This window comes from Jaculus jaculus, chromosome X (genome assembly GCF_020740685.1).
Source record: "Jaculus jaculus isolate mJacJac1 chromosome X, mJacJac1.mat.Y.cur, whole genome shotgun sequence".
NCBI classification, from domain to species: domain Eukaryota; kingdom Metazoa; phylum Chordata; class Mammalia; order Rodentia; family Dipodidae; genus Jaculus; species Jaculus jaculus.
Genome location: NC_059125.1, coordinates 35,268,587 through 35,412,765, shown reverse-complemented (window position 1 = coordinate 35,412,765; position 144,179 = coordinate 35,268,587). Strand labels below are relative to the sequence as shown.

At 39.1% G+C, this 144,179-nt stretch overlaps 3 protein-coding genes and 1 pseudogene across 3 annotated transcripts; 3 read left to right on the top strand and 1 right to left on the bottom strand.

Annotated features, from left to right (window-relative positions):
• Nucleotides 1-7,161: 7,161 nt before the first annotated feature.
• On the top strand, nucleotides 7,162-8,578 carry LOC101616587 (annotated as a pseudogene).
• A 10,652-nt stretch (nucleotides 8,579-19,230) lies between these two features.
• LOC101605695 (cdc42 effector protein 4) lies at nucleotides 19,231-21,594 on the top strand. Its single transcript, XM_004655149.2, has one exon. The coding sequence runs from the start codon at nucleotides 19,419-19,421 to the stop codon at nucleotides 20,484-20,486; it is 1,068 nt and encodes a 355-aa protein (XP_004655206.2). The 5' UTR covers nucleotides 19,231-19,418; the 3' UTR covers nucleotides 20,487-21,594.
• A 6,242-nt stretch (nucleotides 21,595-27,836) lies between these two features.
• Nucleotides 27,837-93,576, top strand: LOC101610107 (cartilage associated protein). Its single transcript, XM_045139844.1, is given in 6 exon segments — nucleotides 27,837-27,872; nucleotides 92,257-92,415; nucleotides 92,417-92,642; nucleotides 92,645-92,824; nucleotides 92,827-93,423; nucleotides 93,426-93,576. Coding segments are annotated over 6 exon segments (1,224 nt in total). The 3' UTR covers nucleotides 93,452-93,576.
• A 10,186-nt stretch (nucleotides 93,577-103,762) lies between these two features.
• Nucleotides 103,763-106,695, bottom strand: LOC101616282 (ubiquitin carboxyl-terminal hydrolase 15-like). Its single transcript, XM_045140647.1, is given in 3 exon segments — nucleotides 103,763-105,172; nucleotides 105,175-105,450; nucleotides 105,453-106,695. Coding segments are annotated over 3 exon segments (2,919 nt in total). The 3' UTR covers nucleotides 103,763-103,772.
• Between the last annotated feature and the right edge of the window lie 37,484 nt (nucleotides 106,696-144,179).

Genomic DNA, 144,179 nt, shown 5'->3' with positions numbered 1-144,179 from the left:
TCCTGGAATAAGCAAAGAGCATTAAAAAATAATAAAGTACAAACTGGAGTTCATTTAATAGTAGTGTTGAATTCTTAGCTGTAACAGATGTAAGATTTTAATGATAGGGAAAATTGGGTGTGAGTGTATGAAAGCTCTCAGTACTATATTTGCTACCTATTTGTAAATCCAAAGGTATCCTAAAATTAATAGTTTACTTAAATAACATAGTAGATAAGTGCTTTAGAAATAGGTAAATATATGAAGTAAAGTGGGGATGCCAGGATAAGAGAATTAATATATGATTTGAAGATGGGCCTGTAGCAGGAAGCTTCAGGTTCACTGAGATGAACTTCCAAACCAGGCACAGTTATGGAAGAAGGGATATTTATTGAAGCTTACAGATCTGGGCAAAGTTCCATAATGGTGGAAGCTAGCTCTCCTCTCACAGGTCATAGAAGAAAGGAAAAAAAAAAAAAAAAAACAAGCCAAATCCCACATCATATATATGCTATAGCACACTTCAGGAACTCAGGCACTTTGAAAATTTAGAAATTTGGATTGGAATGTCAAATCCACCACCACACCTTAGGACTGGACTACCCAGTGATACTTCCTCCAGCCAGGTAGCTGGATATCCAAGAAGATTTAATAAACTCATGCATCTATTGAGGAGAGTTCATTTATTCAAACTACCACATTCTGCCCCTGGCCCCCAATAGATTCAAAACCATATCACATTGTAATTGTACTCAGTCCAATTTCAAAGGTTCCCCACAGTCTTTACCAATTTAAGATAGTTCTCAAGTCTCACCTGAGATGTAAGTTTGTCTCTTAGCTGTGAGTCCTGTAAAATCAAACAAGTTATATACTTTTAACATATTAAGTCACAGGTAAACTGGTGTAAGGCATAACAGAGAGTAGAACATGCAAACTCAACAACCATCAAACAAATATCAAACTTGTGCAGTTCAAGTACAGTCATAACCAGTTACTGACAGTCTCTGGGTTTTACAATTCTGCTCCTCCAGCTTGGCTGTGTATCCAGGGAAATCTTCAATCCCAGGCCAACAGTTTACTCCATGGTAGCCCTTGCACAGTCCTGGTTTATATCCAAAATATCTTTGGGTCTTCATGAAAACCATGGTCAATCTTTCAGTGGCTTTGCCAGCTTGTCAGAGTCATCATGTTATATCTCAGCAGCAGCTCCTGGAACTGTGTGCAATTCATGACCACTCCACATATTTTTCATGTTTCCCAAACTAATACCAGATGTACGTGACACAGCCATATTCTTAATTCAGAAATTAAATAAAACATAACATTGAAAAGCAGTTTCCTTCTCAAGTCAACTCTTTCCAGAAGACTTTGAATCTCTACCATAGTCTTTCCATAGGCATCCTATCCATTTTAATGTAAAGAAGTTGAACCCTCTTCCTTAACATTGTTAATGTGTTTGACAATAGCAGCTTCAGTAACCTAAAACCAATCTCAGTGCCTGTTAATTTTAACTTGCTTGAGGTCTTTCAACTTAAAATCTTAAATGTCCTAGTACAATATCTTTAGCCAGGCACATCAGTCCACTACAAATTTAACCTTGATCAAACTCTCTGGACCTTGGAAGCATAACACAGCCAGCCCTTATGTCAGTAGCCCAGTTCCAACAAAGTCCTCTGTAGTCTTTCCTTCCCTGGTCATAAGCCAAGCCTCCAAACACAATTCTCTCTGCACTTAAAATTGTCAAACTCTCATCATAATAGTTCATAATACTTGACTTACCACTACATAAAGCATCTTCAGTTGCAAGAACAAAGTTTCCCATTCCTCCAGCATACAAGTTTGAAAAGACTAAAATCCACATGGTTAGATTCATCTCAGCATTATACCCTACTCCTGGTCCCAACTCTATAACAGACAGCCTCAGCTCACTGAGATAAAATTCCAGACCAGGCACAGTTATGGAAGAAGGGATTTATTGAAGAGAGAGGGTAAGATCCATAATGGCAGAAGAAGCTGGCACATGTTTACAGGTCCAAGCAGGGAGAGCAAAGCCACAAAACACCACCAAATGTAAGCATGCACACTATAAGAAATCCAGGCTTAACTCAAGCACTTTGCATATCTTTAAACTATAATTGCAAATTCACCACCATACCTTAGGTCTGGACCCTAAGATCTTTCCAGTGACAGGTGGTGTCTACAGATCTAAATTGCAATCTTTAATAAAATCCTGAATATTTTGGGTCCATCCATTCAAACTACCATGTAACTCTGTGGATAAGAAAGTAATAGACTCTATGGGAAATTTCCTATTGTTCTTTGGCTAAGATGAGAAGGTATAGGCATAAAATAGTCTTTTAAAAACCTTTTCCTTTCCCCATAGATTCATGTTGCTTTCACTCTTTTTTGGAGAATCTTCTTTTTACAGATAGCAGCAAATACTGGAAAATCCAAGATCCATCAGTATGATAAGAAAAGAAAGACAGTTTCCTAGCATTTTATGAGTAATCTCTATCACATCTGCCAGGGTGCAACAGACATGATAGAATAGTGGCCATGAATGCTGCTCTCACTGCTAGCCTGACAACCTCCTTCAAGGATGTAGCAGGAGACACAAAGGAGACTAAAAATCATCAAAGCAGAAATTTAGAGAATATAGAGAGGTTAACACTAAAGATGGCTTGTAATACTCTCATCAAGGCTCAAGGAACATTGTGTAAAAGTGGGTGAAAAGGTTGTAACAGTCACAGGGTGGGAAGGAGTATCCAGATGCATTATCCCCTCTCAGGAACTGACTTGTGTATTCATCACCCCACAGTTAATACCAATAAGCCCACTGAGAAGAGCTCTTAGTTGAATAGGGGTGGGAGAGTATGTACCTAAGACTATTACCCAATGGTAAAATGACCAATATGCAATATGTTCATACATTTATGTTCACAATTAATAAATAAAAATATTGTTCAACCCCTTTAGCCATCAGAGAAATACAAACTAAAACTTTCTGATTCTATCTAACTCCTGTCAGAATAGCTATCATCAAGAAATCAAAGGAGCCGGGCATGGTGGCGCACGCCTTTAATCCCAGCACTCAGGAGGCAGAGGTAGGAGGATCGCTGTGAGTTCGAGGCCACCCTGAGACTACATAGTGAATTCCAGGTCAGCCTGAGCCAGAGTGAGACCGTACCTCAAAAAACCAAAAAAAAGAAAAAAAAAAAAAGAAGAAGAAGAAATCAAAGGACAAGCTGGGCATGGTGGTGCACGCTTTTAATACCAGCACTCAGGAGGCAGAGGTAGGAGGATCACCATGAGTTTGAGGCCACCTTAAGACTCCATAGTGAATTCCAGGTCAGCCTGGAGTATAGTAAGACCCTACCTTGAAAAACCAATAAATAAATAAATAAGAAAGAAAGAAAGAAAGAGAGAGAGAGAGAGAGAAATCTAAGGACATTAAATAGTGATGAGGGTGTTGGTAAAAAGGAACCCTTCTCCATTGCTGGTAGGAATATAAATCATTGCAGCCATTTTGAAAGTCAGTGTAGAAATTCCTGGGATATTTAAAAATAGATCTCATCTAAGACCCAGTTATACCACTCCTACATACAAACCAAAAAGACTCTACAATTTACTATAGAGGTACTTACTTAACAATGCTTAGTGCTGCTATATTCACAATACCTTGGAAATGGAATCAGCCTAAGTGCCCATTTACTGGTGACTGGATAATGAAAACATAGTACATATACACAATGGAGTTTTATGTACAAAAGTCAAATTATGAAAATTTCATGAAGCTGATGATTCTGTAAAAGAATTAAGTGAAATAACCCAGGCTCAAACAGTGAGTATTCTTTCTCATATACCAAAACTAGATTTGTATGTGAGTTGAAGTGTCAGCTGTTGAGGCCAGAAAGCTAGAAAGGGGACATGCATGAAGGAGCAAAGGAATGAGTTTAATGTGATTGTTTGAATATATGGCCCCACAAACACAGATGTTTTATTAAAATTGAGCTTACAACTTCAGTCTATAGCAGGCAGATTCCATGCTTCAAGGGTGTGGTGGTTTGATTCAGGTGTTCTCTATAAACTTAGGTGGTCTGAATGCTATGTTCCCATATGATGGAGATTTTGGAATTAATGTCTACTGGAGGGAGCATATTGTTGGGGCAGGCTTATGGGTGTTATAGCCAGTTTCCCCAAGCCAGTATTTGGCACACTTTCCTGATGCTATTGTACACCTAATGTTGGCCAGGGGTGATGTACACCCTCTGCTCATCCCATTGTTTTCCCTGCCATCATGGAGCTTCCCCCTTGGGCCTGTAAGCCAAAATAAACCTCTTTTTCCTACAAGCTGATCTTGCTTGGGTGATTTCTACCAGCAATGTGAACCTGACTGCAACAGTAAAGTGGTACAGAGGAGTTTGATTGCTGCTAGACCCCTGACTGTGTAGCTTTGGCCTTTTGGATCTGATTTTCAAGAGAAATGTGGGTGGATTTGAAACCTTGGCCTAAAAGACGCCTTGCAGTGCTATAAGTACAGCTTGATGGACTATTGTGGTCAGAGTTGAATGACGTGAATGCAGTAAGAACTGTGAACTGTGAAGGTTTGGCTTATGAGGATGAAGAAGAGATTTGCTTGGACTGGGCTAGCAGTTTGTGTGAGAAGCTTGCTACTTTGCCCATGTCCTAAAAAGATGTGCAGGGTTGCTTTGCGTAGAAATGAACTGGTGTGAGCAGAGGGATATGGCACAGGAAAAAATGAAATATTTAGTTGTAGACTGGTGCCCATTCACCTCAAATTGTTTAAGAGATTATGACCATTGATATTGGGCCAGCTGACCTGCACTGGGACAACAGGTAGTGTGTAGACTATTTTGAAGGGACCTGAGTGCTGAAGGATTGTTCTGTTCTTCAAAGTCTGCTTTATTCCCCCCTGGATTAACAAACTGGCACCCTACCTGGTATTGTGGAGTATAAAAAATGCAGGAAATAGAGGGTTATTTGAGTTTGCAATACAGTCTTGTGTTTTGGAAATGGCCATAGACAGTGTGAAGCAGGTTTCCTGGATGTCTGCATGGAGACCTGATAGAGTCATGAGGATGGACCATGGGTTGCAATGGAGACCCAGTGGAGATGCTACAGACCATGAGATGTCTGCCAAGTAGAGCTGCTGGCCCCAGATGAAGTTTTCCAGGACTATGCATAGCCTAGCTGGAAGGGTGGAATTGGAGACATGATAGAGCCATGAAGATGGACCATGGGTTGCAGTGCAGACCCAGTGGAGATGCTGCAGACCATGAGACAGCTGCCAAATAGAGCTGCTGGCCCCAGATGAAGTTTTCCAGGACTGTGAATAGCCTAGCTGGATGGGTGGAATTGGAATATCAGAGACTTGTTGCTGTTTAGAATTATCAGACTTGGAGACTTATCAGTGACTAGATGTTGGATTGGAGCTACAGAGTTTGATGTTTGCCCTGTTTAAATCTTGTGTTGTTTAAATATTTCTTTGCTATGCCCAATTCTATCTTTTGTAGTGTGAATGTTTATTCTGTGCCATTATGGTTTTTGGCTTGTTTTTTTTTTTTTTTTTTTTTTGATTTCTTGGTATGATGGCTCAGTTCAAAGATCTTGAACTATGGGGATATTTGAACATCACTGGGATTGATAAAAACCATGAGGACTTTTAAAGTTGGACTAAATGCATTGTATTTTATATCATGTATGGATATCAGTTTATGGGGTCAGGAGAGGAATGTGGTGGTTTGACTCAGGTGTCCCCAATAAACTTAGGTGCTCTGAAAGCTAGGTTCCTAGCTGATGGAGGTTTGGAAATTAATGTCTCCTGGAGTAAGTATATTGTTGGGGTTGGGCTTATGGGTGTTTCCCTAAGCCAGTATTTGGCACACTCTCCTGTTGATATTGTCCACCTTATGCTGGCCAGTGGGTGATGTTCACCCTCTATGTTCATGGCATCATTTTTCCTGCCATCGTGGAATTCTCCCTTGAACTGTAAGCTAAAATAAACCCCCTTCCCCCACAAGCTGCTCTTGTTTGAGTGATTTCTACCAGCAATGTGAACCTGAGTGCAACAAAGAGGCATATCCCTGGAGTCCAGCCCTAAGGTGTGTTTGGGGGTGGATCCAAGTCCAGCCCTACTAGGTGTTCAGAGCTGTTTGAGCTCTTGTGGTCAGGCTTGCTGGTGGCTTTGTGGTACTGGTTGTTGGCCTTGACTCTCTGGATCTATGAAAGGGAGCCAGATTCTCCTGCCTTTGATGGTGTTCCGCTGGATTCTTTAAGCCTGAAATAAACCCCTTTCTTCCCATAAGCTGTGCTTGGTTGGATGTTTGCCCTAGCAATGTGAAGCTGACTACAACAGGAGGGTATAGTAGATATGTCAGTAGAAGGGTAGAACACTGGGGGCTTGCCACAACTAGGAATGGCTTTGACTTGGGGTGACTCAAGGATTAGAAAGAAAGAAAGACAATCAGAAAGACTAGAGTGAGCACTGCGACTGGGTGGTCTGCAGGCTCTAATGGAGACACTGCAGCACTGCCTTCCCAGCATTAATTTATTTTATACATGCTCAGAAAAGCTTTGTCAACAATGCTTATTTCTCCAATATACAAAAAGCATGGGAACAGTGAGACAAGGTCAGATGATGTAGGAATGAAGCAGCTGAAGACTGTTTTTCTGAATATACTGTATTCTGCACAAGGTCAGGCCCATACAAACAGTCAAAGATAAAGAATTAAGGAGGGGAATCCAGGCTCCGGGAGCGAGCGGGAAGGACAGCGAGGCCAAGCCCGGCGGGGCTGGGGAAAAGGCCGAGGCCCCGGGCTGAGCGGCGCCCGCCGAGCGGAGGACGAGCGCGGAAGCCCCGGGAGGCCGGCGCGGGGCGCGCGGGAGCACAGCCCCCCCCCCCCCCCGTCCTCCTCCTCCGTCCCTCCCCGGCGCCCCGGCAACTCGTGCGTCCGTGCGCGCGGATGGCCGCGCCGCCAAGCCGGCACTGACTTTGGGAATCCCTTCAGACCACGAGGAATGATCTTGTCTCCTTTCGATGACCGCAGAGGAAACTCTGCGTAAATAAGCCGTCGTGTTTGCTGCTGCCCCGTCCCTTGGAGATACGCCCCCCACTTTGCCCGAGCCGGGGAGCTCCGTCACCCCGGAGCCAGAGCCGCCACTATGAACATGACCAGCTTGTTCTTCACAAGCCCAGCCGTGAAGAGACTTCTAGGGTGGAAGCAGGGCGACGAAGAAGATAAATGGGCCGAGAAAACTGCTGATGCCTTGGTGAAAAAACTGAAGAAAAAGAAAGGGGCCATGGAGGAACTGGAAAAGGCCCTGAGCTGCCCCGGGGCAGCCAAGCAACTGGGTCACCATTCCCCGCTCCCTGGATGGCAGGCTGCAGGTCTTCCACCGGAAGGGACTGTCCCACATCATCTACTGCCGCGTGTGGCGCTGGCCCGACCTGCAGAGCCACCACGAACTCAAACCACTGGAATGCTGCGAGTTTCCTTTTGGCTCCAAGCAGAAGGAGGTTTGCATCAACCCCTACCATTATAAGCGAGTAGAAAGCCCCGTTTTCCCTCCAGTGCTGGTGCCCAGGCACAGCGAGTACAACCCGCAGCACAGCCTCCTTGCTCAGTTCCGGAACCTGGGGCAGAATGAGCCGCGCATGCCACTGAACGCCACGTTTCCCGACTCCTTCCAGCAGCCCAACAGCCATCCGTTTCCCCACTCTCCCAACAGCAGCTACCCCAACTCTCCAGGGAGCAGCCGTAGCACCTACCCTCACTCCCCCACCAGCTCAGACCCGGGCAGCCCTTTCCAGATGCCTGCTGATACACCACCGCCTGCTTACCTGCCTCCAGAAGACCCCATGACCCAGGATTGCTCTCAGCCAATGGGCACAAACATGATGGCATCTTCGCTGCCCTCAGAAATCAACAGAGGAGATGTCCAGGCGGTTGCTTATGAGGAACCAAAACACTGGTGCTCTATTGTCTACTATGAGCTCAACAACCGCGTGGGGGAAGCGTTCCATGCCTCCTCCACAAGTGTGTTGGTGGATGGTTTCACTAATCCTTCCAACAATAAGAACCATTTCTGTCTTGGGCTCCTCTCCAATGTTAACCGGAATTCCACCATTGAAAACACTAGGCGACATATTGGAAAAGGAGTGCATCTGTACTACGTGGGAGGAGAGGTATACGCCGAGTGCCTCAGCAACAGCAGCATCTTTGTGCAGAGTCGGAACTGCAACTTACCACCACGGCTTCCACCCCACCACCGTCTGCAAGATCCCGAGCGGGTGCAGCCTGAAAATCTTCAACAACCAGGAATTCGCGCAGTTACTGGCCCAGTCTGTGAACCACGGCTTCGAGACCGACTACGAGCTCACCAAGATGTGCACCATATGCATGAGCTTTGTGAAGGGCTGGGGAGCCGAGTACCACCGCCAGGATGTCACTAGCACCCCCTTCTGGATCGAGATACACCTGCACGGCCCTCTCCAGTGGCTGGATAAAGTTCTCACCCAGATGGGCTCACCTCACAACCCCATTTCCTCTGTGTCCTAAACGACCCCGGGCTCCTGCCTCTCCAAAACTCTTGAGCCTTGCATGTACTTGAAGGATGGCTGATGCATTGGACGGACGGAAAGACGAGCTGGGAAAGGAGCCTTGACAATACTTGACCTCTGTGACCAACTGTTGGATTGAGACATTGAAACACCTTGGTAACAGACTGTTGATATCAAGAACCTGTTTAGTTTACATCGTGACATTCTATTGTAAAATCAACTAAAATGCAGACTTTGAAGAGGACTTTGTGTCTAGTTACAGAAGAGATGGCCAGGCCAGGGACACGTTATCTATTAGATAAACAGTCCTAAGAGATTCTTTTGTGTTTGGCACTTTAAGGGCCATCATTTGGCGGGTCCTCTTCCCGTGGGTTTTCATAATACTTTAAAACGGTTAGTAATGAATGGTTTTTGTTTGTTTTTAAAGTAAAGGTTAATGTTTATGATATACATAGTAATCTTTCTAAAAATTGTATGCTGACCATACTGCTGTCAGAATAATGTTAGTCATATGCTCTTTGCTAAATATGTCTATACAGAATATTTGGAAGTTATGAATACTCTGATGACCAGTGAATCTGGAAGTATTTGAGGGGCGGGAAGGGAAAAGCCACCTGCAAATGTACAGTGGACTGTAAAATTCTGTTTGTTGCCTTCAACAAACTGGTGTCTGGATTTTGCTGTGTTTCAGTTTTTCAGAGATTTTTAATCCTACTTTTTTTTTCTTCTTCTATCCTGTCCTCTCCACAAAGCAGTAATGCAGCCAGTTAATTCCTATCACTGAGAGCAAAACTTCCTGCTCGTCTCAGATTGACTGCTGTGTGTTTCAATTCCAATCTATGGAGTGCTTGAATTTAATGAGCAGCTTTTGTGGAGTTCACAGAACTAGGCTTTAATTTTCAAATGAATTGTTTGCCAAGCCCAGTAACTCGGTTAAATATTTGCAGGATTTAAAGAAGGTCCTTACTTAAATCCATTTCGAACTTTTTATTTTTTTGTACTATGTTTGGTTTTATTTTTCTTCTGTTAATCTTTTATATTCACCTATGCTCTCATACATTGAGTGCTTTTATTCCAAAACTAGTGGGTTTTCTCTACTGGAAATTTTAAATAAATCTGTCATTATTGCTTACTTTGATTAAAAAAAAAAAGAATTAAGGAGGGGTTTTGCCCCACTCCAGTTTCTGCTGGTTCACTAGGAGTTAGACATAGCTGTGCCTATGTCAATAGCTTGTTCTTGTTGTGGCACTCTATAGGAGTTGAATGAACTAAGTAGGATAAGGGGAAGGTATGGTGGAAAGTATAAAGTGAGTGTAAGGCTAATCAAAGATGTTATGTATAACCTTTATAAAAATCTAATTCTTAGCTAGGTAAAATACAATATGTTAAAAAAGATAGAGATAAGACAGAGAAGTTTATGGGAAGAAGTACCCTCTGTATGTGGATAATGCTTTCCTCAGAAGCCACAGATTGTTACAAGAAAATCTCAATGCCAGGGATGGAATACCTTCCAATGAGTCACTGGCAAGAGAGGATTTTATGTTCCCCAAATTTATCCCAAGGAACATTTCTCAGAATTCTGTTTAGTTCTGAAAACTTGTCAAAAGTATACCAATGGTATACTATGGGTGAAAATTATCTTCCTTCACTATTTTTAACTCTTTATGTACTACCTTGTGAGTGTGTAGCAGACAGCTTCAGGTTCCCTGAGATGAACTTTCAGACAAGGCACAGCTATGGAGGAAGGGGTATTTATTGAAGTTTACAGATCCAGGGGAATTTCCATAATGGCAAAAGAAGATGGTCTGCCTTTATAGGAACAAGCAGAGAGAGAGAGAGGCACAAGCCTAAAAGTCAAAAGCCACACAACACAACACACTTCAGAAACTCCACCTAGGCACACTTTGCATATCTTTAGATTGAAATTTCAAATCTACTGCCAAATCTTAAGATCCACTCAGTTGCACTGCCTCCAGCTAGGTGGCTACAGAGGCCAACTATAAACTAATGAAACATGGAATATAATGGGGGCCATCTATCCATACTACCACAGTCCACCCCTGGGCCCCAGTAGATTCATAAGCACCATATTTTGTAAATTGTACTCAGTTCAGTTTTAAAGGTCCCCACATTCTTGACCAATTTAAGACAGTAAGTCCTGTAAAATCAAACAAGTTAAATACTTCCAACATATAAAGGCACAGAGTAAACATTTTAAACTGGTATAATGCATAGCTAGGAAAGACTAAAACAATGCACACTCAACAGCCATCAAACAAACATCAAAATTTTCAGTTTAAGTCAAATACAACCATAGACTGACAGTCTCCAAATTTTTCTGTTCTACCCCTCAAGCTGGGCAGAGTATCCAGGGAGCACTTCTATCCCAGGTCAACAAGTGTGCTCCATGGTAGCTCTTTCAGAGCCCTTGTATATCCAAAACATCTTTAGGTATTCACACAAACTATGATCCATCTTCCAAAGGTCCTTTCAGCCTATCAGGGAATCAGGCCCTGCCTTATGCCATATCTCAGCAGTGGCTTGTGGAACCATATGCAATTCACGAACACTCTGCATTTTTCATGCTTCTGAAACCCATACTAGATGTGCAGGACAAAGTCATATTCTTTTTCACAACTTTTATTAACATTTTCCATGATTATAAAAAATATCCCATGGAAACACCCACCCTACCCCCCCCCCCCCGCACTTTCCCCTTTCAAATTCCATTCTCCATCATATTACCTCCTCATCTCAATCATTCTACTTATATATACAATACCAACCTATGAAGTACCCTCCTCCCTTCCTTTCTCTTCCCTTTATATCTCCTTTTTGACTTACTGGCCTCTGCTACTAAGTATTTTCCTTCCCATGCAGAAGCCCAATAGTCTGTAGCTAGGATCCACATATGAGAGAGAACATGTGGCGATTGGTTTTCTGGGCCTGGGTTACCTCACTTAGTATAATCCTTTCAGGATCCATCCATTTTTCTGCAAGTTTCATAACTTCATTTTTCTTTACCGCTGAGTAGAACTCCATTGTTTAACTGTGCTACATCTTCAATATCCACTCATCAGTTGAGGGACATCTAGGTTGGTTCCATTTCCCAGCTATTTTAAATTGAGCAGCAATAAACATGGTTGAACACGTACTTCTAAGGAAATGAGATGAGTCCTTAGGATATATGCCTAGGAGTGCTATAGCTGGGTCATATGGTAGATCAATCTTTAGCTGTTTTAGGAACCTCCACACTGTTTTCCACAATGGCTGGACAAGATTGCATTCCCACCAGCAGTGTAGGAGGATTCCTCTTTTCCCACATCCCCACCAACATTTATGATCATTTGTTTTCATGATGGTAGCCAAACTGACAGGATTGAGGTGGAATCTCAATTTAGTTTTAATCTGCATTTCCCTGATGAATAGTGACGTACAACATTTTTGTAGATGCTTATATGCCATTCATATTTCTTCCTTTGAGAATGCTCTATTTAGCTCCATAGCCCATTTTTTTATTGTCTTGTTTTATTCCTTATTATTTAACTTTTTGAGTTCTTTGTATATCCTAGATATTAATCCTCTATCAGATATATAGCTGGCAAAGAATTTTTCCCATTCTGTAGGATGCCTCTTTGCTTTTTTCATTGGGTCATTTGCAGTGCAAAATCTTTGCAATTTCATGAGATCCAGTGATTAATCTGTGGTTTTATTGCCTGAGCAATTGTGGTTGTATTCAGAAAGTCTGTGCCAAGACCAATACGTTGGAGGGTTTCCCCTACTTTTTCCTCTAGCAGTTTCAGAGATTCAGGTCTGATGTTAAGGTCTTTAATCCATTTGGAATTAATTCTTGTAAATGGAGAGAGAGAAGAATCTATTTTCATCCTTCTACAGATATATATCCAGTTTTCCCAACACCACTTGCTGAAGAGACTGTCTTTTCACCAATGAGTATTTTTGGCATTTTTATCGAATATCAGGTGGCTATAGCTACCTGGGCTTACATCTGTGTCCTCTATTCTGTTACATTGATCTACATGTCTATATTTGTACCAGTACCATGCTGTTTTTGTTACTATGGCTCTGTAGTATAGGTTAAAATAAGGTATGGTGATACTGCCAGTGTTATTTTTGTTGCTCAGTATTATTTTACATATTCGAGGGTTTTTTTGATTCCAAATGAAATGTTGGATTGTTTTTTCTATTTCCATGAAGGATGCCTTACGAATTTTCATAGGGATTGCATTAAATGTGTACATTGCTTTTGGTAAGATTGCCATTTTCATAATATTGATTCTTCCAATCCAGGAACAAGGGATGTTTCTCCACTTTCTAGTGTCTTCTGCAATTTCTCGGTTGAGTGTTTTAAAGTTCTCATTGTAGAGATTCTTTACTTCCTTGGTTAGGTTTATCGTTTTCTGGATGCAATTGTGAATGGGAGTGATTCTCTGATTTCATACCCTGTGTGTTTGTTGTTAGCATATATGAAGGCTACTGATTTCTGTGTATTTATTTTGTATCCTGCAGCATGGCTGTAGGTTTTGATCAGCTCTAACTGTTTGCTAGTAGAGTCTTTAGGGTCCTTAATGTATAGAATCATGGCGTCTACAAATGATAACTTGATCTCTTCTTTTCCAATTTGTATCCCTTTTATGTGTGTCTCTTGCCTTATTGCTAGGGCTAAGACTTCCAAAACTATATTAGATAAAAGTGGAGACAGTGGACACCCTTGTCTTGTTCCTGATTTTAGTGGAAAAGCTTCCAGTTTTTCCCCATTTAGTAATATGTGGGCTGTAGGCTTGTTATAGATAGCTTTTATTATATTGAGATATGTTCCTTCTATTCCCAGTCTTTGTAGGACTTTTATCATGAAGGGATGTTGGATTTTGTCGAACGCTTTCTCTGTGTCTAATGAGATAATCATGTGACCTTTGTCCTTCAACCCATTTATATAATGTATTACATTTATAGATTTGCATGTATTGAACCATCCCTGCATCTCTGGGATAAAGCCTACTTGGTCAGGGTGAATGAACTTTTTGATATATTATTGTATTCTGTTTGCCAATATTTTGTTGAGAATTTTTGCATCTATATTTATGAGGGAGATTGGTCTGTAATTTTCTTTTTTTGTTCTATCTTTGCCTGGTTTTGGTATCAGGGTGATGCTGAATTCATAGAAGGAGTTTGGTGGAATTCCTTCTTTTTCTATTTCCTGGAAAAAGTTACAAAGCAATGGTGTTAGCTCTTCCTTGATGGTCTGGCAAACTTCAGCAGTGAATCCATCTGTACCTGGGCTTTTTTTAGTTTGGAGATTATTGAAAACTGTTTGGATCTCCATGCTTGTTACAGGTCTATTTAAGTGAATAACCTCATCTTGATTTAAGTTAGGTAGGTCATATAAATCAAGAAAATTATCCATTTCTTTCAGATTTACATACTTTGTGGAGGATATGCTTTTATACTAGTATGTCCCTATGATGTTTTTGAATTTCTCTGCAATCTGTTGTGATGTTACCTTTTTCATCTCTGATTTTATTAATTTGTGTCTCTTCTCTCTTTCTTTTGGTCAGATTTACTAAGGGTTTATCAATCTTGTTTATCCTTTCAAAGAACCAACTCTTTGTTTCATTAATTCTTTGGATTGTTTTGTTGTTGTTGTTGTTTGTTTGTTTCTATTTCATTAATTTCTGCCTTAATCTTTATTATTTCTTCCCATCCACTGATTTTTGGTTTGCCTTGTTCTTCTTTTCCCAAGACTTTAAGGTGAAGCATTAGGTCATTTACTTGCAAACTTTCTAATTTCTTTTTATTTATTTATTTATTTATTTATTTGAGAACAACAGACACAGAGAGAAAGACAGACAGAGGGAGAGAGAGAGAATGGGCACGCCAGGGTTTCAGCCTCTGCAAACGAACTCCAGACGCGTGTGCCCCCTTGTGCATCTGGCTAACGTGGGACCTGGGGAACCGAGCCTTGAACCGGGGTCGTTAGGCTTCACAGGCAAGTGCTTAAACGCTAAGCCATCTCTCCAGCCCTCTAATTTATTAATATAGGCACGTAATGCTATAAATTTACCTTCTAGAACTGCCTTCCTTGTGTCCCAGAGATTTTGGTATATTGTGTTGTCATTATCGTTTGACTCTATAATTTTTTTGATTTCCCTCTTGACTTCTTCATTGACCCATTCATCATTTAGTAGTGTATTGTTTAGTTTCCATGATTTTGTGTATGCTCTATAGCCTTTCTTGATATTGATTTTTAGCTTGATTCCATTGTTCAGATAGAAAAGAAATAATTTCAATTTTCCTCATTTTGTTAATATTTGCTTTGTGTTCTAATATATGGTCTATTTTAGAGAATGTTCCATGTGCTGCTGAAAAGAATGTATATTCTGCAGCATTTGGATGAAATGTCCTGTATATATCTGTTAGATCCATTCCTTCTATGACCTCATTTAATCCAGATGCCTCTCTGTTTATTTTTTTTCCCGGGATGTCTGTCAACGGATGAGAGTGGGGTGTTAAAGACACCCACCACCACTGTGTTTGGTGTTATGTGTGACCTTAGTTCTAATAGTGTTTGTTTGATGAATTTGGGATCCCCCATGTTAGGTGCATATATGTTTAGGATTGTAATGCCCTCCTGTTGATGTGTGCCCTTAATCAATATAAAGTGACCTTCCTTATCTTTTTTGTCTAATATTGGAATGAAGTCTACCTTATCCAATATTAGGATAGCAACCCCTGCTTGTTTTCTAGGACCGTTTTCTTGAAACATCTTTTTCCAACCTTTCACTAAAAGATAATGTCTATCCTTTGTAGAAAGGTGATTTTCTCGGAGACAGCAAATTGTAGGATCTTGCTTTTTACCCAGTCTGCAAACCTATGTCTTTTGGTTGGGGCATTGAAGCCGTTGGTAGTAAGAGATATTATTGAAAGGAGTGTATTTATGTTTGCCATTTTGTGTGTGTGTATGTGGTTCTGGTTCTACCTTTGCTCTCTTGTGTTAACTAGTATTTGAGTATTGCTTGTTTTTTCCAGGTTCCTTATATGTGTACTTTTCCTTTTCTTTAGCATGGAGGATTCTATCAAGTATTTTCTGTAGTGCTGGTTTTGTCTTCAAATACTCCTTTATCTGTCTTCCTCTCTGTGTCTGTTGCTCTCAAATAAATAAATAAAATTGAAAAAAAAATACTCCTTTAACCTGCTTTTGTCATGGAATGTCCTTATTTCTCCATCTATTTGAATGGATGTCTTTGCAGGATAAAGTAACCTTGGTTGACAGTTGTTATCTTTCAGAACTTGGAATACATCAGTCCAAGCCCTTCTGGCTTTTAAAGTTTGTGTTGAATAATCTGCTGTAATCCTGATGGGCTTGCTTTTGTAGGTAACTTGATTTTTCTCTCTAACTGCTTTCAATATTTTTCATTGGTTTGTGTGTTTGGTAGTTTGATTATAATATGACAAGGAGAGGTTCTTTCCAGGTTTTGTCTGGCTGGTGTTCTAAAGGCTTCCTGTATCTGCATTGGCACCTCATTCACAATTTGGGGGAAGTTTTCTTCTATGATTTTGTTGAAAATGCTACCCTGCCTTTGGAGTGGAATTCTTCTCTTTCTACTATGCCCTGACTTCTTTTGTTTGATCTTATCATAGTGTCCCGAATTTCTTGAAATTCCCACTCATACCTTTCTATAAGTTTGTCTTTCTCTTTGTTGGCCTGTATTAGATCTGCCACCTGATCTTCTACCTTAGATATTCTGTCCTATCCTTCATCCATTCTACTTATGAGATTTTGTACAGAGATTTTTTTTTTTAATTTCATTAACTTTATTCTTCATTGCTAGTAATTCTGACTGGTTTTTCTTTATTATTTCTATTTCCTTATTTATGTCTTGTATTGCCTTCTTTATTTCATGAAATTAGTGTCCTGCATCTTCTTTGATTCCTTTGATTTCCTCTTTAAGTTCCTCTTTGACTCCTTTGATTTGTTCTCTGACTTCTTTGAACATATTTACAATCATTCTTTTGAAATCTTTCTCAGGCATTTCCTCTAACTCATTCTCACTGGAGGTCATTTCTGATGCATTAATATTTTTAGGTGGATTTATATCGTCTTGCTTTTTAGTGTTTCTTGTGTTATAATGTATATATTTTTGCATCTTGGATTAAGTTAATGCTTGGATTTTCTAGCTATCTGGGTATTCTTAGCTGTATCAATTGATTAGTTGTTATACATTTTTAGATTAGGAGCTTAGGGTGTTAGGTGTGGCTCTTAAGACACTCAGAGTATCTACAAAGTTGTTCCTAGGGGTTGAGTTTGCCTGCTATGGGAGTATTCAAGTAGGCTGTGTGGAATAAATACAGGTAGATTCTAAATTTTAGCTAAACACTGTACAATTCAATCAAAACAACGCCGATTATTTACGCAAGAGTAGTTATTATAACAACCAGATCCTCTATCAACAAAGAGGTTAACATTTCTGGTCTGTTGAGTCAGCTTGTGACCAAGTGAGACCCTTTCGTTGTACAATCCCAGTTACCTTTTTGGATCGTTTCGGTCTCGGTGAAGTTGCTGTCTGGGTCATTGGGCTGCAGTTCTGATTTCTGGAGCTGGGCACTGGCTTTCCTTGCAGGGCAAACTGAGCCTGGAAATTGTGGCCCTGCAGATCAGCACCCATGCTGCTGGGACCAGTACTGCTGCTGCTGAAGCTGTTGCTGCTGCTGCTGCCACTGTTGTAGCTGCCACTGCTGGAACTACCACTGCTGCCTCTGAAGCTGCCACTGCTGGAACCGCCACTGCTATTGCTGAAGCTAATGTTTCTGGATCTGCTGCTGCTGCTGCTGGATCTGCTACCGCTGGGGTGGCTGTTGCCTGTGCTGGAGCCACTGATGTTGCTGCCAGACTCTGCTCCTGCTTGGGTCCTGCTGTCGGCTCAAGTTGGTGTGTCTGGTCCCCTGACCACTGCTCTGTTTGCTGGAGCTGGGCACAGGCAGTGGGTAGGGGGTAGCCGCAGCTGTTCTCGTTGTCTCTCTGTTCCAAGTGTTTTTTGACCTTGTGATCTGCTCCTCTGTTTTTCACTGCCACTCTCCCTTCACGTTTCTTAAGTTGCAGAGAGCTCCAGTGTTAGTGGAAGCTCCCCTCACCTGGCTTTTCCTGTGGCTGGAGCCTCGCCTCGCAGCTTTCTGGTGTGCTGCGGCCGCTGCAGTCAGAAGACCTGCCGGGCCACTTTTGCTGGCCTGTGTGGGCTCTGGATGCTCTGAATCTCTTTTGCTTCTCCACTGCCATTTAAATTTCCTATACACCTCACTTTTTAGTAAAAGTGTGTATTTTGGTGAATTTTTTTTTTTGGTCTTTCCCCCCCACCCCCAGGCTGCTCTGGCATGGTGCCTATGCCACCATATTAACCAGAAGTACACAGTCATATTTTTAATTCAGGGATGAAATAAATTGTAACCTTGAAAAGTAGGTTCTTTCTCTAGTCAACTATTTCCAAAAGAGTTTGTATTTTTACGATAGTCCTTTCTTAGGCATCTTTTCCATTGGTTCAATGTGATGCAGTTGGACTATCTTTCTTAAGATTGTTAATGTGTTTGACAATAGCCGATTCAGTAACCTAAAACCAGTCTCACTGCCTGTAAATTTAACTTGATTGAGGTTTTCCAACTTCAAATCTTAAATCCCAGTCCACCATCTTTAGCCAAGCACATCAGTCCATAGCAAGTTTAACCTTGATCAAACACTTTGCCTGGGCAGCAGAATGCAGCCAGCCCTGATGCCAGTAGTCTAGCTCCAACAAAGTCCTCTGTACTTTTTGCTTCCTCTTAGAGATCTCATAAGTGAAGCCTTGAAATTCAATACTGCTTGCACTTAACATTCTCAAACTCTCATCAGAATAGTCTATAAAACTTGGCTTACCACTCCAGAAGCCATCTTCAGTTGCAAGCACCAAGTCCATGCCCATTCCTCCAAAACAATGGTTCAAAAAGACCAATATCCACATGTTCAGGTACATCTCACCCCACTCCTGGTACCAACTTCTGTAGCAGACAGCTTCAGGTTAGCTGAGATGAACTTTCAGACCAGACACAGCTATGGAGGAAGGGATATTTACTGAAGTTTATAGATCAAGGGGAAGTTCCATAATGGCAGAATAAGCTGGCCTGACTTCATAGGACCAAGGAAAGAGCAGAGAGAGAGAGAGAGAGAGAGAGAGAGAGAAGCCCAAGCCTAAAAGTCACAAGCCATACAACACAGCACACTTCAGGAACTCCACGTACGCACACTTTGCATATCTTTAGATTGAAATATCAAACCCAGCACCACACCTTAAGATCTGCCCAGTGACACTGCCTCCAGCCCAGTGGCTACAGAGGCAAACCACAAACTAATAAAACACTGAATATATTGGGGACCATCTATTCAAACTACCATAAAGTGTCAGATGTCTGTCATCTTAGTCTATAATAATTTTCAAACATGTTTACACCTGGCATTTCACTGACCACAAATATTCTCCCTATAACATCTATTTTGTTTTCTTTTGACATTAAAATATTTCTGGCTAAAGTTGTTGATCAATGAACTTCATTTGATAAAAATATTATACACAGACCGCGAGCCCCGGCAGCTCCGGAGCAACCAGCGCCGGCGCAGCCATGGGCAGCCTGCCTGGCCGCGGTGCGCAACCCAGCGAGGGGAGCGCACAGCCGAGCTGGTCCCGCGCTCGGGGCTCTGGGGACCGAGTCCTCTGACCTCCCTGTTGCCGTTCTCTCCGCCCGCTGGACTCGTCTTCAGATCTGACCCCGCTCCTGCCCGACACCTGCGGAGGGTCCACCTCCGCCCCTGGCCAGCACCATGCCCATCCTCAAGCAACTGGTGTCCAGCTCCATGCACTCCAAGCGCCGCTCCCGAGTGGACCTCACAGCTGAGATGATCAGCGCCCCTCTGGGTGACTTCCGCCACACCATGCACGTAGGCCGGGCCGGGGACGCTTTTGGTGACACCTCCTTCCTCACCAGCAAGGCAGGTGAACCTGAAGGCGAGTCCCTGGACGAACAGGCCTCCTCCTCATCTTCCAAACGCAGTCTCCTGTCCCGCAAGTTCTGGGGAAGCAAACGGTCACAGTCAGTGACCAGGGGGGACCGGGAGCAGAGAGACATGCTGGGCTCCCTGAGGGACTCGGCGCTGTTCTTCAAGAATGCCATGTCCCTGCCCCAGCTCAACGAGAAGGAGGCCACAGAGAAGGGTTCCAGCAAGTTGCCCAAGAGCCTGTCCTCCAGCCCTGTGAAGAAAGTGGTTGCTGGGGACAGCAGCCAAGAGGAGGTGGGGGCAGGGGAGATGGGCCCTCCTCGGAATGGGGCCACGGGCCCCCACTACCCTGACCCTCTGCTTGACGAGCAAGCCTTCGGGGATCTGACCGATCTGCCCATTGTGCCCAAGGCCAACTACTCGCTGAAACATGCTGAATCCATCATGTCCTTCCACATTGACCTGGGGCCCTCCATGCTGGGAGACGTCCTCAGCATCATGGACAAGGACAAGTGGGACCCTGAGGAGGAGGAAGGTGGCGGCTACCGGGATGAAGATGGCCCCAGCAGCGTGCTCCAGGCTCCCCCTTTGCCAGAGGTGGCCCCTTCCCTGGGGAGACCGGAAGGCAAGGCCAGCCCAGACCTGGCCTCACCGCTTCCCCACGCTCTAGAGGATGAGGGGTGGGCGGCGGCAGCCCCCAGCCCCAGCTCGGCCCGCAGCCTGGGCAGCCACACCATGCGGGACAGTAGCTCCCTTTCCAGCTGCACCTCGGGTGTCCTGGAAGAGCGCAGCCCAGCCTTCCGAGGCCCCGAAAGGGCCAGGGCTGCCGCCCTGAGACCCTCGGACAAAGAGTTCTCCTTCATGGATGAGGAGGAAGAGGAGGACGAGATCTGAGTGTGAGGTCCATCGACAGTAGCCTCCCCAAGTCAGGGTGCATCTTTCCCTATCCCTGCCCCACTGCGACCTTTGACCTTACTGTGCAGGGGCAACCAAGAGCTTCCCATTGGAGTAGATCCTGGACCTCGTAGATGGGGTGCTTTGCAGGGGACAGGGTACCGGCTAGTGGCTTGACTCCCTGACGCACCCTGCTTTCCTGCAGCTGCCCGGGATGGGGTTGTGTCCCAGCAGGAATCTCGGTGGGGGTGGGGGGAGTTTGTCTCCAACCTGGCCTCAGATGGGTGCCAGATGTTAATTTGAGTTCTTGCCATGTGCAGCCGCCCCTCCAAAGCCTGGACACTTGGCTGCCTTTTCTTTCCTGGCATCTGGTGCCCACAGGGAGGTATGTGTGGGCAGGACGTAGAGGGGTCCACATATTCCTGTCCCCCCCCCTCCACCCCTGCCTGGCTCCTCACTAGAAGCCTGGTGCTCCTTGGGGGTTGGCTAGGACAGGGGACAGCCACAACTTGTACACTAAACGCAGCCTCTCCCAGGGGCCAGGTCAGGATGGGGGTACAGAAAGAAAAGCCCCAGGTTTCTTGGATAATCAAGAAGGGGTCCTTCCTCACCGACACTAGGAGCAGGGCTGGGCACCATCCTGTGGGGTGTTTGTTCTTTATTTCTACGTTTGAACTTGGGTAGCGTAATGTCAGGAATAGATCCTGCACTAGAAGAATCAAATCCTTTCAGCAAAACTTGATGCTGAGGAATGGCACAGTGACTGTTATATACTCAAGTCGGGGTGGGGGGTATCTCTTGGAAGCCCACCCAAGGGGATAAATACCCCCAGTGTATGTCTCCCATCCCCACCTCTATAGCTCTTAACAGCTGAGCGAGGCCTGTGTAGAAAATTTCTGGAATATGATTTTAAAAAAATTATACATCATTCCTGGGGTTGGGAGAGCTGTGTATTAACTGGGTGGTTTCCTACCCCACCTTAAGGGAGACATGTCTGTTTGCTTCCTTTCACAGTCTCTCCCCACTGCAGAGGCCAGGACCCTGGGGTCAACAGCTGCCAGGTTTAACAGGAAAAAAAAAGAGAGAGAGAGAGAGAAAATAAGAAAAAGCAAACAGGAAATGAGAAGAGTGAATTAAATTTGAATTTTAGGCAAACAAAAGTTGTTGGGGTTTTTGTTTTGTTTTGTTTTGCCTTGATGAGACAGTCTCACTGTGGCCCAGGCCGGGCCTCCAACAACTCGGGGTGTCAGCGTGACCCTCTTAGCAGTCTCCTGCCTCACTTGCCCTAGTGGTAGGATTCCGGGCAGGCACCACCACGCCTGGCTGTTTGTTTTTCTGAACTTCAAGTTTTGTTTGGCTCCTGTAACTCTACCCAGGGTATGAGGAGAAGCTGGGCCTGAGCCCAGCGGTGGCAACCTGCTGCTTTTCTGTCCTGGGAACGGGCGGGCACCCCTCCCTGTGGGCGGAACCTGTAGGAGGCTGCGGAGGAGCCGGAGGGACAGCGCTGGGCCAGGCGGCAGAGGGCGGAGGCCGGAGCAGCAGTCCTGCCTCCCGTCCTGCCAGGGCCACTCGGAGACACCAGCCTGGTCCCCGACTGGTGCTCCTCTGTAGGTAGGTAGCTTAGGGCCCTCGTGGGGCAGAGCCTGGAGGGAGCTTCGGGGCTGTGCCCACTTTCCATCATCAGCAGCCCACTCCCAACTCCATACTGGTCAGTTCTGAACTCTAAACTTTGTATTTTTTCCATGATCTTGATAAAGCAGTAAGAAAACATTAAAAAGCCCTTCTAGCAAAAAAAAAAAAAAAAATTATACACAAAAATCCAGTGCAGTTCAATTTACACAGGGGTTGATCATGCATTTTTAAAACTATAATAATAACAAAATAAAGCTAATAACAAATCTAACAGAAGTTGTTCAAAGTTAAGAGCTTGGTATGTGTCTCAGTGGTAAAAAAACTTCCCTAGGATAATCAAGGCTCCAGTTTCAATATTTATCACCACATGCAAAAATTGTGCTATTATCATATACTAATAAATAGATTATAAATATGTCAATTGTCCTTATGCATCTTATATTTTGTATTTAAATTCTATCAAAATCTTATTTGGACTGTTGGGCATATAGCTCAGTGTAGAATGAATGTTGCCATATGTACAAAAGTCCATGGGTTCTATCCCCAGAATCACAAAAATGTTTCATCTGGCATTAAATAGTAGAGTAATATTTTTCCTGTTATTAATATTATTTCACTTCTGCATAAAACATATGAAGTATACAGAGTTTGCAATTAATCAACCAGGAGGAAAAGCCATCACTTACTGGGATACTTCAGTAAAGTTACTTAACTTTGGACTGTGAGACTTCAGTCAAGTTACTTAACTGTATTTCTTCATTTGAAAGAATTACATGAAAATATTTATCTCATATGGTGCTTGCAAAGATTAAGAAAACATATGTAAGTTGTTAATTATAAGAGTGTATTCCTGTATATCTTTTTCTTCTCCCACACCAGATTTCCTCTGTATCCTTCTCTACTCTATTCTGTGTCATCTCTTATGTATACCTATGATATACATAACAGTATTTTGTTATAAATAGAGATTATATCACAAATACATGGGGGGAATGTGCTGTTCAGTATTACTGAAGGAGGACTGGAGCAATGGCTTAGCAGTAAAGGCACTTGCCTATGAAGTCTAAGGACCCAGGTTCGATTCTCCAGAACCCAAATAAGCCATGTGCACAATGTGGCACATGTGTCTGGAGTTTGTTTGCAGTGACTTAGAGGTCCTGGTGTGGCTATTCTCTCTCTCTTTCTCTCTCTAATAGATAGATAGATAACTAAATAAATTAAATTAAAAATATTATTGAACAACACTGATACATTCTCCCATTCATATGGAAAATATTTTTAAGAATGTGTACTATATTGATTAAATATAGATTGAAACTTGGCATGAAAAATAAGATAAAGTTTTAGAAATATAATGTTAATGACACTGAAGCAGTTAACAACATGACAAAGAAATTGAGAATTCAAAATGTTATAAATTTATCTTTGGCAAAATTAACATATTACTTCAAAATATGACAAAAATGAAATTAAAATGTGAACCATAAAAACTGTTCTGAACTAATGCTAATTCTAATGAACCCAACACTTACGCAGCTATGTATGTACTATTGTATTTCCATAGCCATATATTCCATATCCATTGGTTGTCTATCCTTAGTTAATTAATTCCTGATTGAAAATATTAGAAAATTGAATAATGCCTGACTAACTATGCTGGCTTATGCCTACAAGTAACTCAGCACTTTAGAGGATGTGGCAGGAAGATCACCATGAGTTTGCAGTTCGCCTAGGCTATATAGTAAGACCTTGTCTCAAAAGAAAATCATCTAACATATCTGTATCTAACATATACAGATGATTTTCTTATAATCATTACCTGAATAATACAGTAAAACAACTATTTGCATAGAATTTACCTTGCTTAGGTATTATAAGTTATCTAGAGATTATTAAGGTGTAAAGAAGCACATATTAGGAATTAGAGTGTACATGGACTTCATGTGCATTAGAGGTTATCCTGGAACCAGCCTCTTACAGAGAGATAGTAAATAATAATTGTATAAGGAGTGTGTAAAATGATAATTATATGAACAATTATATAATCATGTATACATTTGATCTAGATATGCATCTAATTTCTGATATTACCAAGTATGACCAGAAAAATTTAGTAACAAAAACCTCAGACACTATTGGTATGAATATGAAATAGTTGTTTCATAAATTTTGTGGTTCAAATATAGGAAAGATATCTTTTTATTTATTTCTGTTGAACCATAAAACAAAGCCTAACTTCTTATGGGTAGCAAATATAAAATTGGTAATTTCAAGAAATAGACATCAATCAGAAAGACTTATACATAAACTTTCAGAACATGGCAGAGGACACCTAAGCATGATCTGGAAATATATCAGAAGAGATGGGTGGTTTAAGAATACTTCTAGCATAAATGGAAAAGTAAAAGAGACCTTTGAAGCAAGAAAGAATGTCAAGAGCCACAATGTGTCCCTGGATTCTTGTTGTAAGAATTCAAAGAATGAAATCCACAGACAAGAGGGTAAGGTTCAGAAAGATTTTATTATAGCTTAAAGCTTTAAGAAGAGGAGGGTGTGGGACTTAAGCTCATAATGTTGAGAGAAGGAAGCAAGGCAGAGCTCTTTCTTAGGGAGGCAAGAAAAGGCTTGAGAAGTCCAGAACTCAAGAGAAGGAAGGCAGAGCTTTTAACCAGAGGAGTCAAGATAGGGTTTGAGACGTCCACCTTGAAATTCACACTGGAATTTTTTTTATGATCTGGTTTATCCAGGCTAGTCCTGATATCAGGTATCTGAGGTTAGGATCTTGCAAATCATTCTTTTGAAATCTTTCTCAGGCATTTCCTGTAACTCGTTCTCACTGGAGGTCATTTCTGATGCATTAGTACTTTTAGGTGGATTTATATCATCTTGCTTTTTAGTGTTTCTTGTGTTATAATGTATATATTTTTGCATCTTGGATTAAGTTAATTCTTGGATTTTCTAGCTAGCTGGTTATTCTTAGCTGTATCAATTGATTTGATATTATATATTTTCAGGGTAGGAGCTTAAGGTGTTAGGTGTGGCTCTTAAGACTCTCAAAGTATCTACAAAGTTGTTCCTAGGGGTTGAGTTTCCCTGCTATGGGAGTATTCAAGTAGGCTGTGTGGAATAAAATACAGGTAGATTCTAAAGGTTAACTAAACACTATACCCATTCAATCAAAAATAGCCCCAAGTATGTATGCCAGAGTTGTTATTATAACAACCAGATCCTCTACCAACATAGAGGTTATGATTTCTGGTCTGTTGAGGTATCCAAATCAGCTTGTGACCAAGTGAGACCCTTCCCTGGTGCAATCCCAATTATCTTGGATGATTTTGGTCTCAGTCAAGTTGCTGCCTGGTTGTCGGGCTGCTGTTCTGATTTCTGGAGCAGGGCACTGGCTTTTCCTGCGGGGCAAACCAAGTCTGGCAACTGTGGCCCTGCAGATTAGCACCCCCGCTGCTGGAACTGCTGCTGCTAAAGCTGCCTCTGCTGGTCCGTCAGCAGCTGAAGCTGCTGCTGCTGCGCCCACCGCTGCTGCTGCCTCTGCTGCTGCTGCTGCTGCTGCTGCTGTAGCTGCCACTTGTGGAGCCACTGCTGCTGCTGAAGCTGCTGCTGCTGGGTCCACTGCCACTGCTGCCACTCTAGCTGCTGCTGCTGGGTTTTCCACTACTGCTGGGTTTGCCGCTGGTGCCACTACTGGGCCTGCTGCTGTTGGGGCCGCTGTTACTGGTGCCAGAGCCACTGATGTTGCTACCAGACTCTGCTCCTACTTGGGTCCCGCTGTCAGCCCAAATTGGCATGGCCGGGTCCTGGGACCGCTGCTCTGTTTGCCAGAGCTAGGCTCAGGCAGTGGGGGAGGGGAGGGTGCCGCAGCTGCTCTGGTTCTCTTGCTGTTCCACGTGTTCTTCTACCTCACGGTCTGCTCCTCCGTTGGTGAGTGGAAGCTCCCGCACCTGGCTTTTCCTGCGGCCGGAGCCAAGTCTGGTGGCTTTCTGGTGTGCCGCTACCACCGCATTTGGCAGAGCTGCCGGGGCCACTTTTGCCGGCCTGTGTGGTCTCTGGATGCTCTGGATCTCTTCTACTTCCCCGCTGCTGCTATAATTTCCTATACACCTCACTTTTTAGTAAGAGTGTGGATTTTGCTGAGTTTTTTTTTGGTCTTTTTCCCCCCCAGGCTGCTACGCCACCATCTTAACTGGAAGTCCCATAGCTTGTATCTTCATTTTGGGGTTCTGAAACTATTTTCTCTTCTATGTTCTGATTAGAGACATCCGTTATAGGAGTGGGCAATCTTGTTTGATTTACTTGCATTTGATTTTTCATGTTAATCCTTTTGCACTGTGGTCTGCCCATCACAGTGTAGGAATCTTATTCAATTTAGGACGAGGCTGTAGTTTACCCTTGAAGTGTCTTCACTGATTATTCCCTTGTATGTTTGCTTAAATTAGGCTTCTGATAGCAATGGGGCCTGCCTGCTCAGAGGAAAGGAGCCCATGGGTCTCTGGTGAGAGCCTGAGGACCTTATGAAGGAGATTGTTGGTTGGTGGTTCAGGATATGGGACTTTGTGTTCACGTGGCCCAAGACACATCATCAGCTAGTCTACTAAAAGGTTCACAGAAAGCCTCAATAGCACCACTCTAGATAATGAACTTTTAATCCACAAACTTTTGGGAGCATTCAATAGTCAAGTTATAGCAATCACCAAGATTTGATATTAAATGTGCCCAACAAGACAGTATACTGTGTAATAAATGCTAAAACATGGAATGAACAGTTGCTCACATAAAGTAATTCAAATGCCTTAGAATACCAATTAAATGAGTATAAGTATTTCTATCATTCCTTGTCCTCCTACTTTTATGTGGGTTCAGCCAGTGTAAGGTACCTAGAAGGTACACTATAAATCCAGACTTCATTTTCTTCTTGTTTCAGCTGACCTTTCTGGAAATGTATGCATTTGTTATTGTTCCAGTAGCACTTCCACTTCATTATGTCATAGTTTCAATATTTACCAAGTGATCTTTGTCCAAGGAGGCCAATCAAACCATCATAGTTTGTTGCTTCTCCTAGATGATAACTCCATCCTGCTGATGTTAATCTCTGATTTGTCCCACTTGTTACCTTCAACAGAACAACAAAAAGTAACATGTAAATTCATTCTACGTAAATACATCTTAAGATAATTTTTTCTAGCTATGCTCTAACTATTTAAGAATGGATAGGAGAAGGAGTATATGTGAGCAAATAAAGGGGATTAATATTCTTTAATTATGTTGTCTCTAGAAATATGGTTTATGCCAAGTAGTTGAAAAGAATATAATAAAGACATTATTTACTGTGTTGATAGAATATAAGAAACACATTAAAACTGTGGTGGTTTGAATCAGATGTCCCCCATAAACTCCTATGTCCTGAATGGTTGTTCCACAGCTGGTGACAATTTGGGAGGTAGAGCTTTGTGGGAGGAGGTATGTTTCTTCAGGCAGGCTTAAGATGATTATGGAAAAATCCTCCTTGCTGAAGAGTGGCTTACTATCCTGCTATTGTTTTCCACCTGCTATGGCAGAGTTGATGTCCAGTCTCTGGTTATGCTATGCTTTCCCTGGCAATCATTAAGGTTTTTCTTGAGACTGTAAGCCAAAATGAAACGTTTCCTCCCATCAGCTTCTTTTGTTCTTGTATATTTTCACAACAATGTGAAAAATACCACAGAAATGGTTATGGACCACGAGACTACCATTGTTGTGAAGGTATGTGGAAACCTGGCAAAGATGGAGGGAGGGAGCAATATTACTGTTACTAACAAGTCCTCTGTCTGTAAGAAAGAATCTCCAAACAGGAATTATGGCTATAGGTAGATCTCAATATGGCTACTGTTAGTTGAACTTCATTCAGGCAGGGAAGGATCATCAAGGAGAGACAGTCTCTATGTCTATGTCTATGTCTATGTCTATGTCTATGTCTATGTCTATGTCTATGGCTATGGCTATGGCTATGTCTATGTCTATGTCCATGTCTATGTCTACTCCAGTACTTTGATTTCCTTCCTAAAACTATCCTTGGCAAAATGTAATAACAAGCAAAGTTTAAGAGAGCCCTGTAAATCAGGCTCACAGAAATGATCCTCTAGGGTGTAAAACAGACCAGAGGGAGGATAAGATAGGCTTAGAGAGGCAAATAATGATTGCCAGAATGTCCCCCTTTTTTTAAAACACAATTTTAAAACCATATTATGTGGAAGAATGATATCATTAAAAACATTATTAAGCAAAAATAAAAATGGATGCCACAGTTTTATTATACTCTGGGGTCATAAATATAATCACAGTTTAGTAATCCTCATAACTCTCACACAATAATAAAACACACAAAAATTGAAGTCATGTATGGTGGTGTGTGTCTATAACTCAAGCATTCTGGAGGCAAAACAGGAGGAATACTGCAAATTGAAAGCTAATTTTTTCTACACAGAAAATTCCCCACCAGCCAAAGCTACCATGTAAAAATCAAATTGGAATAAATAAAAGCAAAGCAATGAATAAAAATGCAAACTATATCTTTGTCAAAGTGATACACTGAGATGAAACCACTACCTTATACATTTATTTACTCTTAGAAATAATGTAAATGCATAATATCCAATCAATTTGAGCATTCCCAGGTTGCAAAGTGCCTTTTATATGCACATATTTAATTTTTACTAGTTTGTTATTTATTCTAATTGAACTGATTTTTGAAAATTGAAAACAAATACTCCTGAATAATGGAGTGAACAAAGTTGGAGGGGAGTATATTTTTAATAAGCTGTAATAAACTACTTAAATTTGTATTGTAACTTATGTATATTTATTCATTGACCCATTCATCATTTAGTAGTGTATTGTTTACTTTCCATGATTTTGTGTATGCTCTATAGATTTTCTTGCTATTGATTTGTAGTTTGATCCCATTGTGATCAGACAGAGTGCAAGGAATTACTTCAATTTTCCTGTATTTGTTAGGATTTATTTTGTGTCCTAATATGTGGTTTACTTGAGAGAATGTTCCATGTGCTGCTGAAAAGAATGTGTATTCTGCACCACAGATTAGCTTCATGAAATTACAAAGCTTTTGTACAGCAAAAGACACTGTGAATAGAGCAAAGAGGCAACCTACAGAATGGAAGAAAATCTTTGCCATCTATACATCTGATAGAAGATTAATATCTATGATATACAAAGAACTCAAAAACATTAAATAATAACAAATCAAACAACCCAATTAAAAAAATGGGTTATGGAACTAAATAGAGAGTTCTCACAAGAAGAAATACAGATGACATATAACATCTAAAAAAAGTTGGACATCCCTAGTTATCAGGGAAGTGAAGATTAAAACTATGTTGAGATTCCATCTCATTCCTGTCAGAATGGCTACCATCAGGAAAACAAATAACAATAAATATTGGTGAGGATGTGGAAAAAGAGGAACCCTTCTACCCTGTTGGTGGGAATGTAATCTGGTATAAATATTGTGGAAAAGTGTGGAGGTTCCTGAGACAGCTAAAAATATATATACCATATGGACCAGCTATATCATTCCTAGGTATATAGGTAAGTATGGAAGCTGTCAATTTAAAAAAAAACAAAAAATTAGGAAAAACATACCTTATCTTTAATATTTTATCAAATTCTTTATATATCACCTTCTGTATCCTATAACATTGACTTTCCTTCAACAACACTCCTGTCAATTTGCCTTGCCAAAAGTCCACACTGTCCCTTACTCAGTAATTTATTGATGTTCCAACTGCTGACCTCCTTGGTGCTGGACTATAAATCCCCACTTGTTCTTGTATTGTGAGTAATCTGCTCCTTGAATAAAATCTGTTTTACCTTTAACAAATGTCTTTTTTCTTTAAAAATGATATTAAACTAATTGGTCTAGAACATCTTATGTAATCTAAAATAATTTCTAAAACATCCTCTGTGTAAACCAGCTGACAGAAAGCTGGAAAAAGCTATACTACATGCAGTTGAATGTGAGAGAGAAAAGTCACCAGTGGAGATAAACCACAATGGACACTGCAAGTCTTAAATTTGGCCAACAAGGCCAAATAAGCCAATGAGTGCAACAGTGGCATGCCTATTGTGGGGGAAACCAACTGCCCTCTAATTGGACTGGAGGCCCACTCCATGGGAGAGAATACATCCCTGATACTGAAAACCTACAACAGGGGTATTCATGAGCCCTAGGGGCGTATGGTGTGCTGCTGTCTAGCTAAATGCCCAACCAATACTATGCTCACCAACTGCCCAGTATGCAAGTCTCTTAATGCTCATATCCACATATTAATGCTACTCTCATTTTTGGTTAGAGAAGCTTCTCTTTTTAGATGTCAGTGACCTTGGGATGACTCAGACGGCACTATAGTGCTGAGAAGAGGTGACACAGGAGTGTTCAGCACTGAACTATCTCTATCACACCTTCCAAGGCTCAGGGTCCTTTGCAGAAGAGCTGGTGGAAAAAATGTAAGGGCCAAAGGAAGGGTAGGACTCCTTAAAACATGCTCCTCCAGACACAAAATAGCCTGGATATCCATGTCTTCACAGTGCCTGACACTGCCTACTCAAGACCATTTTAGTAGGAGGAAGATCATAATATCAAAATAAAAGAGAGACTGATTGAGAGGGGGAGGGGATATGATGGAGAGTGGAGTTTCAAAGGGGAACGTGGGGAGAGAGAAGGAATTACCATGGCATATTGTTTATAATCATAAAAGTTGTTAATAAAAAATAAAATAAAATTATAAAAATAATAAAAATTTAAAAATACAAATGACCTTCCTAGATCAAAAAAGTAAAAATATATTGATGATAGTATATAAGCAGGATGTGAATTCAAAGTACATTTCAACATATTTGTGTGCATATTCAGTGTGCTTACAGATCAAAAAGAAGAAACAGAAAGTTGGATAAATGTGGAAATGTTTGAAAGATCAAGCAAATGTCCAGATTTGTAAAGGAGGAAAATTTATCAAAGGCTGATTTTTTTTCTTCCAAGTGGGGCTAAAAGAGGTAAAGGTTGAAATTCATGCAGATATTGTAAATTGGAGGTATAATGTTGATAAGTTTCTCAACTGAACATATTCATTTATTGATGCTATATTAATCAGCTTAGATTGAAGGGCAATAGTTACAGTGGAATGTAAGGACAACATGAAATTATGCATAGCTGAGAGCAAAGAGAAATAATGCAAGCCAAAAATTATACTATTCTCAATGTTAATATATCCCCAATTACTCTGGTAAATAGAAATACCTATTATTATGGAATTTTCCTGCAACTGGCATTAACCTTTTCCTGGGGAAATGTAAACAGACATGTGTTCACCCCAAAATAAAGCACAGACAACAGACGGAAGTAATTATTACACCAAAGTCCAACTTGGTGAACCTATCAGTTTATTGAAGTCATTTACAGAAGTACAGATGGCTCAGAGGCAGCTGCAATACCAAAAAGCCCACCCTAGCACAGGTGATGACTCATGGAAGATGCATCTCTGGAGCTCACTGTAGGAATTGCAAGCAGAGTCTCTTTCTTTCCCAACATTTGTTTACTGCTTCTATAATTTTGAAGAAGGATCTTATAAGTTTCAGCTTCCTGACTTATTTATCCCTTGAGTCTCCAGTCTTCTTCCCTCCAGGAGGTAATGTTTAGATATGGAGGAAATTACTTCACTACACTCAACTCTTCCCTCTGGCTTTTACATTCTTTCTATTCCAACATTCTTTCTACATGCTCATCAGTGATCTTTCTGGAACCTTGCAGAGGGTGACATAGATGTCCATCTATGGCTAAGCACTGAGCAATTATGCCACAGTATTAGTCACTTATTCTCAGAAGCTTGGCTGGTTGTAAGTTTCTGTAATATTCCTCTTATTGTGAAAAAGATGTTTCCCTCTATGACCCATTAAAACAGATTGCAAGTTATCTATGGGAACAGGCAGAGATGTTTAGAAGGCAATTTGACAGGTGTATCACATCCATTTAACAAAGCAACAGCAGTTGCTTTCCTGCTAGGGCCCATGACCAACAAAGTCCTGAACCTTTAACCATGGCTTATAGTACCAGATGTGTACCTTAAGTACAATCAAAAATTAGTTGGGGGCTGGAGAGATAGCTTAGCGGTTAAGTGCTTGCCTGTGAGGCCTAAGGACCCCGGTTCAAGGCTCGATTCCCCAGGACTCATGTTAGCCAGATGCATAAGGGGGCACACATGTCTGGAGTTTGTTTGCAGTGGCTGGAGGCCCTGGCGTGCCCATTCTCTGTGTGTGTGTGTGTGTGTGTCTTTCTCTCTGTGTCTGTCACTCTCAAATAAATAAATGAACAAAAAATATTTTAAAAAATTAGTTGGGGGCCAGGCATAGTGGCACCTGCCTTTAATCCTAGCACTAGGAAGGCAGAGGTAGGAGGATCACCATGAGTACGAGGCCACCCTGAGACTCCATAGTGAATTCCAGGTCAGCCTGAGCTAGAATGAAACCCTACTTAGAAAAAAAGTTATTTGCTTAGATCCATAGCAGTCATGTCCCTGTTGCACCAGTGAGCACATCTTGCCAGGCGTGCTTTTACTGCCCTGTACAGGGTTCATAGCAGTTGTTGACAGTTCTCCCTCTACATGATACCTTACACTAGGAAAAATAATCATTGAAGGAGCTTCAGTTTAGTCCTAGACTGGTTTCTCCATGTCCTACAACAAAAGTATGTGACAGCTTCAGAAATTGTGTCTTACTATCCAGTTCTGGCCTACAACAAACAGCAATAGAAAATTTTATTTTGGGAATCTCAGAAGCCTCCATGGATAACAACTTTTAGGGAAGTAGGATAGCCCTAGAACTGAGTGCTTTATTTAAAAACCTTATAGCATTTTGGGCATACCTTTTATCATTCCTTATCTTACAGATATTGCATCCCTCCAACACAGAACTATCTGGACCATTGAACTTCCTTTCATATCTATTAAATGACAAAGCTGAGGGGCATTTTCTGTCACCTTTATCTAGTGCTCTTCATCCTCATTATCTGACTCCCTCCCTGGATTCCAAGTTTTTGGATTACAAGAAGGGCTTTTTAGCACTAATCTTACACTCTTTTTTCCTTGCATCATGACACTTGTGAAACAAGGCAAGGCAGTACCTCAATGTCATATTCTTTTTATTCAATTTGCCAGCCCAATCTGAGGCTAATGCAGCTGGAGCTCTTAATGCATCTCTTTTTGTAATTTCTCCTTTACACAACCAGTTTCCCTATCATCTCAGCCTCAGATGCATACTCATTACCTATAACAATGACCATGTCACCTCTCTGGGAGCTTGTGGACACTCTTACATACCACATTCAGAGACTTCAATATTTGCTCCAAGTGCATAAATATTTGCTCCAGACATTCATCCATTTTCAGAACATTCCCATACTTTCAAGGTGGACCCCACTCACTGAACAGGCATGCCACCTCATGCCACTTAGAAAAATACTGCCACCTTGGGATTCCCAACACTGACACTACACTCACAGACTACATGGCCCTGATTGAATGTCCTGTTACCCATGCAGGAGTGCATGCAGCTGCCACTGTAGCCAGAAAGCACACCACTGTATACAACTGTAGGAAAAAGTAGCCATATCAGGATTTCTCCAGCAGATGTTCTACCTTCACAGTAGTCAGCCTCAATTATATGTCTTAGCTCCCATTGCAAAGTCCATGAAATCAATCCTCCCCAACTCATCTTTGTTTCTCAGTCCCTGTTCAAGCAGCATTTGTTGCATTAAACTTTTCCTTGGGTGACATGAACTGACATTTATTCACCCCCAGATATAGCACTAATTACAGACAAATTAATCATTGTACCAAAGTCCACTCGGGAGGCAGAGGTAGGAGGATCCACTCATTGGTGAACCAATGAGTTTATCAAAGTTACACACGGGTGTATGGGTTAGAGGTTGCTTACAGGAACATGGAGAACTCACCAGTAGCTGCATCACCAAAGAGCTAACCCCAGGGTAAGTGATGACTCATGGAAACTGCATCCCTGTAGCTCACTGCAGGAGTGGCAGGCAGCTTGGCTGGTCAGTCTCCCTTCCAGAAGTTGTTTACTGCCTTTGTAACCTTGGGGACGAGTCGTATACATTTGTAAGTTTCAGCTGTATGTCTTGTTTACCTCTGGAGTCTCCTGATCCCCCCCTCTTCACAACAGGAGGGAATATTTCAATTCAGAGGAAATTAATACACAACATATAGTCACCATAGAAATGGTAATAGAATAGGAAAACTATTGTATGTTGGTGTTGCAGTTAGCTTTGCATTGCTATCAGAAAGCAATTAGTTGGAGAAAAGGGGTTATTTTGGCTTAGAGACTCGAGAGGAAACTTCATGACAGCAGGGGAAAACATGGCATGAGCAGAGGGTGGACATCACCTCCTGGAGGAGAGTATGCCAAACATTGGCAAGGGGAAGCTGGGTAGAACACCCATAAGCCTGCTCCCCCACACACAATACACTGCCTCCAGGAAGATTCAATTCACAAATTGCCACCAGCTGGGTACCTAGCATTCAGAATACATAAGTATATGGAAGGACACCTGAATCAAACCACCAAAATAGGGTTATGATTTTGTAAGTTGAGTGTAGTAAAAATACAAGAGTGTAAAGTTATAAAACTTTATTTGAATATATTATGTGAAATGAACAGCTAAGCTGATCAGATTGCATGCTTGGGAGAAAGTACATCAATAGTGTCTGGAGTGTCTATGATGTCAAGAGTGTTTAGTGTGGTCTCAGTATATGAAGCCACATGACTTTAACTGAATCATAGTAGGACATGCTTGTCATCCCAGCCATGTGGATATTGAGGAAAGAGAATCTTGAGTTCAGTGTCATCCTGGATATGTAACAAGTTTAAAGATGATACTGTCTAGGGGTGCTGGGTTTAATTTCTCTGCTGATTAAAGAATTAAGACACAGGAAAGTGTTAAATAAAGTTTATTTTAGAGACTTCTGGGTAAGATGGGGGCACAAAAGCCATGCCAAAACAGTATAGGGGGATAATAAGCAGAAAAACAGTAAAATACACTCTTCTACTAAAAGGTATATAAGGAATTATCAACCACAGCAGAGAAGCAGAAGAGATCTACAGCTTCTAGCAAGTGGGAAACCAGCCAGAATTGGCTCATGCTGCAGGAGAAACCAGATGAAGCGATTTTCTACTCCATCAACATCCTTACAAAATCAAGAAACCTGAAGGGAAAGACAACAGGGACCAGTTGAGAAGCTCCTGAAGGAGAAAACAAAAGAGAAAAACTTATTCAAACCTGTTTATACCTCTAGTATTCAAGGTGCTTTAAAATGAGCAGTCCTGTCCCTGATTCAGTGGCACCATGCTTTGTAATAGTGCTGGCAATCTATTTTTCTAATTTTTATAATTTTACTTTCATGTTCATATGCCAATAAAGCATTGACTTCTTTCCAAATAATAATGACTACAAGGGGCTCCTCAAGTTGAATATCTGTTGCAGGAGACAGAATGGATGGCCCCAGGCCCCATCAACAAGCTTCAAATGGTGGTGAAGCAAGAGCCATTTGGTTCCAGGGAGACTAACTTTCAAGTGGCTTTCTTTGCAAATAGGATAGGGCCTCAGGGGAGACTTTCATCTCTGGGGACATCACCATCTGCAATGGCTTTCCTGTCTGCAGAGGAGACAAGTCCCTGAAATGGAACCAGTTCTCTAAGAAGTTCCTTGCATAGCCACCAGGATTTCCCTATGTCTCTAGTCTTTCTTCTCTTTTTCTGTATCCTTTATCTCATTCTTTCTATATTCCAGTTATAATATACCTCAAGTTGGCTTGGACCAAATATTACAAGGACTTGCCTAGTTTGACAGCCAGTTCTTTGAGTTTTCAATTTTATATGAATATTAGGAACTGATTGAGTTATAAATTTATTTTTGAGGATGAGTTCCTCCTCCTGGGACCCTGAAACTATTGCCATGAGTTTTAATATGGCATCCTTTAAACACTGTAGAAATGCTACAGGAGCTTCTTCTTTTCTCTGATGTCTCAAGTACTCTAAGATGCAGTATGTGACATTGTTTCTATTTCTATCCTTTTCATCTTTCTGTTCATCATACTTTCAGGCAGGATCATGAGTTGGGACTGTCTGGTCCTCTATGGGAAAGCCTGGTTTGACCCTGTGGGTTGTAGCCTGACACTGGTGGTAATTGTCTCCTGTTTCAATTACATTATTAATGACCATGTGTTTTTTAATATTTTTATTAGTTATGTATATAGTGTGTATACAACCATGATGGTACCATTGTTAGCCTTCTCCCTGTCGTCCTGCCCCCCTGAGCCATGTTGGGTTCATTTTAGGTCTATTTCAGTGACAGGAGGTTTTGGGAGTCTCTGTGTCTCTGGATATCTGATTTGTAAGAACTGAGTGTTCTCTGAGTCTATCTCCTTCACCCTTGTGCTGGTACCACGTTCACCAAGGAAGCATCTTTTGCTCATTACCCCACTAACTCTATGGCTTCAGCTGGTATCCAGGTGGGTTTCGATGAGCTGATTTTCTCTTTAGTTTCTGCATCCATCTGAAAAAGAGAAGGAAATTCTCTGACAGAGAGTGAAGTCAGTGTGAGATATATGGATACACATTCTTGTTTTATAGAGAATTTGATAGGTGTAGGCACTCTTGTAGCCCACTATTGGTGGGAGCTTGATATTGGAGAGCAGGTTCTTTTGGATATGGTTCTGACTTGTTTTTCTGTTCCAGGTATGGGTTCCATCCCACTGAAAAGATCCATTAGCCAAATCAAGAACAGTTGGTAACCCACAGCAGATAATTATTCTCATTTCTTTTTGAAAGTTAAAAATAAAAGGAGAAATGGTAGCTGGGCATGGTGGTGCACGCCTTTAATCCCAGCACTCCGGAAGCAGAGGATTACTGTGAGTTTGAGGCTATCCTGAGACTATATAGTTAATTCCAGATCATCCTGGGCCAGAGTGAGAAAAAAATCAAAAAAAAAAAAAAAAGGAGAAAAGCTTTTTTACAAGTGGAAATGGCTTATTCTTGTATCTAATTTTTTCATGAAAGTAGGGAAACTCCTTCAAAATATCATCTAGCAAGAATATAGATTTAATGACAGATCAGGCTTAGGATCATAAAAAGAAAGGTTAGCTATAAGTTCCTTTAAGTGAAAGACAGGTAGGACTGCATTAAGGAGTCTCTGTCTGATTTTCTCAGAGCAGATAAGATAGGAACAATGAGACACTCAGAGAAAGTTTAGAAGTGGCCATTCCTTGTGTTTAGGATCCAGAATGTGCTGCTTTTAGTAGTTTTCTCACTGTGTCTCAAGAGCTCTCTTGAGGACAAGAGAGTGGCTTAGGGCATCTGGGAGAATAAGCTCTTATGTGATGCCCCCCAGAAAAGCCATGTACTGTTCCATCTGACTCTGGAACAGGGTATAGATGTCTAAGGGATTCTTATCTTTGGTGCCTGTGGAACTCATTAAAATGTATTGGTTTTTGGCAAGAGAAATAGAATAAAGTAAAGAAACTAAGCTATCATACAATTGAAGAATACAGTTGAGGAGAATCAAGGCTTAACCACAATGTTTTACATGGATCTTTTGTGAGCCCCCAAAATGTCAGCAGCAAAGGGACTGAGACACAGATCCACATTGTCATCTTCAATGGCCTGAGGAGTTACCCTAGACTTTTAGGGAATTCAACTTGGGTTGTGTCTAGGATTTATAGAATTCCAGGAAGAGCCATAATGAAACAGAGTTGAAAAATTCTATGAATTTAAGCATGAGAGTTAGGCAAAGCTTCCCTTTGGAAGCTCAGAGGGAGAGTGAAAACATGCATGAGAACATAAGTGTGGAGTCTTTTAAGAGAGAGTGTCTTTACAAATGACGATTTAAATCTAATACGGAATTCCCTAGGTTTCATCTTACAAATCTTTGTTCTGCTTGGAGAGAGCAGGAGACCAGGTCAGGAAGGAGAGGAAATGAGAATAGTTAGATTTTGCATAATTTATCTTTAATTCTGATATAATCTCTCAAATTTTATTAATCTTATTTATTTTGTATTTCCTTTTAATTTATAGGTTCTAGAACTCATTGATTAGTTTGTAATTTGTCAGTTTAACCATTTCTTAGATGTTTTAAAAGTTTAATTAAAACCAACTGCCCATTATTATTTTCTTTTAATAACAAAAAGTAATGCTGCCTAGGACTTTTGCATTTAAAAAATGTTAAAATAAAAGTGACCCCTAATCTAGGATTAAATGTTCTCCATTGTGTGAAATGTAAACCCAATTTATTTTTAGTTAGGTTTTCCCATTTCTTCCCATTTTTCTCTCAAATACTTGCAAGTTAAATTAACAAAATGTTCTGAATTGGGACTGCCCTAATAGTGTGACCTTGTAGTGTTGGGCCTGTAGTTTTAAATTCTATCAGTGGGATTCTATAGCATCTGTGGATTTAATTTATTACTGATGGGCCCATGGATTTAAATTCTTACTGCTGTGATTCTATATATTTGCCTGTATGAGTAGGATCTATGACTGGCCTCAACACACATTTAGCCTCTAAACACGCCTTAGCCTGGAGTAGTATTGGCAAACAAACAAAAAGAAAACAAGAAGAAAAAAAAGAAAAGAAAAGAAAACTGTGACAAAGATAATGTAATAAGCATTCTTCATGTAAATCTGTTAGACTGTCTAAATTAAGAGACCCAGCTATAATTCGTCACATGTAATACAGAAATCTACACGTAAAACATATCATTTATTCTAAAACCAGAAAATATAAGATACAGTCAATATCAGATGTCTCAAACAATTGAGCATTCTGTTCAGCACCTACAGGAGCAAATGAGCATGTCTGCCAAACATGACACAGTCTAATGGTTCCTGCCTGTGTGGTCTAGCTGTGGTATCTATTCACCTTCACTCTGTCACTGCCATTTTCCACCTAGTATGGTTCGCAGCCCTGCAGGGTCTCGGTTGCCATGTTGAGTTTCATCTGCTGTTCAGTATTTAGACAATGTGAGCCCCAGTCTGCTCAAGCTATACTAATCCTGGAACACTGTCTGAGTAATCAATTCTTCCTGGGACAGTGAGAGCTGCCTTTCATACCCAGGGGTAGGGACCCTAACAAAAAATAGGGAACATAAAACAAGCTTGGAATTCAGCTCAGACAAGTGTGACTTGGGGCTTACCCTAGTCAGGAGAGCCAAAGAGATGCCAGAAGCTCAATGGTCATTCCCCCTGCTTCCTTCCTTCCTTGATTCATACTGACCTTGAGGTAAGTCTGAGTCATCAGCTTGTAAATCCAGGACAATTCCCCAAAGATGTTATCATCTAGGCATATTGGTTTAGTTTTCTTCTGTGATTAATGTATGAAACTCAGGAAAGTGTTTCAAAGAATAAAGTTTATTTTAAAGTAAGAGGTGAGAATGGCAGAGAGTTGACAAAAAAAATCAAAGAAAACAATAAGGCAAATAGGGGACAAAACAATCCAAAAGAATGTAGGACTTTGTACTGAAATGATAGAAATTTTTAACTTATGAAACAAGGCAATCATAGGAATTAGAAAACCTTGGAAGAAATAAATTTGAGTAGCCATAAGCCTGAATTTTAGAAGACATGAAAGCCTACAGGCAGAGTTTCTAATATGTCAACCAATGAATGGTGTGCTTATCTCAACTAAGGCAATGACTAATTGGCTTAAAACGTCAGAGTATATGTTAGGACAACTGTAAGATTGGTCAACTCATAGTAAATTGAAATTACCTTAGTCCAGTGTAAATATCTTTCCAGAGATGAGAATGTGGGAAATGAGTCATGGTGTGGAAGCCGAGTGAAAATAGGTATCTTCTAAGATGGAATATTATTGACAGTGTATTAGGTTCAGGATTTTTAATGATTTTATTTATTTATTTAACAGAGAGAAAGAGGCAGATAGAGAGAATTGTACCAGAGCCTCTAGCCTCTGCAAATGAAGTCCACATACATGCACTTTGTGCATCTGTCTTTACATGGGTACTGGGGAATCAAACATGGGTCCTTTGGCTTTGCTGGCAAGTACCTTAACCACCAAGTCATCTCTCCAGCCCTATCTTCATGTTTTAATAGATAATATGTTGACATTTTTCTAACATTCAAATTTATTCATGCTCAAAATGTAATTTATATTTTTCTGCCTTTAAAATTTTTTAAGTTATTTAATATGTCTGGTTTAAAATTTTGTTTTTATTTAGAAATATTAAAATGGAATTGAGGAGATCTTAATCAGAGAAAATATCTTTCAAAAAATAAAAATGAACACAGATAAGATTAAATAAAAGAGGGTGGAGGTGTGTTGATAGTATAGCTCATTTTTAGTTCACTTTCCAGCATGAGGCCCTAGGTGCCATTGCCAGTGTCAAACCCAAAAATAGAAGAAAAAGATAAAAATGGGAGGTTCATATTTGTGTGTGAAGCTTTTCTCTCTCAAAAGGCTTATTGGTATATAACTGTAATATGGTTAACTGTTCATGTTTAAATCATACAATATAAAATTTTCAGAAACCTTTCAGCATAAGAATGCACGTGTGGTACTAGTGACATGATTAGGGAAATGATCACATCATCATCATTCATCAAAGATTCTTTTTAAATATTTTATTTATTTATCTATGAGAGAGAGAATGGGCATGCCAGGGCCTCTAGCCACTGCAAATGAATTCTAGATGCATGTGTCAACTTGTGCATCTGTCTTACGTGGGTACTAGGGAATTGAACCTGGGTCCCTAGGCTTCAGTGACAAGTGCCTTAACCACTAAGAAATCTCTCCAGCCCCTCTCAAAAATTCTTTATGCACTTTTATAATCTTTCCCCCTTCTTCCTTTGCACTCCTCATCTGCATATTAAACCTGCTTTACTTTATTCATTATACATTAATTTGCATTTTATAGACATGTATATAAGTGTTAATGTTTATCTATTCCCAAGTAATATTTCCCTATGTTAATGTGCCACAGTATTATATCATCTTGCTGTGAACTGTAGCACCCACCACAGACAAGCTGCAACAAAATGAGGTTTGAGGGAGACTTATTCCATCGATGCTTCTCTGTGACTCTTGTCTCTGCCTCACACCCAACCCTTAGGAATCAAACATCCTTATTTTTCTGATGATCTTAGACTAAATAAAGCATCCTGCCTCTCTACTGCTACCATAGTGTCCCCGCCTTTTGTCCTTATCTATTCACACACCAATCAAAAACTTTCTGTGCTCCAGTTCTAAAAAAGTAGGATAATAATCTCTGACCTAATGTTGACTAACATCTGTACATACAGGTCTCCATGTACTCTTTCATAAATGAGAAAATAATCTAGGACTCTGTATAGAAGGTTGGAGACAAAGAGATAAGAGTAAGTTGGGTAGTTTATATAGAAGGAACATCTATCATCTTGGAATAACCTAGGCCATGGCTCAATCCTCTGACCAAATTGGGTTGAATATGATTTCACCAGCCTACTGCATTAGGATTAGTGAAGGCGTGTGTCAAAAGTGCACACTTGGGCTGGAGAGATTGCTTAGTGGTTAAGGCACTTGCCTGCAAAGCCAAAGAACCGGGGTTCAACTCCCCAGTACCCATGTAAGCCAGATGTACAGGTGGTGCATGCATCTGGAATTTTTTTGCAGTGGCTGCCTCTCTCTCTCTCTCTCTCTCTTTCTCTCTCCTTCTCTCTCTCTCTATTAAATAAATAAATAAACATAAAATATAAAATGTGCACACTTTTTGCCCCTCTGTTTTTATAAACTGGTTCTTCATGGACACCTTGAACTTGTCCATATGCCAGTTCCATCAGCTCTGAAAGCACAGTACACCAAGATTGACAGTCTTCTGTTAGAAGTTGCAAAGAGATCTGAGGGCTATCCTTCCAACCCCTTGTGCTCCGTGACTTCATGACATATTTCTGACACTTTACACAAGCCTTTCTGTGAAATTTCATTCATGTGTGTTGACTACACACATGCAAATTCTCTGCATTTAAGTTTAGCAACTGTGTCACTATTCATAGTAAGTATGATATTCCTTGTGGGGACCTCCTGAAAATTTAACTGTCTATTGTGTCCCATATTCAACTCTAAATCCATCTCCTGTTGCATCATAAAGGTCACTTGTAAGGGCTTGCATATAAAAGCCTCCTACTAGTACTTGATAAGATCTAAGCCTGTGTTTTTAACAGGCTTATACATATAGTACTTTTCAAGGCTTAATTAAATGAATTGTTATACTGCTATAAAGTAAGTTTGTATTTCAAAACTTAATAGAATGAAATAAAAGAATGGTGGCACATGCCTTTATTCCCAGCAATTGGGAGGCAGAAGTAGAAGGATATCCATGAGTTTGAGGCCAGCCTGAGACTGCATAGTAAATTCCAGGTCATCCTGGGCTAGAGAGAAACTTTACCTTAAAAAACCAAAATAAGTATTGAGGAAAGAGCCTAAAATCTGGAGTTTTAAGACACTTCTTCACTTAAATTTTACTCTTAATTGAATTTAACATCAAACTTAAAATTGTCTCCGGTATGATATTTCATACTAATTGAACCCTACTGTACCCTTTTTCATTCATCTTGGAACATTTTAATTTATGAGAGAGAGAGAGAATGGGCATGCAGAGCCTCTAGCCACTGCAAACTCCAAATACATGTGCCACCTTGTGCATCTTGTTTACATGGGTACAGGGGAATGGAAACTGGGTCCTTAGACTTCACAGACAAGCATCTTCACCACTAAGCTATCTCTCAAACCACACCCCTCTTTCTTCTTCCTTAGTTGGAAAATTCTGCCAGTGGATGCATCCCCCTATAGCTGATGACGCCATCTGCAAGGCTCCTGCTCTCAAGTAACTGCTGAAACAGGTTTCCCCTTTAGGCATGGAAAACATGTTGGTTGCACATCCCTGGATGCCTTAACCCCTTCCATGGTCTCTCCTCACCCAAACCACATCTCTTTGAATAGAACTGCAATAACAGAAGCCACCTGTATTACTTACTTTTCTCATTGCTGTGACCAAATGCCTGAGCAGGAGCATCATAAAGGAGGAAGGAAGGAAGGGGTTAATTCTGGCTTCCAGCTTCAAGTAAATGCATTCATCATAGCAAATAAGGCAGGGGAACAAGAGAAGGAGGTAAGCTCATCAAATTGTAGCTGGAGTCAAAAAGCAGAGAATGAAAAGGAAGTGAGGCTAGGCTATAAAATCTCAAGGCCAGCCCTCAGTGACTCCCTTCTTCCAGTAAGGCTCTACCTTATCATGGTTCCATTATTTTCACAAATAGTTCCACCAACTGGGGACCAAGTGGTCAAACACACCATCCTATGGGAGATATTTTATATTCAAACCACACCACCACCCCATGGTTCATCTTGTCAACCATGCTCCTTCTCTTGCAATAAATGAAATTTGCTAAGTAGTGAACTAAGAGTAGGTTTAGAAGCTAGGTCTTTAGAGTCTCAATCTAGGTAGTGCCCTAGAGCCATTTGAGAAGAGTCCCTGTAGGATAACAGTTTCAGTCAGGATGCCTCAATTCAGGGAGATAACTTCTCACAAAATTACCCATACAGAATTCATGCTTCCTTCCACAACAGTTAATTCCAATGTCATGCTCTTTCTTAATCTCTTAGCCTGAACCCAGGAAACAAAATTAGAGTTTCATAAAATTTATTGCTCATAACCTGTATATAAATATCAAGTGAGATAATGCATATTGGAATGCTTTGCAGAGAGCAATTGATTTGCCACAGTATTATTATAAGAACCATCAGGTAAAGATTATAATCCTTGCTTCCCATAATGTCTGCTTAGACATCAAAGGAAACATGAAAATGATGGTGATGTCTTAATTTGTCACTAATATTTTTCAACTGTCTTATAGGGCTCAGTAATAATGAACAGATAAGTTGACAAAATTTTGGCTTCAGTGTATGTTTTCATGCTTCCTTAAACACTCTGGCTGGAGTCTGTAGTAGGAATTTTTCTTTTCTTCAACACCCTAAGAATGAGGTTGTCTCAATAGACTGTGAACAAGTTCTGCCTGGCAGGCAGTGTTGCAGTCATCCTGGCTGTTGAACACCCAGAAAATGACTAGAACCTTTGCTAACTTGTCCTCCTACATTGATTAGAATTCATTTTCCCAATAAAGTTTTGACAAGCCTCTAATGAAATAAGGCCCTTCAAAATGAGCATTTAGTGAGTCATGGTTTTCAAATGGAGTCATTTGATTTAAAAATGATAAACATAGCTGTTAGCGAGAAGTGAAATAGGAGTTCTTTCTGTGAGCTATACTACAAAGGCAGCCAATGAATACTTCAAAACTCATCTCCCAAAAAGCACATGACTTCCAAAGTCTGAGAAATAGAAAGAAATGGTAGTGTCTGAAAGCAAGACAACTCTCACAGTTGCCAGACACCCACTTCCACATCTCAGCCAAGTCAAACAGCACAGAGAAACTGACTGAACAGTGCAGAACGAAGCCCCGCTTCAGTGAAGTTAAAATTTCCCTTCCTAGCTTCATGAAGCAGTGAACACATTATACACAGCTTGGCCTGAGGAACTCTCTAGGCTATAGACACTGAGCAGTGAGCAGCTGCAGAGCCATCCACAGATGCTTTGGAAGAACAGATTTCTCCTATGACAGCAGTGTTTCCAAGTACCTGCCACTTTCCACAGACTCCCCATTGTCATTCTGCACAGAGATCTCCATTAGTAAGATGAGCTACAGAGTCAGACCAAGTTATTGCTTAAAGGGTGACGGGTCACCCCATATTCTCTGCTGACACAAGCAACAGGACAAACACACTTACCATGACCATGTGGGAAAATCTGGTTGTTTTTATGTACATAACTCTGCAGCAATGTCAGCTGGTTGAAGGGAGAGGTTTGCATGAATTTTTTAAAATATTTTTTTAATTTTATTTATTATTTGAGAGTGACAGAGAGAGAAAGAGGCAGATAGAGAGAGAGAATGGGCATGCCAGGGCCTCCCTCCACTGCAAACAAACTCCAGACACGTGCATCTTGTGCATCTGGCTAACATGGGTCCTTGGGAATTAAGCCTTGAGCCGGGGTCCTCAGGCTTCACATTAAGCGCTTAACCATTAAGCCATCTCTCCAGCCCAGTTTACATGAATTTTGAGATACTTCTGACTGTGAAAAGAGAAATGCAAAAAAAAAAAAAAAAAAAAAAAACACAGTTTATGTTCATTCAGACCAACATGATACAGAACTGAATCTGACTTGAATAAGGTAATTAAAGAGTTATCTCCACTCTGAGGTGGAGTCAATCTTCATTTAGCATATATTTTTCTGGTGATTTCCCATGCTACATTAGAATTCTCTAACCTTCAGCAATAAGCATTAGTCCCTGGAACAAAGGCCTTTAGTTACAAGGTAAGAAAATATTTGCCTTTGGAATAGCAAAGATCAAATGAATTTTACAGGCTGTTAGTGGAAGCTTATCAGATGCCATTTGGCCATTTGTTTGGTCACATGCTGAACATAACCTCCTGTCATTTTTAGGAGGGTGAGTTCAGGGACCCAGTGGCCCACCATGCTGAGAAATCCTTCCACAGAACTTGATGCCATAAATATATGTCTTCTCAGTAAACTCAGTTGAAAAAGCCAAATCTCAAGAAAGGATTCATGAGGAACTTCAGCTTTTGGGTTTTAAGTTGGGAAGATGAATGTCACTTCTAAGAGTTTTTATTGACAATGAAAGAATTATTTTTTTAAATTATTTATTTATTTATTTGAGAGCGACAGACACAGAGAGAAAGACAGATAGAGGAAGAGAGAGAGAATGGGCGCGCCAGGGCTTCCAGCCTCTGCAAATGAACTCCAGACGTGTGTGCCCCCTTGTGCATCTGGCTAACGTGGGACCTGGGGAACCGAGCCTCTAACCGGGGTCCTTAGGCTTCACAGGCAAGCGCTTAACCGCTAAGCCATCTCTCCAGCCCGAAAGAATTATTTTAACAGTGATGGCTCCTCTCCTCAGTTATCCTTGAGCATAAGTGTGTGTATGTATATATATAATCTGTTTTACATATATAAAATCTGTTATTGTGCTTTTCATTAGTCTGTCTTACCAATGAGAATACCAATTCTTTGAGAGAATATGGTTCTTAATTTCATCAAAATAAAGCATCCTCAACACATTTAACATGTTAAAAATGAAATATTTATTGAAGGATAAAAAAGAGGAAATAAAGGAGGGTAAATATAATGTAATTGAAATAATTTATAAGTTGAAGTGAATAGTTGTCAATGAAGCATCTGCAAATATGCATAGTGAATTAGTGAACATCAATTGTTTTAAATAACAAAAACCTATAAATTTTAACAACTTGTTTTCAACATGACCTATTTACCAAAAAGATGAAGATTGAAGAGATTCACAACAGAGGCACAGAAATGTCAAGTTCATCCAGAAAGTCATTTGTTGCCTATAAGCTTGAAATAAATCTCTTTGTTCTGTAAACTGTGCCTGGTTTGAATGTTCATCCCAGAAACTTGGAACTGTCTATAATATCTCCAATCAGTTGGTTTTGGTTTAGTGTTTTGTCTCAACAATGCCAAGATAACTGCAAAAACAGATTGGTATCAGAGGAGTAGGATTGTAGCTGCTAGAACATGGCCGTGTGGCTTTGATCTTTTGGAACAGCTTTGCCGGAGGAATGTGGAAGGATTTGAAACTTTGGACTAAGGGACATCTTTGCAGTGCTGTATTTATTCTGCTGAGGTTAAAGACTTAAATGCAGTTAAGACGTGTGTACTATAAGACTTGGCTAATGAACAAAAAAAAAAATTTTTGTCTAGACTGGGCTAGAGGCAGTTTCTATGAAAGGCTGTCTGTGCATATTATTTGTCCTGAGAATTTAAGCCATGATAAATTTAACAGTAATATTGAAACATAAAGCAGCAAGATATGGTAGAGAAAGGAATAAAATTTGGGCCAGAGAATATACTCTGGTTCAGCTACAATTATTTGAGAGAGTACCACCATTGAGATTAAGCCAACTGTCTTGCATTGCAGCACTAGGAAGAAGGCTCTCAAAGTTGGCTTGATTCTTCCAGAATTTAAAAATTCAGTAGCCCACCTGATACTATGAAGGAAAGAGAAGGTTCTTGGATTTGCAATGGGCTGAAGAGCTGGGTCATCACTTATGGATACAGGGGAAGTCCCATCTATGGAAGAACCTGCTTCCATATATCAAAGCACATAGAAACAAGCAAAAAGTCTTTAAAACAAAAAGCAGGACTGAAGAGCTAGGTCATCACTTAAGGTATTTGCCTACAAAGCCGAATGACCTGAGTTCAATTCCCCAGTACCCACATAAATCCAGATGCACAAAGTGTCAATGCATTTGGAGATTGTTGTTGTGGCTTAACACCCTGGCATGCCCATTCTCTCTCTCTCCTTCAAAAATAAATAAGTAAAATATGTTTAAAATGCAAAAGCAGGACTCTCCCCCAAAGAGCTCAAACCTTTCTGCACAACTTTGACTGAAATTCATGTGCACCCCTAGTGACAACCCCTCCAGCCAGGTGGCTGTCAAGCTTTAATAAAACACCTGAGTCTATGGGGGCATATATTCAAACTGTCACATTCCACAACTGGCCCCCAATAGACTCATGACCACCTCACATTATAAATTGTATTCAGTCCAACTTCAAAGCTTCCCATAGTAAAGTATTGTTCCAGAGTCCCAAGTCTCACCTGAGATTCAAAAATGTCCTTTAACTGTGAGTCCTGTAAAATGAAAACTGTTAGATACTAACAACATGTAATGTCACAGAGTAAACATTTCCATTATTATGAGACAAAACAAGGAAATACTGGAACAATGTAAAATGGAAAATCACCAGGTAAACATGAAACATTTGCAATTCAATTCTGACATCAATAACTAGTAATGACAGTGTCTGGATTTTAAATTTCCATCCCTTCAGCTGGTCTGAGTAGCTGGAAATGACTTCCATCCTTAGCCAAAAGTACTCCATGGTAGCCTCTGTACAGTTAAGGTGCATCCATAACATCTTTGGATCTCTATTGCAAACTATGGTCCATCTTACAATAGCCTCACTGGCCTCCAATAGATGGATGTTGCCCTGCTCCAAATGTCACATCTAGTAGTCCTGGAACCATGTGCACTTGATAAACTGCTTCCATGCATTTGTCATACTTCCAAAGTCAATACTAGGTATAAAAACAAAGATATTGTTAATCAAGGAAAGAAATAAATCATGACCTTGAAAAACATGTTTCATGTTTCTTCTTTTAAAAAATATATATTTATACCAGTCAGTCTTTCCTGGATGGAATCGCCTCAAGCATCTTTCCATTGTTTTAATGTAAGAGTGTTTGGCCATGCTTAATCATGGTGATATGTTTGACAATGGTGGCTTCAGGAACCTAAAGCTTGTCTCCATTCAAGTAATTTTAAAATTCTTTGAATTTTTCCAACTTTAAATTCTATACCTTTGTGTTCTATATCTTTTGCCAAGCACATTAGTCTATTACTTTCAAATTTAAACTTGATCAAACTTTCTGTAATGATTGGGCAGCAGAATGCTGCCAGCCTTTAGGGCCAGTATCCCAGTTCAAACAAAGTCCCTTATTGTCTTTCCTTCACTTTGGAAGTTCATAAGCAATGCCCCCAAACACGATTTTCTCATCATTTAGAATTTTCAAACTCTCACCAAAATAGCCCATAAATTTTGACTTAGTATATTGTGAGGCTTTTGTAGTCATATGTTCCAAATCCATGCATATTCCTTCTCCAGCACACAAACTCCAGAAGACCCAAATCCACATGATCAGATCCATCTCAGCAACACCCCACTCTGGTTGCCAAATTTTTGATGTAGATAGTCCCAAGTTGTTGGAATGAACATCCAAACCAGGCACAGTTTAGAGATCAAAGAACTTTAGTTCAAGCTTACAGATCCAGGGGAAGTTCCATCTATAATAGATGAAGCTGTTTCTATACATCCAAGCAGAGAGGACAAACCAAACAGCCCTTAAAACCAAAAGCAGCAGCAGGAAACTGCAGCAAGTAGGGAGCCACACAGAGCTCAAACCTATGTGCACACCTTTGGGCCGGAACTCATGTCCACTCCCAGTAACACCTCCCCCAGCCAGGCATCTGGAGACTCACGTAACAAGCTTTAATAAAACACCTGAGTCTATGGGGAACATAGAGAAGGTGATGGATTGAATTTAGAGTGCCCTCATAGCCTCATGTGTTTGTACTTAAGTCTCATACTGGATTCCCAGCTGGGGACCCATTGGGTGGTAGAGCTTTGGTGGGGCTGCGGTGTGAATAGTGGTGAGCTTTGGGGTGTTATAGCATAGCACTATTTGCATCACTCAGCTGGCTCACTCTTGTTACTTCCTCCCTGCTAATGTGTGAATATGTAACATGAGATAATCTGTGCATACCATGCTTTCCCCACCATGATGAAACTTTCCTCTTGAAATCATTGTAGTCATGTACATGTTGGCTTACAGACTCAAGGGTAAGCTCCATGATGGCAGGGGAAATCATGGAATTAGAAGAGGATTGACATAACTTCCTGGCCAATATCAGGTGGACCACAGCAACAGGAGAGTGTGCCAAACACTGACAAGAGGAAGCTGGTTATATCACTCATAAACCCACCCCCAACAGCACACTGCCTCCAGGAGGCTTTAATTCTCAAATTTTCATCAGCCAGGGACCTAGCATTCAGAACACCTAAGTTTATGGGGAATACCTGGATCAAACCACCACATTCCAACCCTAACCCCCATAAGCTGATATATATCCATGATGCAAAACACAATGCATTCAGTCAATATTTAAAAGTCCCCATAGGTTTTATCAATCCTAGTGATGTTCAAGTATCCCCATAATCTACAGTATTGTAAATGAGCCATAATACCAAAAAATCACCCCAAAACCCATAATGGCACAGAATAAACATTTACACTGTGAAAGATGGCATTGGGCATAGCAAAGAAATATTCAACTTATACAAGATTTAAACAGGGAAAACATTAAACTCTGTAGCTCCAAGTCCAACAACTTTAGTCAATGACAAGTCTCCAAGTCTGATAATTCTAACCACTGGCAAGTCTCTGGAGCTACAATTCTTCCCCTCCAGCTAGATTACTCACAGTCCCAGAAAACTTCATCTGGTGATGGCAGCTTTTCTTGGCAGACATCTCATTGTCCTGGCATCTCCATTGGATCTCCACTGCAACCCATGGTTCATCTTCATGGCTCCATCAGGTTGCTACCCTAAAACCTTCAAACCACAGGCCAGACAGATTTGTACAACCATGTTTGTAATGGCTCAATTCATAATAGCTAAGAGCTGGAATCAACTGGATGTCCATCACTAGAAGAATGGATAACTAAGATGTGGTATATCTATACAATGGAATTCTATGCAGCAGTAAGAAAAAAATGACACAATGAAATTTGAGGAAAAATGGTTGAGCCTGGAACAGATCATTCTCAGTGAACTTACCCAATCACGGGGAAAAAAATCGCCACATAGTCTCACTCATCTATAGCACCTAACCTGAATCTACCCAAGATACCTGACATACACAGCAAGCATCTCATGGACTAGACACTAGGATGGATGGGGAAAGAGGGGGGCATTGAAGGGGTGGGAAACACAAATCTAGACCCAAACGGCAATGGTACCTGTATTAGTCAGGGTTCTCTAGAGGAACAGAATTACTAGAATGAATTATTTTATAAAGGGAATTTATTGGATTAGCTTACAGTAGTCCAATAGCAGTTGCAGGCCTGAGAATCACAGAACCTGGTAGCTGCTCAGTCCACGTGGCCAGATGCCTCAGCAGTCCCGACCCGGCACTGCAGATGGTGCTGGACGCCTGGAGGCTTCCTGAGGAGCCGCTGGGTTTCGATCCACGTGGGTCTTCGGTTGATGTTGGTCTTTAGTCCGTACTGGTCTTCAATCCACGCTAGAAGGTAGGGAGCAGCTCCGGCAGCCAAGTGGAAGGAAGGAAGGAAAAAAGGGAACTCTTCTACCCAGAGCTTCCTTATATCAAGTCCCTCTCTGAGCAGGGCTACCCACTCTGGGGGAAGGGCTCACCCTGGGAGAAAGACCTCCTCCTTTAGTTGATCCTTCCTGGAAGCAGCCTGTGGATTACTAAACAGATCAAGTTGACAACACCTTAACTATCACAGTACCATAAAATTCTACTTCCTAAAAGGCAGACCAAATGGCTGAACCTTCACCAGGCCTTTATAGGGAACACCTGAATCACAAGACACTGGAGAGGGTAGGATCAAGGCTAGCCTTAATCTTCTATATCTTCCCTCCCTCCCTTTCCCTCTCCCTCTCTCTCTCTCTCTCTCTCTCCTCTCTAACTCTTGTATATCAGTTATCTTTTTCCTCATTTTCATAGTGGGCACTGACCTGTAACTCCCAGTACCAGCATGGGGCTATCATCCACAATGAGCTTTTGATCAGAGAGACCTACAAGGTTTCCTAAAAGACAGACAGACTTCTGTCAGAGTACTTGATGACCCACCAAAGATTAATGGTAATACCCTACTGTTGAAGACACCATATGCAGTTGGCACGTAAAATGGAATGGCCTGGCTGGAAGCTAGAAGAGTCAGTCCCCAGACAGTCAGCACGTCTAGTGCCAGAAGGTGCTAAATGGGTGACTGAGGGGAAATGACCAATATCTGTCCAAGCAACTCATGGTCTAACCTACTTAGCAGCAAATAACCTGTTGTGATGCCCACACAAGTGCAACAGTGGCACACAGCCATGGTGGGGAACTAACTGCTCTTGATTTGCCTAATTGATCTCCTCAGTGGTATGGGGCCCATAGCTGGAGCTAGGAAACAAGTCAGAACCACTTGGCCCAAAGATTTCATTTTTTCGATGCCATATTCCTCTGCTCACACCAGTTTGGTTCTATGTAAAGCAACCCTGGACAAGTTCTCAGGACACAGGCATAATAGTAAGCCTCTCACATAAACTGCTTCTAGCCCAGTCCAGGAAAAGCTCTTTCTCACCTTCATAAGCCAAACATCACAGTCCATAGTTCTTACTACACTCAGGTCTTTCAAGTCTGAGCAGAATAGTACATCAATCTGTACTTACAGCTCTGCAAGGCAAGTCTTAGGCCAAGGTTTCAAATCCTCTCAAAAATCAGCTCCAAAGGGCCAAAAGCAACAGTAAGGTTTCTAGCAGTAATGATCCCGCTTCTTGATACCAACTTCATTGTTGCAGTCAGGTTCACACTGCTGGCAGAAAACACCTAGTCAAGAGCAGCTTGTGAGGGAAAAGGTTTATTTTGGCTTACAGATTGAAGAGGACATGGGGAAATGTTGGCATGAGCAGAAGGTAGACACCACTTCCTGGCAAACATAAGATAGGGAACAGCAGAGTGTGCCAAACACTGGCAAGAAGCAACTGACTATATCACCAATAAGCCCAGCCCCAACAAGATACTGACTCCAAGAGGCTTTAATTCTCAAATTGCCATCAGCCAGGAGCCTAGCATTCAGAACATCTAAGTTTGTGGGAAACACCTGAATCAAACCACCACAAAACTATAAGCTGGAAATAAGCCCTTCCTTTCTATAAGCTGTTTGTGGTTAGTACCTTTTTGTCTCAGAAACAGAAGTAACTCCTACTCTAACAAATAAAAATATGGCCATCCTAGTACTGAAAAGTATAATACCCCAAATCAAATAATCATTTCAACTTTCACTTCATAAAAGATGGGACAAAAAATCATTCCAAATTCATACTATTCTTTTACTATTAATATTATAATTTTTTGAGGGAGGGAGTTTAGATTTTCTGAGGTAGGGACTCTCTCTATCCCAGGCTGACCTAGAATTTACTATGTAGTCTCAAAGTGGTCTTGAAATCACAGAAATCCTCCTACCTCTGCTTCCCAAGTGCTGGTATTAAAGGCATGCACTACCATGCCAGGCAATACTATTCTTTAGTTAAGATCATGGGTATTCCCAAAAAGATCATGTGTAAAATAATTGGCTCCTTAGTGAGTGATGTTAAGAGACTGTGCAACCTTTAAGAATTAGGGCTTACTGAGAAACTTAGATCATTGGAATTATGCCTTCTTCTAAAGGAATAATGGAAATCTATCTTTTTCTCCTTTCTTTATGGGTGTCATGAGATCATTGCTATGTGCTCCCACCATAATAGGCTGAAAGCCCACAGGTTAACTAACCAATTTCAGAAACTTCTACTATTATGAAACAAAATAAATCATACATTTTTTTTGTTTTTAAAGGCATTTTGTTACTGTTGAAGAAAGCTGACTAACACACTTTCCAACCTGATAAAAAATAAACAAATATTGGGCTGGAGAGATGGCTTAGTGGTTAAACACTTGCCTGTGAAGCCTAAGGACCCTGGTTCGAGGCTTGGTTCCCCAGGTCCCACGTTAGCCAGAAGCAGAAGGGGGCACACGCATGTGGAGTTCGTTTGCAGAGGCTGGAAGCCCTGGCACGCCCATTCTCTCTCTCTCCCTGTATCTGTCTTTCTCTCTGTGTCTGTCGCTCTCAAATAAATAAATAAATAATTTTTAGAAAAATAAACAAATATTGTAATAAGAGCTATATGAGGGATTAATGAGAAAGGTCAATGAGTAAAGCATTTGGTTTGCATCAGACCCCATGTGTAATAGACAGCTCCATGATGCTGAGATGAACATCCAACCAAATACAGTTTTTTGGGGAGGGAAGGATTTATTCAAGCTTGCAGATTCAAGGGAATTCCATCAATGGCAGAAGAAGGGAGCTTCCATTCATAAATCCAAGTAGAGAAAGAAACCAGCAGCAGCCAGCAAATACCAAAAAAATTAAAAAAAAAAAAAACAGCAAGTACCAACTGGCAACAAACAGGACCCCCAGAGCTCCAACCTCTCTGCATAACTTTGGGCTGGAATTCAGATCATCCCCCAAACATACTTTTGAGCTGGACCCCAAGATTCACCCCCAAGTGATATCTCCTCCAGCCATGTACCTGAATACTCAAGTAGAAAGCTTTAATAAACCATCTGAGTGGGGACATACATTCAAGCTACCACACCATGTAAAAGCTGAAAGATTGGGAGGGGGAGGCTCTTATAATCTCAGTGTGTCTATAGTGAAAAGGGAAGCAGGATAAGAAATTTTCCAGAAGCTTGTGAACTGAATCCCAAACCACAACCAAAAATACTGCTTCAAATGTGAGGAGCAAGTTAAGGACCAACTGAAAATGTTGCTCTCTGATCACCACATACACACAGTGGCACATGCTCCCACACTAACACCTATATATGTAAAATAAATATGAAATACCATTATAAAATAATATACAATGAATAGCAATTATTCCTAATAAATGGAACACAAAGGTGAGCCTTATTTTATGTTTACCCCAGATTAATGCTTACAGACTTTCCAGACCATGGTTGAAGGAGGAGGAATTTCAAATAATTTTTATAAGCACCCTAACTTGAGCAGATATCCCTGAAGACCTTAAAGTTTATACAGTATGAAGAAAAGTACATCAAGTGTAATGTCCCAGAATAAAAAGTGATAATATGGTATTAAATTAGATTTTATTGTGTTTTCAGTTTGGTATTTTAATACATTGATATTGCTTAGACTATCTATACTTATATAATGATCTTATTTATCTATGAAGAAAAAATACCTTTAATTCTATGTCAATAAACTTAAAATACATATATATGAATATACATGGACCTAGAGTAAATGTTTTGATACGTTTGTTTTTGTAAAAGTCTATTTTAGTTGGTGTTTGAAGTAGGGAAGACTTCCCTAATGAAGCCATTACAAGATTGCCAAATCTTCTACCAAAAAAAAAAAAAAAAACCCAATGATAAATATTAGTTTGAATCTGAAATGTTCTCTATAGGTTCACAGTTTGAGTGCACTTTTATAGTACTATTTTGAAGGCTATGGTGTCTATAGACCTGCTAGCAGAAATACGTCACTAAGCATGGGCCTTTCACACTTATTCCTGTCCCTGGTTCCAACTTGCTTTCTCTTTTTCCTGTCAGCCATGTGAAGCCAACACCTCTTACTTCCACTACTATAAATTGAATCACTCTTACATGTTCACCACCAGAGTGAGTTGAAATCCCTCTCAAACAGTGAGCCAGTATAAACTTTTCTTCCCTTAATATGTTTCTTTCATATATTTTTGTGAGAGTGGCCTAAAAGCTAAATAATATAATACCATTACAATACATCTTGATAAAATTATCAAAACAGTTTGTTTAACATAATATGGAAAGCATGTAACAATCTAGCAAATGCTTATGTTTTAAAAAATGCTGAGGTTCAGACTTTAGGTAATAGTCTATACCTTTTTCTCTGATAGTAATGCATTTCCATGCCCTTCACATGCCCAAGCTCATTCTAAATGGTCGTTCTGTCAGAATGAGCCAAACCTTAAAAACTAGGAGCTATACTTCCAATAGACTCCAATTTGATATGCTAATGCATGCACAGTGGTGCTGTCTGAAATAATAGCAAGTTTAGTGGCAAACAAACAAAGAGGGACAATATCACAACTACCTGAATTTGTGAAGATGGGTGGGAAAGATTTACCCTTCAATTCAGTAGTTTTACTCCTAAATAAATACCCAACAGAAATGAAAATATATGTCAATTCATGGTCTTGTATGCAAATGTTCTAAGCAGCATTATCCATAATAATGAAAAATCTGAATGTCCATCATTAGTAGATTAATGGACAAAAAATATTGACCAAAACACCACTGCTTATAAAGGTAAGAGGAATAAAAAAGAATTACTGCTTGCTATATGATACAACACAGATAAATCTTAATAAATAAATAAATAAATAAAACAGCTTCATGAATGTAGGCAGGCACAAAAATAATGTGTGTTGTATAATGTCATTTTGTATGTAATATGCAGAAAAAGTAAATATGTCAAAACACAGTAGTCATCATTCAACTATTTGCTAAATGATGGTTATTCTGTATGGTCAATTTGATTGGATCAGGAATTAAGACATTCCTCTTGGGCAGGTTATGATAGCATTTCCAGAAAGGATTAATTTAGTGGGGGAAGACCTGCCCCAGAGTGGGCAGCCTTTCTAGTGGCAGTTTATAAATGAAGAACTTCTAGGGGGGAAAAGCCCTTTTGGCTAGGAAGCCCCTACTCCTTGATGATAAGTACATCTACCTTGTTACTGTCATCCTTTGGTGACATCAGAATTAGCTTCTTTAAGACTAAAGAACAGAAGTTCTCCAGGAATTTTCTAGGCTATCAGTGCCAGATTGGGACTGCTGAGGCATCAAACCTTATGGACTGAGCAGCTCCCATGTTCTAAAACTGTCCAGCCTACACACAGACATTTTTAGACTATCCAGCCTGTATCATGAAAACCAATCTAATAAATCCCCTTTGCAATAAATATTCAGTCTATCCATTCTGTTCCTTTACATAACCCTGACTAATATAAGTTGGGATTGGTGAGTGGATATAAATAGGAAAGTTGGATTGTTTTAGATTGGTATTCCGATTACATAATTATATATAATTCTATTATACTTGCTGGGAGTGAATCATATGGTTTATGTAAATACACTACAATAAAGTTGTGAAAATCTATATTGGCTCTTCCTGCTGACTACAGCTTCCCACATCAAGGACTCTCAGGTCCTGTACCTCACCATGACTTGCAAAAGCTATTGCCAATTGGTGGCTACCTTCTTTTTCAGGATCCTAATTCTCAGCTTTGCACAGTGGGGCTATCATTGCCTTCTACACACCCAATTCTACCAGAGTGTGGATGACCATGGTTGCCATTGATTTCTGATCCAAGTTTGAAGTGAAACAGTCTCTGCCAGTGCATGATACTGACTGGATAAGCTAACTCTTGTCAGAACTCATCTGGAGAAGCAGCTATAAAAATTAAGGCAGAATATATTTACTTGAAGAAGAATCACAAGGAAAATAACAAGGTAACAGGTCAGGATGAAGATGAAGTTTCTCTGAGCATTGACCTAGCCAAAATCCTGAGATGTGGGAGAAGACACTATGAAATAGTAGCTGAGAATAACTGAAAGGATGCTAAAGCTTGGTCTACTAGTTGGCCCTAGGAGCTGAATCTGCCACATGAAACAACTCTAGAGAGCAAGTCAGAGGTCCATGACCTACAGCCTAAGCCCCGGGTTTCAATATGGAACTGAAATCACAGTTCAGCAGAAAAGCAATGCAGTGAGGGTGGCCATATACAGAGTGCATTTGGTGAAGATCCAAGTACTGATCAGAAGCATAGGAGCTCAACTAAATGACATGCTGTTGACACCAAGCAACCAATCTAGGTGTACTAGTAGTTCATAGACATCAACTCATACCTGAAAGGCAAGATGATCACTACAGTAGTCTTGACATGCCAAATATATATTTTTTTAATCACCAAGTTCCTAGGATGTCTTGTTTGCAGTGGTTTTTCCAGGGATGGAGCAGAAAAGCAGTGTTTCTTCCCAGCCTGGCAACAAAACTTCATGACATGGAAAAACAGTATGAAAATATGATTTAGAATCCTAACACTAATGCAGAATAATCATTAACACAATTATTATACTTTAAGTATGAGGCATCTAGAAATAACATTAGAAAATTATAAGTAAGCTTTATCAAGAAAATCTTGCTTCATCATATACTAACATGGAAAATTCTAAGAATCTCATCATTTTTCTTAATATACCTTAGGAAAAATCCCATTCAGAATTGGACTCATATATCATTTTAATAATAATTTTGTCTAGTAATAAGAGAATCAGTTCCAAAATTACAACATGCATTATAATAAACTAAATTAAGAAAAACATAGGAATTTGTTGATATTCTAGCTATTGAAAGAGAGAAAAATAATTGCTAGTAATTTACTCTGGCAAAACCTTAGTATTAGACATAGTGAACAAAAGAGTGATACCACTTCAGATAGTACATACCAAGGTCTTCTGCAATTAACATAATTGTCAGTTTTTAAACTGAGGATTTTGAGATCATTGTCCCTTTATTCCTTCATAGAGTACCCTAACTAAAGATTCACCAGAAGCTGTCTTACTTTGTTTTTCAGAATAATGTTATATCACTAAATAGTCATTTTGTGTTGAAAAGATTTTTTTCTCCTGAAAAGAAGATGAAATTATAACCAATACATGTTTTGTCCTTAAATCTAAATATCTTTCCATCTATGAAAGTTATATATGTATATATAAAACACTGCAGTTATATGTATGCATCTATTTAAGTAAGCAGCATTACTCAAAGTTGATTGGTATGTGAGAAATATATTTCTGGTGACACTGTTAAATGGAAAACAATTTGTCAGTGTGTATCTTGAGATAGAAAAATCTCAGCCAGGCGTGGTGCCACACGCCTTTAATCTCAGCACTTGGGAGGCAGATGTAGGAAGATTGCCATGAGTTCAAGGCCACCCTGAGATTACATAGTGAATTCCAAGTCATCCTGGGCTAGAATGAGACCATACCTCAAAAAATCAAAAAAAGAAAAAGAAAAGGAAAATCTCCATGCCTGTGACTATTAATCCTCTCTAGATATTCTATCCAAATGTCTTACTACGTGGCCACTGCTTCAAAAGGTGCAGCCTCAATGGTGATCAGGATGAAAATGAATATGAGAAGGAATACTCTGGCTCAAACATCATAAATATTTGGTAATTTCAGAGTGTCTGTTTGAATTACAATAAAAGTATGACAAAGATTAGTTAAGGCTAAATCTCTTCCTTCTGACAAACTTCCACAGACCCTTTCCAATTCAATTGCAATGCTGTGTCAATTTGGATCCCATGGAAATAAACAAGAATAGTAAAAACAAGATCTGGACTAAATGAGCCACAAATTGTAACTCTTGAAGTTATTGCAGAAAAGATTGTCTCTTCAGATCCCATTTGGCTTATGGATCTTCTGTGACCTACAGTTCCTGCCAATGAGTAGAGCCTTCATTTGGATCTCTAAGCTTCTGATATTTTATATAAAGAGTGTCATTTATATGACATGATTCTATGTATAATTCTTCCTGAAAGCCCAGAAAGAGGCCACAGAGGCTGAGATGAGAACAATAGTTTCATTGTCACCACACATTCTAAGACAAAGGGTTCATTTCAACTATGCAAGATTTGTGTGCAGCTCAATATGCTTTTATTAACTAAGTGTACTCATAGTATGAACATCAGAAAATGAAATTAGAAGAAAAGGAAATTAGAAGCATCACATATTCCCTCATCAGGTTTTTCCTAGCCTGTTACCTCACTGTCTTTGCCTTCTAACATAGAATAAAGGAACTTTATGTTAAGAGTTTTATGTAAATGGTATAATATAATGCATACTCTTTTGTGCCTGGCTTCATTTGCATTTGGATTTGGGATATATTGGTGGCTTCAGTTGTAGGATAATCACCTTCATGATATGTAACATTTCACTATATGAGTTTAAGGATCAGCATATTACCAAAAGGCTACTACAATCCTATTTTTGTTGAACATATGTACACATACCTAAAGGACCAAGTGGCTAGATAAAAGAACATTGATGTATTCAGCCATAGTATATAATGTTTAAAGCAAGTTAAATATGATTACATAAATTAATATGCCTACAAACAACAACATTCTAGTAAATCCACATATTGACTAAAACTTTGTAGTTTCTTTGTCATTTTTTTCCCCAATATGTTGGAGGTATAGTGGGCATATAATAGCAAGAAGGCTTGTTTGAAGAAAGACTTACAGGTACTGTGGTTCATATTCATTCAAATAATTTCAAGATCCCTGAGGTAAGCTTCTAATTTGTTTCCAAAAGCTTGAAGATCAAAAGATATCTGACAACCTATGAATTCTCAAGCAAAATAGGCTAGTGCCATACCTTACTGATGGGAAGTAGACATTATTAGACCAAAGCCAGCTATTCCTGCAACAAAAGTGATCCAGTGGTGAAGGATTCCTGGGATCCAAACCTGACCTTGAGAAGGGTATATAGTCTTGGACATTTTCTATTTGCTTTAAGCTAGACAACTGATTGGAGAAACAGAGATTCTAACAAAAGGATATGCAACTAAAAAGCCGGGCGCGGTGGCGCACGCCTTTAATCCCAGCATTCGGGAGGCAGAGGTAGGAGGATCGCCATGAGTTCAAGGCCACCCTGAGACTCCATAATGAATTCCAGGTCAGCCTGGGCTAGAGTGAGACCCTACCTCGAAAAACCACAAAAAAGGATATGCAACTAAAAGACCATGAATATAGTTCTATACCACTAGCCAGACATGTTGTCACAGATGGCCTTTAGATTTTATTATTCATTTCTCTTTTTAATGAAACAGTTTTTCTTTTAGACCTTCTCCCTTCCACAACCTCTGCCAAAATTCTGTGGAGGGTCTTCTTCTATGGGGTTATTGGTATTCATTGTGGAGACCAAGAAGCCTCAGTCAGTCTCTACAGGGGAAACATGATGTCTCAATCTATTGCCACCCACCCTGAGGCTCTTATAATCTTTCTGCATCCTCTTCCACAATGTTCCCTGAATTGTTGTGGCACCTCTTAGTCTAGAAGAGTCTTTCACAGGTATAAAAAAGTGCATCTTTTCAAAGAGAATACTTTGGAAAACAATGTTACATCAATACATCAAAAAGAGAGAGCTGGGCTGGAGAGATGGCTTAGCGGTTAAGCGCTTGCCTGTGAAGCCTAAGAAGCCTAAGGACCCCGGTTCGAGGCTCAGTTCCCCAGGTCCCACATTAGCCAGATGCACAAGGGGGCGCATGTGTCTGGAGTTCGTTTGCAGAGGCTGGAAGCCCTGGCGCACCCATTCTTTCTCTCTTCCTCTATCTGTCTTTCTCTCTGTGTCTGTCACTCTCAAATAAATAAATAAGTAAATTTGAAAAAAAGAGAGAGAGAGAGAGCTGATGGCCTACCATGAGTTGTGCCACCTCCACTTCATCAGCCTGGGCCCATAAGTCATTACAGAGGAAGCAATGACACAAATACTGCTCTCAAGACTAGCCTGAAAACCAGTCCCAGGAAAATGGTGACAGACACTTGAACCTCACCAAAACAGAGACACAGAGAAAGCAACACGTATGTTGGCCAAGGCTCAGGAAACAATGTAACCAACAACAGAATATTTTCTGTACCACAGATAAATTTTAAGGAAAGGTCATTTGTGGGATAAAAATATTCCTCCAACTCTCCAGAAAAAACTAATTATCTACTATCAAGTTTAGAGTGTCTAAAATTCTTTCCTCAGTATATTTGGTAAACCAGCTACCTAGTCTTTTAGGAAACTTGGCCATAAAATTAAATAATCTTATTGCAGGACTCATAAAGGCCTAGGAAAACCAATCAAGATGGTAAAATTAGCAAAGATTAATTTGGGGTGGGCATAATTAAAAAAGAAATAAAGGAAAACCTTTAAGGAAAATACAAATTAATCACAAGCTTAAGAGCCTCTCTGTTTACTTCAAAAGAGGACATCTGCTATAGAATTTTCCAAAATCCCTTTTCTTCCAATAAATCTTTTTCTGTTACCAAGGATTCAATAAAACTGAGACTTAACTAATCAAAATATTATCTGCCAGTTCAATCTGCTGTGTTGAAATGTTTTAAAAAAGAGAATGGAGCATGTAGGACTTGATAACACTTAAAATAGTTTATTTGGTAGCCTCTCTTATTGGGCTATTCAGCAAGTTTGTATAGTTTGATAATTTGTTAATCATATGAAAGATATCAGATATTGATACATTCAATTTAATTATGTTTTCTTTTCAAGAATATTGTTTATGAGATTTTCATTATTTTAAGAAACATTTACTTATTTATTAAAGAGAAAGAGAGAGAGAGAGAACAGAAATGCCACAGCCTCCAGCCACTGCAAATGAACTCCAGATGTGTGGGTCACCTTATGTATCTGGCTTCACATGAATACTGGGGAATAGAAAAAAGTTGTTAGGCTTTGCAGTCAAGCACCTAAGCCACTGGATCATCTCTCCAGCATGCCTAATGTATTTCTTTTCCAAATAACATGTGTGAATATTCTGCTGTGTTTTGATTTGCTAATTTACTAATTTACAATTGTTTATACTCTTCCTTTATCTTCCTAAATTGAGTTTTCAAAATTGCACTAAAATATGTCCACCTTTGGGATGTGGAATAATTGAAGCTTTATTTTTGTTTATGTTTTCCAGTCTGTAATATTCTCCCTAGATTTTTTTCTCTGTATCCCTCTTACCTTCCCTTCCTTCACCCTCCAAAACACAGTTATACTGTGTCTGAGAGTTATGTATAAATATAGAATTGTCAGGCATGAATTTAATCTTATCATTTTGCTTATAGAGTGGAGAAAAATTTTTAAATATTCCATGTAGCAACACCACACTGGAAAATTCTGTGTTATTTTTGGCTGTAAAATTATTTTAACATATATTTTTTATTATTAGATATGGAGATATTTCATATGTAAACATCACATGTTGGTACCATCCTTTCCCTCCTCCTTGCCCTCTTCTGAAGAGGCCTTCCTTGTTGGATATGCAGGTCAACCTCATGGGTATAATGGGTCATGCATTATGGGGTAGCAGTCAGTTATGGGGGAGAGGCAAAGTCTCTGTGCAAAATGTCCCAACTTGTGGCTGTAACAATCTTTACTCCCCCTCTTCTGCAAGATTCCATGAGCCACACTGGGAGCATTTTAAGTCTATTTCCATGATGGGCACTTAGGAGCATCTAGATGTCTGGTTTGGTAGGTCTTGAATGTCCTCAATATCTTTCAACATCTCCCTTGTGCCGATATCAGCTTAACTGAGAACACAACATTCTTCCTCATTTCCCCAATTCCTCTATTGAAAATGGGACAACATCACGGATTTATTTCTCTGTATTTTAGTCCTTTGCTTATAGAAAAGCTTCTGATTCATGTGCATTCATTTTTGTATCCTGCCACTTTGCTGAAGGAATTTATCACCTTTAGAAGTTTTGAGATGGAGACTTTTGGGTCACTTATATATGGGATCATTTCATTTGCAAATAGAGCTAACTTGACGTCTTCTTTTCCAATTTGAATCCATTTTATTTCTTTCTTCTCTCTTATTGCTTGGGCAAGTACTTTTAGTACTAGGTTAAAGACCAGAGGGGAGAGTGAGCACCCCTGTATTGTTCCTGATCTCAGTGGTAACACCTGGAGTTTTGCCCCATTAAGAACTATTTGGACTTTAGGAGCTGTATATATAGCCTTTATTATATTGAGATATAAATACTCCTTGCCTATTCTTTACAGTGTTTTGATTATGAAGTGGTGTTGTATTTTGCCAAAGGCCTTCTGTGCATCAATTGAGATGTTCATGTGGTTCTTATGGTTCAGTTTATTTATGTGTTGTATTACATTGACTGATTTCTGTATGGTAAACCATCCCTACATCCCTGGGATGAAGCCTACCTGATCAAGGTGGATAATTCTTTCGATGTGTTGTTGAATTCAGTTTGCAAGTATTTTGTTCAGGATCTTTGCATCTAAGTTCATTAGAGATATAGGCCTATAATTTTCTTTCCTTCTTGCATCTCTGTCTCGTTTTGGTATTAAGGTGATGTTAGCTTCATAAAAGGAGTCAGGGAGGATTCCCTTGTCTCCAATTATGCAGAATAGTTTGATAAAAATTGGTTTCAGTTCTTCTATGAAGGTTTGATAGAATTCAGCTGAGAAGCCATCTGGTCCTAGACATTTCTTTTGGGGAGGTTTTTGATTACCTTTTCAATTTCCATGGATGTGATAAATTGGATTAGGAGATTAATCTGCTCTGAGTTTAGTTTGGGTAGGTGATACGTGTCTAGGAATATATCCATTTTTTCCAGATTATTTAATTTTGTGGAGTAGAGGATTTGGAAATATGCCCTGATGATTCTTCCAATTTCATTGATATCTGTAGTGATCTTTTTCATCTCTGATTTTGTTAATCTGAGACTTATATTTTTGTGCTTGTTCACTTTGGCTAGGGATTTCTTTATTTTTTCAAAGAACCAGCTCTTCATTTCATTGATTGTTTAAATTGTTCTCCTAGTTTCCAAATCATTAATTTCTGCACTAATCTTGATTATGTCATTCCATCTGGAGCTCTTTCGGTTGGATATTTCTTGTTTTTCCAGCACCTTTAGGTGGACAGTCATGTTATTGATTTGGGATCTCTCTGTCTTTGTAAGGAAGACATCTAGGGCAATGAATTTTCCCCTTATGACTACCTTCATTGAGTCCCATAAGATTTGGTAGGTTGTGTCTTCATTATCATTCAAATCTAGGAATTTTATAATTTCTTTGGTGATTTCCTCCATGAACCATTCATTGTTTAAAAGTGTGTTGTTTAGTCTCCAAGAGTTGGTGAAGTTATTGATGTGTTTCTTGTTGTTAATTTCTAACTTTAAAGCATTGTGATCTTGCATGGTGCAGAAAGTTACTTCAATTTTCCTGACTTTATGAAGGCATGCTTATGGCCTAATATATGGTCAATTTTGGAGAAGGTTCTATGGGCTGCTGAGAAGAATATGTATTCTGTAGAGTAGGGGTGGAAAGTTCTATAGATATCCTTTAAGGCTAGTTGATCTATGATGTTGTTGAGCTCTATTATTTCCCTGATTATTTTTTTTGCTTGGATGATCTGTCTATTGATGATAGTGGAGTATTGAAGTCTCCAACTTTGATGGTGTTGGTATTTATTTCTGTTTCATTGTTAAGTAGATTTTGTTTTATAAATTGTGGTGCCCATGTGTTTTGGGCATATATATTTTTGATTGTGATGTGCTCATGTTGGATCATTTCCTTGATGAGTAAGAAGTGACCTTCTTTATTATCATTTGGTTTCAAGTCTATTTTATCAAATATTAATATAGCAACACCTGCTTGTTTTTATTTTCATGTGCATGGAATATCATGTTCCAACCTTTCACCCTGAGGAGGTGTCTATCTTTACTGGTGAGGTGAGTTTCTTGAAGACAGCAGATAGAAGGGTACAGTCTTTTGATCCATCCTGATAGCCCATGCCTTTTGGTGGATGAGGTAAGATCATTAATATTTAAAGGTATTACTGTGAGGTTTGAATTAATCCCTGTCATGATGAGGTGTTTTATGTGGTTGGGTGCTTACTTGTGTTATGTACTTTTTAGAGCCTGGTCTATTTTGGTTATTGTGATCTTCCTCTTGTTGGCTCCTGAGATTGGTTGTTTGACTGTTATTTGTGGAGTATTCCCTCAAGTGTTCTCTGTAGGTTTGGCTTTGTGTTCATATAATTATAGAGTTGACTCATTTCATGGAAAGTATTTATTTTACCATCTATTATGAGGGATACTTTTTTTCCGGGTAAAGTAGCTTTTAACATTCTCTCTTTGTTTTCATTGTTAAGGGTTTTAAATCTGATGTGTCTTGGAGAGTTTCTTCTTTGGTCCTGCCTGTTTGGTGATCTGTGGGCTTCTTGTATCTGGATGGGCCTCTGTTTTGCAAGATTCAGAAAATATTCTTCAATAATTTTGTTGAGTATGCTTTATATGCCTCTAGTCTGTATTTCCTCTCCTTCTGGTATGCCCATGATCTGGATGTTTGGTCATTTTAAAGTGTCCCATAGTTTCTTCATATTCTATTCACTTGATTTATTTCAACACAGCAAAGTTGTTAGCCCCTATCAATTTATTCTGTCCTATCTTCCAGGCCAGAGGTTCTGTCTTCCACATGAGTAACTGTTGGTGAGTGGTTCTAGAGAGGTTTTCAAAAATTCTATTTGATTTTTGTTTTCTGTTGTGATGTTATGTATAGTGTACATCTCTTTTTTGAGGTAAGATTTTAATTTGAATTCTGATTTTCTTGGTGCTACTTGTAGTTCATTCTTGCATTTGACCAAGTCTTCATTAAGCTTAATCAACTGGTTGTTGAGGTCTTCCATTTCTTGACTTACCTTTAATTTATTCATATCTCTTTGGAGGGTTCTACATTTTCTTCTATCAAGGTAATCCTACTGTCAAAAGCTGAATGCTCTAGGAAATTATTCTGTTCAATTTAATTGATAAAATTGTTGGTTATTTGATAGTTTACTTTTAATCAGTGTCTTGTTGGTTTTGTGTTTTCAATTTGGGAATGAATTTCTGTTGATTTCTCTACAATTTCATTGGAGGTAACTCAGACCTGGGCTGTGGGAGGGGGCAAAATAGGTCTGGCCTACCCACTCCAGAGGGCCATTCCCACACTCACACTCACTGCAGGCAACTCAGGCCCAGGATGTGGGATCGGGGAGAAATGAGTCTGGCGTATTCACTCGTAATTGCCATGCCCACCCATACACTGACCATACAGTGTACTTCTAAAAATTATTATTTTTAATCATGTAGCAAGTTTGAATTTCTAATATTCATTACCTAGGTATCATATTATTGTTTTCCCATGATGTATGTAATATCTCATGATGAGTATTTGTTTTATTTGTTATAAAAACAACCTATAGGACTTCCAGTTAAGATGCTGGTGTAGGCACCATGCCAAAGCAGCCTGGGGGGGGGAGCAAAAAAGAACAGCAAAATACACACTTTTACTAAAAAGTGAGGTGTATAGGAAGTTGAAATGGTAGAGGAGAAGTAGGAGCGATCCAGAGCATCCAGAGTACACACAGGCTGACAGAAGAGGCTCTGGTGGGACCGCAGTGGGGGTGCGCCAGCCAGCTGCCAGGCTGGGCTTGAGCCACAGGAAAAGCCAGGTGAGGGGATTTTTCACTCACACTGGAGATCTCCACAAACTTAAGAAATGTGAAGGGAGAACGGCAGTGAACAAAGGAGGAGCAATTCACAAAGCAGAAGAACATGTGGAACAGTGAGAGAACAGTGAGGCAGCATTGGCAGCCTCCCCCCTTCCACCAACTGCCAGTGCCCAGCTCCAGTGCCTAATAAACCTGGTATATAGGCCTGAACCGGAAATGCTAATTTCACCTTCCATATCAGAATAAATTATATGTTAAATCTGATGGATAGTCATATTTGCCATTCTTAAAAAAAAAAAAAAAGCTTTATTTTAGGCTTGTTATTTGTTGCTTCTTGATTTAGAGTGGCTTTGTTTCCTCTTCTGTTATACATTAGGGAAGGGCCTCACCTGGTCTCAAGCTGACTTGAAACCCTCTACAGACCATAACTATTAACCTCCTTTTTCTCAGGACTAAGGGATGGGGTGAGGCACCACACAGCCTAAGACAGAGGATTTGGTTGTCATAATACTCTTGGATAAATACTCTGTACTGTTTTTCATTGACAGTGCACATTGTTCAGTTAAATTTTAGAACTATATGTATTTGGTACCACTCAGCCTACTTGAATACTTTCATAGCTAGCAAACCCAACACCTAGGATCGCTTTTATAGATACTCTGAGAGTCTTGAGAGTCACACCTAGCACCATAAGCTCCTACCCTGAAGATATATAACATCAGATTGATTGATGTATCTCATAATACCCAGCTAACTAGAAAATCAAATCACTAAATAATCCAGGATGCAAAAGTATATACATTATAACACAAGAAACACTAAAAATCAAGAAAATATAAATCCACCAAAACATATTAATGCATCAGAAATGACCTTGAGTGAGAACGAGTTAGAGGAAATGTTTAAGAAAGACTACAAAAGAATGATTATAAATATGTTCAAACTCAAAGAAGAAATCAAAGGAAGAAAAGAAGGCCAGAATGCCAATTTAATGAAATAAATAAGTCAATACTAGACATAAATAAGGAAATAGAAATAATAAGAAAAAACAGTTAGAATTACTAGCAACAAAAAAAAAAAATAGTTAATGAAATAAAAAACTGTGTAGAAAATCTCACCAGTAGAATTGATGAAGGAGAGGACAGAATATCTAACATAGATGACCAAGTAGCAGATCTAATACAGTCCAACAAAGAGAAAGACAAACTAATAGAAAATCAAGAGTGGGAATTTCAAGATATTCAGGACAGTATGAAAAGATCAAACATAATAATTCAGGGCATAGTAGAAGGAGAAGAATTTCACTCCAAAGGCATAGTATAGTAGGCATCTTCAACAAAATCATAGAAGAAACCTTCCCCCAAATTGGGATAGAGGTGCCAATACAGATACAGGAATCCTTTAGAACACCAGCCAGACAAAACCTGGAAAGAACCTCTCCTTGTCATATTATAATCAAACTACCAAACACACAAACCAAAGAAAAAATACTGAAAGCAGTCAGAGAGAAAAATCAAGTTACATAAAAAGACAAGCCAATCAGGATTACAACAGATTACTCAACACAAACTTTAAAAGCCAGAAGGGCTTGGAATGATGTATTCCAAGTTCTGAAAGATAACAACTGTCAACCAAGGTTATATTGTCCTGCAAAGCTATTCATTCAAATAGACGGAGAAATAAGGACATTCCATGACAAAAACAGATTAAAGGTCTATTTGAAGACAAAACCAGCTCTACAGAAAATACTTGAAAGACTCCTCCATGCTGAAGAAAAAGAAAAGCACACATATAAGGAACCAGAATAAAACAACAATACTCAAATACTAGTTAACAAAAGAGAGAAAAGGTAAACTGGAAGAACTAAAAACAAATGGCAAAAATAAATACACACCTTTCAATAATATTTGTTAACATCAATGGCCTCAGTGCCCCAACCAAAAGACATAGATTTGAAGACTGGGTTAAAAAGCAGGATCGTTTAATTTGTTGCCTCCAAGAAACCCACCTTTCTATAAAGGATGGACACTATCTTAGGGTAAAAGGTTGGAAAATGGTGTTTCAAGCAAATGGGCTTATAAAACAAGCCGAGGTTGCCCTCCAAACATCAGACAAGGTAGACTTCAGTCTAATGTTAGTTAAGAAAAATAAGGAAGGTCACTTTATATTGATTAAGGGCACTCCAACAGGAGGACATTACAATCCTAAACATGGGGGCACACAAATTCATCAAACAAATGCTATTAGAACTAAGGTCACAGATAACACCAAACACAGTGGTGGTGGGTGATTTCAAGGCCCCATCCTCATCAATTGACAGGTCAGTCTTGGAAAATATAAACAGAGAGGCATCTGGACTAAATGAGTCATAGAAGGAATGGACCTAACAGATACATACAGAACATTTGATCCAACTGCTGCAGAATATACATTCTTTTCAGCAGCACATGGAACATTCTCTAAAATAGACCATATAATAGGACACACAGCAAATCTTAACAAATAGAGGAAAATTGAAATAATTCCTTGCATTCTATCTTATCACAAATGAATCAAACTACAAATCAATGGCAAGAAAGGCTATAGAGCATACATAAAATTATGGAAATTAAACAACACATTACTAAATGATGAATGGGTCAATGAAGAAATCAAGAAGGAAATCAAAAAATTTATAGAGTCAAATGACAATGAGAACGCAACATACCAAAATTTCTGGGACACAATGAACAAAGTCCTAAGAGGTAAATTTATTACTTTAAGTGCTTATATTAAGAAATTAGAAAGCCTGCAAGTAAATGACCTAATGCTTCACCTCAAAGCCTTGGAAAGAGAAGAAAAAGGCAAGCCAAAATTCAGTAGACAGGACAATATAATAAAGATTAGGGCAGAAATTAATAAAATAGGAACCAAAAAATAATCAAAATAATCTTTGAAAGGATAAACAAGATTGATAAACCCTTGGCAAATCTGACCAAAAGAAAGAGAGAAGAGACACAAATGAATAAAATTAGAGATGAAAAACGTAACATCACAATAGATGAGAGAGAAATTCAAACAATCATAGGGACATATTATAAGAGCATGTACTTGACAAAGTATGAAAATCTGAAAGAAATGGATGATTTCCTTGATTTATATGACCTACCTAAATTAAATCAAGATGAGGTTAATCACTTAAATAGACCTATAACAAGCATGGAGATCCAAGTAGTTATCAAAAAATCTCCCAACTAAAAAAAGCCCAAGCCCAGATGGATTCACTGCTGAATTTTATCAGACCTTCAGTAAAGAACTAACACCACTGCTTCTTAAGCTTTTCCATAAAATAGAAAAAGAAGGAATCCTACCAAACTCCTTCTAAGAAGCCAGCATCACCATGATAGCCTAACCAGGCTAGTATAGAACAAAAAAAAAAGAAACAAAGAAAATTACAGACCAATCTCTCTCATGAACCTAGATGCAAAAATTTTCAATAAAATATTGGCAAACAGAATACAGAAATATATCAGAAAGATCATTCACCCTGACCAAGTAGGCTTTATCACAGAGATGCAGGGATGGTTCAACATATGCAAATTGATAAATGTAATACATTATATAAATGGACTGAATGGCAAAAAACATATGATCATCTCATTAGACACAGGGAAAATATTTGACAAAATCCAACATCCCTTCATGATAAAAGTCCTACAGAGACTTGGAATAGAAGGAATATATCTCAATATAATAAAGGCTATTTATGACAAGCCTACAGACAACATATTACTAAATGGAGAAAAACTAGAAGCTTTTCCACGAAAATCAGGAACAAGAAAAGGGTGTCCACTCTCAAATTTTTATTTAATATAGTACTGGAAGTCTTAGCCATAGCAATAAGGCAAGAGACACACATAAAAGGGATACAAATTGGAAAGGAAGAGATCAAGTTATCATTATGTACAGAAGACATGGTTCTATATATAAAGGACCCTAAAACTCTACCAATGAACTGTTAGAGCTGATAAAAACCTACAGCCATGTAGCACGATACAATCTAAATACACAGAAATTAATAGCCTTCCTATATGTTAACAACAAACACACAGAGGATGAAATCACAGAATCACTCCCATTCACAATTGCATTAAAAAAAATAAAGTACCTTGGGATAAACCAAGGAAGTAAAGGATCTCTACAATGAAAACTATCAAACACTCAAGCGAGAAATTGCAGTAGACACTAGAAAGTGGAGAAACATTCCTTGTTCCTGGATTGGAAGAATCAATATTGTGAAAATGGCAATCTTACCAAAAGCAATCTACACATTTAATGCAATCCCTGTCAAAATTCCAATGGCATTCTTCTTTTTTTAATTTTAATTTTTTAAAATTTAGTTTATTAGTTTTCTTTTCAGCAAATACAGTCAGTTTGGTACCATTGTTTACCCTCATCCATGATCTACCCCCTCCCAATGGAAGCTCCTTGTTCATGTAAATGGGTCGTGCATTGTGGAGTTAGCACACAGTTGTTGGTATGATAAATGTCTCTGCATATCATGACCCAACATGTGACTCTGACATTCTTTCCGCCCCCTCTTCCACAAAATTTCCCTGAGCTATGTTGGGTTCATTTTTGGTCTGCTTCAGCGCTGAGGTGTTGGGGGCCTCTGAGGCTCTGGCTCTCTGATTTGGTAGGAGTTGATTTTTCTCTGTGATGGTCTCCTTCCCCTTTGTGCTGGTATCTGATTCATCAGGAAAACATCACACTTGCTTGTTTTGCCAATTTTCTTTAGTTTCAGTCGGGCCCCTTTTGAGGTATGTTGGGGCAGCTCTCTCCTTAGACTCTGCATCTATCTGAAAAAGAGAAGCATATTCTCCAACAGAGAGTAAGTTAGCACCTGTAAAATTGAGATAACACTTACTTCTTTGATAGAGAGTTTAATAGGTGAAGGCCCTCTAGTACTACATGATTGGTGGTAACTTGATATTGGAGAATGGGCTTATGTTTGGGTATGGATCTGACTTGTTTCCCAGCTCCAGCTATGAGTCTCGTACCACTGAGTGTATCAGTTATCCAAATCAAGAGCAGTTGGTTCCCCAACATGGCTGTGTGCCACTATTGCACTTGTGTGGGCATCACACCAGGTTATTTGTTGCTAATCAGGTTAGACCATGAGTTTCTTGGACAGATATTGGTCATTTCCCCCAGTCGCCCTTGTAGCACCTTCTGGCACTAGACACGCTGACTGTCTGGGGACTGACTCTCTCCTGGCTTCCAGCCATGCCATCCCATTTTATGTGTCAGCTGCATATGGAATCTTCAGCAATAGGGTCTTACCACTGACCTTTGGTGGGTCATCAAGTACTCAGAATGAAGTCTGTCATTGTTTTAGGAAACCTTGTAGGTTTCTCTGATCAAAAGCTCATTGTGGATGATAGCCCCATGCTGGTAGTGGGGGTAACAGGTCAGTGCCCACTAAGATAATTAGGAAAAACGTAACTAATATACAAGAGTTAGAGAGGAGGGGGGAGGGGGAGAGAGAAAGAAGGAAGATGTAGAAGGTTTAGATTAGTCTTGATCCTACCCACTTCAGTGTCTTCTGGTTCAGGTGTTTCCTCTAAGGGTCTAGTGAAGGCTCAGCCATTTGATCTGCATTTTAGAAAGTAGAATTTTATGGTACCATTGCCGTTTGGGTCCAGATAAGAGTTTCCCACCCCTTCGATGCCCTCCCATCCCTCCCCATTCATCCTACTGTCTAGTACATTCGGAAATTGCTGAGTATGTAAGGTATCTTGGTTAGATTCAGGTTAGGTGTTGCAGACGACTGACACTGTGGCAATATTCTTTCTGTGATTGGGTAGGTTCACTGAGAATGATGTGCTCCAGGTTCAAATATTTTTCCTCAAATTTCTTTATGTCATTTTTTCTTACTGCTGTATAGAATTCCATTGTGCAGATATACCACATCTTAGTTACCCATTCTTCTAGTGATGGACATCTGGGTTGATTCCATCTTTTAGCTATTACGAAATGCGCTGCTTCAAACTTGGCTGAGCAAATCTCTCTGGCCTGTGGTTTGAAGATTTTAGGCTGGATGCAAAGTAAGGTTTTAGGGTACATGCCCAGTAATGGTATAACTGGGACTGTTGGTATCTCTATAGTCAACTTTTTCAGGAGGCTCCAGATTGCTTTCCAAAGTGGTTGTACCATCCTACATTCCCACCAACAGTGAATGAGTGTTCCTGCTTCTCCACATCCTCGCCAGTATTTATTTTCATTTGATTTTTTGATGTTGGCTATCCTTATTGGGGTAAGGTGGAATCTCATAGTTGTTTTAATTTGCATTTCTCTGGTGATTAGGGATGATGAACATCTTCTTAAGTGTGTGTTTGCCATTTGTATCTCTTCCCCTGTGAATTGCCTGTTTAACTCTGTGCCCCACTTTGTGAGTGGGGTATTTGTCTTCTTATTGTTTAGACTTTTGAGTTCTTTGTAGATTCTAGGGATTAGGCCTCTATCAGTTGGATAACCTGCAAATGTTGTCTGCCATTCTGGGGGTATTCTACTGGCTTTGCTTATTATATGCTTCTCTGTAAAGAAACACTTCAGCTTCAAATGATCCCATTGGTTGAGTGACTGTTTAAGAACTTGAGCCACTGGGATTTTGTTCAGGAAGTCTTTTTCCATTCCTATATCATGGAAATTACTTCCTAAATTTTCTTCCAGGAGTATTTGAGTTTCTGGTCTTATGTTGAGGTCTTTGATCCATTTGTATTGGAGTGTAGTGCATGGTGAAATGTGTGGATCAAGTTTTAGTTTCCTGCATGTGGTTATCTAGTTTGTCCAGTACCATTTGTTGAAGATGCTATCTTTTTTTCCAGCCTATATTGTTCGGGCCTTTGTCGAATATCAAGTAGCTATAGTTGCTTGACCCAAAATCCAGGTCCTTAAGTCTATTCCATTGGTCTATACTCCAGTTTTTATGCCAGTACCATGCTGTTTTTATTACTAAGTCTTTGAAGTTTAGCTTTAGATCAGGTATGGTGATTTCTTTTGCTGAGGATATGTTTGGATATAAGAGGCCTTCTGCCTTTCCATAAGAAATTTGAGATCATTTTTTCTATGTATGTGAAGAACACTGTAGGGATTTTAATTGGAATTGCGTTAAATCTATATATTGTCTTTGGTGGGATTGTGATCTTCACAATGATAATTCTGCCTATCCAGGAGCATTGGAGGTCTTTCCATCCTCTCAAGTCCTCCTCAATTTCTTTTGTGAGAGTTTTTATATTTTCGTTATATAGATCTTTTACTTCCTTGGTTAATGTTATTCCAAGGTATTTAATTTTATTTTATTTTTTGCTATTGAAAATGGGGCTATGTCCCTTATTTCTTTTTCTGTATCTTTGTCATTTGCATACAGAAATGCTACAGATTTTTGTGCATTGATTTTGTATCCTGCTACTTTGCTATAGGAGTTAATCACCTTCAGGAGTTTTGGGATGGAATCTCTTGGGTTTCTTACATATACAATCATGTATCAGCGAATAGAGCTAACTTAACTTCTTCCTTTCCAAATTGTATCCCTTTTATTTCCTTCTCCTGTCTTATTGCTTGAGCTAGGACTTCCAGAACTATATTGAAAAGCAGAGCTGAGAGAGGACATCCCTGTCTTGTTCCTGATCTTAATGGGAATTCCTCCAGTCTCTCTCCATTAAGTATTATTTGGGCCTTTGGAGCTTTGTATATTGCCTTTATTATGGTAAGATGTGAACTGGCCATGCTGATTCTCTCCAATGTTTTGATCATGAATTGATGTTGTATCTTGTCAAAGGCCTTTCCTGCAACTATCTAAATGATCATGTGGTTTTTATGTTTAAGCTTGTTTATGTGGTGTATTACATTGACAGATTTTTGTATGTTGAACCACCCTTGTGTTCCTGGGATAAATCCCACTTGGTTAAGGTGGGTAATGCTTTTGATGTGTTGTTGGATTCGGTTTGTGAGTATTTTGTTCAGGATCTTTGCATCTATATTCATTAGGGTAATAGGCCGGTCATTTTCTTTTCTTGTGGCATCTCTGCCTGGTTTTGGGATTAGGGTGATACTAGCTTCATATAAGGAGTTGGGTAGCTTTCCCTGTTCTTCACTTGTGTGGCAGAGTTTTAGGAAGATTGGTTTGAGTTCTTCCATTAAGGTTTGATAAATTTTGCTTGGGAATCCATCTGGTTCTGGACTCTTCTTTTGGGGAGGTTTTTTTTTTTATTATTAGTTTTTCAATCTCCATGACTGTGATGGGATCATTGAGGTGATTAATCTGCTCTGAGTGTAGCATTGGTAGATGATATACCTCCAGGAATTTATCCATCTCCTCCACATTTTACAGTTTTATGGAGTAGAGGTTTTTGAAATAAGTCCTGATGATCCTCCAATTTCACTTATGTCTGTTGTGATTTCTCCTTTTCCATTTTGAATTTTGTTAATTTGGAGCCTCTCTTTTTTTTGCTTGGTCAAATTGGACACAGGATTGTCAATCTTGTTTATTTTTTCAAGGAACCAGCTCTTTGTTTTGTCAATTGCCTTAATTGTTTCCTTGGTTTCCAATTCATTAATTTCTGCTCTAATTTTAATTATTTCTTTCCTTCTGGAGCTCTTTGGGTTGGATTTTTCTTGTTTTTCCAATGTCTTTAGGTGGATGGTTAGGTTATTGTTTTGGGATCTTTCTGTCTTTTTATGAAGGCATTGAGTGCTATGAATTTTCCCCTGAGGACTGCCTTCATTGTGTCCCATAAGTTTTGGTATGATGTGTTCTCATTGTCATTCAATTCCAGGAATTTTGCCATTTCATTTTTTATTTCATCCACTATCGTTTAAGAGTGTGCTGTTCAGTTTCCAGGTGCCATTGGGATTCTTGGTGGGTCTTTTTTTGTTGATTTCTAGCAATATAGCATTGTGATCTGATATCATGTAGGGAATTATGTCAATTTACCTAAATATGTGGAGGCAGTCTTTGTGTCCCAGTATATGGTCTATTTTAGAGAATGTTCCATTGGCTGCTGAGAAGAATGTGTAGTCTGTGCATTTGGGATGGAAAGTTCTCTAGGTGTCCGTTAGGTCTAAGTGTTCTATGATTTTGTTGAGCTCTCTTACTTCCCTGTTGAGTTTCTGTTTGGATGATCTGTCTATTATTGATAATGGTGTGTTGAAGTCCCCAGCTATGATGGTGTTGGTATTTATTTCTGTTTTATTGTCAAGTAGGTTTTGTTTTATGAACTGTGGTGCTCCTCTGTTTGGTGCATACAGATTTATGATTGTAATATCCTCTTGATGATTCGTTCCCTTGATAAGTAGGAAGTAGCTTTTTTTGTCTTTTTTGAATTTTTTTGGTTTGAAGTCAATTTTGTCGTATATTAATATAGCTACACCTGCTTGTTTCTTATTCCCATTACCTTAGAACATTTTTTCCACCCTTTCACCCTGAGGAGGTTTCTGTCTTTAGTGGTCAGGAGGGTTTCTTGAAGGCAGTAGATTGAGGGGTCTAATTTTTTGATCCACCCTGTTAGCTTGGGTCTCTTGATGGGTGAATTAAGGCCATTAATATTTAGGGTAATGACTATGAGATTTGTTTTGATCCCTGCCATGTTGTGGTGGTAGAGGTGTGTTGGTGCTTTCATGGAATTTGAAATTTTTTATGTCTACTCTGGGTTTGGTTGTTGTGATCTGCTTCTTGTAGGCATTTGTGTTTGGTTATTTGTTTCTTCTCTGTGGAGAATTTACTGGAATACTTTCTGTAGGTTTGGTTTTATGTTCATATAATTGTAAAGCTGAGTTTTGTCATGGAAAGTTTTTCTTTCACCATCTATTATGAGGGAGACTTTTGCCAATTAGAGTAGTTTGGGTTGGAAGCCATAGTTTCTTAGAGTTTGGAGAGTTTCATTCCACTCCCTTCTAGCGTTCATGATTTCCATTGAGAAGTCTGAAGTAATTCTGATGGGGTTTCCTTTGAACGTGGTGTGCTATTTTTCCCTAGCTGCTTTTAGGGTTTTCTCTTTGGTGTCAATGTTTAGAGTCTTAATGATAATATGTCTTGGGGAGTTTCTCCTTTGGTCCAGTCTGATTGGAGTTCTGTTTGCTTCTTGTATCTTGATGGGCCTTTCTTTTAAAGGACAGGGGAAGTTTTCTTTAATTATTGTGTTAAATAAGTTCTCCATGCCTTTGGTCTGAAATTCTTCTCCTTCTGGTATTCCAATGATTCTGATATTAGTATGTTTATGTGTATCCCACAATTCCATCATGTTCTGTTCACAGGAACTTTTGAACTTACTGAAATTTTTGGACTCTCGAACTGTTTCTTCCGTCCTGTCTTCCAGATCAGTGTTTCTATCCTCCACTTCTCAGACTGTATTCTTGAGAGCCTCTAGTGTGTTTTGGGCTTGTTCAATTAACATTTGCATTGTCTACTACTTTCCTATGTATCACTTCCATCGATCTGTCCAGCTCCCTTTTCACCTCATTTTCTGATTTTCTTGATGCATTTCTTCATGTTTTCATTTAGTGTGGCAAGCTGATTTTTAAGGTCCTCTTTTTTTTCACTCTCCCTCAACTCTCTTAGCTCTCTTTGAATTCCTTCCAATGTCTTATATTGTCTAGCTTAGTGATGGTAGCATCCACACGATTATCGGTCCTTTTTAGCTTTCCTGCAAGTTCTAGCAGTAGGTTCGTCAGGGTTGCATTGCTCATAGCTTCCACTTGATGTTCTGATCCTAAAAACTCTTCTATGTTTTGGTTAGATGTAATCCTTGTTGTACTCCATGATCTATCTGGATTTTCTTGCATTTTATTTTTCATGTTATTTCTTTTGCGCGGTGGTCTACCCATGACAGTGTATGGGCAGGTAGGTGGGTGGACCAGCCTGGGCTCTAGCTCAATGAGACTCCAAGACAGCCTGGGGCATGTGCAAAGCATCCTGGGTTTTTGCTCTCTCTTGCCAAATCTGCCTATCTACTGCCTGACTTGGGCACCCAAGTTGCCTGAATTCTCACCCAGTAATTCACCAAAGCTGCCTGCCTTCGAGCTTGGAAGGGGACTGAGGTAGCAAGCCCTGAAGCTGCCCTAACTCTGGCTGGAAACACAGGGACCTGGAAATATTCTGTGCTCTCCTGCCACAGGGGAGTGGGGGATGGGTGGCGATGGACAGGTAGGGGATGGCACCTGAGCTGGCACTAGTGACTCAGTGTGGGCTCTTGTGTCCCTTGCTGTGGGACTGGGCCCACTGCACATGCAATTGTAGTGCAGAGGCAGCTGCTGCATGCACGGGATCGTGGCCCAGCAGAGGCTGGCTGGAGGGCGTGCGATCAGAGCACAGCAGCTGGGAGTCTGGTGGCTGCCTGATCCCAGCCCCAGTGGTCATTGTGGGTGTGCGAACCGAGCACAGCATGCCGGGCCAGCGCATGATCAGAGCATAATGGCAGAGGTCCCCATGGGTGTGGAGATCCATCTTGGCCAGAAGTCTCCACTGGCATTCTTCACAGAAATAGGAAAACAATCCAAAACTTCATTTGGAATCAAAGTACCTGAAATATCTAAACTAATATTAAGCAACAAAAATATGGCTGGTGGTATCACCATACCTGATTTGAACCTATACTGCACAGCCATAGTAACAAAAGCAGACATGTGGATCAATGGAACAGAATAGAGGAATCAGATGTATGTCCAGGTAGCTATAGCCACCTGATATTCAATAAAATTTTCACAAATACTCATTGGAGAAAATACAGCCTTTTCAGCAAATGGTGCTGGTGGGAAAACTGGATATGTACCAGTAGAAAAATAAAAATAGATTCTTCTCTCTCTCCATGCACAAGAATTAAGTCCAAAGGTATTAATGACCTTAATATCAGACCTGAAACAAGCTGATAGAGGAGAAAGTAGGGGAAATGCCTCAACATGTTGGTCTTGGCAAAGACTTTCTGAATATAACCCCAATTGCTCAGGCAATAAAACCACAAATTAACCACTGGGACCTCGTGAAATTACAAAGATTTTGTACTGCAAAGGACACTGGGAATAAAGCAAAAAGGCAACCTATAGAATGGGAAAAAAAAGTCTTTGCCAGCTATATATCTGATAGAGGATTAATATCTAGGATATACAAAGAACTCAAAAAGTTAAATAATAAGAAATCAAACAAGCCAATTAAAAAATGGGCTATGGAGATAAATAGAGAGTTCTAAAAAAAAAAGAAATATGGATGCCATATAAAAATCTAAAAAATGTTTTACATCCCTAGTCATCAGGGAAATACAGACTAAAATTACATTGATATTCCATCTCACTCCTGTCAGACTGGCTACCATCATGAAAACAAATGATCATAAATGCTGACAGGGATGTGGAAAAAGAGGAACCCTTCTACACTGTTGGTGGGAATGCAATCTGGTCCAGCCATTGTGGAAATCAGTGTTGAGGTTCCTAAAACAACTAAAAATTGATCTACCATATGACCCAGCATTCCTAAGAATATATCCTAAGGACTCATCTCATTTCCTTAGAAGTACATGCTCAACCATGTTTATTGCCACTAAATTTATAATAGCTGGGAAATGGAACCAGCCTAGATGTCATTCAAATGATGAGTGGGTAATGAAGATATGACATATTTATACAATAGAGTTCTACTCAGTGGTAAAGAAAAGTGATGTTATGAAATTTGCAGGAAAATGGATGGATCTGGAAAGAATAATACTAAGTGAAGTAACCCACGCCCAGAAAACTAAGCACTCCATATTCTCTCTCATATGCAGACCCTAGCTACAGATGATTGGGCTTCTGTGTGAGAAGAAAAAAACTCGGTAGCAGAGGCTAGTAATCTAAAAAGGAAATATACTGGGAAGAGAAAGAAAGGGAGGAGGGTACTTAATAGTTTGGTATTGTATATATGTAAGTCAAAGAATAGATTAATGAGGGTGAAAAGGCACAAAGTGAGGTCAGGGGAAGAGATTGAGTAAAGGAAAGGTGGGGGGAGGGCTAATCAAAATCTAAGAGGATATAAATAAATCATATGGAATCCTCTGGTTTTGGACAATGGAACAATCAGGAAGTGTAGATCGTTGGTAGAAAATTTTCATTGCCAGGGACGAGATACCTTCCAATGAGTTCTAGCAGTAGGTTGGTCAGGGTTGCATTGCTCATAGCTTCCACTTGATGTTCTGATCCTAAACACTCTTCTATGTTTTGGTTAGAGGTAATCCTTGTTGGACTGGGTGATCTGTCTGGATTTTCTTGCATTTTATTTTTCATGTTATTTCTTTTGCACTGTGGTCTACCCATGTCAGTGTATGGGCAGGTAGGTGGGTGGAGCAGCCTAGGCTCTAGATCAATGAGAATCCAAGGCAGCCTGGGGCAGTTGCAAGCAGCCTGGGTTTCTGCTCTCCCCTGACAAAGCCGCCTATCTACTGCCTGACAGGGGTGCCAAAGTTGCCTAAATTCTCACCCTGTAATGCACCAAAGCTGCCTGCCTTCAAGTGTGAAAGGGGACTGAGGTAGCAAGCCCTGAAGCTGCCCAAACTCTGGCTGGGAACACTGGGACCTGCAAACAGTCTGCTCTCCTGCCTCAGGGGAGTGGGGGGGATGGTTGGCGACGGACAGGTAGGGGATGGCACCTGAGCTGGCGCTACTGACTCAGTGGGGGCTTGTGTGGCCCTTGCTGTGGGACTGGGCCAGCTGCACATGCAATTGTAGTGCAGAGGCAGCTGATGCGGGCACGGGATCAGGATACAGCAGAGGCTGCCTGGCGGGCAAGTGATTGGAGCACAGCAGCAGGGGTCTGGCAGCCGCCTAATCATGGCAGAGGTGGCCCCTGTGGGTGTGTGAACTGAGCACAGCGTGGCAGGCCAACACGTACAATCAGAGCACAACGGCGGAGGTCCCCCCGTCAGCGCAGCAGGCTGGCGGGTGCACAATGGGTTGGCGGGCACGCGATGGGAGCACAGCCACCCGGTGCACAGGGTGCGGTGGCTGTATGGGTGGGGGTAGACTACCCACCCGAGGGGGGATCCGTGCTTCCCTGGTTTTCCCCACTCTGTGCCCTCCCACTGGCAAGAAGACCCTGATAAACCTTAATTTCTTGCCTTTCTTTCCCCAGTATCTGCAGCTCAGCTAGGCGGTTGCCATCTTGGCTGGAAGTCTCTAATTTTATTAATTTGGATTTCTCTCTCTCTCTTTTTGTTAGCTTGACTAAAGGATTATCAATCTTATTTATTTTCTCAAAGAACCAACACTTGATTAATTCTGTTTATTGTTATTATTTCTATTTCATTAATTTATCCACAGTTTTTATTATTTATTGTCATTTAGTGGGTTTAGGGTTGGCTTGTTATTGTTTATCTAGAGCCTTGAGTAGACAGCTGGGCATGCCAGGGCCTCTAGCCACTACAAACAAATTACAGAAACATGCACCACCATGTGTGTCTGGCTTACATGGGTTCTGGTGAATTGAATCTTGGTCCTTAGAGATCTCTCTAATTTTTTTGTTATAAGAGCTTGTAGCTATATTTTTTCCTCATAAGATTGCCTTAACTATATCCCAGAGTACCTGACAAGTTATATTATCATATTTGTTTATTTTCTAGGTACTTTTAAATTTTCCTTTCTGATTTCCTGAATAACCCACTGTTCACTCACAAGTGTGTTGTTGGTGCTCTAAGAATTGGTCTACTTTTTGTATTCTCTCTTTTTGCTAATTAATACTTTTATTCTGTGATATGATAAGATGCAAAGTATTACCTCACTTTTTTATTTGTTAAGGTTTGTTTTGTGACATATTATGTGAACAATTTTGGAAAATGTTCCATGTGCCACTGAAAAACAGAAGTATTCCTTATCAGTTAGATAGAATACTTTATATAAATCTGTTAGGTTCAGTTGACCCATGGTGTGGTTTAGATTTGCAGTTTCTTTGCTGAATTTTAGTCTGGATGACATAGTTAAGTAACAGACTGGGATACTGAAGTCTCCTTGTATTATTGTGTCTGGACTTTTATGCCTTCTGGCATTGTTTTTACGTAGTTAGGAGTCCCAATATTTGTTGTATAAATGCTTGAAGCTGTAATATTTTCTTGCTTAACTGTTCCCTTTATTAAAATGAAGTGTTATTTCTTTCTTTTATGATTAGTTTTAGTTTGAATTCTACTTTTTTCTGATAGAAGAATGGCCACTACTGCTTGTTTGCAATTTTAATTTGCTCAGTAGTTTGATTTCCAGCCTTTCATAATCAGTTTATGAATTTCTTTCTAGATAGATATGATTCTTAGAGGCAACAAATAGTTGGGTTTTGCCTTGTTTTTATCCTATCATTCTATGTACATCTTCTTATTGGAGAGTTGAGGCCATTTGCATTTAGGGTTACGATAAAAAGGTGCTTGTTTCTCCCTGGTATTTTCTTTTTTTTTCCATTTAAATATTTTATTATTTATTTATGAGAGAGACAGAGAGAGAGAGAGAGAATGGGCATGCCAGGGCCTCTAGCCACTACAAACAAATTACAGAAACATGCACCACCAGGTGTGTCTGGCTTACATGGGTTCTGGTGAATTGAATCTTGGTCCTTAGGCTACACAGACAAGTGCTAAGCCTTTTCTCCAGCCCACTGCCCGGAATTTTCTTGGATGATGTACTGGTTAGTTGAATAGCTGACTTTCCATGTTTTTTTTTTTTTTCTGCCAAGATTGCTAATTTGTTGTGTTAGATAAGATGAACATTTCCTGTTTATTCTTCGTGAATCTAATTTTTCCTGAAGTGCATCCTATCTTGTGATCTTATGGATGGGGCTGTCTTTCCTCTTCTCTGTGGAGTGGCCCATTCACAGTTTTCTGTAGAGCTGGTTTATTTGTCATAAATCGCCTCTGTTTGCATTTGTGTTAAATATCCATATTTCTCCATTAATTTTGAAAGAAAGTTTTACTAAATATAGCATTTTTGGCTGGAAGTTCCAATATTTTCTGGCTTTTATTGTTACTGATAATTTTAAGGGCTGAGATTATTCTGATATTCCTGCCTTAGTTGTGAATCGATGTTTTTCTTTATCCTGACAGCTTTTGGTATTGTTTCTGTGTTTTAGATTTAAAGATATATTTATTTATTTAAGGGAAAGACAGAGAGAGAGAGAGAGTGAGAGAGAGGCAAATAGAAAAAGAGAGAAAAATGTAAAACCAGGGCCTCTAGACACTGCAAATGAACTACAGATGCATGCACCATTTTGTGTATCTGGTTTTATGTGGTTACTGAAGAATTGAACCAGGGTCCTTAGACTTTGTAGGCAAGTGCCATAATTGCTGAGCCATTGCTCTAGCCCCCACTTTGAATTTATGACATTATTACTATGATGTGCCATGCAGAGGTGTTTCTCTGGTCATTTGGAGTTCTATCTGTCTCTTGTGTTGGATGGCAGCATCTCTGTCTGGTTTGGGAAATATTATCTTATACTTTCAATAAGCTGTTGATCAATTCCTCTTGTATTTATTTCATCTTCTTCTTCTACCCATGTATTCTGAGGTTTAATCTCTTGAATTTGTTCCACAGTTCCTGGAAATATTAGTTATATTCTTTATATTTTTCTTTTTAAAAATATTTTATTTATTTATTTATTTATTTATTTATTTATTTATTTATTTATTTGGAAGAGGGAAAGAGGAAGAGAGAGAGCAAGAGCATGGGTGCACCAGGGCCTCCAGCCACTGCAAACAAACTCCAGATGCATGTGCCACCTTGTGCATGTGGCTTATGTGGGTCCTGGAGAATCAAACCAGGATCCTTTGGTTTTGCAGGCAAATGCCTTAATCACTAAGCCATCACTCCAGCCCTATATTTTTGTTACTATGAGTTTGTGTTTATTATTGTCTCAATTTTGTCCACCATCCTTGAGATTTGGTTGTTCTTCTACATGATTATGTTTACTAGTATGATATCATGATGTCATTTTTGTTTGATTGATCATTTCCCAAATATTCGTTTGATTCTTTTTGACATTTCAATTTTCTTTCTAATTTTTAATTCCATGATTTACTTCCAATCTTCCTTTTCAATATACTCACTGTTTAATTCACCTCAGAAATTGTCTCGTTGAGATTTTGACTTTTTTTTTTAGATCCTCCTTTTTCTTATTTGTAGTGTCTGAATGGTTGTTCATTGTTTATAGAATTAGAACCCTAAATGTTTTCTCTGGCATTTCCACAATCTCATTTTCTGTTCCCATTGTTTGGGAAATAAGAATTGGGGAGGTCATACTATGGTGGCTTCTTGTCCCTTACTCTTTGAGTTTCTTTGTTGTAACCAGGACATTTGTGGAAATGGATGTTTTTAACCCTATTTGTTTTCCCCCTTTTACTTCTCCTATATATTTTATTGATTTTTTCTGTGTAATTCTGTTGGAAGCATATTTCTATGAGGTTTATAGAAGATAGGCCCAATGTTGATTGTCATGTACTTTTGATGGTAGTTTTGATTTTTTTCTCAAGTAAATGGTAACCTTTTGTGTTACTGTTCTGTGATCTTAGGATAATTTAACAATATATAATAATCCAGTTTAATACCAACCTGCTACTAGAGTGGCTTGACTACTAGGGCTTTAATATGTTAAAAAACAATATTAAAAAGACTTCTGGCTAAGAGGGCAACCGCCTAACTGCGCAACACATCCCCGGGAAAGAAAGGCAAGAAATTAAGGGTTCAGTGGGTCTTTTAGGGGAGAGCAATCTCCAATAGATTGCCAGTGGGAGGGCACAGAGGGGAAAAAACAGGGAATCACTGATTCCTTTGTGGGTGGGCATGTAGCCCACTCCTCCCCCCAAGCAGCCGCCTTTCCCACTCCCAGCTTCAGGAAACTCCTGCACTTACTGCTACCTCTGCCCATGAGTGACAGAGGCCAGGCTAGGCCTGATGGCCCATTGGAGCCCAGGCTACCTTGATCAATTTAAACAGCACCTGCCGCCACTCTGATCCAGCTTGTGGAAGTTTAGTCTGCTCTGCCCACTTTCCCACTTACTGTTCCAGCCACAACGCACTCATGCGTGTGAGCCCAGGCCAATTTCCATCTCCACAAATGAGCTCAGACTGTGTCTGTCATTTACTCTGGTTCAGGTGCCATCTCCCCCCCCACCCCCATCTCCCACACCGGGCTACCACCATTGTCCTGATGCAGGGTAGCACAGACTGCTTCTGGATCCCAATGTTCTGCCACACCAGGGTTTGGGCTGCCTCAGTGCTTGCTTCCTCTGTGTCCCTCCTAGTGTGAGCCCAGGCAGCTTAACAGCATAGGGAAATTTGGCTCCCAGGCCAAGCAGGAACTCAGGTGGCTTTGGCAAGCAAGAGACAAAGCCCAGGCTGCTTGGCAATAACCTCAGGCTGCTTCAGAGTCCCATTGTGCTTGATCCCAGGCTGATCCACCCACCTACGTGCCCACAAACTGCAATGGGGAGACCACAGCACAAAAGAAATAACATGAGAAGTCAAATGTAAGAAAATCCATTTAGATCACCCAATCCTACAATGAACAAATCTAATCAAAACATAGAAGAGTCACTAGGATCAGAACACTAAAATGAAGCTATGAGCAATGCAACCCTGACCAAGCTACTGGTAGAACATGCAGAAAACCAACAAAGGACCAATAATCATGTGGATGCTGCCATCACTAGACGACACCTAATAGATAAGAAAGTGAAAGGAGTTCAAAGGCAGTTAAGAGATATAAGGGAGAGTGACAAAAAAGCGGACCTCAAAAATCAGCTGGCGATACTAAATGAAGACATAAGGAAATGCAAGGATGAATACCAAGAAGCATCAAGAAAATCAGAAAATGATATAAAAGGGAGCTTGACAAAGGGATGGAAATCATACATAGAAAAGTAGTAGAAAATGCAAAACTAATTGAACAACTCCAAAACACTTAAGAAGCTCTCAAGAATAGGGTTAGCCATGTGGAGGATAGAAACTCTGATCTGGAAGAAAAGATGGAAGAAACAGTTTGAGAGTTCAAAAATTTCAGTAAGTTCAAAAGTTCCTGTGAACAGAACATGAGGGAAATGTGGGATACACTTAAACGTCCAAATGTTAGGATCATTGGAATACCAGAAGAAGAAATGGAGATCAAAGGCATGGAGAACTTATTTAACAGAATAATCTAAGAAAACTTTACCAGTCTCTTAAAAGAAAGGCTCATCAAGATAGAAGAAGCTAACAGAACTCCAAACAAACTGGACCAAAGGAGAAACTCTCCACAACATACTGTTTTTAAGATTTCAAACATTGACACCAAAGAGAAAATCCTAAAATCCCAATGAAAAACAGCACACCAATTTTTAAAATTTTTTAAATTTTTATTAACATTTTCCATTATTATAAAAAAAATCACATGGTAATTCCCTCCCCCCCGACACTTTCCCCTTTGAAATTCCATTCTCCATCATATTACATTCCCATCTCAATCATTGTACTTACATATCTACAATCAACCTATTAAGTACCCTCCTCCCTTCCTTTCTCTTCCCTTTATATCTCCATTTTAACTTACTGGCCCCTGCTACTAAGTATTTTCCTTCTCACGCAGAAGCCCAATCATCTGTAGCGAGGATCCACATATGAGAGAGAACATGTGGCACTTGGCTTTCTGTGCCTGGGTTACCTCACTTAGGATAATCCTTTCCAGGTCCATCCATTTTTCTGCAAATTTCATAACTTCATTTTTCTTTACTGCTGAGTAGAACTCCATTGTATAAATGTGCCACCAATTCACATTTACCATCACAATATGGCAGGTTTCAAATCAAATCTCACAATCTGTTGCCTTCAAGAAATCCACCTCACCACTAAAGACAGACACCTCCTCAGGGTGAAAGGGTAGAAAACAAAATTCCAAGCAAATGGGAATAAGAAACAAGCAGGTGTAGCTATATTAATATTGGATAAAATAGACATCAAACCAAAAATAATCAAAAAAGACAAAGAAAGCCACTTACTTCTTTTGAAGGGAACGATCCATCAAGAGGATATTACAATTGTAAATCTGTATGCACCAAACACAGGGGCACCACAGTTGATAAACCAAAACCTACTTGAAAATAAAACAGAAATTAGCACCAACACAATTATAGTTGGGAACTACATTACACCATTACCAGAAATAGATCATTCAAACAGAAACTCAACAGGGAAGTAAGAGAGCTCAAGAAAACCATAGATCACTTAGACCTAACAGACATCTACAGAACTTTCCCTCCCAAATCCACAGACTACACATTCTTCTCAGCATCCCATGGAACATTTTCTGAAATAGACAATATACTGGGTCACAAAGCCAGCCTCCAAATATTTAGGAAGAATGACATAATTTCTTGCATGATATCAGATCACAATGTTATATTGCTAGAAATTAACAAAAGACCCACCGAGAATCCCAATGGCACCTGGAAACTGAACAGCACACTTTAAAATAATAAATGGATAGTGGATGAAATAAAAAATGAAATTGAAAATTTTCTAGAATTGAATGATGTTGAGAACACATAGTACCAAAACTTGTGGGACACAATGGAGGCAGTCCTCAGGGGAAAATTCATAGCACTCAATGCCTTCATAAAAAAAAAAAGACAGAGAGATCCCAAATCAATAACCTAACCATCCACCTAAAGGCACTGGAAAACAAGAAAAATCCATCCCAAAGAGCTCTAGAAGGAAAGAAATAATTAAGATCAGAGCAGAAATTAGTGAATTGGAAACTAAAAACACTATTAAGGCAGTTGAAAAAACAAAGAGCTGGTTCTTTGACAAAATAAACAAGATTGACAAACCCCTGGCCAATTTGATCAAGCAAAAAAAAAAAAAAGAAAAGATTCAAATTAACAAAATTCAAAATGAAAAATGAGAGATCACAACAGAAATAAGTGAAATTGGGAGAATCATCAGGACTTATTTCAAAAAACTCTACTCCACAAAAATGGATAATGTGGAGGAGATGGATAAATTCCTGGATTCCTGGAAGCATACCATCTATCAAAGCTAAACTCAGAGCAGATTAATTCCCTAAATGAACCTATCACATTCAGTGAGACTTAAAAAGTAATAAAAATCCTCCCCAAAAGAAGAGTCCAGGACCCGATGGCTTCTCAGCTGAATTCTATCAAAAGCTTCATGGAAGAACTCAAACCAATCTTCCTCAAGCTGTGCCACACAATTGGAGAACAGGGAAAGCTACCCAACTCCTTTTATGAAGCTAACATCACCTAATTCCAAAACGAGGCAGAGATGCCACAAGAAAAGAAAACTACTGGCCTATTTCCCTGATGAACTTAGATGCAAAGATCCCGAACAAAATCCTTGCTGACTGAATCCAACAGTCGTCTAAATTTTGTTTGCAGCAGGAAGAAGCACTGAAGTGCCCATTCTCTCTCTCAGTCTCCCCCCCCCCGTCTTTCTCTATATATACATATATAATCACTTTTTCTCTCACTACCAACTAAATAAATATTTTATAAATAAATAAAGACAAAAAGAAACAAAACAACAGAGTCCAACATGCCATTAATAAAGTCAGGCTCAGCAAACAACACCAAGGGGAAAAAAAATGAGAAAAATTAAGTTAACAAATAATATTTAAAAGTAAAAATAAAATTAAAAAGTCGTAGGGGATTAAAGGTATGCATAAAATGCATATATATATATATATATGTGTATATATATATATATATATATATATATATATATATATATATATATATATATGGGTGGGGGTGGGGGTGTGGTGTGGTGTGTGTCCTTTTTTCCTCTTCTCAAGTACCATTTGTAAAATTGGCACCCCATGTCCGCTGGTTCAATTCTATGTGCATGTCTTTCATGGAAGACCAATTTCTGTGATGAAAGTAGCTGGGCACAAGCTCACTAACCCTGCACTCTGAAAGCTGGAGTTGTGGAAACTCTATTAAATTTAATACCATCCTGGGCTACAGACTGAGTTCCAGGATACCCCTGGCTATCGTAAGACCATATTTCAGAACAGAACAAAAGAGAAAAACAGGATAAAAGAGACAAAAATAAGCAAACATACACACATACACTCATCTTTTTTGTCTTGTCAGTTTGGTCTCAGACCTGGATTTCCATGTCCTAAAGGTCAAATTGATTTTGGGCTGGAGGAATGTAGCAGTCTTCCTCACTAAAGGATCCTTGTTGCACAGGGTTCCTTATTGCTTCAGTGAGGCAGGAAGAAAGCCCTCTTTTTCTGCTATAATAAGGGCAGCCCCATGTTGAGTCACTCTGCTCTCTAGCAGGGATGCTCACTGTTGCTTTCTGGAAGCACTGGGATTCTGGGTTTACTGCTGCCTGTACTGGGAACCACTAGGAATTGCAGATCTGTGTTTGATTATTGCTAAAACTGAGGCTTGGAAGTAAGTCACTCAATTCTGTAAAGCTGATGTGAGTGCAGGCAGCCCCCTCTAGCACTCTCCAAGACTCTTGCTGGCTCAAGCAGTACAGGAGGGCCAGAGAGTAGGAAGATTAGCTTACCTGTGGCAGCCAGCTAGAACCTGATCCTTCTCACTGATTGCCTGCAACTACCTCCCTTCCTTTATTTGGGTTCCATTCCACTGAGCATACCAGTTAGCCAAATCTAAAACACTTGGGTTCCCACCATGGCTATGTGCCACTATTGCACTTGTATGAGCATCACATCAGGTTGTTTGCTGCTAAGTAGGTTAGACCATGCATTGCTTGGACAGATATTGGTCATTTTCCCCCAGTCGCTCATGTAGCACCTTCTGGCACTAGACATGCTAACTCTCTGGGGACTGATTCTCTTCCGGCTTCCAGCAATGTCACTCCATGATATGTGCCAACAGTGTATGGTGTCTTCAGCAGTAGGGTTTTAGCACTAACCTATGATAGCCTTCTTAACAGATATGAAGTGGTACCTTACTTATTATTGTTCAGTTAACATTTCTCTATTGATCAGTGATGTTGACCACACATTCATAAACCCCCACCTTTATTGTGTTTTCTTTGGGGAAAAAAAAAATCTATTCAGATCTTGGCCTCTAAGAACTTGATCCACATTCAACATATTCAACATGTACCAGAAAGGACAGTATAGGGTTGGCAGTGAGTGTGAGGGGTTGGTTTTAAAGTATTGGATTTTTAGCTAGGTGTGGTGGTGCATGCCTTTAATCCCAGCACTTGGTAGGAATATCTCCATGAGTTAAAGGATACTCTGAGACAGAGTGAATTCCAGGTCAGCCTGAGCTACAGTGAGACCCTACCTCAAAAAGCAAAACAAAACAAAAAAGTATTGGTTTTTGGCCTATTTCCCTGCCCAATTGTGTGGATGAGTTCTAGAAATCTGGGTTGGTCAGAAATGGAGAGGTAGTCAAAATGGTGAAAGAAAGAGAATAGGTGGTAAGGATTTAGAATGGAATCCGTGGAGACTCGTGATGAGAATAGAGAAGAAATTGGACTGTACCTAACAGAATGAGATCATATGGCCCTTAAGAGCCTATGTATGGAATTTTAAGAGCAACTTAGATCGTGCAAAAGAACAATTGCCATGTGTGACATAGAAAAAAGAAGAATGATTTTAGGTTGTATTGACAGTTAAACATATAGATCTACATGCCTGCCAGACATGATGACTCATATCTGTAATCCTGGCACTTGGAAGGCTAACACTGCAGGCCAATCTTGGCTGAATAGTGTGTTCCAGACTAGTCTAGGAAACAACGTAAGACTGTCTCAGAAGGGTTGAGCTGGGTTAGTGGGTAAACATTTTAGTGAGTCAGTGGGTAAAATGGTTGTTAAATAAGTGTAACTACAAGAGTGGGTCCCCAGAACCCACATAAAGGCAGACATAATGGCACACATCTGTAATCTCAGTGATCCCACAGTGAAATAGGAAAAAGCAGGAGAATCCCCATAAGGTCATGGGACATCTATCCTGATATACACTGAAGCAAACAAGGTACAAGATGAGAACCAACCCCAGAAGTGTCCTTTTAACTACAAGTACAAACCTTGGCACACATGCAGCATGGTACACATACATCTATGTTAATACACATTAATGAATTTGCATGTATACACACACACACACACACACACACACACACTTCCAGTCTATTTTTTTAGAAGTTCAAGTTTCAACATATTAAATGGCTCTTAATTTGTTTTAGCATGGTCAACTGCTTTTCATATAAGGCAGACCTGAATTTGGACCACTTGGTATTTCAATTTATATGAAATTAAATGTTTACAAGAGGGTTCTCTACATCAACAACCTGCAAGTAACATCAAGAATGTATATAGCAACCCCTGCTGCTGGCATGGGGCAGCATGGACCCAGCAAGCATGCTGTGAGAACAGGTCTTTTGCTCCCAGCTTCCTGATTGACCTGCTCCTGGGTCCCCAACTTCCTGTTCCCCTGTGCCATAGGGTGCCTGCTCAAAGTAAGTAGGGCAAAGCTCCCGGTCCATTCCCCACCTCCCAGTTGCCTGGTCTCTATTACCTCTGCTGCTGTGTGGGCAGCCTGGATCCTGCATGTGTGTTATAGAAGCACGCCTTTTCTCTGCTGGCTTCCTAACTGACTGGCCCTTGGGTCGTCAAGTCCCTGTTCCCCTGCACCAGAGGGTGCACATGCTACAGTGCGTGCCTGTGGTTCAATCTGGTTCAAACATAAAACAGAACACTAACTGAAGATCCTACAAGGGCAAATACTTCCTTCCTCCTTAATAAAATAAGATTTTTACCCCAAGATGAGTACACCACAATGAATTTTTTTAAATTAAAATCCTGAGAGATACACACCAAATATGCCTAGTCCCACAATGGAAGCTTCCAATGAAAACATAGGAAACAATAGCAATTGAATCCCCAAATGAAAATACAACAAGCTGTGACCCTGACCAAGCTGAACTGGAAGCAAATCATCAAAAGACCAACAGTTGCATAAATGAAATTGAGCAGAATCATCTCTTAAAACACACAGCTTTTGTCACTAGGCTCAATTTAAAGAAAACCAGAGACAGAATGTACCAAGTTTTCAAGTAGTATTGAAATTTCTTATTTAATTGTAGCTAAAGGGCCATTTTCAATTGGGAAAATTAATTTACATCTGTGGCAAGCAGTATTTTGATTAGAAGTTGTACTAGTATTTTATCACCAGATGAAACAAAAAAGATGAGTATCATGCTTTTTCCTTCTTTTCCAAGCGGCCGCTCAATGTAGCGGGGCGGCCGGAGGTCCGTGGTGCTGCTGCCCGCGCTGTTGCTGTTGCTGCTGGGAGCCGGATGCGCGCAGTACGAGCACTACAGCTTCCGCAGCTTCCGGCTGGACGAGCAGATGCCCCTGGAGTCGGCCTACAGCCACGCGCTTGACCAGTACGCCTGGCAAGCACTGGGCAGAGAGTGTGGGCTACCTGGAGATCAGCCTGCGGCTTCACCACCTGCTGTGCGACAGTGAGGCCTTCTGCAACCTCAACTGCAGCCAGGCGGCGCCGCAGCCCAAGCCCAAGCCCTATCGCAGCCTCGCGCGCTACCGGGAGCTCCGCGTCTTCGCCGGCCTGCTGCGTCAGGCACACTGCCTCAAGCGCTGCAAGCAGGGCCTGCCCGCCTTCCATCGCAGCCCGGTCGCGAGGTGGTGACCAACTTCCAGTGCTGCAAGCCCTACAAGTTCCTGCAGTTCACCTACTTCAAGGCCAACAACCTCCCAAAAGCCATCGCCGCTGCTCACACCTTCCTTCTGAATCATTCTGAGATGATGAAGAGAAACATGGCGTATTACAAGAGCTTGCCCGGGCCGAGGACTACATTAAAGACTTGGAAACCAAGTCATGCGAGAGCCTGTTCATCCAGTCACTGCGGGCCTACAATGGTGAAAACTGGAGAACGTCCATCACAGACATGGAGCTGGTCCTGCCTGACTTCTTCAAAGCCTCTTATGAATGCCTTGCTGTGTGCGAGGGCTCCAGGGAGATCAAAGACTTCAAGGATTTCTACCTTTCCATAGCAGATCATTACATAGAAGTTTTGGAGTGCAAAATACAGTGTGAAGAGAAGCTCACTCTGGTTATAGGAGGCTATCCAGTGGAAAAGTTCGTGGCTACCATGTATCATTACCTACAGTTCGCGTATTACAAGCTGAGTGACCTGAAGAACGCGGAGGCCTGCACTGTCAGCTACCTGCTGTTTGACCAGGATGACAAGGTCATGAAGCAGAACCTGTTCTATTACCAGTACCACAGGGACAAGTGGGGCCTCTCGGAGGAGCATTTCCAGCCCAGGCCGGAAGCAGTTCAGTTCTTCAATGTGACTACACTCCCGAAAGAGCTGTATGGCTTTGCTAAGGCAAACCTCATGGATGATGATGAGGGAAAGGTGGTGGAATGCGTGGATGACTCTTGGATCTGGAAGAGACCGGCTAGTCTATAGCAACTAAATGGACTTCCTCCAGGTGTTGTCGTCCTTTCCCCAATAGCTGGAGTTGTGGATACCTCAAAGTCTTCCCCAAAGTGGAAGGGAAGCCACCATCTCTCTCACTCCGTGAAGCCAGGGTTGAGCCTGCCTTGCCTGTTTTCACACCTGCCTCACCCATGTTCATACCTGTCTCCCCATGTTCACACCTGTCTTACCCATCTTCATGCCTGTCTTCACACTCATAACGTGTCTATCCATCATCCCAACTGTGTTCCCCATGTTGAAACCTACCCTTCCCATTTTGACAGCAGTCTTCCCATGTCCACAGTTGTCTTCCACCACATGCCTGTGTGTTTCTTACCATTTTGTTTTTATCCACCACCCCCCAAAAAAAAATCAGCATTATTTTTTAAATAAGAAAAATACTCCTAAAAGATGATAAATGTAAGAACAAAAAAAGATGAGTATCATTTAAAAATTAATGTATTTAAAATAAACTGCAAAAAAACATGTATGTATCAAACTTTGTTTTCAATGGACTCATTTCCCCCAATCCTTAATATTAAAGATCTTGTGCTATAACTTTTAAAGCCATACAAATAAGAGTGCTGAATTGTGGGCTTAAAAGTAGGCATATAAATATTTTTATCAGTAGTACTTAGAAAATAAAATATAACCACATTAAAAAAACCAGAGACACCTAAAAAGAGAGATAAATGAATTAAATGTGAGTCAACAAATAGAGGATCTCAATAACCAGCTGATTAAGCATAATGAAGACATGATCAAATGCAAGAATGAATTAACAGAATCAATCATGTGGAAGACAGAACCTCTGAGCTGGAAGGCAAGACAGAAGAAATTTATTGGGAGTCCAAAAATTTCACTAAGCCCACAGAACACCAAACAGCACCAAAGAAGAAATTTTCCACAGTTAAAATTCTTAATAAAAACAAAGAGAGTACTAAAAGCAGTAAGAAACAAATCATTACATACAAGGGCAATCCCATCAGAGTTACCTAAGACTTTTCAATGGAAACCCTGAAAGCGAGAAGGACAGAGAAAGAAACACTTCAAAGCCTAAAATCTATGGCTTGTAACCCAAACTACTATACCCAGGTGAACATCTCCTTGACAATAAATGGAGAAAGGAAAACTTTCTTTGTGCCAGCTATGTGATTATATGAATACATGACCAAACCTACAGAGAATACTTTAGGGAATACTCCACACAGAAGACTCAAACAACCAATCTCAAGAGCCTACAAGAAGAAGATCACAATACACAAAAATAGACCAGGCTCAAAAAAATCACAAAGCCCAAGGAAGCACAAAACCCCATAAGCCACCCCAACATGGCAGAGATCAAATGGAACATCAGGGTTATAACCTTAAATATTAATGTTCTTAATTCACCCACCAAAGACACAAGCTAACAAGATAGATCAGAAAAATGAATCTTTCTGTCTGCTGTCTTCAAGAAACCCACCTCACTACTAAAGACAAACACCTTCTCAGAGTAAAAGGATGGAATATGATATTCCAAGCAAGTGGAAATAAGAAACAAGTAAGTATGGCTATATTAATATCTGATTAATTATTCAACAAGAGGACATAACAATCATAAACTTATATGCACTAGACACAGGTGCACTAGAGTATATTAAAAAAAAACCTACTTGACAACAAAACAGAACTAAACACCAACACCATCATAGTTGGGGACTTTAGTACCCCACTATCATCAATAGACATATCATCCAAAAAGAAAGTCATCAGGGAAATAATAGAGCTCAACAACACCATAGACCAACTAGACCTAATGGACAATTAAAGAACTTTTTACCCCAATTCTACAGGATACACAATCTCTTCTCAACAGCCCATGGGTCATTCTCCTAAATAGATCTTACATTAGGTCCTAAAACATGCCTCCATAAATTCAGGAAAACTGATATAATTTCTTGAATCATATTAGATCACAATGTCTTAAAGCTAGAAATTAGCAAAAAAAAAAAAAATACAATGAGAACTACACACGCTCCTGCAGACTGAACAACAAACTTTTAAATAATGAATGGTTTGTGGAAGAAATCAAAAAGAAAAACTTTACATTTATAGAATTGAATGGTAATGAAAACACAACATACCAGAAATTATGGAACACAATGAAGTCAGTCCTAGGAGGAAAATTCCTAGCATTAAATTCCCAAATTAATAACCTAATCATACACCTAAATGCATTAGAAAAACAAGAACAATCCAACCCTAAGAGTAACAGAAAGAAAGAAATAATAAACATCAGAGCAGAAATTAATGAATTGGAAACTTAGACAATAATTATGAAAATTGATGAAAAGAACTTCAGATTCTTTGAAAAAATTAACAAGATTGATAAACCCCTGGACAATTTGATCAAACACTTAAAAGAGAAGTCTCAAATAACAAAATAAGAAATGAAAAGTCAGAAGTCAAATGGATGCCAATGAAATTGAGAAAGTCATCAGGACATATTTCTAAAATTTCTACTCCACAAAATTGGATAATCTGGATGTAAATGGATTAATTCCTACATTCATACCTTCTACTAAACTAAATTCAGAACAGATTAATCTCCTAAGCAAAACTGTCATATCTATAAAGATTGAAAAGCTACTACAAAACATCCCCCAAAACAAAATTCCAAGATTGGATGGCTTCTCAGACAAATTCTATCTAACCTTCATTAAGGAACTGAAAGCACTTTTTTCTCAAACTGTTTCACACAATCAGAGAATAGGGAATGCTCCCTAACTCCTTTTATGAAACTAGTATCACCATAATACCAAAACCAGACTGTGTTCCAACAAGAAAAGAAAACTATTGGTCTATGTCCCTGATGAACTTAGATGCAAAAATCCTGAACAAAATCTGTGAAAATTGAATTCAACAACACATCAATCAGGATTCGTCCCAGAGATGCAGGTATGTTTCAACATATGGAAATAGGTCAACATAATACACCACATAAATAAACTTAATCATAAGAACCACATGATCATTTCAATAGATGCATAGAAGGCCCTTGACAAAATACAACATCACTTCATAATCAAAATGCTGGAGATAATAGGCATGGAAAGTTATATCTTAACATAATAAAGGGTATATGTAAAACACCTACAGCCCAAATAATACTTAGCAGGGAAAATCACAAGGAGTTTTCATTGAGATCAGGGAAAAGACAAGGGTGTGCACCCTCACCAGTACTCTATAACATAGTACTAGAAGTCCTAGCCCAAGCAACAAGACAGGAGAAAGACACAAAAGGGATACAAATTGGAAAGGAAGAAGTCAAATCAGCTGTATTTGCACATGACATGATCCTAAACATAAGTTACCTGAAAGTCTTCATCTCTAAATTTCAAAAGGTGATTAATTCCTACAGCAAAGTGGCAGGATACAAAATCAACACATAAAAATGAGTAGCATGTCTATATGCAAAGGAAAATACATAGAGAAAAAAATCAGTGAGGCTGTCCCATTTGCAGTATCCACAAAAAAAGTACCTTGGAATGACACTAACCAAGGATGTGAAAGACCTATATAATCAAAATGTAAAAATACTCAAGAAGGAAATTGAGGAGGACATAAGAAGATGGAAAGACCTCCCATGCTCCTGAATATGTAGCATTAGTATTATGAAAATGGCAATTCTACCAAAAGCAATATACAGGTTTAATGCAATACTAACAAACACCCTAGAATCATTCTTCACATAGATGGAAAAAATTATCTCAAAATTTATATGGAATGGTATCTGATGGTATAAGATATTCAAACATATTGCAGCAAAAGAAACACTTCTGGAAGTATCACCATACCCAATCTAAAAGTATACTACAAAGCCATAGTAACAAAAACAGTATGGTACTGGCATAAGCACAAGCATATACACCAATGGAACAGAATTGAATGCCTGGCCCTTAGGTCAAGTAACTACAGTTACTTAATCTTTACAAAGATGCCAACAACATATACTGGAGAACAAACACCATCTTCAACAAATAATGCTGGAAAAATTAGATAACCACATGGGGAAAAATGAAACTAGACGCACTCATCTCACCATGTAGAAAAATCAACACCAAATGAATTAAAGACCTCAGTACAAGACCTGAAAATCTCAAAGTATTGTAAGGAAAGGAGGAGGAACTCTCAACAATATAGGAGTGTGGAAAGGCTTCCTGAACAATACCCCAGCAATCCAGGAAACTAAATAATCACTCAACCAGTAGGATCTCATGAAACTAAAAATATTTTGTACAGACAAACATGCCATAAGCAGAGCCAATAAATTACCCACAGAATGGGAGAAAAATCTTTGCCAGCTATACCACTGATGGAGGTCTAATATCCAGAATCTACAAAGAGTTACCTCCCATAAACATACCTTTCTACAAAGGATGGACACTATCTTAGGGTGTAAGGTAGGAAAATGGTGTTTCAAACAAATGGACCTAGAAAACAAGCAGGGGTTGCTATCCTAATATCTGACAAGGTAGACTTCAGTCCAACATTAGTCAAGAAAGATAAGGAAAGCCACTTTATATTGATTAAAGGCACCCTCCAACAGGAGGACATTACAATCCTAAACATATATGTACCTAACATGGAGGCCCCCAAATTCATCAAACAAACACTATTAATACTAAGGTCACAGATAACACCAAACACAGTGGTACTGGGTGAATTCAACACCCCATTCTCATCAATTGACAGGTCATTCCAGGAAAATATAAACAGAGAGGCATCTGGACTAAATGAGGTCATAGAAGGAATGGACCTAACAGATACATACAGAACATTTGATACAAATGCTGCAGAATATATATTCTTTTCAGAAGCACATGGAACATTCTCTAAAATAGACCATATAATAGCAAATCTTAACAAATACAGGAAAATTGAAATAATTCCTTGCATTCTATCTGACCACAATGGAATCAAACTACAAATCAATAGCAAGAAAGGCTATAGAGCATACATAAAATTATGGAAATTAAACAACACATTAGTAAGTGATGAATAGGTCAATGAAGAAATCAAAAAGGAAATCAAAAAATGTATAGAGTCAAACGATAATGAGAATAAAACATACCAAAATCTCTGGAACACAATGGAGGCAGTTCTAAGAGGAAAATTTATAACTTTAAGTGCTTATATTAAGAAATTCACCATAGCTGGGTGTGGTGGCACACGCCTTTAATCCCAGCACTCGGGAGGCCGAGGTAGGAGGATCGCCATGAGTTCAAGGCCAACCTGAGACTACAGAGTTAATTCCAGGTCAGCCTGGAGCAGAGTGAGACGCTACCTCCAAAAACCAAAAAAAAGAAAAAAGAAAAAGAAAAAAAGAAAAAAAGAAATTCACCTTCAAGTCTTGGAAAAAGAACAACAAGGCAAACCAAAAATGAGTAGACAGGGAGAAATAATAAAGATTAGGGCAGAAATTAATGAAATAGAAACAAAAAGAACAATGCAAAGAATTAATGAAACAAAGAGTTGGTTCTTTGAAAGGATAAACAAGATTGATAAACCCTTAGCAAATCTGACTAAAAGAAAGAGAGTAGAGACACAAATGAATAAAATTAGAGATGAAAATGGTAACATCACAATAGATGCCAGAGAAATTCAAACAATCATAGGGACATACTATAAGAGCACGTACTCCACAAAGTATGAAAATCTGAAAGAAATGGATGATTTCCTTGATGTATATGACCTACCTAAAGTAAATCAAGATGAGGTTAATCACTTAAATAGATCTATAACAAGCATGTTATCAAAAATTTCCCAACTAAAAAAAGCCCAGGCCCAGATGGATTCACTGCTGAATTTTATCAGACCTTCCGGGAAGAACTAACACCATTGCTTCTTAAGCTTTTCCAGGAAATAGAAAAAGAAGGAATTCTACCAAACTCCTTCTATGAAGCCAGCATCACCCTGATACCAAAACCAGGCAAAGATAGAACAAAAAAAAAAAAAGAAATTTATAGACCAATCTCACTCATGAATATAGATGCAAAAATTCTCAAGAAAATATTGGCAAACAGAATACAAGAATATATCAGAAAGGTCATTCACCCTGACCAGCTAGGCTTTATCCAAGAGAAGCAAGGATGGTTCAACATACGCAAATCGATAAATGTAATACATTATATAAATGGACTGAAGGACAAAAATCACATGATCATCTCATTAGATGCAGAGAATGGATTTGACAAAATCCAATATCCCTTCATGATAAAAGTCCAACAGAGACTGGGAGTAGAAGGAACATATCTCAATATAATAAAGGTTATTTATGACAAGCCTTCAGCCAACATATTAGTAAATGGAGAAAAACTGGAAACTTTTCCACTAAAATCAGGAACAAGCCAAGAGTGTCCACTGTCCCCACTTTTATTTAATGTAGTACTGGCAGTCTTAGACATAGCAAGAGACACACATAAAAGGGATAAAAGTTGGAAAGGAAGAGATCAAGTTATCATTATTTGCAGATGACATGATTCTATATATAAAGGACCCTAAAGACTCCACCAACAAACTCTTAGAGTTTATAAACACTTTCATCCATGTAGCAGGATACAAAATAAATACACAGAAATCAGTAGCTTTCCTATATGATAACAACAAACACACAGAGGATGAAATCAGAGAACCACTCCCATTCAAAATTGCATCAAAGAAAATAAAGTACCTTAGAATAAACCTAACCAAAGAAGTTAATTATCTCTCAATGAAAACTATAAGACACTCAGGCGAGAAATTGCAGAGGACACTAGAAAATGGAAAAACAGAATCTAGAAAGAACTCAAAAATCTAAACAATGAAAACACAAACTACCCACTAAAAAAATGGGGCAGAGAACTGAATAGGTAGTTCTCAGACAAGGAAATACAAATTGCTAATACACAATTAAGGAAACGTTCAACATTCTTTTTGTTTTAAAGACTTTTATTTATTTATTTGAGAGTGACAGAGACAGAAAGAGGCAGATAGACAGTGAGAGAGAGAATGGGTGCACCGAGGCTTCCAGCCACTGCAAACGAACTCCAGATGCGTGCACCCCCTTGTGCATCTGGCTTACGTGGGTCCTGGGGAATTGAGCCTCGAACTGGTGTCCTTAGGCTTCACAGGCAAGCACTTAACCACTACAAAATCTCTCCAGCCCGATGTTCAACATTCTTAACCATGAAGGAAATGCAAATTGAAACAACTATGAGATTCTACCTTATTCCAGTCAGAATGACAATCATTAAAAAATCAAATGACAGTAAATGTTGGTGAGGATGTGGAGAAAGAGGAACCCTCATTCCTGTTGGTGGGAATGCAAACTTGTACAACAAATATAGAACTCAATATGGAGACTCCTGAAAAAGATGAAACTAAAACTGCCCAAAACAACAAGTTTTCCCCTATTGGGCATTTACCTTAAATTAGGCTCCATGTTTCACTGCAGAGGTATTTGCTCAACCATGTTTATAGTTGCTCAATTCATAATAGCTAAGAACTGGAATCAACCCAGGTGCCTATAACTGGATGAATGGATAATGAAATTGTGGTACATTTACACAATGGAATTTTACTCAGCTGTAAGAAAAAAATGATAGAGTGAAATTTGTAGGAAAATGGATGGATTTGAACAGATCATAGTGAACACACAATCACAGAAAGACAAATGCCATATGTTCTTATTCCTCTGTGGTTCCTAACCTGGAACAGCTTCAGTTGCTGGCATACCTCACAGTCATCTCAAGGCCCAGACAGTAGGGATGGAAGGAGAGGTTGGAGGAAAACAAACACAAAACTAAACCCAAAATGAATTGGTACCATAGAACCTTTCTTGCTGAAGGTTGAGTCTGAGATTTAACCTTCAGCAGGAGTACGGGGAAAGCATCTGGAAAGAAGGGCCCCAGAGAGGATAGGATGAAGCCTGAGCTTAACACATTTGGCTCTGGCCTGTAACATCCAGTACCATAAATTTGTTGTTACCCACACTGAGCTGTTGATCAGAGAAACTTACAAGGTCCCAAAAAGAAGACAGGCTTCTGTCAAAGCATTTGATTATCCACCTGAGGTAAAAGTTAAGAGCCTATTGCTGAAGAGACCATGTGCTGCCAACACACACACAGACCTATCTGTAATCTAGAAGAGAACCAGTCCCCAGATGATTAGACTGTCTAGTGCTGGAAAGTGCTACATAAGCTACTGGAGGAAAGTGGCCAAAAACAATGTGAGCAAGCATCTAAGCTACTCAGAAGCAACCAACCAGACAAGATGCACATACCAGTGTAATGGTGGCACACAACCTTGGTGGGTCAACAATGTCCTTCTTATTGGCTAAGAGATCTGTTCAGTGGAAAGGGATCCATAGCTGGAACTTGAAACCATGCCAGAATTTGTTTTTTAATTTTTTTTTGTTATTCTTATTTATTTATTTGAGAGCAACAGACACAGAGAGAAAGAGGCAGATAGAAAGAGAAAGATTGGGTGCGTGAGGGCCTCCAGCCACTGCAAACGAATTCCAAACTCGTGCGCCCCTTTGTGCATCTGGCTAACGTGGGTCCTGGGGAGTCAAGCCTCAAACCGGGGTCCTTAAGCTTCACAGGCCAGCGCTTAACTACTAAGCCATCTCTCCAGCCCATAGGCCAGAATATTATGGAGACCAACACAACAAACCCTCTCTATTCTTTGGCTAAAAGAGGGTCTACCATAAATTAACAATGCTTATCCCATTTAACCTATGCTGTCTTTATTCTTTGTTGTAAAATCTGTTTTTCTTTTTCAGAAGGTAGAGAGACTCGAGGAGATAAGCCACCCCTCACTCTTGAGCCATGGCCCAGGTGAAACCACAGAGGAATTGGGGAGATGAGCGAGACTGCTGCTTCAATTGTGCACCTGATAATCAGCAACAGGGTGAAAGAAACAGATGCTGAGGACAGTCTACACATACCAAAGCAGAGATCCAGAAACTCCTAAGAGCTCATCACTGAAGTAGACTTAAAACACACCCAACATAGCTCAGAGAATTTTGCTGAAGAAGGGATGGAAAGAGTGTAAGAGCCACAGGTTAAGAGGACATACCCAGAGGCATCCCCTGCCCCAATGACTGACTGCTGCTCTCACAACACATAACCTACAACCCCATGTGAAATACCAGCAACTCCACTGAGGAAGGCCCTCAGTGTAATAGGGGCAGGGAGGAGGGAAAAGATGTTGTCCACACATGATGTATCCATACAAAGTCTGTTCTTAATAAAGAAAAGAAATGAAATGAAAAGAAAAGAAAAGAAAAGAAAAGAAAAGAAAAGAAAAGAAAAGAAAAGAAAAGAAAAAACTGTACATCTCCAATTTAGACTCATATCATCTTACCTATCCATAAAGATATACTTCATAAAATATCTATTATTGGCTTATAACTTACTCTAAATTGAGATTATATATATATACTATCTGTAATTAAGACACAATAATTAATATTAGGCTCATTTTATAGATGATTTAACTGCGGTTTAGAAATGTTAACTGGCTTGTTCAGAGCTACACAGCTATTAAGTGAGACTACCAGTGATTTTTACCTAATATGTACAGCCCTAAAGTCTACTACTCTTTTTTCTTATCATTCAGCTTTCCCATGTTTTCATTCTTCTCATAAGAAAAAGTTGGGATAAATGAGGGGGGAAGAAATATAAAACTTTCCCTTTCATCCTTCCACTTTCACTATATGTATACATTTCCTTTCTAAACATATTTTATTTTTTTCTAACTTACAAGGGACTTATTTGTGAATTCCTATATATTTAGCTTGTAAATAAAAGACTGTAAATGTATTAAGAGACAATTTCTTTTAAAGTTTTCATTGTGTTTCACTTCAAGTTCTGCACAAGTTAAAATCTGATAAAGGGGGCTGGAGAGATGGCTTAGCAGTTAAGTGCTTGCCTGTGAAGCCTAAGGACCCCGGTTCAAGGCTCGATTCACCAGGACCCAAGTTACCCAGATGCACAAAGGGGTGCATGCATCTGGAGTTCGTTTGCAGTGGCTGGAAGCCCTGGAGCTCCCATTCTCTCTCTCTCTCTCTCTCTCTTTCTCTATCCGCCTCTTTCTCTGTATGCCGCTCTCAAATAAATAAATAAAAAATGAACAAACTTTAAAAAAAATCTGATAAAGGATTTACGTTCAATTATCTGAAACTCCCCATCTCAGACTTTTATTTTAACGTAGTGGGTAACTTCATTTTCATAGATACCACCAGCAGGAAAGTCTCTCTTATAGCTCCTAGGACTTCCATTAATTAGTGTGCATACAGTTTTCATTCTCTAAGTCATTGTCATTGTCATTGCTAACTTCATCGCTTTCTACGGGGATGCGAGTAGCAGCTGAAGCACCTTTAGTTTCTCAGTCAAGAGGGAAAAAGCCAGTTCTGCTGAAAGTGTCCTGTCTGTGGTAGAAGAGTACATATGCTGCTTTGGACACAATTTGGTCTTCAGATGCAGTGGAGACACTACTGTCATCAAAATAGTACCATTTTCCATCATCTTTATTTTTGGCAAAAGCAGTATAATGTCCTCCTCCCATCCCTCCATAGTGGTTGGAAACAGCAATCAAATTATAGTGGCAAGGACCTGCATTTGGATTAATTAGGAATTCTAACTTATCTAAGCCATTGATAGGAAAATCAACTAAAGTATCCAACTTGTCTCTCATGTAGCAACTGTAGGAAAACTGCTTGAGATGAATCACAAGTACTGGAGGCAGAGACCATAAGTCTAATTTCTTTGTGGCTTGCTGGTGTTCTTTACAATTTGGACAATACCAGGAATCTTCAGCACCTAGCTTTTCTTTTGTTGTGAAAAGCTTAATGCAGTCTTTTAATTTCACAAAGGGCTTTTTAGGAGGTTTATATTCCACACTTTCATGTTTTTCAAAATCCTCAGCAGCATTTTTATCAAAGTATCTCTTTTTCAAATCAGGATCCCAATCCAATACAAGAAAAGCTCTTTCATCTAGCCTAGGTTGCCTATCATCAAATATTATATGCCTGGTATCATCTTTGATGTAATTGATGTCAGTATTACCTAAGTTGTTGAACTGGAATGTAAACAAATGTTTTTTGTGTCCTGTGAGTTGCCCTTTACAAGTTTCTTCAGTACACAATCCATTTTCAGAATCATTATCCCCTCCAACTGAATCTTCAGACTGACTGTTTTCATTTTCTGAGGGAAGTTCTTGATCCTGGCTGGATTCAGGTTCATCTGTTTCCATTTCATTTGGTGAGCCTTCTTCATGTATGCCATTTGGGCCATTTCCATTAATATTTTGGTCCTTACAGCAATGTAGGGATCCTTCAGTTTCTTCAGTTTCAGTAGATATTTTGACGTACTGGCACATTCTCAAAAGCAGGAGATTATAGAGTTTATCTTCAGTATTGTTTCATGGTACAATCATAAGAAAAGGCTGACCAAAAAGTGAAGAATCAGTATGTTGGGTATAACTTGAATGTCTGAATTTTTCTCTTAGGCAAACAGGAATAACCACATGTTCTGTATCTTCTGTCCTACTGATTCCATTTTCAAACACATAAATATCATCCCGTTCCATAATACTACTTAGGTTGTCATCCACCGCAAATATTCTATGAAATCTATGATTGTAGATATCAGTAACTATCATCTTGTCTGCTGGTACTTTGCTGCACAAAGATCTGCTATATTTCCAAGTTTGGGCACAATCACTTTGTACTGCAAAGGTTTAGTAAGTGGATCCATTCTAATTAAATAAACTTCCAAACTACATTCTTTTTTCATGGGCAATGGAAATGTCAAATAACAAAACGGATCAAATGTTACTGAAATCTTAGCACACTCAGGACACACTAAAGTTGATTTGAAAAGGCCATGAAATATATCGACAATGATTGAATCACTTCTTTTTAGATGGTTTTCCCAGGCTTCTTCAGCAACCACCTATCTGGCCTTCCATCAACATCCTTTAATTGTATATATGGTTTTTTCCTAATTCTATTCAAATCTTCATGTAGTCCATCTAAGAGGAAAGCTAACAGTTCTTGACAGTCTTGTTGTTGATACCCAGAGACCTGAGGTGCAAAACGTCCTACCTGCATCTTAAATGCTCTTGGAGTGACATAGCTAAACTTCCCAGACCACATCTGCTTGATGAGTTCTGCATATGACTTAGCAATCTCGCCTCTCATTCCTAAAGGATTGTCAAAATTCAGGTCTTCTTGGTACTTATCATTGAGAAAATACTCAGTAAGTGGAGGTGTGTTGCTCAAGCACTGAATAGCTGAGTTCATAAAACAGGTATTTCCCAAGTTACTTAAGCCACAGAGGCCTGGCTGTTCATTATTTCTTCCAGTTTCTGAATAATCATAGTTATTATAAGAAGTATATGATGGGAGACAATAATTTGAGTTTTTCACATTCCTGTTGCTGATGTTGTTATAATTATTTGATAGAAATGAAGGAGAGATATTTGGTAAAGTTGAAAAATTGGATGTACCTGGGAACTTAGAAGAAGAAGGACCCCTTGGCCACGGTCCATCTTCATTTTTTTGTTCTACCACTAACACCTGTCCTTGGTACAAGCCAGCATCCTGAATGGTGCTATCTGGTTTATTCAGTTGTTCAAATGTATTACTCATATATTTGTTCCACAATCTGGTCTCTTTTTCATCTGGAATATTGAAGATCTTTCTTATTTCCTTTTCAATTGTATCTATTGTGTCGACTTTGCTAAATCTTCGAGTTACGACATTGTTAATATTTCCATCTTCACAGAGCTTCAGTTCTGTGAGATAAACTGCTACTTTGCAGTGCTTTACAAACATACCCTGTTAAACCACTTTTCTTGCTATTTGCTCTTGACCTTCCATCAATGTGTACCAGCTGACAAGTTTGTTCCAACCCTCAGTTGGCAAGAGTATGTAATCCAATTCATCAATAAGATGTTCCTTAAGTGACTGGGCATCACCATCTTTGAGAAGCCCAGAGTTATCAATAGGTCCAGGATATACATTTTGATCTCCCATCTGGTATTTGTCCCAACTGTCAAAGCCAACATATTTTTTCCACTGTTTGAACCAGTGACTATCAACTAGGTACCAGGTGTCCCCTTTCCAGAGCGAGATTTTGAGCAGCGTCACAATGTCAGAACGTTGGGTGTCCAGGTCCTCTGCTCCACCTTCCGCCATCTTCTTCCACTCTAAACATATTTTAAATTGAACCTGGGGAAATATATGTTATATAACAGTACATAATTTAATGGTCAAGCACACAATTTTCTGTTTTAATTAGATTGCATTTGATTTATTGTTTTTAGTATGGACATTGCTGTTTGTTTAGGGTAGCAGAATTGCTTATGAAAAAAAAATTCATCAGTTTCCGTTAGTGCTATGAAATATTCTTTCTTATTAACACAGAGCACAGACAAAGGTATGCTCTCAAACAGCCAAAAATTCGGGGACTGGCAAGATGGCTTAGCGGTTAAGGCATTTGCCTGCAAAGCCGCCAAAGGATCCCGGTTTGATTTTCCAGGACCCACTTAAGCCAGATGCACAAGGGGGAACATGCATCTGGAGTTCATTTGCAGCAGTAGAAGTCCCTGGTGTGCCCATTCTGTGCCCATTCTCTCTCTCTCTCTCTCTCTCTCTCTCTCTCTCTCTCTCTCTAATAATAAAATAATTGTTTCCAAAAAAAAACCAAAAATTCACACAAAATGAGAAAAGAAAATATAAACCAGTACTAAAGGCCACTTTCTCCAAATAAAAGAATATCACAGAAGACAAGATAAGCATTCATTGTTTATTTTTCTACTTGAGACACAGCAATATTCAGATTCGACTCTTTTGTCTTCTCAGGTTTGTCTGGCAGCATTCTTACTGATTATTTGTTTATGCTGAGTAACTTGCTGCAGGGCTGCTAATCAAGAGAGAAAAGGAGTTGCCTTTGGTGATGAAAATTTCTTTCCAGTGACTGATTGTGCTAATCAATCTTCTGTGAGAAAAATCAGGAGTAGAGATGCTGCATACATGAATGAAAAATTACTGATATACAAAGAATTTCAACTTGATAATATGCCGTATAATTGGCTATGATATATGAACATACATTTTTTCAAAGTTTAGCACAGAGGCCTTATTAATATTTGGGTAAGGACCATTTCTACTTTCCAATGGACTCCTAAGCAGTTAACAGTACAAATTGAAAATAATCACAGATTTCTTATTTGAATTCTTAAACCTAATTTAAAGTTATAAATGTTATCAAGATTATTGATACAAGGGATTACATTCAGCTTTGGATCATTATTTTTGTATGTGATAACTTAATTAATGATAATGAACTTGCATTTATAGGGCATCCCAACTGACAATTCAGCTCAAGATAGGATTCTAGCTTAAATCTCTTTGTTCGGAATCTTCTTGCACTTTCATTGTGTGTAGAAGATTAGGAACAAATGTTCAATAAGAGAGAATAATTTGTGGGACCATAACACAATGTGATATCAGAGTTTGTAACTGAGTGAACTGACAAGGCAAACTGACTGGAAAAGCACACAACTGAAAGGGGATTTTTCTCCTCCTATTAGGAGAGAAATTGTACCTATTTACTCTCAAGTTTATAGGTAGAAAGTTCAAGCAGTAGGTAACTAATTAAGCAATTTAAAAGAGAGTACATCTGGGGATTGTTTATAAAGACTGATCGTCAAAGGAGTTTATACATGGCACAAAGTATGGATTTATCTTATCTGGGGAAAAAGCAGAGAGAAGTTGAGTTACCCATTCAGAGTGTAAGAATGGCAAAGAAAAATATGGTCAATGTGTCAGACTTTGAAACAAAACAGAGCATCAGAGAATATATGAGACAGTCTATATAATATTAATGAAATATATGTATTTTAAAGCGATTTGAAAAATTCTCCTACCTAGAGTTACATTGCTTGAATTACCTTAGTAAATTTTAAAAGAATCTATAGCAATGTCTGCTGGTGATAGGAACCTCTCTTTGGTTATATGTGAAGCATTTTTGTATTTATTTGCACAGAATCATGAAACCATATTCACTCCTTCAGTGATATTTTACTTAATAGCATTAAATTCCTGTCCCACTGCTGTATTTTTTGCCCAAATAATACAGCATGTAACCTAAATGATATTGTACTTACTGATGATGCTGTAATGTAAAGCAATAGAACTTAACATGCTAAGTAACATAGCTCAACAGATATGATATTAAAATCCATGTGAGGGCACATAGGCAGGCAATGACCAATATGATATCAGTGTTAGCTGGATAGGGGTGCTTGTGAGATATAGCTATATTATGGTATCAGAGAAATAATAATGTGAAAATGTGCCTCTTGAAATAGGTGGATACAGGATACAGTAACATAATTGTAACATAAAAATTTTAAAATAAATAGCCCAATTTATTTTTCACAGTGAGAACATGAGGCCTAATGAATTGAAAAAAGCTAACTCAGATGGTGGCAGAAACTAGGAAAGAATTCCAGTCCTAGGACAATTTATGATCTGTCAACTTCTGTTTTGATGATCTGCCCCTTTTGAATGACTTATAACAAGATGATATTGTCATTTCCTTGTGTTCAAGACTATTATTTGATTGAAGACTGACTTAACTCATCATTCTATTAAGCACTGATCATTGAATGACTATATTATGTTAACAGAAAGTTGCTTTTATTCTCTATTACCTAATGTGACAATGCATGATGTTTCTTAATGTATCATGTAATTTCAATATCCTATTTTATTTGTCATAACTACAGGATAAAATGTTATCATTACTTAATCTGTTAATATTTTTTTAACTTACCATGCTGGGCTTTATGGCATTTTCCTATTACTCTGTTCTTATTGGTTTCTTTCTCTTATTCCCCTATTCCTCAGCTCCATGATGTTTGGTAGATTTTATTCTCCTCATTATCCTTCTGCTTTCATGTCACATGTATTCCATTTCTTCCTCTCTTCTTTCCTTCTCAGGGTTGCCTTTCCAGTTTTCCAAATTTCATAACCTATAGCCACCTACATACAACACAGGGAAAGAGAGAGGGAGGAAGAGAGAGAGAGATAGTGATTCAATACAGGATCCACATGCGAGAGAAATATGTGATATTTGACTTTCTGAATCTGGCTTATTTTCCTTGATATAATGATTTCTAATTCCATCTATTTTCCTGAAAATTTTATGATTTCATTTTTCTTTGTGGTTGAATAAAACCCCCTTGTGTTTATAAACAATCTGTTGAGGGATATCTAGGCAACTTCTACTTCTTAGCTATTGTGAATACTACAGCAATGAACATGGGTGTGAAAGTATCTTGGAGGTAAGATAGTCTTTAAGGTATATAGGCAACAATGGTATAGCTGGGCCATATTGTAGTTCTATTTTTAGCCTTTGATAATCCTCATAATAATTTTCATAATAATTTCATAATAATTCATAATTTTCATAATAGCTATTTGAATGAACAGTAAGTAAGAATTCTTCTTCTTTTCTCACATCCCCACCAGCATTTGTTATCATTTTTCTTTTCTTCATGATAGCTATTCTTACTGGGCTGAGATGGGATCTCAAGTTAGTTTTTATCCTGATGAATAAGATCACTGAACACTTCAAAATATTTTTTTTGCCATTTGTATTTCATCTTTTGAGAACTGTATGTTTACTTCATTGACCTGATTATTGATTGGAATATTTGGGGGTTATTTGTTGTTTGATTTATACAGTTATGCATTCTATATTTTAACTTCCTTTTTTATGTAAAGTTGGTAAAGATTTTCTACCATTCTGTAGGCTGTATGGAAATGTCTTAATTTCAAGTAATCTCATGTGCTATTGGAGTCCTCTTCAGAAAATTCTTGTCTATGCCTATATCTTGAAGTGTTGTCTGTATTTACATTCAGAAGTTTTGATATTTAAATAAATTTTTGTATACATTGTTAGATGTAGGTCTAATTCTATTCTTCTTTCCATATGACACTTAACAGCTCCAGATTTTAAAGTAAATATCTTTTATCCAATGTATATATCCATATTTTTGACAATTTTGAAAAGTCTCTGTGAAAGAAGTTTGAGAATAGGTTAGTTTGAGTTAGATGATCCATACTAATTATGGGCAGGAACAGTTCATGAGCTGGGGTTCTGAAGTGAATAAAAATGAGAATGTAAGCTGAGCATTAGCATTCATCACTCTGTGCTTCCTGACTGTGGATTGCATGTGGCTCCTGTTACTATTCCTTCTCTGTCATAATGCACTGTATCCTTTCAGCTATAAGGTAAAATAAATCCTTCTCTTAAGTTTCTTGGTGTCAGACATTTTGTCACACTCCAAGAAAAGTAATTAATACAGTTTGAATCAACATATTTTTAGTTCCTATTTCAGAAATTTCTACCCTAATCTTCATTATTTCTTGGTACCTACATTGGAATTTGGCTCTTCTTTCTACAAAACAGTGAAGTGCATTATTAGGTTATTTTGTGAAATTTCCCTGACTTTTTAAAATTGAAGCACTTACAGTTAAAATAAAACTTCTTCTTAGAGCTGCCTTTTTCGTCTAATCAGGGGAAAATTTGTATTTCCTCTCTAATTTATTTAATGGCTCAATGTTCATTCAAAAGTGTAATTTTGCTGAGTGTGGCAGTGCATGCCTTTAATTCCAGCACAAGGGAGGCTGAGGTAGGAGGATTGCTGGGTGTTTGATGCCAAGCTTGGACTATAGAGTTCCAGGTCAGCCAGGGCTAGAGTGAGACCCTTCTTCCCCCCAAAAGTGTATTTTTTTCATAATTTCAGAACGCATTAAATAACAATAGATTCACAAGCTATGTCGGTTTTGTTTGCTTAAATTACCTAGTAGTTTCTGTTTCCCCTGAGACCTGATCACTGGCAATCACAGGTTCTTTTATTCCATTCTCAATTACTAATCCTCTGTGTGTGTGTGTGTGTGTGTCTTACAGAACAGGTATCGCGTTTAAAGAGACCATACCAAAGCCAGAAGCACAGATAGTTAATACAGATGCACAAAAACACTGTAGATGATTAGATACATTATTAATAACACCAGTTGGAGAGCTGTTGGTGGTGCACAGGGCTGAACCATCAAGATAAGTAGCAGAATTGAGCCCAGTTGCAGAGATGTAGTACCTAGTCAGAAAAGATAGACAGACAGTGAGCAAACAATTCATGAGAGCTGTGTCAAGCAATAGGGACTCTGCTGATCTCAAGCCCTGGGGACAGTCAAGAGTTCTCTACTTATCAGTCCCTTTATATCCACACTAGGTGGTCTGATGATAGGCCAGTGAGGTGACATCATCATGACAGTGGTAGATGTCCTTCAAAAGTATATTTTTCGATCAATTATTTGTGAAGATTTTGTTGTTTCTCACACTGTTCATTTATAATTTTATTCCACAATGATCTGATAACATCCAAATAATTATTTTGATTCTTTGTACTTGCTAAGGCTTGCCTTGTGGCCTATAATGTTATCAGTTTTAAAATTTATTTGCCAATGAGAAAAAGATATTTCCCATATCTATAGGATGGCTCTGTAGATATATGTTAAATCCAATATATCTGTGATATAGTTTACCTTTGATGTTTCCTGTTGATTTTTAACTTGGAATACCAACCTAAAGATGAGAAGTGTCACACAATTTGATCTTTCAGGCCTTTTAGTATTTGTATTATGAAATTGGGAGCCCCAATATCTGATGTATATACTTTGATGAATTTTTATTTTATATGGTGTCTTTCTTTATCTCTTCTGATTAATTTTGGCTTGCAGTATAGTTGACCAGATATCCTAATAACTATACCAGCCAGTTTTCAGTTTCCATTAATTTGGTGTATTGATTTGCATCCTTTGGTTCTCAGTTTCTAAGTGTCCTTGTCAGGGAGAGTTGTATTTTAGAGACAACACATATGTTGAATCTTGTTTTTAAAACCAGTCAGCCAATCAGTATCTTTTAAATGATGAGTTGAGGAATTCACTTTTAATTTTTGCATGTTGTTAAATTAAATGTTTTCATTTATTTGCTGTATCATGTTTAAATGTCTCCATCAATCTTTTAAAGATTTGCATAATTACTCTCATCAGAACTACTCAATGTTCCATATACCTGCTGGAAAGGATATTATTCTGATTTTTAGTTTGATCATAATAAGTACTAATAAAACCTTTATAAAAATATTGTTAAATATATCAGTATAATAATTTCCATAAAGCACCTTTTGAAAAACAATTTATTATATCACTTAGCTTTAAGAATTAGTATATAATATATGCTGTTACCAAGCATTAGGAGTTGTTTGACTTTATTTTATAATTGACAAAGCCAAAGAAAGATTTGGAGTCAATATGTCATGGGTTAAGAACTCTCATGTCAGTTTTGACTTCCTCACTTGGCTTCAGCATTCTTCTTTGAAGTTGCTTTTAGTGTTATACAGTTGGCTTTGTCAATAAGGTATATATGAATGTTTTCTGAAACAGACTATCATGCTTTCCTTTTTTTTTTTTCTCACAATGGTATATATTTGTCAGTAACACTTCTCCTTTAAGCAGGCAACTGAATTTTAAAACCACTATGCCAAGCATCACTGAATACATTAAAATTTAAATTGTGACTACATACCATACGGTTGACAATGACTTCTGGCTATTATGTTCCTCATATACTTCCTATGCAAAAAAATAAAATATTCAAAAATATGGAAGCACTAATTAAATACAGAAGTAAAATAATCTTCATGGTAAAACTTAACTTATATGTACTTGAATATATTTGTCATATCAGAGAAAGTTTTATGGATCAGTATAATATATTCAGCTATGGATGAAAGAGCTAGGGGGAAAGTGTGCTGACTGGTTTGTTATGGGAAGCAATATCATCTCACATTTTCTTTTGCAATAGGCTAAAATCCTAAGGATGTTTTGTAATCTTGAAGCCAAGATCATTTTGCCATAAAGGTTCAGTAATAAAATATTATATATGAAATGTTTATTGTATTTACATTTCAAATAAAGTGACACCACTATTGCCCATATAAATCAATCATCAGCTGTCACATAATAACACACATAATTTTATATATATATATATATATATATATATATATATATATATATATATATGTTTATTATAGTGAAACCAGGATTTACAAATTAAGATTTTATAAATTTAATAATATAACAGGAAATATACTAAATATTTGAGACAAACAATTTAAGTAAAATGACAGATTGTACTCATTAGGAATTTTGGACACAAGTGAGGTCTCTCTCTCTCTCTCTCTCTCTCTCTCTCTCTCTCTCTCTCTCCACGCATATATGTATGTATGTATGTGTGTGTATATATAGTTTTATACTAATTTTAATATAAATATAAGCTCAAATTTTATGTAACTTATAGGAAATAATTTAATGTGTGTATGTGTACACATATAAAATGTAATCCAATTATGTATACATATATATATAATGATTACTTTTTTACTTAGTATATAAAATAGCAGTTTTCATTATGAAACTTTTTTTTTTTTAGTTTTTTGAGGTAGGATCTCACTCTAGCTGACCTGGATTTCACTATGCAGTCTCAGGGTGGCCTTGAACTCATGGTGATTCTCCTACCTCTGCCTCCCAAGTGCTGGGATTAAAGGCATGCACCACCATGCCTGGCTCTCATTATGACATTTTCATACATATGATGTTGTGTTTTGCCCCTCCACTACCTTTCCATATTTCTCCTCCCTACCAACAATAGTCATTAAAATACATACCACATGCCTATGTAGCAACTAATATATATTTAAGTATTATTAATATTGGAAAATTACAGATCCAAGTTTAAATATAAAATAGCTAGTATGAGATATGAAAAACTATATAGGAGCTGGAGAGATGAATTGGCAATTCAACTGCTTGCTTGCAAAGTCTGACAGCACTGGTTCAATTCCCTAGTACTTGTAAAGCCATTTGCACATAGTGTCTCATGCTTCAATCAGGAGTTCGTTTGCAGACTAGCTGCCCCTCAGATAGCCTACAGGCTTTCAGTGCTGGACTGGGACTGCTGAGGCATCTAGCCACACGGACTACACAGCTACCAACTTCCTTGATTCTTGGGCCTGCAACAGCTATTTGACTGCCCTAAGAGAAACCAATAAATTATCTTTTAATTTTAATTTTTATTTATTTATTTGAGAGAGTTAAAAAGGCAGAGAAAGAGAGAGAGAATGGGCACGCCAGGGCTTCCAGCCACTGTAATGAACTGCAGATGCATGTGTTACTTTGTGCATCTGGCTTACATGGGTACTGAGGAATCGAACTGAGGTCCTTAGCTTTGCAGATGAGCACTTTAACCACTAAGACATCTCTCCAGCTTTTCTTCTTTTATGCTTTTCTTGTCTACATACCTAGAAAATAGGAAAGCATAGTGGCCAGAAGTATATCAGTCACCTTGAGACTATAACAGTGAAAGATACACACATACATATGAGTATATGCAATAGAACAGAAACATCAACAGAACTCATATGCTTGATAACATCATGTCCAACCACCCCAATACTATGAATAGTCTATTCCTACACATTGTTTTGGTACAACAAAGAGATTAAAGGTTTTTAAAGGCTTTAAAAAAAATTATTTATTCATTTGCAAGCAGAGAGAGGTAGAGAGAAGAGAGGTGGACAGAGACAGAATGGAAAAACCAGAGCCTCCAGCCACTGCTAATGAACTCCAGATGCATGTGCCCCTTGTGCATCTGGCTTACGTGGGTCCTAAAAAATTGAACCTGAGTCCTTTGGCTTCATAGGCAAATGCCTTAATTGCTAAGCCATCTCTCCATCCCAAAGGTTTTTTTTTAACTATCACCCAAATATAACATTAATAAGCCAATTTCCTAAATTAAAGTTCTATTTGTGATCAGTACTCAATTCAGATACTACTTTTTATAGCCAGATAAGCCCTTAATTCTTAGAATTGACTGGCATAATGACTTATTTCCAGGATTCAATTACCAATTACTCATGTTCTTCCACATAGCATTTCTTTTATTCCACCTTAAACTGCTATTTCTACACTTTTGGACCTTTTTCACATGCGCTTATAAAACTACAGGTTACATAGTTGTATGATCTTTTGCAGTGTGGATGTTCATTCTGTGCTATGATGCATTGTTTTGGTTTTATAGCTCACATTTAATAGAACTTGGTCTATGGAGATATTTGAACAGTATTGGGATTTGTGAAAACTATGGGGATGCTTTAAGTTGGACTGAATTGGTTGTATTTCACATCATGATCATAAGTTTATGGGGACCAGGAGTAGAATGTGGTGGATTGAATTAGGTATCCCTTGTAAACTTGTGTATTTTGAATGCTTCTTTCCCAAATGCTAGGAATTTGGGAGCCAGAGCATTGCTGGAAGTGGTATTTTGCTGGGGGTGGAACTTGAGGTTTATTAGCCCTTGCTTGCCACCATCAGTTTGGCTCATTCTCCTGCTGATGTTGGCAAGGAGGTGATGACCATCCTCTGTTCTATCATCTATTTGCTGCCATCCTGAAGCTTCCCCTCAAAACTCTAAGTCAAAATAGATCCTTTCCTCATATAAGCTGCTTCTGGTCCAGTGTTTTATCCCAACACCAAGAAGGTAATTATGAATGAAGCAATGGTGGGCTTAGTGGTATTATAGCCAGTTCTCCATTGACAGATTTTAGCTCATTCTTTTGCTACTGTTTCCCATCTCCTATAGCAGATGTTATGTCCAGTCTTTGCTCATGAAATACTTTCTTCTGTCATCATGAAACTTCCCTCTTGAAAACTTAAGCCAAAATAAAAATAAAAATGTTTACTTCCCATCAGCTGCTTTCAGTTGGCTACTTTATCTCAGCAATGAGATAACTCCAAAACCTCTCATTATGAAGGTCATGAATAATTTGACCTAATAATATTATAAATTCAAATGGACATCTAAAGAAATGTCTTGGGGCTTCCAGCCAAGATGGTGACTGCCTAGCTGTGCTGCAAATTGAAGGGAAAGATAGAAAACACATGAAAGTTTTTCTGGGTCTTCTTGTGAGTGGGAGGGCTCATAGGGGGGTGAAACAGGGAATTGCCGATCCCTTCGTGGGTAGGTAGAACACACATTACACCAAATAGATGGGCGCCCCTCCACCGTGCCCTGTCCCGCACCCCATTGCCGTGGCCCATCCTGCGTCTGTCCCACACACCATCCCATGCCCTGTCATGATGTGCCCCATCCCGCACCCATCCTGCACCCCATGGCAGAGACCCATCCACCCCCCACCCCTCCCACCCCATCCCATGCTCCATCACAGAGCCTCATGCCACGCATCATCCCATGCCTGTCCGGGCCCCGCCAAGGCACCCAATCACAGCACACCATCGAGGTGCCATCCCCAGCCATCCCCCATTCTCCTGTGGCGGGGGAGGGCAGACTGTTTCCGGGTCCCAGTGTTCCCAGCCAGAGTTTGGGCTGCTTCAGGGCTTGGTACCTCAGTCACCCTCCAAGCTCAAACACAGGCAGCTTTGGCACATTACCACTTCAGAATTCAGGCAATGTTGGCACCCCTGTCAGGCAGTAGATAGGCAGCTTTGGCAAGTGGGAGTCAAAGCCCAGGCTGCTTGGCAACTTCCCCAGGCTGCCTCAGATTCCCATTGCGCTAGAGCCCAAGCTGATACACCCAAATAAGTACCAATACACTGTTATGGGTAGGCCACAGTGCAAAAGAAATAACATCAAAATTCAAATGCAGGAAAATCCAGTTAGATCACCCAGTCCTAAAATGAAAACTACATCTAACAAAATCATAGAAGAGTCATTAGGATCAGAGCATCAAATTGAACCTATGAACAATGCAACCCTGACCAACCTACTGGTAGAACTTACAAGAAAGCAACAAAGGACCAATAACCGTGTGGATGCTAAAATCACTAAGTAAGAATAAATTGATAAGTGATTGCAAGGAGTTCAAAGAGAGGTAAGAGGTTTGAGGGAGAGTGAAAAAAAAAAAAAAGAGGACCTTAAAAATCAGCTGGCCAAGTGGTAAGACCCTATTGCTGAAGACTCCATATGCAGCTGACGTGTAAAATGGAATGACACAACTGGAAGCCAAGAGAGAGTCAGTCCCTAGACAGTCAGCGTGTCTAGTGCCAGAAGGTGCTACATAGGATACTGGGGGAAAGGACCAAGATCTGTCCAAGCAACACATTGTTTAACCTAATTAGCAACAAATAACCAGATGTGATGCCCACACAAGTGCAATAGTGGTACACAGCCATGGTGAGGAACCAATTGCTCTTGATTTGGCTAACTGATCCACTGAGTGGTACTAGACCCATAGCTGGAGCTGGGAAACAAGTCAGAACCATACCCAAACACAAGCCCACTCTACAATATCAAGCTACCATCAATCACGGGGTATAAGAGGGCTTACTCCTATCATACTGTCTATCAAAAAGTAAGTGTTATCTCAATTTTCTGGGTGCTACCTTACTCTCCGTTGGAGAATCTGCTTCTCTTTTCCAGATAGATGCAGATCCTAAGAAGAGTGCTGCCCCAACATACCTCAAAAGGGGCCCAACTGAAACTAAGGACAACTGGCAAAATAAGCAAGGGTGATGTTTTCCTGTGAACCGGATTCCAGCACAAAGGTGAAGGAGACCAACACAGAGAAAAATCAACTCCTACCAAATCAGACAGCCAGAGACTCAGAGGCCCCCAACACCTCAGCACTGAAGCAGACCAAAAATGAACCCAACATGGCTCAGGGAAATTTTCCGGAAGAGGGGGCGGAAAAAATGTGAGAGTCACATGTTGGGTCATGATTTGCAGAGACATTTATCATACCAATAACTGGGGGCTAATTCCGCAATGCACGACCCATTTTCATTAACAAGGAGGGTCCAATGGGAGGGGGTAGATCACAGATGAGCCTAAATAATGGTACCAAACTGCCTGTATTTATTGAAAAGAAAACTAATAAATTAAACTAAAAAAAAAAAAAAATCAGCTGGCCATACTAAAGGAAGACATAAAGAAATGCAAGGATGAATTCCAAGAATCATCAAGAAAATCAGAAAATGATGTGAAAAGGGAGCTTGACAGAGTGATGGAAATGATACATAGAAAAGTAGTAGAAAATGCAAACTTAATTGAACCAGTCCAAAACTCACTAGAGGCTCTCAAGAATAGAGTCAGTGAAGTGGAGGATAGAAACTCTTATCTGGAAGATAAGATGGAAGAAACACTTCAAGAGTTCAAAGACTTCAGTAAGTTCAAAAGTTCCTGCAAACAGAACATGAGGGAACTGTGGGATACACTTAAATGTCCTAATATGCGAATCATTGGAATACCAGAAGGAGAAAAATCTCAGACCAAAGGCATGGAGAACTTATTTGACATAATAATTGAAGAAAACTTCCCCACTCTCTTAAAATAAAGGCCCATCAAGATACAAGAAGCCAACATAACTACAAACAGACTGGACCAAAGGAGAAACTCTCCAAGATATATTGTCATTAAGACTCTAAAAATGGACACCAAAGAGAAAATCCTAAAAGCAGCTAGGGAAAAACAGCGCACAACTTTCAAAGGTAACCCCATCAGAATTACTTCAGACTTCTCAGAGGAAATCCTGAAAGCTAGAAGAGCCTGGAGTGAAACTCTCCAAAGTCTGAGAACCTATGGATTCCAACCTAAACTACTCTACCCAGCCAAAGTATCCCTCATAATAGTTGGTGAAAGAAAAACTTTACATGGCAAAACTCAGCTTTACAATTATATGAACACAAAACCAAATATACAGAGAGTATTTCAGGAAATTCTCCACACAGAAGAATCATATAACCAAACTCAAATGCCTACAAGAAGCATATCACAACAACCAAACCCAGAGTAGACACAAAAAACTTCAAAGCGAAGATTTTGGCTTAGGTACCACTTCAAAGCAGCCTAGCAGGGGAAAAGACCGATAAAACTCACCAAAATACACACTGTTACTAAAAAGTAAGGTATATAGGAAATCAAAATGGTGGTAGAGAAGTAGAAGAGATCCAGAACCCGCAAAGGCCGGCAAAAGCAGCCCCAGCAGGTCCCCTGACTGTGGCAGTGGCAGCACAAGAAAAAGCCACCAGGCTCAGCTTGAGCTGCAGGAAAAGCCAGGTGAGGGGAGCTTCCACTCACACCAGAGCTCTCCACAAACTCTAGATACATGAAGGGAGAGTGGCAGTGAGCATCAGAGGACCAGATCACAAGGTAGAAGAACACATGGAACAGTGAGAGAACTAGAGCAGCTGCAGCTCCCTCACTTCACCCACTGCCTGTGCCCAGCTCCAGTGAACAGAGCAGCAGTCCCGGGACCCAGCAATGCCAACTTGAGCCAACAGCGGGACCCAAGCAGGAGCAGGGTCCAGCAGCAATGTCAGTGGCACCAGCCCCAGCAGCAGTGGCCCCATCAGTGGCAGATCCAGCAGTAGCAGCTTCACAGGCAGCAGTCGCAGACCCAGCAGCAGCAGTGGAGGATCCAGCAGTGGCAGCTAAAGCAGCAGCAGCAGAGGCAGCAGCAGAGGCAGCAGCAGTAGTGGACCCAGCAGAGGTGACAGACCCAGCAGCGGCAGCTTTAGCAGCAGCGGCAACAGATCCAGCAGCAGCAGCTTCAGCAGCACCAGTAGCAGTTCCAGCAGCGGGGGTGCCGATCTTCAGGGCCACAGTTGCCAGCCTCGGTTTGCCCCACAGGAAAAGCCAGTGCCCAGCTCCAGAAATCAGGTCAGCAGCCCAACGACCCAGCCAGCAACTTGACTGAGAACAAAATCATCCAAAAAGGTAATTGGGATTGATTGCACCAGGGAAGGGTCTCACTTGGTCACAAGCTGACTTGGATGCCTCAACAGGCCAGAAATCTTAACCTCTTTGTTGATAGAGGATCTGGTTGTTATAATGAATACTCTTGTATAAATATTCGGTGCTGATTTTGATGGAATGTGTACAGTGTTTAGTTCAATTTTAGAATCTACCTGTATTTTGTTCCACTCAGCCTACTTGAACACTCCCATAGCAGGGAAACTCAACCCCTAGGAACACCTTTGTAGATACTCTGAGAGCCTTAAGAGCCACACCTAACACGTTAAGCTCCTATCCTGAAGATATATAACATCAAATCAATTGATACAGATAAGAATACCTAGCTAGCTAGAAAATCCAAGAATTAACTTAATCCAAGATGCAAAAATATATACATTATAAAAAACTTCAAAGCCCATGAAAACACCAACACACATCCACCACCACAATATGGCAGGGACCAAATTAAATCTCACAGTCATTACCCTAATTATTAATGGCCTTAATTCACCCATCAAGAGACAGAAGGATGGATCAAAAAATTAGACCCCTCAATCTGTTGCCTTCAAGAAACCCACCTTACCAGTACATACAGACACCTCCTCAGGGTAAAGGGGTAGAAGGCAATATTCCAAGCAAATGCGAATAAGAAACAAGCAGGTGTAGCTATATTAATATCAGATAAAATAGACTTCAACCAAAAATAATAAAAAAAGACAAAGAAGGCTACTTCCTACTTATCAAGGGAATGATCGATCAAGAGGATATTACAATCATAAATCTCTATGCACCAAACACAGGGACACCAAAGTTAATAAAACAAAACCTACTTGACAATAAAACAGAAAAAAACCACCAACACCATCACAGCTGGGGCTTCAATACACCATTATCAGTAATAGACAGATCATCCAGACAGAAACTCAACAGGGAAGTAAGAGAGCTCAAGAAAACCATACATCACTTATACCTAATGGACATCTCCAGAAGTTTCCACACCAAATCCACAGACTACACATTCTTCTCAACAGCCAATGGAACATTCTCTAAAATAGACCATATATTGGGTCACAAAGAATGCCTCCACATATTTAGGAAAATCAACATAATTCCCTGCATGATATCAGATCACAATACCATATTGCTAGAAATCAACAACAAAAGACCCACCAAAACCACAACGGCACCTGGAAACTGAACAGCACACTCTTAAACAACAAATGGATAGTAGAAGAAATAAAAAATGAAATTGCAAAATTCCTGGAATTGAATGACAATGAGAACGCATCCTACAAAAACTTATGGGATACAATGAAAGTGGTCCTCAGGGGAAAATTCATAGCACTCAATGCCTTCATAAAAAAGACAGAAAGATCCCAAATCAATAGCCTAACCATACACCTAAAGGCACTGGAAAAACAAGAGAAATCCAATCAAAAGAGCTCGAGAAGGAAGGAAATAATTAAAATCATAGCAGAAATTAATGAATTGGAAACCAAGGAAACAATTAAGGCAATTGACAAAACAAAGAGCTGGTTCTTTGAAAAAATAAACATGATTGACAAGCCTCTTGCCAATTTGATCAAGCAAAAAAATGAGAGGCTTCAAATTAATAAAATTCAAAATGAAAAAGGAGAGATCAAAACAGGCATAAGTGAAATTGGGAGAATCATCAGGACTTATTTCAAAAAACTCTACTCCACAAAAATGGATAATGTGGAGAAGATGGATAAATTACTGGACACATACCATCTATCAAAGCTAAACTCAGAGCAGATTAATCACCTCAATGAACCCATCACACTCATGGAGATTGAAAAACTAATAAAAAACCTTCCCAAAAAGAAGAGTCCAGGACCAGATGGCTTCTCAGCTGAATTCTATCAAACCTTCATGAAAGAACTCAAACCAATCTTCCTTAATGTGTGCCATGCAATTGAAGAACAGGGAAAGCTATCCAACTCCTTTTATGAAGCTAGTATCACCCTATTCCCAAACCAGGCAGAGATGCCACAAGACAAGAAACTACTGGCCTATTTCCCTAATAAAATTAGATGCAAAGATCCTGAACAAAATACTCGCAATCCAAATCCAACAACACATCAAAAGCATCATACACTTTGACCAAGTGGGATTAATCCCAGGAACAAAAGGGTTGTTCAACATATAGAAATCTGTCAATGTAATACACCACATAAGCAAGGTTAAACATAAAAATCACATGATCATTTCAATAGATGCAGAAAAGACCGTTGACAAGATACAACATCACCTCATGATCAAAACACTGGAGAGAATTGGCACAGTTGGTACATATCTTAACATAACAAAGGCAATATACAAAGCTCCGAAGGCCCAAATAATACTTAATGGAGAGAGACTGGAGTAATTCCCATTGAGATCAGGAACAAGACAAGGATGTCCTCTCTCACCTCTGCTTTTCAGTATAGTACTGCACATCCTAGCTCAAGCAATAAGATAGGAGAAGGAAATAAAAGGGATACAATTTGGAAAGGAAGAAGTTAACTTAACTCTATTCGCTGAAGACATGATTGTATATGAAAGAGATGCAAGAGACTCTATCTGAATATTCCTGAAGGTGATTTACTCATATAGCAAAGTAGCAGGATACTAAATCAATCCACAAAAATCAGTAGCATTTCTATATGCAAATGACAAAGATACAGAGAAAGAAATAAGGGAGCCGGGCGTGGTGGCGCATGCCTTTAATCCCAGCACTCGGGAGGCAGAGGTAGGAGGATCGCCGTGAGTTCGAGGCCACCCTGAGACTACATAGTGAATTCCAGGTCAGCCTGAGCCAGAGTGAGACCCTACCTCAAAAAAAAAAAAAAAAAGAAATAAGGGACATAGTCCCATTTTCAATAGCAACAAAAAAGTAAAATACCTTGGAATAACATTAACCAAGGAAGTAAAAAATCTATACAACGAAAACATTAAAAAACTCAAAAAAGCAATTGAGGAGGACTTCAAAAAATGGAAAGACCTCCCGTGCTCCTGGATAGGCAAAATTAACATTGTGAAGATGACAATCCTACCAAACACAATATATAGATTTAATGAAATTCCAATTAAAATCCCTACGGTGTTTTTCACAGAGATAGAAAAAATGATCACAAATTTCATATGGAAAAGCAAAGGCCTCGCATATCCAAACATATCCTCAACAAAAGAAATACCTCTCTTGGCATCACCATACCTGATCAAAACTATATTACAAAGACAAAGTAATGAAAATGGCATGGTACTGGCAAAAAACAGGAGTATAAACCAATGGAATAGACTTGAGGACCTGGACTTTGGGTCAAGCAACTATAGCTACTTGATATTTGACAATGGCCCAAACAATATAGGCTGGAAAAAAAGACAGCATCTTCCACAAATGGTGCTAGACAAACTGGATAACCACATGCAGGAAACTGAAACTTGATCCACACATTTCACCATGCACTATACTCCAATCCAAATGGATCAAAGACCTCAATATAAGACCAGAAATTCAAAAAGTACGGGAAGAAAATTTAGGAAGTACTTTCCATGACATAGGAATGGAAAAAGACTTCCTGAACAAAACCCCAGTAGCTCACGATCTTAAACACTCACTCAACCAATGGGATCACATGAAGCTGAAGAGTTCCTTTACAGACAAGCATACAATAAGCAAAGCCAATAGATTACCCACAGAATGGGAGAAAATATTTGCAGGTTATCCAACTGATAGAGGCCTAATCTCTAGAATCTTCAAGGAATTCAAAAATCTAAACAGTAAGAAATCAAACACACCACTCACAAAATGGAGCAATGAGATGAACAGGCAGTTTACAGACTAAGAAATATAAATGGCAAATACACACTTAAGAAAATGTTCATTCTCCCTAATCATCAGTGAAATGCAAATTAAAACAAATATGAGATGGCACCTTATTCCAATAAGGATAGCAAACATCAAAAAAATCAAACAAAAATAAATGCTAGTGTGGATGTGGAGAAGCAGGAACACTCATCCACTGTTGGTGGGATTGTAGGATGGTACAACCACTTTGGAAAGCAATATGGAGACTCCTGTAAAAGCTGACCATAGTGACACCAACAGACCCAGTTATTCCCTTACAGGGCATCTACCTTAAAACCCTTCAAACCACAGGCCATAGAGATCTGCTCAACCATGTTTGTAGCGGCTCACTTCATAAAAGCTAAGAGCTGGAATCAACCCAGATGTCCATCACTAGAAGAATGGATAACTAGTATGTGGTATACCTACATAATGGAATTCTATACAGCAGTAAGAAAAAATAAAATAAAATTTGAGTAAAAATGGTTGAGCCTGGAACAGATCATTCTCAGTGAACTTACCCAATCACAGAAAAAAAAAATCGCCCCATAGTCTCATTCATCTATAGCACCTAACCTGAATCTACCCAAGATATCTTACACACCCAGCAAACATCTATTGGACTAGACACTAGGATGGATGGGGAGGGATGCGAGGGCATCCAAGGGGTGGGAAACACTAATGTAGACCCAAACATCAATGGTACCATAAAATTCTACTTCCTAAAAGGCAGACCAAATGGCTGAACCTTCACCAGGCCTTTACAGGAAACATGTGAACCACAAGACACTGGAGAGCGTAGGATCAAGACTGACCTAAATCTCCTACATCTTCCCTCCCACCCTCTCCCTCACTCTCTCTCTCATCTTTGTAACTCTTGTATATTAGTTACCTTTTTCCTCATTTTCTTAGGGGGCCCTGTCCTGTAACTCCCAGTACCAGCATGGTGCTGTCACCCACAATGAGCTTTTGATCAAAGAAACCTACAAGGTTTTCTAAAAGAATGACAGATTTCTGTCAGAGTACTTGATGACCCATAAAAGTTAGTGGTAAGACCCTATTACTGAAGACACCAAATGCAGCTGACACGTAAAATGGAATGGTATCGCTGGAAGCCAGGAGAGAGTCAGCGTGTCTAGTGCCAGAAGGTGCCTCATGGGCGATTAGTTGAAATGACCAATATCTGTCCAAGGAACTCATGGTCCAAACTACTTAGCAGCAAATAACCTGGTGTGATTCCCACACAAGTGCAATAGTGGCACACAGCCATGGTGGGGAACCAACTGCTCTTGATTCGGCTAACTGATCTCCTCAGTGGTACAAGACCCATATCTGGAGCTGGGAAACAAGTCAGAACTATATCCAAACATAAGACCACTCTCTGATATCAAGCTACCATCAATCATATGCTACAAGATGGCCTACACCTATTAAACTCTCTATAAAAAAAAAGTAAGGGCTATCTCATTATCCTGCTGCTAACTTACTCTCCATTGGAGAATCTGCTTCTCTTTTTCAGATAGATGCAGATTCTAAGGAGAGAGCCACCCCATCGTACCTCAAAAGGGCCCCGGCTGAAACTAAGGAAATTTGGAGAAACAATCAAGGGTGCTGTTTTCCTGATGAACCGGATACCAGCACAAGGGGGAAGGAGAACAACATAGAGAAAAATCAACTCCTACAAAATCAGAGAGCCAGAGCCCCAGAGGCCCCCAACACCTCATCACTGAAGCAGACAAAAAAGAACCCATCATGGCTCAGAGAAATTTTGCAGAAGAGCAGGCTGAAAGAATGTCAGAGTCACATGTTGGGTCATGATATACAGACACATTTATCTTACCAATAACTGTGGGCTAACTCCACAATGCATGACCCATATACCTCAACAAGGAGGGGCCAATGGGGAAGGGGTAGGTAACAGATGAGCCTAATAATGGTACCAAACTGCCTGTACTTGCAGCATAGAAAACTAATAAAAAAATTTAAAAAAGAAATGGTTTTATATGTGCATTAAGGAAACAAATATATGGAATACAACTGTTTAAAAGGTGACATACTGATGCTATGTAAGAGTGTGATACATGCTAGGAGCCATCAAAGCAGGGGTTATGTGTTACAGACTGAATTGTATCACCCTCTCCAATTTGTATTTTGACATTCTAAACCCAGATAACTCAGAATGTGAATATTCTTTCATATTGGGGCTGTATCTATAAAATTATGTTAAACTGAGTACTTAAGTCCTACTCTAATATGTCTGTTATTTGTGAAAGAAAAGAGGATACAGACAAATGCAAATGGAGAGATGTCCATGTGAGAACACAGAGAGAGAGAAGTAACCAAAAGTACTGACACTTTGATCTTAGACTTCTAGTGTGGTTGTTTGAATGTAAATACCCTCATAGCCTCAGGTTTTTGTTTTTGTTTTTGTTTTTTAATATTTTTTTGTTTATTTTTATTTATTTATTTGAGAGTGACCGAGAGGAAGAGGGGAGAGAGAGAGAGAGAGAGAGAGAGAGAGAGAGAGAGAGAGAGAGAATGGGCACGCCAGAGCTCCCAGCCACTGCAAACAAACTCCAGATGCGTGCGCCCCCTTGTGCATCTGGTTAACGCCAGTCCTGCAGAATTGAGCCTCAAACCAGGGTCCTTAGGCTTCAAAGGCAAGCGCTTAACCGCTAAGCCCATATCCGATTCTTTAAAAACACAATGAGCTGTTCAGGATTTATGCATGCTCTATTTTAGCTCCTTAACTTCCTATTCTATTCACTGGTAAAAGACTCAGTGTCTGGTTCTCAGTCATTACTTCAACAGTATTTATTTTTTTAAGGTTTTTATCTTATTTTTTTCAGCTTTTTAAAATTATTTATTTATTTATTTATTTATTTTATTTTTTTATTTTTATTAACATTTTCCATGATCATAAAATATACCCCATGGTAATTCCCTCCCTCCCCACCCCCACACTTTCCCATTTGAAATTCCATTCTCCATCATATTACCACCCCATTACAATCATTGTAATTACATATATACAATATCAACTTATTAAGTATCCTCCTCCCTTCCTTTCTCTTCCCTTTATGTCTCCTTTTTAACTTACTGGCCTCTGCTACTAAGTATTTTCCTTCTCACACAGAAGCCCAATCATCTGTAGCTAGGGTCCACATATGAGGGAGAACATGTGGTGCTTGGCTTTCTGGGCCTGGATTACCTCACTTAGTATAATCCTTTCCAGGTCCATCCATTTCTCTGCAAATTTCATAACTTCATTTTTCTTTACCACTGAGTAGAACTCTATTGTATAAATGTGCCACATCTTCATTATCCACTCATCAGTTGAGAGACATCTAGGCTGGTTCCATTTCCCGGCTATTATAAATTGAGCAGCAATAAACATGGTTGAGCACATACTTCTAAGGAAATGAGATGAGTCCTTAGGACATATGCCTAGGAGTGCTATAGCTGGGTCATATGGAAGATCAATCTTTAGATGTTTTAGGAACCTCCACAATGATTTCCAAAATGGCCGGAACACATTGCATTCCCACCAGCAGTGTAGAAGGGTTCCTCTTTCTCCACATCCCCGGCAGCATTTATGATCATTTGTATTCATGATGGTTGCCAATCTCACAGGAGTGAGATGGAATCTCAATGCAGTTTTAATCTGCATTTCCCCGATGACTAGTGACGTAGAACATCTTTTTAGATGCTTATATACCATTTGTATTTCTTCCTTTGAGAATGCTCTATTTAGCTCCATAGCCCATTTTTTGATTGGCTTGTTTGATTCCTTATTATTTAACTTTTTGAGTTCTTTGTATATCCTAGATATTAATCCTCTATCAGATATATAGCTGGCGAAGATTTTTTCCCATTCTGTAGGTTGCCTCTTTGCTTTTTTCACTGTGTCCTTTGCAGTGCAAAATCTTTGTAATTTCATGAGGTCCCAGTGATTAATCTGTGGTTTTATTGCCTGAGCAATTGGGGTTGTATTCAGAAAGACTTTGCCAAGACCATTATGTTGAAGGGTTTCCCCTACTTTTTCCTGTAGCAGTTTCAGAGTTTCAGGTCTGATGTTAAGGTCTTTAATCCATTTGGACATAATTCTTGTGCATGGCGAGAGAGAAGAATCTATTTTCATCCCTCTGCAGATATATATCCAGTTTTCAAAACACCATTTGCTGACGAAGCTGTCTCTTCTCCAATGAGTATTTTTGGCACTTATATCGAATATCAGGTGGCTATAGCTACTTGGGCTTACATCTGGGTCCTCTATTCTGTTCCACTGATCTACATGTCTGTTTTTGTGCCAGTACCATGCTGTTTTTGTTACTATGGCTCTGTAGTATAGGTTAAAATCAGGTATGGTGATACCACCAGCCTCATTTTTCTTGCTCAGTATTAGTTTAGATATTCGAGGTTTTTTGTGATTCCAAATGAATTTTTGGATTGTTTTTTCTATTTCCATGAAGAAAGCCTTTGGAATTTTGATAGGGATTGCATTGAATGTGTAGATTGCTTTAGGTAAGATTGCCATTTTCACAATATTGATTCTTCCAATCCAGGAACAAGGGATGTTTCTCCACTTTCTAGTGTCTTCTGCAATTTCTCGCATGAGTGTTTTAAAGTTCTCATTGTAGAGATACTTTACTTCCTTGGTTAGGTTTATTCCAAGGTACTTTATTTTTTTTTTTTGATGCAATTGTGAATGGGAGTGATTCTCTTATTTCATCCTCTGTGTGTTTGTGTTAGCATATATGAAGGCTACTGATTTCTGTGTATTTATTTTGTATCTTGCTACATGGCTGTAGGTTTTGATCAGCTCTAACAGTTTGCTTGTAGAGTCCTTATAGTCCTTTATGTATAGAATCATGTCATCTGCAAATAATGATAACTTGATCTCTTCCTTTCCAATTTGTATCCCTTTTATGTGTGTCTCTTGCCTTATTGCTATGGCTAAGACTTCCAAAACTATATTAATAAAAGTGGGGACAGTGGACACCCTTGTCTTGTTCCTGATTTTAGTGGAAAAGCTTCCAGTTTTTCCCCATTTACTAATATGTTGGCTGTAGGCTTGTCATAAATAGCCTTTATTATATTGAGATATATTCCTTCTATTCCCAGTCTCTGTAGGACTTTTATCATGAAGGGATGTTGGATTTTGTCAAATGCTTTCTCTGCGTCTAATGAGATGATCATGTGATTTTTGTCCTTCAACCCGTTTATGTAATGTATTACATTTATAGATTTGCGTATGTTGAACCATCCCTGCATCTCTGGGATAAAGCCTACTTGGTCAGTGTGAATGATCTTTTTGATATACTCTTGTATTCTGTTTGCCAATATTTTGTTGAGAATTTTTGCATCTATGTTCATGAGGGAGTTTGGTCTTTAATTTTCTTTTTTGTTCTGTCTTTGCCTAGTTTTGGTATCAGGGTGATGCTGGCCTCATAGAAGGAGTTTGGTAGAATTCCTTCTTTTTCTATTTCCTGGAAAAGCTTAAGAAGCAATGGTGTTAGCTCTTCCTTAAAAGTCTGGTAAAATTCAGCAGTGAATCCATCCGGGCCTGGGCTTTTTTTAGTTGGGAGATTATTGATAACTGTTCGGATCTCCATGTTTGTTATAGGTCTATTTAAGTGATCAATCTCATTTTGATTTAATTTAGGTAGGTTATATATGTCAAGGAAATCATCCATTTATTTCAGATTTTCATACTTTGTGGAGTATATGCCTTTATAGTATGTCCCTATGATTTTTTGAATTTCTCTGGAATCTGTTGTGATGTTACCTTGTTCATCTCTGATTTTATTAATTTGTGTCTCTTCTATCTTTCTTTTGGTCAGATTTCCTAAGGGTTTATCAATCTTGTTTATCCATTCAAAGAACCAACTCTTTGTTTCATTAATTCTTTGGATTGTTCTTTTTGTTTCTATTTCATTAATTTCTGCCCTAATCCTTATTAGTTCTTCCTGTCTACTGATTTTTGGTGTTTTATTTTGTTGTTTTGTTTTTTTGTTTTTTTTTGAGGTGTGGTCTCACTGTAGGTCAGGGTGACCTGGAATTCAATCTCAGGGTGCACTCAAACTCACAGCAATCCTCCTACTTCTGCCTCCTGAGTGCTCGGATTAAAGGCATGTGCCACCATGCCCAGCTTCAGCCTCACGTATTTTTAAATTAAGCTTCCAACTCAAATCTCCAGCAGTCAGAGTCCTGCTGGAAGAGGTGTATCACTGGAAGATCTTGAGTCAAGCCCTAAGGTATTTAGTGTCAGTGCTGTAGATGTATGATGAACTGAGCCAGCACTTCCTGATAAGAAGAAGCTTCCCTGGAATCTATAAGCCTGAAATAAAACCCTTTCCTTCCATAAGCTGCTTCCACTCTGGTGTTAATCCCAGCAACAATAAGGTAATTGCAATATCTTACCTCCAGGACTGTGAGAAAATATATTTCTATGATTTAAATTATTCCAGTTATGTTATTTTATAGTAGCAGCCATAGCAAATTCACATATGGAAATCACAATTTTCACATTTACTAGCCAAATTATATAGAACTTAATGGAAGGTCAATGACAGTAGAGTTCAGACAGGGGTACCATACATTTGTATAGATTTTCACTGGGTTCAGACTTCTTCCATAATACATAATATACTCTCACATTTGGAAAGGATTTCCAGGATCTTGCTGGAATATTTTATGTGTATGATAATTTTACAAAATTCTTACCAAGTTTTTTTATGGAAAAATAAAATCTTTTATAAATTCTTCTACAAAATGTAAAATAAACTATTTAACAAATACAATGGTAAATATATCTTCCTTAAATTTCAGTAAGTACATTCTGCTATGGCTGAATGCTTGTGTCCTTAGCAATCAAAAACATAACCAAGTTTTTTTTTAATTTTTTTTATTTATTTATTTGAGAGTGACAGACAGAGAGAGAAAGACAGATAGAGGGAGAGAGAGAGAATGGGCGCGCCAGGGCTTCCACCCTCTGCAAACAAACTCCAGACACGTGTGCCCCCTTGTGCATCTGGCTAACATGGGACCTGGGGAACCGAGACTTGAACCGGGGTCCTTAGGCTTCACAGGCAAGCGCTTAACCGCTAAGCCATCTCTCCAGCCCATGACCAAGTTTTAAATTTGAAACCAGAAAACCTTTACACCAGATAAATACTGTAAGACAAGTGGCAGGGTATAAAATTTGTACACACAAAAAAATCAGTAGTCTTGGGCTGGAAAGATATCTCAGTGGTTAAGGAGCTTGCCTGCAAAACCTAATGAGCCAGGTTTGGCTCCTCACTACCCACATAAAGCCAAATGCACAAAGTGGCACATACAACTGGAGTTCATTTGCAGCAACTAGAGGCCCTGGAGTACCCAGTGGTCTCTCTCTCTCTCTTTGCAAATAAATAAATAACAATGTTTAAAATTAAAAGATCAGTACCCTTATTTCCTACATGCTTTTAATAAATAAGCTGAGAAGCCTAGTGTGGTGGTATATGCCTTTAATTCTAGCTCATGAGAGGCAGAGGTAGGAAAATCACTAGGACTGGAGGTAAACCTAAAGCTACAGAGTGATTTCCAGGTCAACCAGGGCTAGAGTGAGACCCTGCCTCAAAAGAAATAAAGAAGAAATAAAATGGGAGAGGGAGAGAAAGAAAGGAATGAAGGTAAAGAAAATTAAAGAAACAAGCTGAGAAAGAAAAAAGAAGCAGAGAAGCCAGGCATGGTGGTGCACGCCTTTAATCCCAGCACTCGGGAGGCAGAGGTAGGAGAATCACCGTGAGTTTGAGGCCACCCTGAGACTCCATAGTGAATTCCAGGTCAGCCAGAGCCAGAGGCCCTACTTCAAAAAACCAAAAAAAAAAAAAGAAAGAAAGAAAGAAGTAGAGAAGCAGCTCCATTCACAATTGCCGCAAAAAAAAAAATAAATAAATAACAAAAAAATAAAAATAAAATAGGAATAAACCTAAGTCAGGAAGTGAAAACTCTAAAACAAGTAATGGAGTAATTAAAGAAGACATCAAAAATAGAAAGATCTTCCATACTCATGAATTGGAAAAAATAAAAGTTATAAAAATAGCTATCTTACCAAAAGCAAACTTAAAGATACAATCCCTATCAAAATTCCAATTCCATTCTTCACAAAATGTGTAAACAGTCTTAAAATTAATTTGGAGGCCCTAAAAATACCTCTGATAGCCAAAGCAAGCATGAGGGAAAAGATATATGACAGGGGCTATTACCTAATCACATTTAAATCTATATCACATAGTCATAGTTCCAAAACTAGCATGGTATTGGTACAAACGCGGGCAAGTAAATCAAAGAAACAAAATCAAAGATTCTGAAATTAAATCACACAACTATAGCTACATCTTTTACCAAAAAAATGCTAAAAGCATTCATTGGATATTGAATAGCTTATTTGGCAAATTGTGCTGGGAAATCTTGATATTCACTTGCAGAAGTGTTAAACTGAATCCTTTTCTTTCACTTTGCATAAAAGCAACTACAAATGGGTCAAAGACTTTAATATAAGACCTGAAACTCTGAAACTGCTAGAAGAAAAAGTAGAGCAAAAGCTTCAACATAAAAGGGTAAGAACTTTTTTAATAGGATTATGGTTTCCCAGGAAACAAGGCAAGCAATCAACAAATGGGACTTCATGAAATTAACACTTATGCACAGCAAAGGAAACAGTTAACAAAGTGAAGAGACAGCTACAGAATGAAAAAAAATATTTTCCTGTTCTACATCTGTCAGTATATACATTTAGTGATGGTTGCTTTTCTCTCTCCCTCTCTCTCTCCTTCTCTCTCTCCCTCTCTCTCTCTCTCTTTTTCTGCTTGAATGTGTGAAAGAGGGGCCAACTTCTGCCATTATGGAACTTACCCTATATCTGTAAGCTTCAATAAATCCCTTCTTTCTCCAAAGAAAAATAATTCTAAACAAATACCCTGAGGCTATACAACACTTACCAAAGCAGAGATCCAGAGGCTCCTAAGAGCTCATCACTGAAGTAGAGTTAAAACCCACCCACCACGGCTCAAGGGAATTTTGTGGAAGAGGGGTCAGAAAAATTGTAAGAGCCACAGGTTGAGACACCATGCCCAGAAGCATTCCTCCACAAAATAACTGACTGCTGCTCTCACAATGCATAAACTATAACCCCACAGGGAATACCTGATACCCCACTGAGGTGGGTCCCCAGCAGAATGGGGGCAGGGACAAGTAAAAAGAGGGTACCAACAAATGATGTAACCATAAAAAATATGTTGTTAATAACAATAGTGATAAAATCTAAGCAAAACAAAAACAAATAAGAAATAAAAATGGGCTAAGAAATTGAATAGAAAGTTCCCAAAAGAAGAAATACAAATGGCCAATAAATATTTTAAAAGCATTCAACATCCTTAGCCATTTGGAAAATACAAATTAAACACATATTGAGAATCCATCTCACCCTTTTCTAAGTTTCTTTCATCAAGCAAACAATATTGGTGAATGTTTGGGGAAAGAGGAAACTTATTCTTGGTGGGAGTGAAAACTGGATCAGCTACTATAGAAATAATAAGTGTGATAGTTTCTCAAAAAGATGAAAATACAACTACCCTATGTACCAGATATACCACTTCTGAGCACATACTCTAACAGAAATACTTGCTCATCAATACTTATGGTTGTGTTCATCACAATAGCAAGGAAATGAAATCAGCCTAGTCCATCAGCTGAAGACAAGGGAATGAAGATAATGAATATGTGGTACATATACATAATAAAATTTCACCATCTGCAAAGAAAAATGAAATCATAAAATTTTCTGAGAAAATATGTATTAAGTGAGGTAACCCAAGCCCCAAAAGACAAACATTTCATGTTCTGTTTTATATGCAGATCCTAGCTTAGAAAGCTGATATACTTAGGGGGTCAGATATTTAGATGCCAGGAAGCCAGAAAGGGACCTATAAGAGAGGTTTAAAGGGAGAAGGGTTATGTAAGGTAGCAGATGTTAAGTGAAACAAAAGTCAAAGGGGAAATAACAGAAGTAGGAGGTTGAAATTAAGGAAGAGGGACAGGGCAATGAAGGAGAGGAAGGGTTAGACTTGATCCTACCCTCTCTCTTGTCTTGTGGTTCAGGTGTTTCCTTTAAGGGCCTGGTGAAGGTTCAGCCATTTGATCTTCCTTTTAGGAAGAATTTTATGGTGCCATTGCCGTTTGGGTCTAGATTAGTGTTTCCCACCCCTTCAATGCCCTTCTCTCCATCCCCATTCATCCTAGTGTCTAGTCCAGGAGATGCTTGCTGGGTATGTAAGGTATCTTGGGTAGATTCAGGTTAGGTGCTGTAGATGAGTGAGAATATGTGGCGATTTTTTTTTTTTCTGTGATTGGGTAAATTCACTGAGAATGATCTGTTCCAGGCTCAACCATTTTTCCTCAAATTTTTTGTGTCATTTTTTTCTTACTGCTGTTTAGAATTCCATTGTGTAGATATACTGCATTTTAGTTATACATTCTTCTAGTGATGGACATCTGGACTGATTCCAGCTCTTAGCTATTACGAATTGAGCCGCTACAAACATGGTTGAGCAAATATCTCTGGCCTGTGGTTTGAAGGTTATAGGATAGATGCCCAGTAAGGTAATAACTGGGTCTGTTGGTATCTCTATAGTCAGCTTTGTCAGGAGTCTCCATATTGCTTTCCAAAGTGGTTGTAGCATCCTACATTCCCACCAACAGTGGATGAGTGTTCCTACTTCTCCACATCCTCGCCAGCATTTATTTTTGTTTGATTTTTTGATGTTTGCTATCCTTATTGGGGTAAGGTGGAATCTCATAGTTGTTTTAATTTGCATTTCTCTGATGATTAGGGATGATGAACATTTTCTTAAGTGTGTGTTTGCCATTTGTGAGGGGATAAGATGGTTAATTAAAACTAAGTATGTGAATTAGTTTTAAAAAGAAAAATATCACAGTTCATTTCAATAGACAACTACTTTGAGCCTTAATTATTCAACTGAAAATAGAAGTGGTAAATGCCTCATAGGATAACTTTTAAGCACATTAATTTAGCATATGTTATATGTCAAGTGCTATATGAACCAATTTACAACAAATGAAACAAAGGAATAAATATGCATGTACTTGCATGTGTGGAGTAACACACTGCAAAACAACTTCTCAGTCACCAAGGCAATCCTCCTACCTCTGCCTCCATGTGCTGGGATTAAAGGTGTGCACCACCATACCCAGCTTAAATGTCTATTCCTCGTGTTGTTTAGGCATGGAAAATCCATTGCTAATTATACTAGCAAGAGGTCACATCAAATAACTGACCAGGAAACAAAATTAAAACTGATTAAGGATTACTAAGATGGAAAATCATTGATGGTTGTTACTTGCAAGTCAGACATGTCAAAATCATAGCTATGATATAGAATAACAAGGATAAGGTGACAGAAGCTGTTAAAGGAAATGTTTTATTGAAGGCATTGAGATTTAACAGTTTGCGACAGGCCTATATCAGATATGGAGAAGTTGTTTATTGTAGGCAATTAAAATATGATGTTCAGTTTTCAAGACAAAAGTGTCCTAAGTCAATTTGGGACCAACTACAGATGAAAAGGAGACATTAAACCCCTGCGAGTACCTGCTTGTCAGGTAATCCTAACTTCACACCCTCCCAACTAAAGGTTTAGAGCAGAGAATCATTCATATTTCAGCAAGCTAAAGCACAGCTTCTAGGTGGGGAGGGATGAAAACATTTTTAAGAAAGAGATACAACAAGACTTCAGAAAAGATTATACCTCCCCAAGCACCCGGCCAATGGGGAAGAGGGAGTAAAGAACCAATCCCCACCCCCCCGCTGTCCATTCCTACATTCAGGGACTATAAAACATTACTTCTGATGCTCAGATAATGCCCCTCCCACTTTTTTTCTATGCTACACCCTGTCCTTCCAGGTGGAAAAATAATTGACATCTCTTTAGCTACTCAAATTCTCAATCTCTTCATTAAGAAAGGTGGATATTTCCAACACAATGTCTGTCTGAGGAACTGACACAGATAAACATCCCTCTCAGCACCATTACAGTCATAACAAAGCAGTTTTTCTAGAATACTGAAAGAAAGGCCTTACGTAACTATGATGTAGAATTTATTGCTAGCTCTAGGTGGTTAAAACAATTCCCAAATTGGGATTCATTACAGAATGTGTGAATAGTGACTACAAATGTTGATATGAAGGCAGGTAGCAAATACTTGGCAATTCTACATAATTACGGGGCTGGAGGGATAGCTTAGTGATTAAGACACTTGCCTATAAGATTGTGGAACAAAATTAATTCTCAGACCAAATCGTCTATATGAGTAAATTGTGCACTTCTAGCAACTGATGTCTTTTGCAAGGCATTTCATCTATAAAGATACCAACTCAATACCACATTTTAAGTCTTTTTAGAACAGAATAAGAGTCTTGTTAGGGGGCAGTATTTCAGGGTATACATTGAAATTCACTATGATCTGTCACTGAAGTCCTTAGGCTTTCAAGTATATGGATAAAATTGCAATACCAGCTCACCATAGAAACAATAAGAAGTTAGGGATGATTCAGTTCTTCTTCCAAGATACCCTGCTAGATTGCTGTGTTGGTGAAATGAAGTACTGTTTGGAGAGTAACACACTTTTCAAGATTTTGCTTATTGCTGATAATATTCCCCACATCTTCCTTGTGCTGTGTTCTTAACTTATCTATCATGTAATGGGTTATTTTATCTTCAAAACTTACATACCTATCCCATACAATGTATCAAATAGTTATATAAAGGAGCTTTATAAAGATTCACAATGAGAAATGTTATTTTTTAGTTATGTGTATCTGACAGCATAGGAGGTGTAAAATACTATTACATAAATAATTAAAGATTAAACATATTTAATTTGTTATTTTGGTTTTTCAAGGTATGTACTCACTCTCTAGCCCAATCTGACCTTGGATTCACTATGTAGTCTCAGAGTGGCCTTGAACTCACAGTGATCCTCCTACCTCTGCCTCCCATAGGCTGAGATTAAAGGCACACAACACCACAGCTGGCTAAATATATTTTAAAGTGGCAATAAAAGAAAATCAACTATAGTCACCTCTGTGGCCTTATTAACATTAGTGTAAGGATAAAGGAAATGGTATCTATGAAACATTTTTAAATGTAAGATGATATGCTTTTTGTTAGTTATTACTACCATTTTATGAAAAGCCTCAAAGAAGTACCTTACTGATGGGGCTGGAGAGATGGCTTGTTTGCAAATGCTGATGATCCAGGTTCAGTTCCCTATTACCAGCTTAAAGCCAGATGCACAAAATGGCACATGTGTCTAGAGTTTGTTTGCAGTTCCAGGAAGCCCTGGCATTCCCATATTCACTTTCTTTATGTCTGCCTCCTTCTCTGTCTCTCTCCTTCTCTCTCTCTCTCTCTCATAAATCCAATAAAAAAATTAAAGGAAAATATTACTCGAAGGGCTGGAAAGATGGCTAAGTTAAAGGCACATGCTTGAAAAGCCTGTTGGCCCAAGCTTAATTTCCAGGCTACCTACATAAACCAGATGCAAAATGTGGGACAAATATCTAATGTTTATATGAGGGGGCAAGAAGCCCTGGAACACCCACCTTCTGCCCTCATAATAAATAAAAAATAAGTAAAATGAAAATAATAAAGAAAAGAAGTACTTTACTGTGTTAATGATGACATCTGTCTATATAATAAGCAATAATGTTCTATGTAAAATGTTATAAGATAGTATTTAGGCTATAGAAGCCTTCAATATCCACTTCTATTCATTGATTCAAAAGTATCAATAAATATCTGAAATTAGAATCAGTAAGTAGAAATGTTGCATCATTTCTATTTGCATAGTCTGATGTCAACCCTCTGATTCAGTGAAATCAAAGCTCAACATCTTTCTCCAGATATAGCAACCGGAATGTATTCATTATCAATTATTAGTTTCAATTACTGCAGTGGTCTCAAATTTCCTGAAAAATTAGACATTTCAAGACTATTATAGGAGGCTGGTGATATAGCTCTCAGTAGTAGTGTTCTTGCCTAGCATGTGCTAGATCTTAGGTCTGGACCCTGGTCCAGCAAAATATTATATTGAATGTCTACAGGTAACATGATATTATGTAATAAATCCTTAAAATTACACCTGCAAAAATACTGGTTAAAACAAAAGAATGAATTTTATAAATTTGAAGTTACAAAATCAATATGCAAAAATCAATTGTGATATCATATATTGTGAATGAACAATCCAAAAGTTAATTTGGAAAACAACTCATTTGCAATAGCATCAAAAAGAATAAAACAATTAGAAATTACTTTAGTCAAGAATGTTAAAGACTTATACACTAAAATCTGTATTTGGGGCTGGAGAGCTACCATAGATGTTAAAGGTACTTGCTGGTAAAGCCTAATGGCCCAAGTACCCATGTAAAGACAGATACACAAAGCGGCAGGTGCAACTGGAGTTTTTGTAATGGCAGGAGGCCCTGATATGCTCATTCTCTGTATCTTGTAAATAAATAAATACATTTAAAAACTATATTTTGGTGAAAGAAAATAAATAAGATACAAATAAATAAAAATGTACTCAATATTCATAGAGTAATTTAAAACTTATATTGTTAAGAGGTCAGTACTTGGGGCTGGGGAGATCTCTCAGTGGTTAAAGTCTCTTACTTGCAAAGCTTGATGACCTGGGTTCAGTGCTCCAGTACCCACATAATGCCAGGCACACAAAGTGGTGCATGTGTCTGGAGCTGGTTTACAGTCACAAGAGGTCCTGGTGTGGTAGCATGAGGCCCATTTCCCCTCTTCCCTCTTTCAGTAAATAAATGAAGAAAAATTTTTAAGACATACAAATACTCTCCAAAGATATCTACAAATTCAGTGTCATCCTGAACAAATTCTCAAAGTTTTTTTTTTTTCGAAAAAGAAAATTTATGTCAAAATATGGCATAAATTAATATGGGACAACAAATAGAAAAAAAAAGATCTGGAAAAAGGTACAGTGCTACAGTACCCCTGGCGTGCTGATTCCATAACTTACTTTAAAATTGCAGTAAGAGAGCTGGGGAGATTACTTAGTGGTTAAGGCATTTGCCTGCAAATCTAAAGGGTCCAGGTTCAATTCCTCAGGGTCCATGTAAGCCAGATGCACAAAGCAGTGCATGTGTCTGGAGTTCATTTGCAGTGGCTAGAGGCCCTGGTGCCCATTCTCTCTCTCTCTCTCTCTCTATCATTCTCTGTCACTCAGAAATAAATAAGAGAAACTGCACTAATAAAATGGAGACACATGCAAACTAACATATAGTCCTGAAATGAAGGGAGACCTTGGAAATAAATCCTAACATATATCAGTCCAAAAATATTTAGTGGGGAAAAGACAATGCTTTCATCAAATGATGATGAGAAAATTTAACGTCCATATGAAAAAAAGGAAGCTGGACCCCTACTTAGCACCATACACCAAAAAGTAACTCAAAATGTAGCAAAGATCTACATGAAAAATCTAAAATTATAAACTCCTTAGAAAAGTGTATAGAAATTAATTCCTAATATTTAATTTTGAAATGTTTTTGGATATAACATGAATGACAGGCAACAAAAGATAAGATAAATTGGACTGAAGAAATATTACAATATATGCATGGGCTGGAGAGATGGCTCAGTGTTTGAGTGTGTTTTCTGTGAAAGCATGAGGGCTTGAGGGATTCTGAGATTGTCAGAGTCTGAACCTCCAGATCCCATTTAAACAGCAGGGTGTAATTACACTTGCCTGTAATGCCAGTTCTGCAAGGGGTCAGAGACCAGAAAATCATCAGAGGTGGGCAAGGTTCAGAATCAGTAATGAAACTCTGCTCAAAACAAGATAAGGTGGAAGAGTGATGAAGTGGAACACCCACATTCCACTCTGGTTACCACAGGACAGAAAGAAAGAAAGAAAGAAAGAAAGAAAGAAAGAAAGAAAGAAAGAAAGAAAGAAAGAAAGAAAGAAAGAAAGAAGAAAGAAAGAAAGAAAGAAAGAAAGAAAGAAAGAAAGAAAGAAAGAAAGAAAGAAAGAAAGGAAGGAAGGAAGGAAGAAAGAGAGAGGGAGGGAAAGAGGAAGGAAGGAAGGAAGGAAGGAAGGAAGGAAGGAAGGAAGGAAGGAAGGAAGGGAGGGAGGGAGGGAGGGAGGGAGGGAGGGAGGGAGGAAGGAAGGAAGGAAGGAAGGAAAGAAGGAAGGAAGGAAGAAGGGAGAGAGGTAGGGAAAGAGGAAAGAAAGGGAGAGAAGTAAAACAAACAACAACGGGCAATATCAATACAGCACAAAGGCAAATCAAAGGATGGGGGTAAATATTTGCAAAGAGTATATCTCATAAAGAATAAATATCCAAAATGATCATGGAACTCACAGAATTCAATGGTAAAATCAATCAATCAATAATATTTAAGAATACAAAATGAAGGGCACAGAACTAGATGAGGCATCTGTACCAAAGAAGTTATACATATAGCCAAGGATATGAAGAGATGCTTAGCAGGACTAATTACCCAGAACATGGAAATGAAACCACAATGAGATATCCCTTCGTGCCTGCTAAGAGGATTACTAACAAAAAGATGAAAGGACTGGGGATAGGTTTGGTGGTGGACAGCCTGCCTAGTATGTGAGAAATAATCATTCAATTAATAAATGAATAGAATTAAGTTTTGTAAAGAGTATACATTTCAGGGCTGGAGAGATGGCTTAGCGGTTAAGCACTTGTCTGTGAAGCCTAAGGACCCCGGTTCAAGGCTCAATTCCCCAGGACCCATGTTAGCTAGATGCACAAGGGGGCACACGTGTCTGGAGTTCATTTGCAGTGGCTGGAAGCCTTGGCACACCCATTCTCTCTCTCTCTCTCTCTCTCTCTCTCTCTCTCTCTCTCTCTCTCTCTCTCTCTCTCCCTCTGTTTCTCTCTGTGTGTCACTTTCAAATAAATAAATAAAAATTAACAAAAAAATTTAAAAATAAGAATATACATTTCATTTGTGTGTAAATTAGTATAACAGTTATGGAAAATGTAATAACTTAATATTTAAAAAATAAATGCTGTGCTTAATATTTAAAACATAAATGTGCTTGGTGGCACATTCCTTTAATCCAAGCACTTGAGAGGCAGAGGTAGGAGAATCACCATGAGATCAAGGCCATCCTGAGAGTACATAGTGACTTCCAGGTCAGACTGGGCTAGAGTGAAACCCTACCTTCAAAACAAACAAACAAAATTTTAAAGATAAATATGCCATAAATCCAAAAGATACTTCTGGGTATATATTCAAAAGAAATAAATCACAAAGCTACTTGCATTGTCATGTTCATTACAGCATTATTGAAAACAGGCCAGATGTAGAATTAACCAAGAAAGGATTAATGGATAAAGAAAGACTCATACATGTGTGCACACACACATACAGACAAGTGTAATCACACACATGCACACAAACACACACAGGAATGTGATTCAGTCCTTTCTTAAAAACAAAAGTCTGATTTATAGAAGCATGGATGAACCTGAGGAGATTTTATTATATGAAATAAGCCAAAACAAAATTATTAAGTTTGGATTTCAAATCTACAATATGGTGACTATAATTAGTAATACTGGAATGGAATGTTTTGTTTTTGAGACAAAGTCTGGTTATATATCTTTGACTGACCTCAAACTCATAGACATTCCCTTGCCTGTGCCTACCAACTGTTAGGGTTACAAGTGTGAGCAACCATGACTGGCCTTCTATTAATTTCTTGAGGTTTGGTAAGGGTATCTTCACATTTATACAGATACATTAAAAATACTAACTACTGACTGATATGTTAATTGTTATAATCATTATACAATGTATACATATAACAAAGTATCATATTGTAAACTTTGAATATATAGTTTTTTGTTGATTATACCATACTAAATCTGGGCAAAACAGATAGAATTTTGTTCTTTCTTTTAGTCCTTAGCCACAAAACCAGGGCCCTGAGCATGTGAAATATGTGATCTACATCTGAGCTTTACCTCTAGCCCCACAAAAATTCTGACTATACTAAAGGATTATGCATGAAGCTTTAGGACATCATACTGAGTAAAGTAAGTTAATCACAAAAAATGCTGTATGTTTCTACTTTTATTAGTTAATTAATATTGTAAAAATCACAGAAATAAAGTAGCATAGTAGTCCAGCATAATCAAAAAGGAGAGGAATATGAAGTGCTCTTTAATGTATAGAAGGTTAGAGTTTCTAGTTGATAAGTTATAGACATCTATTTCACAATAAGAGGGAGTTGGAAATTTAGTGGGTAAATGGAAATTTTATGTTTTATGGTTTTCTTTTAGAATAAATTTATGTCTATAATAACTTTATGATAAGAATGTCATTTAAACTATACTGTAATAAGAGAAGATAGTTCCTAATGCCATTTATTTAGTCTAACTTACAGCATTCTTCCAGATTGTTAAACATATTTTTAGATCATTGATCTCAGGAAATGTAGTTTCAAATGAAAAATGAACAACTTGTTACTGCAGTGTATAGAGCAACACTAACAGTGATTATATTGCTGTCAAGGTCACCAAAAGTATAATCCAAGTTCATTTTCTATACACCTTCATCCACCTTTAGAGAAAGAGTTTCTGTGTATGGTGCATAAAGAGATAAAAAAGTTATGAGGGACTTCTAGGTAAGATGGCAGCATAGGAGCCACACCAAAGCAGCCTAGGGAGGGATTTAAGCAAAACCCCAGAAAAATACACTCTTCTTCTGAAAAGTGAAGGAGTATAGGTTATTTGTAGACACAATGAGAAACCAAGATGCACTAGAAGGGAGAAGAATGGACCAAGTCCCACTGAGGCACTTGTGGCCCGCTGATCTGCACAATCATGCACCCGCCCAGCACCCCCCTTCCGCCAGGTGTGCCAAACAGCTGCAGCAGCTGAGAACAAACAAGGGGATTTTTCAACTTCATCAGCCTTCTTGCAAATTTAAGAAATCTGAAGGAAAAACATCTGTGATCAATTAAGAAGCTCATGAAAGGTACACAGGTGGAACTGCATGAGGAACTCCAGAAGTCTGAACTTTCCAATCCCCCACCATCAGAACCATGAACCTCTGGTATTCAGCCCCTAGTGGAAGCACAGCCAGCACAGCTGATCAGGGCTCCAGCTCCACAGCACAACACCAAGGCATCGAGGTGGGCACTCAGCATTGGTGAGATTGCAAGACACCCCAAAAGGTAATGAGGCTGACTGGCAAAAAAAAAAAAAAAAAAAAAAGGTACATAGGCTTTCACTGGAAGAGCTAATCTCTCTTTCCTTGTCAGGTCAGGTTATGGGTTGTATATATTCTTGGTTGTCTTTATCATTTTCAAATAACCTGCATTTGGGGGTTGGATATTGTTGCATTTGATGCTTTCATATTTATAGGGCCCTTGTCTTTTGCTTCTGTCATTACTAGGGCCAGGTCTGATGCAGATCCAGGTTGACCTGGAACCCAATTCAGAACAGAAATCTCTACCTCCCAGGTGACAAAATTAAGGGTGTAGAACAACAAACACCCTAAGGGGTTTTGGCTTTGTAAGACTGTTTGTGATAATCCCCACAATGGTATACATTGTACTGTTTTTTATTGATTGTGTATACTGCTCAGTTGAAGTTTAGAATTTGCCAGTAAATTGTTCCACCAGTCGACCAGAATACTTGTGTAACAAGCAAACTCCGCACCTAGAATTACTTCTGCAGCTGGATTGGGGTACAAGAGCTACATCTGGGACCTTCATATGCTGAAAGTATATAAAGGTTGATTGCCACATCTAACAACACTGCAGATAAGTAGAAAACACAAGCATCAAATTAATTCAGGATGCAAAAGT

Excerpts from the sequence above, each read along its gene's own strand:
- LOC101605695 (XM_004655149.2), top strand. The coding sequence starts at position 19,419 with ATGCCCATCCTCAAGCAACTGGTGTCCAGCTCCATGCACTCCAAGCGC.